At 42.0% G+C, this 128,835-nt stretch overlaps 5 protein-coding genes, 3 non-coding genes and 1 pseudogene across 8 annotated transcripts; 5 read left to right on the forward strand and 4 right to left on the reverse strand.

The window, feature by feature from the left end:
• Positions 1–44,582: 44,582 nt before the first annotated feature.
• RPS12 (ribosomal protein S12) lies at positions 44,583–48,589 on the reverse strand. The gene is made up of 6 exons (XM_069010746.1): positions 48,535–48,589; positions 48,344–48,395; positions 47,813–47,929; positions 46,002–46,104; positions 45,447–45,548; positions 44,583–44,677 (listed from the first exon to the last, which is right to left on the reverse strand). Exons 2-6 carry the CDS (start codon positions 48,355–48,357, stop codon positions 44,615–44,617), a joined length of 399 nt encoding a protein of 132 aa, XP_068866847.1. The 5' UTR covers positions 48,358–48,395; positions 48,535–48,589; the 3' UTR covers positions 44,583–44,614.
• On the reverse strand, positions 45,000–45,134 carry LOC138108872 (small nucleolar RNA SNORA33). The gene has a single exon (XR_011150093.1). It is a non-coding gene; the product is annotated as a small nucleolar RNA SNORA33 (small nucleolar RNA).
• Positions 45,616–45,702, reverse strand: LOC138108873 (small nucleolar RNA SNORD100). The gene has a single exon (XR_011150094.1). It is a non-coding gene; the product is annotated as a small nucleolar RNA SNORD100 (small nucleolar RNA).
• Positions 47,005–47,077, reverse strand: LOC138108862 (small nucleolar RNA SNORD101). The gene has a single exon (XR_011150084.1). It is a non-coding gene; the product is annotated as a small nucleolar RNA SNORD101 (small nucleolar RNA).
• Positions 48,590–54,708: 6,119 nt separating the features above from the next.
• On the forward strand, positions 54,709–71,385 carry SLC18B1 (solute carrier family 18 member B1). The gene is made up of 14 exons (XM_069010747.1): positions 54,709–54,974; positions 55,378–55,517; positions 56,573–56,668; positions 58,346–58,419; positions 59,185–59,332; positions 62,740–62,896; positions 63,277–63,413; positions 65,104–65,205; positions 66,119–66,210; positions 67,359–67,454; positions 68,029–68,103; positions 69,553–69,646; positions 69,744–69,790; positions 70,595–71,385. Exons 1-14 carry the CDS (start codon positions 54,938–54,940, stop codon positions 70,668–70,670), a joined length of 1,371 nt encoding a protein of 456 aa, XP_068866848.1. The 5' UTR covers positions 54,709–54,937; the 3' UTR covers positions 70,671–71,385.
• A 1,393-nt stretch (positions 71,386–72,778) lies between these two features.
• Positions 72,779–78,541, forward strand: LOC138108297 (pantetheinase-like). Its single transcript, XM_069010749.1, has 7 exons — positions 72,779–73,010; positions 73,096–73,226; positions 74,090–74,282; positions 74,793–75,084; positions 76,130–76,503; positions 77,663–77,833; positions 78,212–78,541. Exons 1-7 carry the CDS (start codon positions 72,798–72,800, stop codon positions 78,329–78,331), a joined length of 1,494 nt encoding a protein of 497 aa, XP_068866850.1. The 5' UTR covers positions 72,779–72,797; the 3' UTR covers positions 78,332–78,541.
• Positions 78,542–80,036: 1,495 nt separating this feature from the next.
• Positions 80,037–96,947, forward strand: LOC138108299 (pantetheinase-like). Its single transcript, XM_069010750.1, is given in 9 exon segments — positions 80,037–80,116; positions 88,030–88,271; positions 88,368–88,498; positions 90,262–90,454; positions 91,897–92,188; positions 93,344–93,717; positions 95,977–96,147; positions 96,526–96,642; positions 96,644–96,947. Coding segments are annotated over 8 exon segments (1,557 nt in total). The 5' UTR covers positions 80,037–80,116; positions 88,030–88,058; the 3' UTR covers positions 96,710–96,947.
• Positions 96,948–98,303: 1,356 nt separating this feature from the next.
• LOC138108298 (pantetheinase-like) lies at positions 98,304–108,645 on the forward strand (annotated as a pseudogene).
• Positions 108,646–116,994: 8,349 nt separating this feature from the next.
• LOC138108300 (pantetheinase-like) lies at positions 116,995–122,956 on the forward strand. The gene is made up of 7 exons (XM_069010751.1): positions 116,995–117,226; positions 117,323–117,453; positions 118,497–118,689; positions 119,291–119,582; positions 120,458–120,831; positions 120,988–121,158; positions 122,476–122,956. Exons 1-7 carry the CDS (start codon positions 117,014–117,016, stop codon positions 122,593–122,595), a joined length of 1,494 nt encoding a protein of 497 aa, XP_068866852.1. The 5' UTR covers positions 116,995–117,013; the 3' UTR covers positions 122,596–122,956.
• Positions 122,957–128,835: the final 5,879 nt, after the last annotated feature.

Consider the following 128,835-nt stretch of genomic DNA (forward strand, 5'->3'; position numbering starts at 1 on the left):
CCCAAAGTGACTATTTTTTTCATAGTTATTTTCTAACTAAAAGAATTTCTTACTTATTCTGACTTTTCGCTGTTTATCACTTAACGACAGTAGAGTTAATGGTCTCAGAGGTTATTCAGCAATTGAAAAAGGGTCACCACTGAAAAACTTTCAGCAGGAAAGTTTCAAAGTTTCAGCCAATCTATGTAATTCAGTTGTTATTTTTTACATGCCTATTTTGAAGGAGGGAGTGCAATACCATTATTTTCCTGATAGGATGCTAGGGATTATTTTTCCTAGAGGATTGTTTTTTAGCTGATCATGATCTACTTGAACAAACCAGCCTATTTCATTATGAAAAAAATAAAAAGAGAGATGGGCTAGTAACAAGAAGAAAAAAATTTGTATCTTGCAGCGTGTGACCAGCCAGAGGAATTCTCCTTTTGTGCCAATCTGCCTTGTGTTTTCAGCTGGGAAAGACACTGCGCAAACCAATAGCAGATGGTGGAGCTGAAAATAAGTGCTTTACATGCTTGATTCAGAGCCAGCATTTTGTTGTTTGCTTGTCTCACATCTTTGCACTGTGTTATGTTGTGCAATCACATGTGACACACTGAAATCAGCCTCACTGTTGCAGTGCTTTCTGAAACGGGATTCTTGATGCAATGGGCAAGAACTTGGTGTGTTTACTGTTCTTAAAAAGGCTTCCTCCATTGGAAGCCACTCCTGGAGGAAAATTTCAGCTAGCTTATCCTTATGGGAAGGGCCAGTGGTGCCACTAGAAGAAATCTCTGCTCAAAGACTCTCTGGGGAAGAAATCCAGATGCCTTGGCAAAGGCTGGTGCAGAGAGGGAGTCTGTGGAGAGAAAGAGAGGGTGGTCTCTCCGAAGTGGTTTTGAGCCAGGCAAATACAGTGCCACCAGCTTGCCTTGCAAAATGAAAATTTTCCAGCTCCCTGCCAGAAAATGTCATGTGGCAGCACAGTATTTTTAGCTGAAAAGGCAGCTATGAGTTCAGTTCTCTCTCTCTTTGCTGAGGCAAGGCTCTTAGATTGCTTTGCCATGAGCATGAAATGGTGTGTGTTGGTGAAGACTGATTATTCAATGACTAAATCTCAGAGTTAGCACATAATAACCCTATTTAAAGATGAGGGGTTTTATTCATTAATCTCAAATCTACCAATTTCCATGCAGGCCAGGCAATAGCTCCATTACAGTTCCTCATCTGAGGAAGAAAAAGGAGGTGAGAAAAAAAGAGCAGAAGACAAAGATCAATCTTCTTCCATGAGATGGTTTCCATAATGCTGCAGTTGCCTCTTTCTAGACTTTTCAGAATGTTCTTTGCATGGAAAAACACAAAAAACCCCAAAACCATAATAGAGCTAACAACAGGAAAACAGGCCTCCAAAGTTTCCAGATAGAAGCTAACAAATGCAGGTCATAAGCTTCATGATATTTTCCAATTTAGGCCTGCTGAGCTTGTCTTACCTAGGAGCCTCTTTCCTCAGTGATGTTTTACTGAAGTGTGATCTCTCCTTATTCTGCTTTCCAAACCTTCTGCAGTCAGTGGATGCCATTTCCATAATTCCACATTTAATGGCTCTCCCAAACCACATTAAATATTTTCTGCCTTTGTTGTTGAAATCTGTGTTAGAAATGTAAAAGTATGAAGCTGAGACTGTATAGTCAGGATAATAAGCCTGACCACAGTGCTTCAAAAGTCTTTCGTGTACTTACTCTTGTAAGTACATTTGTAGTCTCTAAGGTAAAAATCAGTGAAAAAAAATATCCATCAGCTCCAATATTGTCAGGTGTTGGGACAACATGATGCAAAAAAGTAAAAAAGATCTTTTATTCAGTCCATCAGATTTAGTAATCAGTGCCACTACTAGCTCAGTTCTCATACAACTCCTGTTTCCTTTTTCCTAACTGCTTATTAAGACTAGTTAGAGGAGTAGCTGGCTGGCATGTCCCCTTTGCTGTCACATTTACATTTAAGAAAAGTAAATATTTTTTTGTGATTAATTTTTTCAGTGAAATAATTTGACTTCTTTTGACAAAAATATGTCAGGGAATTATGGCAGCTCAAAGCAGCTGAGGATGTTCCCCCAAAATATTCAGTAGGACCCCATATGTATAGGCACACATGCTTAAGAGGGTAAAGAAAGCATATTCGATAGGTTTTTCTTTGAAGAACAAATATATTCATGGCCATTTTACTCTCAAAATAGGTGAAACTATGCCTGCTGCAACGCAATATAATATTCTCTAGAAACAAAGACTTGCTATGTTTTCTTAACTGTATATTAAAATAACAAAAAGCCTAAGCAACAAGATATGGTGATTCAAATTTCCCAACTGAAAGGTTTTGCATGCATATCTTTAATAGATGTTTCAACTAATTAAAGATATAGAATCAAACAAAGCTTAACATAAAGCCTCAAGAGTATTAAAATTGCAAAAATTGACAGGAAAGGAACCTTCTCTAAAACAATGCAGTCTTCTGTGACATGGGCATTTTTAAAGAGGTTTTTACTTTGCATTTGACACAGCTTTATGTTTATAATTTGCTATGTGGTTTTAATTCTGTGTGTTGTAGTACTTAAGGTATGGGTATGGGTTTTATTTAATTTTTAAGCTACTCTGCTTATTTATTGACCTCTGATAGAACTTGGAAACAAAACCAAACAAAAAGATTAGGGAAGTTCTAGAGACTTGTCTAAAATGTTTGTCAGACTGTTAGCTAAGAAAATTACAAACATATTGTGCAAATGTTAAAGATGATGTATAAATTACCTATGACAGAAAAACATAAATCCTTCTATATAGTTCCAAACAGATTTTCCTTGAGATTTGCATCCAAAGAGCCCATCAGCTTCAGAGGCAATTTAGAGTGGTATCTTATGGCATGATCACTCCTTCCCACTACCAGTTTCTGCCAGACATGCCCTTAATGGAGAAGCACGGCCGGCTCAGTCCCTCGTGGCCTCAGCTCCCAGGTAACTCAGCCTCCATGCCTGGAAGGGAGCTCAAAGTCCCTGTGTGGTATGGGCCCTTTCTGACACTCTTCTTCTAAGAGCTTTTCTGGTCTAGACTGTTGGGCTCCAAAGACGTTAAAATCAAGAACCAAGATGAACAAAATTATTGAATATGTTAAAAACTAGGCCTTGCATGGCAACGTGAAAGCAGACCTTTCTCACAGCACGAATCTTTTTGCAGTCACCAGTTTCACTTTAAAGGGAACACATTTAGCCATTACTATTTACTCCTTTTCTGAACTTTTTCATTGACATGTACTAATAATTTGTCCAATGCCTGTAGCTCCCATGGGACAAAGAACTGATACAGTTCTGTGGAAACTACTGAAATCAATAGAGCTGCTTCAGACCTGGACAGGTTTATATGGAAAAGAAATCTTGCCCGTACTTCATACAAGGAATCTTTGTTGCTGAAAACTGAGCTATAATTACAGGTTTGTTTGTTTGTTTGTTTGTTTTCAGCTTTCTTACTGGGGAAAGTGTAACATCCTGACCTCTCTCTTTCTTTCTTGGAGGCTTTTTGCATGGTAAAGAAGTATTTGGCAGAGGTCTGCTTTCTTTTTTTTTTTTTTTTTTTTTTTTTTTTAAGAACAATGGTCTTTCTCTACGGTACCTTTGGATGCTGAAGCAAATGTAATTCTGAAAAGCAACTTTTTCTTTTTTGTAAGGATATTTGCAAGTTCAACCAAAACCAGGTTTTTATTTAAGAGGATAATTACATAATGCTGAGCTGGAATGGCAAATATATTATTTGCTAGGAGGTACCTTATACTGTAAAAAAAGAGAATTTTCTTTCTATAAAAATGCAGCATAAGACCCCGTGCTGTGTCAAGCAAAACAAAACTGATATTATGCATCTGATGAAAGAAAAAAATACACTTAACATATTGCCAGAGTAGTATTTTTATCTCAGCTCAGAGATAGTGGTGTTCACAGACCTGCACTGTCTCCTGTTTGCTTCAGCAGTAAAAATGGGAGATTTCAATAATATCTCAAAAGTCATCCAAAATTTGAAGGCCAAACCACTGCTGCAAAGGAATGTGAGCTACACCATTGTTTTGGAGATGTGGTGGTTGAGCTGTAGTTTATAATACTGTTCAGCTACACTGCGCATGGAAAAAAAATCTTGCAAATAATTTATTTTTATTTCTCTGCCATGAACAAGTCTGTAAATTCACAAACTAGAGCTTGAGGAAAGAGTGAAGAGGATTCAGGCTGTTTCCTACAGTGTGCAAATCAGAACCAAAAAATTTTAATCCTTCCAAAATCTGAGGTAATGGTTCAATAGGCTCCAACTGTCCTCCAGGACAGGTGGTACCAACACTCAGAAAATTCAGCTCATTTTGGAACCCACAGCTCCTGGTGCCTGCAATCAAGGTCCCAGGCATGCACAAAAGCACTTTTCAATGGATGACATGGAAAGCCTGGCTTCTGTGCAAGCAACATCACTGCTTGAGTCCGAGCTGGGATCTCAACTCAGCCTTGTCCTGACTACTTGGTAAGTGGCAAAACTCATGCACTTGAACAGCAAGAAGCACAGTACAGAGCAAAGCAGCCATTGTTGCTTTTGTTCAAAATCACAAAAGAAAAATGTTAACAGTGCTAATCCACGCCTAGAATTTTAAAACATTGTAGAAGTTGTCATTTCAAAGCACCCTTAGGATCCAGTCAGTGTTCAGCATCAGTGGGGAATGTCAGGCCAAGATAAACACTGACAAAAAAAGGATTCTCAAAACCAGGACACTCAGAGAGAGGAACTAGATCTCTACCTTCTCTGTTGCCTCCAGAAGTGTTCCAAAGCAAAAAGGATCCAGGACAGAGCAACGGGCAAGCTCAGTGGGTGCCCCATCTTCCATACCATGTGTATGGCGGACATTCCACCAGAAGGATGGAAGTGACCTCCAGCAGGCACCTCCAGTGGTGAGAATATTAACAAATATGCAGCTGTGATATAAAAATTCTAATGTTCATATTCTAGTATTTGAGATATCTCTTCAAACAAACTTTCATACCCTTTGGTGCAAAAGTATAAATGAAATTCTGGTGGAGAGATTCTAAACCCAGGAGGGAGCATGGGTTGACCATCAATTCAGGCCTGAGCAGATAGTGATGAAGAAATTTTACAAGAGACTTGACATAGAGATTCTCTTCATTGTTTTAAGTAGATTGCAGGGGAGTCACAAGGGAGAACAAGCTGAGCCAAATGCAATTCTCAAACCTGTCAAACTTTACCTGCTGCTCTTATTAATATCTAGGATAGAAAAAAAAGTCTTGTAACTCATTATTTACAGTAACTTGCTTTCACCCTATCATCTTCCTCCTGTGTATGTGTTTTTCTAACTCTTTATTTTCATATTTACATTTGTATTTTCACTTGCCTCCTTCACAGAGTACACCAAGAAACATATATATTTCCCTAAAATGTAAGGATATGAGAATACAAAAGCATTGATTCAGACAAATATCTACCTTTTCACTCACATACAAAAGGAGGAAACTGAACATCATGTTCTCCTTGTGCTCCCTGCAAGATCACACCATCCTAACACAATGTCAAAGTCTGGAAATTGCATGTAAACATTCATAGTGTAATAGTTTCCTTTTACAGTAACACAAAAAAACTGGCAAAAGAGCAAAACACAGCTATGGTAAGGTCTGGTTTTCAGCATTCAAACTGGTGTTCATGGCTCTTGGGAAAGAAGGAAAACTTTGCTTTTGACATTTTGGAAAGGGGGCAATTTTAAATCAACTCTGCTAGTTTGTCTGAGAGCTGGCATGGATTTACTCAGATAACTTCATCCAAGTTGTTTTTTGGCCAAGGAGATCTTAAAGTTAAAAACCAGATAATCTAGTAAAACAAAATAAAAGGCCTAATTAGTGATGGTAGCTCTGGCCTCATAAGAAAATAATGTGATGGATTTGGAACACAGATGAGAGTACTAGCTCCACAGAAGTGTTATTCCAGCCACAGAAGGTCTTAAATACACCTTTTAAAACATATAATATAATGCCAGATGGTTGAGCCACATCTGAGATTTTCAGGGCATTCAGTATGCGATCAAAGTTAAGTAATCATTGAAAGAGAATAAAATTGCTAAGAACCTGCCATTACAGTTAATGTGTACACTGAAAAATTAATTCTTGATCTTGTTCAGTAAAACTCTTGGTGGGTGGCAGTTCTGTGAAATAGGTGTTAACTGGATTAGCTCAGTTTCAGGTCATGTTTTTCAACTGAAAATGTAGTCCTTTCCAGTACTTTAACAAAATAAAATTAATATAAAGCAATAGTTTGTCTAACTAATAGCCAAACTTCTGAATTCTCTTGTTATAGTCAAAATTACATTCAGCTCTTAATCTAAATCTGGGTAGTTTCACTCCTGAACATGACCCATCCCCAGCTGGACCATTCTGCAGGATCTGACCAGCTAGGTCTCAGAGCACATCTCAGGTTAGTACCTGCACAGCACAGATAACCTGGTGCAGCTGCTGCCTCACCACTCATCACTTCTGGTTAAAAATTGTGTGGTATGGGAAAGTTGTTCTAGCTCTGTTTCTACCAGGCTCTACATTATCCAGGGTTATGGTCCTCCTGTCTGTCCTCCCCAAGCTGCACTTGACATTTTCATTGCATGAAGTAATTAATTGGCCATTGATGAAAGGAACCATCAAAGCCCTAGCTTCAAGATCAGTTGTTGGGACAGAGAGTTGGGAAAGGGAGACCTCTAGGGACTTGACCTGACTGATGATCACCACCATTAGGTGCTGTAATTATTGCATTACAAACGCAACAGCTTCAACAGGAGCAATTACAAGAGATCCCAATCAAAATGCCATTGGGGTTTAGCATTTGGAGAGTTTGTTAAGGTGGAGGGAAATTCATGTTTACATGTACTCCTCTGCCAACTGAGGGCTAGGATGGAGGGGATTCTCTTTCCTTTTGTTGTCATTACTTCCCAGCGACCAGCTGATACTCTCAAGCAAGGAGCAGAGGCAGATATACAATCCACACACAGCGGAGGACAAAAGTCCTTGAGAGGGGAAATATCTTCAGAAGGACCACATTCTCCCCTGGTGGAGCCCCAGCGTCACTCACTGTGTGGTGAGGCTGCTCTCACCACACACCACCACTCCATTTTCCCAGATCCAGCAGGTTATCTACTGATTAACAATTCTCCTGTTTTTCACCACCTTCAGCAAGCAGGAGAGTGAACCTAGTCATGCTGCAGCTCCTTCAGCCACACTCCTGACAGCTCTGGGTCTCAGTCTCCATGCAGCTGTGTGCTACTTTCTCTGCCCCCCTTGAGATACCATTCTGCAGTCCAGTGGTCCAAGAACACAGGACAGTCTGCATCCATATAATTTGCAGATGTCCCTCAACATTCTTCTTCCTCGGGGCTTTGCAACATGTTTAATGAAGTCTGCAAAGTTGCCAGCTCCCCAAGCCTCTCTAATTAGGAACTTGTGACATGACAAGCTTCTTAACAATACTATTTACTTTTCCTGAGACATAGCAAGGGAAGGTTAAGTTTCTCTCCCTGCAGAAACCAGTAGCATGATGGGTGAAACTTCAGGAAATATTATACTGGCTGGTTGCTAAGGTTTTAATAGAAAACATACTTGTGTCTGAGCTGGACCTGACTTTTTCAGCAACCTGAATTCCTGAAAGGATATTTTAATTTTCATCCTTTGATGCAATTAGGCTTTAAAATATTTCAACTCTTTTTTTCGCTAGAAGAAAAACCAATCTAATTCCCATAGCTCCTTTTGATATCACACAAGATGTAAGAGGGGAACCCTCTCTCTCATTGGTGGCATTTCATCCAACAGAATGAAAAAATCCAAACCAATTCAACTAGTTTTTCAGCCATGTAGGTAAGTGTGCACACAAAGGGGAAAGAGAAGAGGACAGATACCAAGAAGAGGAGAAAAGGACCCTCAAGGATGACACTCTCTGCAGGGTATTTTTGTGGAGAGGGCAGAAACCCACCACCCCTCCCACCACTCCCTCTTCTACCCCCAGCCAGAGCATAGTGCTGCCTTGGGGTGCTGGGATCTGCCTTGGTGGCACTTCCCTTGGCAGCTTAAATTTAGGACAAAGTGGTGCTTTCTTCAAACTGAGAGAAACAACACTCTTTCTTTAAGAAAAGAAAAATGAAACCCAGCAGTGTTTGGGGATTTCCTGAGATGGAGCCAATCAATCTTCAATGTCCAGTCCCAGATAGGGCAACAGCCACAGCATCTGAACCACAACTCTCCAGTGAAGTCTGGGAGTAATGTAGAGCTGCTTTCTGCTTACCAAACCAAGAGTCTCCACCAATACCAAGGAAATCAGCAATTCTCAGCCAGTCACCTCAGCTACAGCCTTTCCAGGAATTGAAACACTTGAGTATCACCATTACCATGCTACTAAACTGCAGTATGACTAACAACATTTTCCAACAGTATTTTAAGCTCAATCAAAATAGTAGCCCTAGGAAAAAAACCCAACCAACCAACCAACCCCACAAAGTTTGTCACATTTCTCAAACCTAAATAAAAACGTAATCTTCAGATGACTTCATTTTACACCTATGGATCAACTTTAAAATCAGAAAGCACTGAGAGATGGTTTCTCTCACATTATTCTGGGGTGAAAAAGTATACACCAACCAAGTTTTTACAGATAGATAGATAGATAGATAGATAGATAGACAAGTTAGGATTTTCAGAGAACCTAACACTTTTCAATACGCTCTAATGAACCACCAGCCAAGCCAGTTTAGTTATGCAACAATACTTGGTTTCTCTCCTCTACAGCACCTCATTTCAAGGAAAGATTATAGCAACAGCAATTTGTTTCAGATTTACTCTGTCAGATCAACTGCTGATAGCTCCAGACCACCCTAATCTGGGAGAGAAAATGAAGCTCTCTGTTGACAGAGGAGCCACTGGTGATTTTCCTGAGGCACTTCATTATTTATGCAAAACCATTAAGGAGGCTGGGGGTGATACGAGTTCAAACTCTTTTTCAAAAACAAAAGCGAAACAACTTCAGATTTATGATTCTGTCTCAGTTCTCCTCATGAGATACGATATCCTTCTTAACTAGGATTAAACACCAATTGTGACTACTACAAAATATTTGGTTTCCTCTCATAGAACACTAAACAGTGGCTTAGCTTAGGGAGCTGTAAATAAATGAACTGCATTTTGAAACAAACTGCAGAGTTTACATCATCTTAACTATAAATTGTAAATTAGGTGCAATGGAAGTTACAGTAGGTCTTTATATGCTACTTAGAGGTAAGGCTTTCAAAGACATCTCTAAGGAATTTAAATATCCAATTTCTAATAATTTTAGTAGAAAACTATACTCAGCTCCCTCAGGTAGTTTCAAAAACTTCATCTTAACAGACTGTGTTATAAACCCTAAACCTATTAGATCCTTGGAGAGATTCCCACTGAGTTTAGGAGAGTTAGATCATGCTCCTATTGTCTTTCCAGAACATGGTTCTCCTCCTTGGGCAGGCATCAGGGTCTGTAGCACAGTGACAGGGCCCCAGATGCCTCCCTTCAGTCCCCTAATCAGTCATTGGAACTTTTTCTTCCTAGAAACAGAGTGAAAAAGGCCACTGTAGTGCACAAGCAAGCTTGGAAAGACTTCAGCAGCCACCTAAAGGGTCTGAAAATTTGCAGATTTTCTTGAATGATGAAGCCAGCAGATGCTGTAGCCTCTTCACATACTTGGAGAGAGAGAATAAGGAGATTTTGCCAGATAACTTCAATGCTGGAAAAGAGACCCAGGAGAGGGTATTACACTATTTTATACTGAGGTCAGCAAGACTGCAAAACTGCTTACACCAATGGCAAAACTCCTATTGCCTTCCATGGTGCTGGATTGTCCCAGGCCAGCGTGTCTGAGTGTTGCAGGGAACTGCAAACCCCCCGGCACCAGAAGCACCCTCAAGGCAGTGACCCACCATAAACTGACCAACTCAGGGGAGGCAGCTCCTCACTGCTGAGCTGTGCTGACACACTGTAGATGTGCCAACTCAGGACCTTCACTCCAGGTGACCTTCACGCTCAGCCCTGGCTGAGCAGTGTGTCCAATACCTACAGCGTCACTTGAGGGAACTTGTTAATTCTCCTACTTTTCAGGAATGGGCTCTTTTTCCACTCATTGGAAGAAGTTAAACTCAAGTTTCATTCATACATGAGAATTAAGTTTGCTTTTTCACCATAGAAACAATGTTGTTTGAGAGTTCAGATGGCATAATGCTGAATATTCAAAAAATGAGAAAATAACCACAGGTAGTTTTAAACCAATCACAAAATTATATTAGTTGCACTTCAACTTAAAGCCAAATTTTGATTAGGGCTCCATTTATTGGCAATTCTGGGAAAAGGTTTCAGTATAATCCCCAGTTAATGAAACCTTTGCTAGTGAATTTCCTTTGTCAACACTGCATTTAATGTGAGAAGTGCTTATACCTGCTAGATCATCAAAACCTGAAAAGCTAATAGACTCAACTGGAATGTAAAAAACAGGGAGGATTTTCATAAAACTTTAATAAAAGGGTTTGGCCTAGAATGGTGTAGGGTGATTCCTTTAAAAACAACTCTACTATTACTGTTCTCCAGTTACCAAATACTTCTTTGCCATGAAAATTGACAGACAGCTATGCTAAATATATATATATATATCTCATATATATTATATATGTATATATATAGTAAAGTATTTCTTGGAAATGTTGCACAAGTAAAATAAAAAAATTCAGTTGTAAAATCCCTAAAAATCTAGCCAAGCTGGGCCTGAACTTTAGATCCTTTTGGTCTAGTTCATCACTTACAGAGTCGGACAAATGCCAAGACCCGAATAAACTGGTCTGAGAGAAAGGCAATCTTGACCATTGCTAGCACGCAGCCAGGGGAGACACTGGTTTACTTCACTGAAATGCTGCAGTTTTCTTCCAGTTTCAGGACACACAGTGACTGACAGGAGCATGACAGAGAGTTGATCTAATCTGATCTCCATCCAGCGTATCCACCCCACTCTGCCGCAGGGGCAGTTTGTGTTTAGCTGGGTAGGGATATCTGTGTCAGAGGCATTTTAGAAAAACTATCTGTAATGGAAGAGCTGTAGGGTGGTGTCTTCCTGCATATTTTTAAGAGATTCCTGTGCCAAAGGTGAAGTTGTTGGTCCTGGTTTTGTGTCATTCAGAAATGTTTAGGGGCTATCTCTTGCTGGTAGCATTATTTATGGCAAAGGTGTTTCCACTTTCAGAAATTTGACAGCCACTGCATTTCAACTTCCCACAATTTGAAAAACTGTAATTTTGTAGTCAGCCCCAACCCTGCTTTGTTTCCTCAGGTCTGATGAAATTATTCTTGCATTACAGTGTCATTGCCATAACTGCTTATCCACCTGAACTTTAGGTACTCCCTTCTTCCTTCATGAGTTTTGACATGAAACCACAAGGACTGGGGATCCAACAGTGAGAGAGACTTTTAAAGAATTCTTCCCACTGCATGTAGCATGTGCTGAGACAGGACTTTGGAAATTCAATTAATGCTTCCATGAACACAAGTAATGTGTGAACGTGCCTGTGGCTGTGTACTTCCCTATGAAACCTTAGAACTAGGATTAAAGTGACTTTCAGGTCAAGCTGGATGATTGTGCTAAAAAAGAAGCACTTTATTTTTCTTTTAAAATTTTAAACTCTTCATTTCAACCATGTTGACTTTGTGCTCACAGAAACAGGCATGCTCATGGAAACAGTATTAAAAATATTTTTAAATACTCAGGAAAAGCAAATTTTGAAGCCCTACAAAAAAATATTTGCAGTGGAAATCTCATTCCTCTCATTCAGTCAGGAAACAGAAATACACCATATACACTGCACAGCCATTACAGCTGTTTGAAGTGTGCCAAGAACTACTCATAAATTAACTACAGACATAGAATACTGTAAATAAGTTTGATGACTAACTAATCAAAATCTTCTCAACGGCAACTCAACTGAAAAAATAAAAAAAGAAAAACCACTTGTTAGAAATTAAGGTATCACAGACTGTACCTCTAACTTGTCTGCCCAGTTAGACGAACAACTGTGTTACATTCTGTCAAGCATACCCTAGCTGATTGGTAAGAAAACTTTTTGCTTTATGTTTCTTCCCTTTTGCTTGCCATATTCCTAATTGACTTTCTCATGACAGTGCTGCCTGAGTGGTATCTGTGGTACTGCACAGTGAAAATCCCAGGAAAACAGGGAACTGTCCTTCACCAAAGATATCCTGGGTACCAGCACACAGATCTTTTCCTGATTTCTTGCAAAATCCCCTTCCCATATTTATGTTTGAAGTTCCCGTTTTCAAAAACACCTATGCCCATGTGTAAATTTTTTTCTTTGAAATGTACCTTAATGTAGTGCAGACTTGTGACTGACATTAAGCACACTGTAAGCTTGCTTTTCCATAGAAAGGCTTTCCTGAATTTGAGTTTAAGCACCCAGTTACCAGATAGAAAAACAAATTCAAAACCTCTTCTGTTCCTTGTTTATTAATTCCTGGTTGTATTCATTCTTTTAGCACTGGGTAGAAGAAATGCAAGCAAAACAATGGATTTCAGTGACAGATGATGTGCTCACCAAACTTCATACACATTCCTTGAAACACAGACTCATCCAAACCCACACCAAAGCCTGTTTAATGTCAATGAATTAAGGGTTTGAATTCCCCTCCAGAAGCATCACTCTCTCGCTGGTGAGGAGAAAGAGCCATTACACCTGCTAACAGTGCTACCTAAAAAGGAAAATCATTATCTATTTAAATTGCACTGGAATCCCAAAGTGCAAAATTTTTCTTTCTTTCTCATGTAAGATATTTTTTCATTGAAGTATTAGGGTTATTTTAAAGTTTTTACAGCCTTAAAGTTCAGCAATAGTGTAAACCTCAATTTTAAGTTTTGTTCTGGTGAATAAAATTAAATTGGTTACCAAACTAAAACTGAGAAGTTGTCTCAGAATAAGTTTACATTTCACAAATAGGGTTGATCAACCAGAAAAGAATAGTTTTCACAAGTAAGGAATGCTGTAAGAAAAATTTTGAGGAGAAGATTAGACATAAAACCTGGAAGTGCTTCTTAAAAATATTCTATTATACTATAAGAGAAAGGCTCAAGAACACTATTGTACAACCAAGGATGACAACAACAAGACTGCAAATGCTTTTTTCACTCCATAGAAAAGAGAAGAGGAAAATCACAGAAACAAAGTCACAGGTAACAAATCCAAGACAGAGATACAAGAAGCAATACACACTACAAAGCATGGAAAATTGATAGAGAAATCTAAAGATGTTCACCTGACTGGGCTAGCAATAAAATTTTTTTTTAAAAAATCATAATGAGCACAAAAGCAAACATAATGTAGAATGAGATGGCAGAGCTTAGAGTATGCAAAAAAAATGCTGAAAAAGCAAAAAAAAAAATTTCTTCTGTATTTTAAAAAGATGTGATTCTTTCCAGCGCAATTGACAACTCTGAACACAACTCCGTGTGGTCCTTGGAGACACAGCATGAGCCCTCAGGCTGATTTTATAGCAAAAGGAGTGAATATGGGGGTGAAGTATAACATGGCAATTAAAAAAGCAAATTAAAAGAGCAGATGAAGCCACCAAAGCAGAAGGTACAAGGGGATAGTCCCAAAGAGAAGAGAGTCCCAAACTGTGACCATGTCTCACCAGAACAGTAGGCAAATGTGGGCTTATGTGCTCATGTGCCCTCAGCACTGGAAATGTTTATGACATTTTAAAATATTAAGAAATATAATAGTCACAAGTATAACATAGATAAATTTAAATATAACAGACTCCTCTTGCTTCCAGCCAACACAAACTATGAAATGAGAAACTCAGGGACAGTCTGCCTGAGGAAAAAGAGATTATATACACTTTGACAAAATGGAAGGCAAGGGATTTCTCCATCCTGGGGAATGTTTTGAGGCTTAACCCCTTACACCAGGAAAAGCTTTTTGCAATTGGTTCAAAGCAATCATTCTTGTTCTGAAGCCCATCACAGATGACCCAAGTGAAGGAAAGCACACCCTCAGACAACGCAGAAAACTGCTACTCAACGCTTGGCCCAGGAGGAGCCTTTCCTAAGCCCTTAGTTTTTAAGCTCTGAGGCCTGACCTCAGTATTTCCCCTGCTCTTCTGATATTCCCCCCATTAGTGTCTGTCTCACCATTTTGTGCTCTGTCTGCAAAGTCTCCACAGCACCTTGGTTTATGCTGGCATCGCACTGGCACTTCGGGACCACAACCTATGAGCCCGCTCTCCAGATGCTGCCATAAGATTGGAAAGTGAAGTCTGCAAGTGTAGTACTGCTACCATGTGTAGGCAAGGAACATAAGGAACAACATCACTATAACTTGAATACTGGCTACTTCAGAGGAAAACATAAATTACAAGCATTTAAAAGATCTGCCATGTCTCCAACAGAGAGAAAGTATGCAAAATGATACACAACATTATACCAGTGGATCAGAAACACCAGAGTTAAAATTGGAGAAAAAATACATCTCAAGAGGTTGAGGTAGTACTGTAAAAAATTATATCCTAGGGAAATAATATTGCCTTCAGTATTATGTTCAAATTTTATTGGACAAAACCATTTCTAGATACACAATAATAAACAATTTTATATTGTCAAAAAAAAATAATAGACGATGCAGAATTTTCCTCCTTGGGATTTGATAAATGTAAACAGCTATGTCTTTTTTCCTTTTATGTATAACATGATATGAATCTCACCCTCCTTTGAATGTACTAATTATTCAGAAATATTGTCTAAAGAGTCCAGATATATTTTCAGCATTAAAGTTACCTGTTAATGGCTCGCATTGACTATGCTCAAAAACATAACAAGAAATTTCTTTGTCTCTACTTCTATTTGAGGGGAATATTTTGCACTTAGGAAAAAAAACAAATAATATTTATTCTTTAACATGAAAAAATTATTCTTGGTTACCTAAACAGTCCACCAGATTTTTTACCCTTATATCCACGAAATTTGCAAGAATCACTGACATTTACATTCATACTTTTAAGGCACAGTTTGGCTCAAGGAAAGAAGCAAAAAGTCCTGTCTTCTCTTATGAATCATTCAGACCTACATTTATTTTAAGTTCTATGTTTTATTTTCTATAATCATGATTGCTTTCATCACAGAGAAGTTAAAAAGAAGCATCTGAATATCTGCAGTCACACCAGCAGAACACAGGAAAACAGGACACTAGAAAATACATTAAATCATGTATTTTCTGACTTGAACTGACATTTGATTCTTCTGAATTAAATTTACATAGTGCACACCTCAATGCAGTTAAGTCATTATTCAGCTCCTTTTAAAATCTAGTTTTGGTGATCCATGTGAACAATTTCACCATTAGATTAGAGAGCATTAAGCTTGCCTCTGAGCACAGGACTAGCACAGAGCATAAATCCTTTCCAGGCTCTGAAATACTCTGAAAGGGCTGCACGTCTGCACAGCAAGCTGTGTATCACAGAATTTCTTTGTATCCAAGCATTTTTAAATTTGATGGCTTATTAAAAAAAAAACACAAAAAAAACCACAACAAAAAACCCCAAAGCCCCACAAACAACAACCCTTTATTACTTTGAAAAATGAAAGCTTTTATTAGTAAAATACCTTCTTGCAGTGCTCGAGTCCTGGAGTTCAAGTCCAACAACCTGAACTAACACTCAAAGCTAAGAATGTTCTTGCAAGTATCCAAAGAAGTGGTTTGTGTCTTGCTGAAAAGAACCTATTTATTAGAGTGAAACCTAAGCCAGATTTGTTTTCTTCTCCATAAAGGAGAAGAAAAAATAATTCTGGCATTCCTTTCTCCCAGTGTATAAAAGTGTGCAAATAAGTTCTCATCCCTTAATTTTGCAGAAGTACAAATAATTCTTCATAGGTGAGATCATTTATGTTCAGCATTGTATAGAAGCCTGTCCGGGTTCTGGCCAGAACAGGGGCAATTTTTGCATCAGGCAGGAGGGGACATGGCCAGGACTCAAAAGTTATTTTTCACTACTTCATATCATTTTCTGAGGATGAGAGAAGGGCTCTCTTCCAAGTTGGCATAGCGTGATGAGGGAGCAGTCAGGTATTGTTGGGGGTTTCCTGTGTGAATCATTCTCTTTCTTGTACCCTCTGTCATTAGTATTGTTGCTGTTACTCTTCGTTTTCCTATCTTATTGCTGTTTCCAGTAAATTGTTCTTATCTCAGCTGGTGATCTTCAGGTTTTGTACCTCCAATTCTTCTCTCCATCCAGCTGCAAGGGAAGGAGGACACACATGGAGAATCAGTGGGAGAATCAGTGGGAGCACTAAATTGGGGAGTACCATTCCTAAACCACAACACAGCTCCATTCTGTTTCATGCCACTGTTACAATATTGAATCAAGTCGTGGTTCACTAAATGTCATTTCAGAAAGACCAGGAAATACTGCCCAGTTCTAAAATCAAACTATTTGGCCTGGTAAAAGTAAAATAAAAAAGAAATACAAACAAACCCTGGAAAATATCTTTGTGAAACTTGCAGAATTTCAAGGAAACTTCACAACAAAATTATTTTCTTTCTATTGTATATTTTTGGAAAATAAAAAACTAGAGAGCTTCTAATCTAGAATTACATTCTCAACAAAGATGACTTCACATTACAACAGTAAATATATTAAAATATTCATAAAAAATATATTAATACTTGCTACATAAAATTTCATCTCTGTGAAGAGTGGATTTTCAAAAGAAAATAACTTGTGTATGAAATATTTTTACCTAGCTAAAATAGAAGGTAAAAATGAAGACCTGTTGCATTATAGCTTCTTGCTTATTTGGAGCCAGCTTCTCTGTCACTTTGGTCCCATCAGGTAGTACCTGAATTCCTTATGTAATCCCACTGAATCCAATAGGAAAGCTCAAGGAATAAGGTACAACTCTTTTGATTAACAGTGGCAGAATTTGACCTTAAGGTCATTTTAATAAGAAACTGGTGACTCGCTATTTCCTAAGGATCCCTTTTCATAATGCATTCCATAAAAATAAGCTCTAGATAGATATGGTTTCTCCTGCTCCAATATTCCAGACATTTGGAAATCCTGAAGAGATCAAAGCACTGCCTGCTTGTTGCAGAAACATAAATGATAATGTCATAACCTGGATCAGGTATCCACCATGAAGGACACACACAGGGAGTTAAAGTCCCTGTCCCACAAGTTAAAGACCCACAAGACCCAAACACAACCATTCCCCTTCAGAATCTTTACTGATGTGTCTAAGCGCAGATGTTGAAGTCTGAAGTTGCTCCTGGTTATCAAATTCCTTTTTGCCCAGTGTCATGAGCAAGTTTATATTCTGAGATAAAGACAAACACATAAAAATATCAAGCTATTTCTTAAGTACCAATTTCAAGTTCTTCTATATCAACAAAAACTATCTTCCAAATTGTAGGAATATCTTATGCAAACAGAATTTTGTTTGGAAAGTAGAAAATAAAAATGTGGTTTATCCTCCTTCTGCATTATCTTCTAGTTGTCTTTGTACAATAAGAAAATAGCACATGGCTTATGCATGGACCTGTCTAGCATAGAAGAAATGGAGAAGATGCAAACCAACTGGTGCTGTCACTGAAAAAATACTTCAGGTCTTGAATGCAAACTGTAATATCCTAGAGAGATTAATATAAGCATGCCAGGCTTATGGTTATTCATTATTACACTTCTGGGAGAATAGAACAATATATCTTGATAATTTTAAATACATATTAGATCCTCTGAGTCACTGCTGATTATTTAGCCCATATTTCTGTCTCTGTACTTCAAAATTACCTTAGAGGGAGCATTCTGAATTTGTAAAGTTAGGAGAAAAAAGGCAAAAATAACTTTCTTAGCCTTTAAAAGGATAGCTAAATGCTGACTGAAGCAGTCTCTCATCAGGAGACCAGGCAGAAAAGGGAAAGCAGGAGCAGGAGACAGCTAGTGATAACTTTGAACTGACCCTCAAGCCTCAGCTACCAAATTATGCTCTCCTAATCTCAGTGAATGTATTTCCCATAACAGGAAATAAAAGTCCATTTTATTCTGCTCAAATGAAAAATTTGCTTTGGTCACAAGACTCAGAAGGTAAATATTTCTAGCAAACACAGGTACTTACAAAGTCTTCTTTTGAAGTGTGCTCTTATTTTGGCCTTGGGAGGGCAAGAGCAGCTTGGCCCACCCCATTTAAAGTGTAAACAGATTTCTCAGTAGCTAGAGAGGAAAGGGCAAATTAATCAGCCAGCTTTTCTTTTGTCTTACAAAGTTGGTGGGGAGGAGGGAAGGGCTGGAGAAACAAAACTTCCCTTGCATAAGATCCTTTAGAAATACACCTGAGTAAGAAAAGATGCCAGATGAATTCAGAGAAGTAGTCTGCACACAAACACTGAGCAGAATTAGAGAGCAATTCATGTTATCTGAGATAATTTTTAAAGCATTTTGGAGGAGCATGTCATGGCCTGGCTTAGAACATGGAAAAGGCATTATCCTGGTAGGCATTGAAAACACTGCTGAGGAGGTCAGAGTTTCAGTAGAAAGAGGAATGAGGAAGGAAGTGAGTATATAAGATGAATTTTGCAATGAAAAATAGAGGATTAGGCAGAACAGAGATGGGTGGTTTAGAGGATGATGAGGAAACCCCCACTGGCACAGGTGGTTTCCCAGCACATTCTCCTCTTGCATTGTTTGGGCACAATGGGGTCGCCTAGGGTATCCAAGAGCTGGTCCCTTCTACAGACCCTGTTCTAGTCACTGGTGAAACCCTCTGGGCATGCAGCCACCTCTGGAAACCTGAGCCTGTGCTGTCTGCAGATGCAGCTGTGGAGAAAATGAGGTACAGCCTAGTGACAGCAGCAGTGAAAAGGTAAACATTTCTTATTTATTTCCTTATTTTTTAACTCATCCCAGCTAAACGACCTTCCCTGGTTCTTGAGGAAGATTTATATGTGATAGCTAAATAACTTATGATTATTTTGTTTACCACACACAGCAGCTCTCATTGCAGGGATATAACCAGCATCCCTTGACTCCAGTTCTCTGCGGATTTGTGCTGCTTCAGAGCCCTGAAGCTTTCCTCTTTCAGAAGGCAGGACTCCCAAGAACTGCATGTTTTATACCCAACATCAACATTGATAAAGCAGTCCACCAGCAATTTCCTCCTGCATGTTTGCAAACTCATTAACCACAGCAGTTTTATTTTTATAATTCAGAAATTCTTCTGAAAAGGAAAAAACAAACAACCCAACACAAAACCTGCGTTAGGTAGGTCACACTCTGAACTCAGCTGGTTTTACATAGCTGTGTCCAATATCAAACTGTGATTTCAACACATGAGCTTCAAAAAACCTTGAGGTGGGACCTGGCAGTAACAAGAGGGCTGAGAAGAACAGAACTCACTGAGAGATCTGCTGAAAATCTCCCTGCAGGTAACCATGTGATCAGATCTCCATCAACAAACACTTAGATTTTCTGAATTGTTGGTGTGCTAGACAACAAGGAGGAGGGGGAGAAGGAGAAGAGAAGAGAAAGAAGGGCGGGGCGGGGTGGGGCGGGGCGAGGGGGGAGGGGAGGGGAGGGGAGGGGAGGGGAGGGGAGGGGAGGGGAGGGGAGGGGAGGGGAGGGGAGGGGAGGGGAGGGGAGGGGAGGGGAGGGGAGGGGAGGGGAGGGGAGGGGAGGGGAGGGGAGGGGAGGGGAGGGGAGGGGAGGGGAGGGGAGGGGAGGGGAGGGGAGGGGAGGGGAGGGGAGGGGAGGGGAGAGGAGAGGAGAGGAGAGGAGAGGAGAGGAGAGGAGAGGAGAGGAGAGGAGAGGAGAGGAGAGGAGAGGAGAGGAGAGGAGAGGAGAGGAGAGGAGAGGAGAGGAGAGGAGAGGAGAGGAGAGGAGAGGAGAGGAGAGGAGAGGAGAGGAGAGGAGAGGAGAGGAGAGGAGAGGAGAGGAGAGGAGAGGAGAGGAGAGGAGAGGAGAGGAGAGGAGAGGAGAGGAGAGGAGAGGAGAGGAGAGGAGAGGAGAGGAGAGGAGAGGAGAGGAGAGGAGAGGAGAGGAGAGGAGAGGAGAGGAGAGGAGAGGAGAGGAGAGGAGAGGAGAGGAGAGGAGAGGAGAGGAGAGGAGAGGAGAGGAGAGGAGAGGAGAGGAGAGGAGAGGAGAGGAGAGGAGAGGAGAGGAGAGGAGAGGAGAGGAGAGGAGAGGAGAGGAGAGGAGAGGAGAGGAGAGGAGAGGAGAGGAGAGGAGAGGAGAGGAGAGGAGAGGAGAGGAGAGGAGAGGAGAGGAGAGGAGAGGAGAGGAGAGGAGAGGAGAGGAGAGGAGAGGAGAGGAGAAAAATAAGGGAAGGAGAAAAAAGAGGGAAAAGAAGGAAAGCAATGCTGGGTTTAAAGTTTCTTAACATTTCAGCCTGGAAATTGCACAGAGGCTGATGAATCAGCCCAGGCCCCCCTCCATCCTCAGCTAGATCTGCATCCAGCATTCCTCTCTATGTTTACAGCTGGGAAGAAATTGAATTAACTACATAGTATTATTTTAGCATAAATGAACAGGAAGACTGCACCAAAATTGATGACCCAGTGGGTGTTGCCCCTCCCTGACTGTACTGTAAATGCAGGGCTTTCTAGACTCAAATTTATTGGTTTGTCAGAAACTTTGGTTATTTTCATCAAGTTGAGTTTTACATTAAACATTCCCCAACTTAATTGGAACCATGCGGACACATTTGGGCAGCATCCATATTCCTGCTCAAATAAAAGGGTTACCTTGTTACAAATTCAGCATACTTTGCTGTTAAATTATATTTTGCTAGCAATTACAATTAAATATGAAGTTCACACTTAATAGTAGACCTTGTAATCGTGTGGGAGTAGTTCTCCTTCCGTGAACATCATGTGTGGGTGGGAGAAGGGAGAGCCCTGTAGCCTCATTTTAATAATGAAATAAACAGTTGTGCTGGTGAGTAATTCAGGGATTTTAAGACAGGGCATTGGCAGGATGGAAATTGTTTAAGGAGCTTATTTAACCCTCTCACCTGCTACTTCTAGCTCGCTCAGGAATGCCCACCACCCCGTTGCAGACAGAGAGGAGATTGCAGGAGTTGCAGCATCAAGAGATTTGGGAAGGCGTCAGGGGTTGTGTCATGCCTGGTTTTTCTTGCTTTAATCCCCTTGTGAAAATTGCTAAGGATAGCAAAATGAAGTCTGTACAAAGATTTTAAAGTTCTCTCTTTTCCACCAATTGGTTTCTAAATTTAGTAACAACAATTCTCTAAAAATTCTCAGCTTTTCTGGCATTTGTCTTGAAAAACAGGTAATGTTGTTCAGCAAATTAAGATTTCATTCTAAATTTCATTTGTGGTTTTATATTTTTGTGCTTGTTCCTCTTAGCCATAAGCATGCCTGTTATGAAAGGGTATCGAATGGTTTCATTAGAAGATGAAGAGGAGGCATTTTGTTATGGAAAAGCAGATTTGATATGACAGTCAGTACAAAGCAGGCTCTTTCTATTATAAAAACAGAATGTGAAATATTTCAACGATTACATGTTATGGTGGTATTTCAACTATCTTGAAACATGTTTCTACTGACACCTCATGGAATTACAGAATACAAACAACAACGAAAAATACAAAATACAAACCTTACAGGAAAACTTTCTCATTTCTAATTTTTTTTCTGAAAACAAAGCTTTAAATTTGGATTTGTACATGAGGAAAACATGAAAGATGCAGGGGTGTAGGCCTGAGGAGACACTGGGATGAAATCTGCTTTACTAAAACAAAGAAAACCCAAGATTAAACTAAAAAAAATATTTCTGCCCAGCTCAAGCTAGTTTCCTATTCTTTGCCCTTAAAATCTCTTGCTGTCTTGCAAACAAACTTAATTTCCACCCTGTCCATTTGTAGGCATCTGGAGCTTGTCCTTGATGTGGCTGATGCTACCCAGCTGCTGTCACCCATCAGTGGCAACCCAAGGCATTCACTGCTTTCCTTCTGCTCAGCCAGGTTCAGTATGTTTGAAAGAAACCTCCATGCATGCCCAGCTCAGAAGAAAAGTAAATTATGAGACTGATGCTCTGTCAATAATTCAGAGAAGCTGCCCTGGCCAATGGCAGCAACTCCTTGCATTTGAGGACATACATTCATGGCAAGCTGGAGATGTGCATTATCCTGGTTTTGGCTGGGATGGAGTTATTTTTTTCCTAGTAGCTGGTACAGAGATGTGTTTTGGATTTAGCATGAGAATAATGTTGATAATAAACTAATATTTTTACTTGTTTCTAAGTACTATTTATGCTAAGTCAAGGACTTTCCAGCTTCCTATGCTCTGCCAGCAATAATGCTGGAGGGGCACAAGAAGGTGTGAGGGGATACAAACAGGACAGCTGACCCCAAATGGCCAAAGGGATATTCCATACCATATGGCATCAAGCTTGGTACATAAACTGGGGGGAAACTGGGCAGGGGCTGCTGCTTAGGAACTGGCTGAGCATCTATTGCATTGTGCATCACTTGCTTTGCATTTTTTTACTATTCTTATTGTTATTACATTCTTCCTTTTTTTTCTTCTTACACTGTCTTTATCTCAACCCACAAGTTTTCTCACTTTTACTTTCCCCTATTCCAATGGCAGGGGATTGAGTGAGCAGCTGGGTGGTGTCTAGTTGTCATCTGGGTTTAAACTACACCATGCATGTGTCACATGGGCCATGGGGACAGGATTTATGTCCCCAGACACACGTCTTCCACACTAGGCATGCTGCAGAAATCTGCACTGAGGATCTGCTAGCTGAGGCATGGAATTTTTTCCATGCCTCAGCTAGCAGATGTGTTTTCCTTCTCCAGCCTACACATGTATCCTGTTTTTTCACCATTGTTGTTCCTGCATAAAGTACACCTGGAGAAGCCAGCTCCATGCAGGCATAAGTGTCTCAGTTCCCTAGGATGGGGGAATTAAATAACTCAGAGCTACAGAAGGCACCATCCTACAATGCTATCATCCTATTTCTGGTATTGCAGCAGGGAATTAAACCCACAAGAGCCCACTGTCCTCACAGAGCCTGCCTTATTGCTTCCCAGGAGTGACCCACTGAACTCTCCTGGTCAGCCCCAGAGCTGCCATCTCTCTTTGGTGGATTGGTCATCCACAGTGTTAACATCTCTCTGGAGGGTCCTGGGACATAGCAAACCACTGTTTCAGTTCAGCCTTTTCTGCTTTTACCTCTCCTCTTTGCCCACGCAGCCATTATAGTGGTAAATACTGGAGAGTCCATCTACTTCAATTATAGATGAGAGAACCTTGTGTTGCTTGAAGTACTGAGGATCTCTTCAAATACTTTGGGGGTTCCCAAGCTAGCTCCAAGTCAGAAAACACTTTTACTTGGTATAATTTAGCTTCATTTTTGTCTCATTGCACTGCTTTCTCATTCAACTGCTTTCACTTGCAATTTCATTTTAAGCTGGGAATCTTTTTTTTTATACTGAGGCTTTTCTAAAAAAATGACAAATATCACTGCACAAAACCACACATTGAACTTTGGAATCTGTACTGTTTGACTAGTTTTGAACTTTTACAAAATAATGATCCTTACAATGTCCAGGGACTACCCCCTCTCTGTTACAAAGTCCCAGTGGGTTCCAAAGGACTTCCAAGGCCAGAACCTCGTGGTTTATTCCTCAAAGATTCTCACTGCCATGCTCCATCCAGCTCATGCTTTCTCTGAAGGTGGCCAGATTTCCCCAAATGCGGACAGCACAAGAAAAGTGCATACGAAAAGACAAAACCAGAAATATTCTGCTGACCCTAAGGCACTGTATTTCTTTCAGGATTTGAACCTAATTCCCCATCATTCGGCAAATATGCCTGAAAAGGCAGTGCATGGAAAATGAGACTGCTTTGCAGCAAAAGATGCCTTCTGCTCCTTAAACAATCCCTCTTCAACAACACATATTCTCATCTGTGCATTTTTAATAGAAGCATAATTTTTGTCATATGTTGTAATGAATAGCATACAGCTAAATGGTGCGTATAAGACTGTAATTCCATCTGGGAGTTTGTTGACATTGATAAACCACTTGGGTTTTGCTTTTGTGGTTCATGCCATTACAGCAGCTCAACAGGATTACAATCCTGTTAGATATAGCTGGTTATAGGCATTATACCATATGATAATGATTATATGTTTTATTAAAGAAAGAATTTAAAAATGCAATTGAAAATTCTCATCAATGGTCTGATAATATGGCATTAAAAATTATATTCATGCTATTACCTGAGTGGCTGGTTTAGTTGTTTTTTTTTTAAGATTCTTCATCTCAGGCAATGAAAATACTTTATTTGGATTCAATTATATCTATGCTGTGGGACCAAAGCATTTCCCTTGCAATTTTGTGGCATCAGTAGTTTCATAGGATATGAAAGCCAGAACATTGCACTGCCCATGAAGAAAAGTGAACCAGACAAGTCTAGTAATTTCGTAGTTTAAACCGAGTCAAACATACAAATAGAGAAAACTGCAGGATTACTTTTTTTTCTATAATTTCCAGTCACTAGCAGTGATAGCAGTGGCAGTGCTAAGGGTGGTTTAAAATCTGTAGTAACATTTTCCTTCAATTCAATTATAATTAATAGATCAGCCAGTCCATGTATGCATTTGCCTGAAAATGAAGCTTATGTTAAGACACATTTCCCTCTTGTCCACAACTAAATGCGTGAAACCTGTGTGAACAAGAGCTTTCATTCTTCTGCACTTTACTCCCAGTTTGTCTAGATCACCATGGGTTTTAAAAATTTCAGTCATGCAGCCTATTTCTAGCATGGCTTCACTCTGCTAATTGCATTTAGTTATAATAACTGCACTTAATGAATTCAGCAAAGACCAGATGTTCTAGGTTGGATGGAAGGGAAATATTTCTGATATGAGCTCTTCCACTTACACAAACCACTGAAATGGGCAACACTGCCTGACAGATAACTGGAGGCACTGTCACATCTGATGTCCTGCTGTGTGGCTCTGCCCACTGTTCTCTGTGGAAATGTTATTATGTGTAACACCTGCTGTACTGGATTTTCAGATTTTGCTTTTTACACCAAGCACCAGCAGCAGGAAAATCACAGAGACGGGTGTCCTGGGTTGCAGTGTATTCTATTACCATCCTCATGAGCTGTTGGAACCAGGTGGGGCAGTATTTCCTTGCCTCTTCCCTCCAGACTATCTTCTGTTAATGAGCCTAATCAACACTTGGCCTCATGACTCATCATCCCATTGTGAGATGCTCCACCCAGAAGGAGGAACCAAGCATCCCATCATGGATATAATCTGAGAATCGAAACACCACCGACACCCTTTCCGCTGGATTCCCAGAGGACAGGAGCTACATAGGCACCACTGGACCTTCCAAGGAAGAGCAGACCCTTTCTACAGGATCACTGCTTCAACAAAACCACATCCACCACTTCAGGAGGACTGCAGCCACCATTTTATTGGGGTGTCAGGTTGTATCCTGACTCCACCAGTTTAAACCAGTGTTTTCTACCTTTTATTTAATTTCCCTATTAAATTGTTTTTCTGACTTGTTGCCTCCCACTGGTTTGTTTTCAAACTAGTACAATGGGTCACAGTAACCCACAGGCACAGGGCTCATCGGAAGCAATGCAGCTACATTTATTGGACTAGGGGAACTTTAAAAGTCCCTTCCAACACAAACTATTCTATAATTCTTTCCCTTCCCACTGCTGGCTTTAGAGAGCTGCTGCTCACCCAGCACCCAAACATCAGTCTCAGGTGCCTGGCTGCTGCTCCCAGATGTTTGCTCTGTTCACACAGAGGAACCCTTGAACACTATGAGAGAGCAGGGGCACTCAGACCATCTCCAGTCAGCAAAGTTAGGAAAAGAAACTAGAGGATAAAGCTGCCCAAAGAGTCAGTGGAAGTTATTCTGCTGAAGCCTACACACTGGATCATTGTCTGGAGGTTCTGCAGCTGCTGAGAAGCTTCCAGGCAGAGGTAATATTCACAAAGCAACTGCTCTAAAGGCCAAGCTACCATTTAAAGTATTAGGAGATACTGGGGTGCGTTTGCCTGTTTATCCCCATTTCATGCAGTTTCAGACTCCACTATTGACTAGGAAAACTGAAATTTCACATTCAACATAATGGCGCTCCCACCCTGTGGCTAGGACCTTCTCCATAGTACAAAATCTTTGCAGGCAATACTTTCACAACTCTCCAAGTGGAGATGTGGTGCATACTGGCAAGAGATGTTTGCTAGCAGTGTTTATACCAGCTACCCACATGACAGAAGTTATACCTCTCAACAGAGCTTTTTGCTGCTATGAGGACATTGACTGGAACTGATGGTTTAATTAGTGGCACATTTCCTTTCTTCTCTTCTGGTGCTCGTAGCTGACAAAGCTGCATATGCAAAATGTTTGAATGCAGACAAATCTACTGCTTCTCGGGAAGCCACACAATGGCCAGCAAATGGTTGCAGCATTGATGGGGGAGCGGAGGGGGCTGAAACAATACAGCCGTGACATGCTGATCCATTCTCATGGATCCTGGGAAACATCCAACAGCAACATACAAGTATCTGGGGTGGGATTTAGGGTTGCAGGTTGCTCCTACAGAAGTTCTCTGGAGCCAAGGTGGAAGGAAACAGAAGACAGCCACTAATGAATCTAGTTTTACAGTGATTTAAGATGCCTAAATCCTTTCACTCAATATGTGTACTAAATTCTCATTAGCCTTAAAACACTCTAATGATCAGAAAAGCTTCAGTATATGGTACCTTCCCACCAGACTCTGTGTTTCTCATCCATGTATACCTTCTCATTTGACTAAACAATACAGATTTTTCCTCTGTTAACACTCTACAATTACAACAATTCCTGTGAGGGCAAGACAGAAAGGGAAGAAGGCTTGAAGGGCCAGTCTCTATTCCCTCTTGCACATCATTAATAACACTGTCAGTGAAATAATGAAGTCATCCTCATTATAAATGCAACAGAGAAAGAACACAATGTGATTCAAGGTGAAATCAGTGGACAACACCATCAATTTTTTAAAATAATGTTTAAAGTAGGCAAATTTGATCTGAAGCCATTGAAAGAAGAAATTTGGGAGACCACCGGGTCATTTTTACAGAATCCCTTTTGTAAATGTAATGGCACTTTGCCCTGGGTTAGGATGGGATAGAGTTAATTTTCTTCTCGGTGGCTGATGCAGTGCTGTATTTTGGATTTAGGATGAGAAAAATGTTGATAACACACTGATGTTTTAGTTGTTGCTGAGCAGTGCTCACTCTAAGTTAGAGAGCAGCAAGTGGCATTGGGGTGCTTAGTTGCCAGCTGGGGTTAAACCACGACACACATTAATGGAAGTTACACTACATACACACATAAAATAGTGAAAATTAGTGTATATAAGTTATTATACTATTTTCTGATGAGTACTGAAAAATTCCTGGAAAAACACTTAATAACTTTGTAATGTTTCATAATACTGCCAGCTGAGTGATTTCCTGCTCTAAGGGGAAACACAGCCCTACAGTTAATTTCAGTGGGTTTAGAGAAAAGGCCATAGAGAAGAGTTTTGGTATTTGTTTTTGAAGCTTAGTTTTATCCTAGGATGAGGAAGCCTAAGCATTTTTACAATAGCTGAACCAAGAATGCTCCAAACTTTATTGGTAGCATCACTATGGGTAATGAAGCTACTAATAATTTCTTTACTTCAGGAGTCACAAATTAAATAATTCAGAAAAAATTAAACAGGAGGCAGAAAGTTAAGACTGGGTAATTCAGATGGCAGGGCAGGCACAGTACATCTATCAGAACTGCTGAGCAATTTGCAGCTGGAGCTGCCAAGAACAACTAGAAGGTGGTGTTCTGGAAGAGGTACAGCAAACCCCCTTTAACTCCTTCTTCCTTTCCTTCATGATCCGAGCTGCATCTTCCCCATACCGTGCTGATCTTGGCACTGATCTGGAGTAAAAAGAGTTTAGGCCTTATCTGTTACACATTTTGTAGAATCGCTTTGTTACCTACATTTAGTGAAAACAAAATTGTGCATCTTGCTTTGGGTTAGACACATTTGTGTGTTTGCCCATATTATAGATTGCTATGGCTGGATACAATGCCAATTCCTAGCAGCCAGTTTTTACAAATGCTGGTTATATGATTCTGATTCCTTTTTACAAAGGAGGGAAGAAATGTGTCTCTATATCTTTCAGAGTTATTCAGAAGGAAGGAAACACCTAAACAATAACTTTTTTTAAATGTACTATCCTGAATAGACATGCTGTGGAAGAGATGGCAAGGATATTTTGTTGTATTAGATGTTTTCCTTCCAAGTAATTTTATTTCTAAGACTAAATAATGTCCAGGCCTGATTTAAGAGTTTCCATATCACCTTCCACTGAAGCCAATAAGAACGAAGGGCCCAACTGTGTACATCTACTTGCTAGTTCTTTCTTTAAAAGTAGGGGCAGCTACAGTGTGCTTGCTCTTACTGACATTTAACTGACTTTCAGCATTACCTACTGGCCATGTGGAACAGCAGTCTCATGGATTGCAATGTGAGCTTTGGGATATATTCAGCTTGCACACTGAGAGCAAAACTGCAGCTTTGGACAGTTTTTAGGTGTCTGTGCTAAGGCTAAAGCAGCCATTTGGTACTGCATACACACCATTTTTAAGTACTGACCTTGCCTTTGATTTCCTTCCAATGCCTTCCCCCACATACAGCTCACAAACCAAGCACAATCCACTTCTTTCTATGTGGCAGTTCCAGAGGTTTTGTTGTTGGTTTGTTGGGTTTTTGGAGTTTTTTTGGAAGGGAGATTCTCCCTATTCTTACCAAATTTGGAGAACAGACAAATACTAGTGGCTTCTAGTCAGATTCCAGCAGACAAAACCACGGAGCAAGGAATCAAAAGGTTGTTCAACTCAGGCTTTTCCTGTAAAATGTTAAGTCAGGCCTACTTAACTGGGGTACCCTGACTTAGTACTGGCCTGAGGTGTCTTTGTTCACAGTACCATGAGGGTCCATGCAGCACAGGTATGCCAACCCCTGGACCAGTCATCAAGGGCTGCCCTTGCAGTTCTGGAGGAATGGGTGCTTCATTTCACTCATCATTTAAATATCTGCTTTATGATGAGATTAAGTGATCCCATTTGTGTTTTCTATTGACTATAAGGAGAGTCAGGAGTGCTTACTGTACCTTGTAGACAAATAGATTTGATAAACCAGTCCTGAAGTCATAAACAGAGACAGCAAGGGAGAGATGAGGGACCTTACCAGAAAAAAACTCAACAGCCTTCCTAGTATTTTGTCCCATGGACTGCTTCTGCATTTTACTTTAGAGAGTCATTAAAAAAAAAATGCAAACAAAGTCTCAAGAAATTACTTGGACATAAAGGACCAAATTTCTTTCTCCCCATTGCCAGTTCAGGATTGTACACACTGAACTACAGATCTTTGTGCCTCCCCCCTCCTTCTTGCTTCAAGATTTCAATATTTACACTGCACAGGTGCAATTTCAGCAGGATTGGGGAGACACTGCCTACACAGATGAACAGAAAAGGCTGGATTAGTTGAGAAGATAAATCAGGTTAAAATCACTATTACAGAAACTTCCTAACACAGGAAAAAACTAATAGTATGGATATTTCTTTGCCAGAATAAAAATATACCAAATTAAGGCACTGCACATTTAAAAGTTCTTAAGGACTTCATATTTTTAAGCACAAGGGAGCGCGAAACTCTGACATCATTATTATTAAAGTCAAAAGAGAAATGGGTAGAGATAACATGAATGTTTGCAAGTATATTACCTTCTTGTATATACACATGTGTACTTATATGTGTCCAAAAACATGCAGTGGAGGAATTAGAAAAGGAAACAATTTTATTTTCTTAAACTCACCAGGAAAAAAGAAAAATAGGTCATGGCGTATTTTTCCTGAAATAAACAAATTAAAAGTTGCAAAATAACAATGTAGAAATTTCTTCTTTGTATCAGCACAGATTTCTGAAGTGATAGGCTATAATATATTTTATAATATGATGAATTTGTAAATGTTTTCATGACTAAAACAAAGAATATTATCTTAATCTAATGGAATTTCTTTTTAAATACAGCTAAAAGCAAATATTAAGTGCTTGATGAAAATGGCAGCTGTTGTCTTGACTTTACGCATACAGCAAATTAGCTCATATTTAAAGCTTTGGGGATTTGTTCATATTTCTCATAGTCTTCCTGTTTGCCCTAATGTTATCCTACCATATTATCTTCTAAATATGGGAAGTTTACCTGGGAACTTCTATTTATTTTTTTCAGTTCAGCACAATTTCTTGAGATAATTGTTTTAACATTGTCTTTGTGGGTGGGCTGGTCCAAGTCAATGTGGCACATCAAAATTATCTTGAGAGAACCTGCTGAATTTTTTGGTGACTTTTCTCCCAGGACCCAAAACTTTAAAAATGTTGTTCTTTTCTTTCCTGGGGTAATTTTCCAGCAATGAGAGCTACTGGGCTTCTACGCAGTCTACACAAAGCTTCTTCAAGGCATTTTCTTTCACCGTGTTTTTTATGAGTTTTTTCATAGCCACCCAAATAATTTTCAACAAGTTTCAGCACAAAGTTTCACTAGTGGTTGCTCAACAACTATCAGTGAGTGGACTCCAGGTTTTCCAGGCCTTTCAGATGCTGCAAACTGCCTTCAGATCCAGCAACCACTGCTGCAAGAAAAAGCTGGCTCCTTGGAGATGGAGAATGTGCAAGACCACAAGGCTTCCTACAGGGACCAGGGAGACATTGCATGGATAAACCTTGGTAGGTCTGAAGAAAATTAATTCATGATCCAGTTATAAATTAGCTCACCTTCTACATAAACCTGTTTTAGGAAACCAGAGTTGGTACACACTGACACTCCCAAACCCAAAAGTTGCAGTAGTCACATCAAAACCATGAACCTCTGTTGGCAAATCATATGACTCTCAAAGTAGAGGATGATGGCAAAGTCATTTGGAAGTTGCTTTATCAAATATTCTGATTAAAATAGATTTAACTTCTGCTCTATTATTACCAGTAGATGGTGAGTTTGTGTACAATTTTTGGATCCATGATAGATATATCTAACACAATGTAGTCTGCGTCCTTAAGTTGTGTAGAAGAAACACACCACAGAAATAAAAAGCCACACTACCCTCACTCTTTGTAGCTGGCAATTTGAGAAACAGATTTGCTCTACACTTTGCAGCAGTCACTGGCAAAGCTGGGAAACTATTCAAGACCTGTGTCCTAGCCATAAAACCATGCTTGCTCTCCTGGCATAGAGAGAAATGGGAACATGCCAGAGATGCAAAGCAAATGCCAAGTTGTAGAATGGGCCCCTGAAGTATTTCTCTCCCTGGAGAGAGATTAAAATCTTGCAGTACTTATAAACACCTGCCTAATGATGACAGAACTGAATTTATTGCTTCTTGCAGTAAAAATGCCTCAGAAATAAGATACTAGATGCCCTGTTGAGATCATCCACAACAGCATGTGTTGTAGTTATCACAAATTTCAGGTGGTAGCCTAAAACATCTGCAGCACATGTACTATTCGGTGAACACTAAGGCGCAGCTTGTAGAAACTCTGCCTGGGACCCTCCAGGGATTGTAAAGTAGCTGAGACATGATAAGACTTGAAAGAGCACCTCACTGCACAATCCTCCATTACTACCCCTACACAGCACCTACAGTGGAAGCACTGCCAAATGCCTAAGCTGTGTACCTTCTCCTTCAGCTTATCACACTCTTAGGTTAGTGAAAACACATTTCTGAGGCTGGGACAATAAGTTTGAACAGAGATCTTAACACAGAACTGCTGCACCTTTTCCTTTGGGAATCAACTATCCTCCAAAAGCACTTATGTCACAAAACTACTTTGAAAAGAAGATTGGGCTTCAAAAATGTTAATCAAATACAAACTTCTAAACAAATCTTTCTAATCCTTCTTGACACATCTAAATGGTCAAAAACCAAGGCTGTGCCATAACCAGCATCTGTTGGAACAAGTAACATCAAGCCCATACAAAAAAGCTTTCCAGCTCTACCGTGTTTAAAGTTGGTATGAGTAAAGGCAATGTCCATTAAACTAAATTTGACAGCTGTGTTAAAGGTGAGGAACTATAATTTATACATTACCTGTAATATGGGCAAATTCCTGGTAGAAATGGCAAAACAACCTAAACTGCAGTCACCTGATATTGTTAGATTTCTTTTCTCTTAGAAAGAAAGTTTTCATGACTTTTTATTGATAGAAGATGTAATCAAAATGGTCCCTTTTGACTGGAGAGATTTAATCATGCAGGTTGAGGAGGAACCCTATTTGCAGGTCATAAATTAGGTGAAAAAGATCCATGTTTATTTATTTTCATTTCTTTTCCTCTGGAGAAAAATCCCTATTTTATTATCTGGGACAACTGGCAAATATTTTAAAATATGGTCCTTACAAATTTAGCTTCACTCCTCAGATCTCAGGCCAACAACAGCTAAAAGAAAAAAAAAAGCAAATAAATCCTTGCCCTGTTCACCCTTTCACCACCTTCAAAATTCTGTTCCTCTCAGAAAAACTTAAGAGAACTGGAGAACATTGCAGTGTGCCAGAGAAGTCAGTGCACACAGGCTATTTTAGATCAAAGGGAGAAATGCCTTCTGAAGTGCCAAGAGCTTCCTCACTCCTATACCAAAAAGTGCCAGCTCATGTTTTCGGATGAATTAAATATTATGGAGAGAGGGTGTGTCTAATAAGGGCAGAGCTGGGTGATTAAAGACATTATGGACTGGACAAACACAACTTTCAGCTCCCTTTGGAAATAGCCCATCCTGGCACACAAAGGTGATATACTTGCGGGACAATAGCTTCATGTGCCAGCTTCAGCCCTGGACCGACTTCAGCCAGTAGTAGATAGGTAGATCCAAGTGAAGAGCAATGTAATTCCCAAGATGACAATGGCACAGAAGGTACGTCCACTGCAAAAACAGAGCAACCTCAGAAAGAAAGAGCCTCAAGAACATTTTAATACAATTTCCTACAAGTACCCAGAAAGCTAACTGGATAAGTATCTTTGTGGTTCTCATATTCTCAACTCAAATGATAATAAAAAAAGCTTTTTTTGCTTCTTTCACTTCTGAGCCATCTTCAGTCTCTGCTAGTCTTCACCTTTAGCTGATTAGCTGGCTGTTAATCAACCAGATTCCTAAAAAAGTCTAACTTCCTGACTTCCAAAGGATTGAAGCAGCTACCTCCTCTTGACTTGCTTTCTCTTGAAGTGCTGATTTCTTTCGTACCTTTTTAAGTCTGTGACCTTGAGCAAGAGGCTTTAGGCAGCAATTTGAGCTCTTTTAGCACTCCTGAGAGCATGCCCATCTAATCTTTGTCTATCAGAAATGCCCCATGTGGCGAGACCAATGTCCATCCCCCAGGCTTCTGTCTCCCACAGTGGCTGTTGCAGAAGTGGCTTAGGGAGAGCACACAAAACAAGCCACTATCTGAAATCTAATCCTCATGCTCCTCCTGCATCCTGCTGTTAGATTTCAGATGTTGGAGGGAATATAACTGCCTTCCCAATAGGATCTGGTTCGCACCTTTTACCCATTAATTTGTCTAATCCATTTTGAAACTCTTGATGTGTTCTGACTTCACACTTTCTTGCAACAGCCAGTTGTAGGAGTTTATTACAGGCTTTGAAGAAAGGCACTTTTAAAAACCTGTTTTAAATTACATCTGATCAGTTTCAATACATGTTCTCTGATCTAGTACTGTAGGATTTGGTAAACAAGTTTAGCACTCATCTTCTGCACTGCCTTCTTGATGCCATAAATCAGCTTCATCCCTCTTCCTCTTTCTCTCCAAACTGAAGTGAAACCATAAGCCTGCTCTTACCTTCTTTTTAGCAAATTTACATGTCCTTTTCCATAATTTTATGGATTTTTTAGAAAAAAAATATGCTCTTCCTGAGATGCGGAGACCAACTGTATGTGATACTCAAGGTGTGGCGGCACAAAGATCTTTCTACAGTGGCAAAATATCATCTTTGGTTCTCAGTATCATTCCTCATATGGGCAATTTTCGCTGCAGGTACACACGGAATCAGTGCTGATAAAGAACTGCTAACTCAGCATGGATTGGGCTATTCTACAGCACCACAGAATGGTTTTGGAGATGCTTAAATTAACTCCAAACAAGAAGCTCAATCACACAACAACACAGGATAATGCCATGCAGAGATGCTTGCTTAAGCCCTGGAGGATTTATAACTACACAAAGGCAGTGTGCAAACTCCTCCTAGATTGGGCAGCAGCTTGTCCATCTAGGATGCCTACAATCACGGTGCATCAGATAAAGGCAGGCCAACAGCCTTCCTGTGCATTTGAAATGTCTTCAGAACAGCACCTCTCTTTTTGGGGGTCCTGTCCTCTCTCCCCAAGCTCTGTATCTGATGTGAACAACATCTGCAGACCGTGTACTACAGAGCTAATAATTACCAGAAAAAATAAGTGACTAACAAATTCTCCACAATTTAAGACTTGTTTCCAATCACCAAGAAAATTTACCAGTGTCTTGTCTGAAGGGGAAGGCATAGCTGTTATGTGACAGCAGAGGATGGAAAGTATGAACTACTTCCTCTTCACCCAGTGCCGCACGTCTTCTCCCTCCCTATGTATGCCACTGATGCACCTCAGAAAATATTTATGAGTTCTCATTCAAATACTTCAGCTGATAAATTTAATATCACATTCCCTGGGGTAAGCAAAAAATAAAATATTGCATTGGCCTTCACACATGTGGAGATTATATTACTTTACAATGAAACCCAGCAAGCTGCACATTACAGTTTTTACCACAATCTCCTTGGTAGGAATGTTTCAAATACATTGCATATGTGTGAATACAATACAAGCATACTGAAATGCTTTGAACACTGTAATACATCAGACACTTGAGTCAGCAAGGGGGGGAAAAAAAAAAAAGCCTTCACCTATTTTGGCTCTTATCTCAAGTCTGTGTTATCCCCTTTATATGTTTGACAACGATGTTCTTTGGTCTGATGGATGGCGCTACTTACAATGTATAAAGTGAACTTCCAAACAACTGGATCCTTGACCACATCCCCAGACTCGTTACCTTGTTCATTTTGTATCTCTGTGAAGGAAAGCAGACGAGAGTGCTTGCCCTGTGCGATACAGCTCCCAGAAAAAAACAGATTAAAGGTGTCGCAGCTGTACAACAAGGTCCATGGGTTTAGCAAACACATTTCTACACGCCGTAAAAGCCCCAACATCTGACGTGCTGGGGTTTTACAAGGCTGCAGCGCTGGAAAGTGGGCATAGAAACTGAAAGCATTCAAAGGCATTAAAGAGTCAATGGCACATTTGCTTCCTGCGCTGCGAGCCCGCCGGGATCAGCGCGGCACCTGCTCCCGCCGGCCTGGGCTCCCGGCCGGGGCTCGGCTGCCACCTCCTGCCTCGCCGGGGAAGCGCCGCCGGCTCCCTGGGAATGTGCCCGACACCGGCACGCCAGCCAGCCCCAGCACGGGTACCCGAGACAAGCAGAAGGGAGTTTGGGGTCCCCGAACTCCCAAATGGGACTATTTCCCCATTCTACACTTCTGAAAATTACAACTCATAAGCTACAGGCACCCGTCCATGAAGTCCTGCCAATCTGAGACCCTTCTAAACTGTGTTTTTCAGGACGACAGCACACTTGGTAGCTTTCTATGCCTAAACCAAAACGTCCGTATGTGTGAGAGCATTAATCATTGCCAAAGAACAAAGCACTAGCAAGCTGGTGCATCCAGGGAATGAAAACAAACCACCAGTGAACATTTCCAAGTTACTTACCAACCTCCACACAGGAACTTGGTGGCACAGACAAATCTTCATCACCATTTTTAACTATAAAGCCACAGTCTTCCTCTTGGTTTATTGGGGTTTGTTTTGAGGGGGAGGGTGGGTTGGTTGGTTGGTTTGTTTTATACACAGCAGGCTTCAGCCCAGTAGAACATTCTGTAGATCATTCTTAGGTTCTGCTGGTTTGCCTTTGAATTTCCTCAGACAACTGTAGAAACAACAGCACGACTGCATGTTTAAATCAATCATACTTGCCAAGAGACTTGAATAGGATGGCCTACACAACTTTTTTTCCCCCCTATCTTGAGCTTTGTAATCTACCTTTAAAATGGCACATGCATGTGTATGAGTGCATGTATCTTCTTTCTTCCACTCTTGTCCCTTGACAGTTGCTCTGCCTGTACTTTGCCACTCATTTTATGGATTATTATTGGCAAGAAATCAAGGGTGAGAGAGGGTCATCCCAAGCCTCACTACCAGATTGTCTCATTGACTCAGCCTCTTGCAATTGTTTCTCTCCCTCTACCTGCTATTAACCATGGTGACCAGTCTGCCTGTACTTTCCCACACAACCAATCTTCTCCTTTCACCTATCATCTGGAAGTGCTCCTTTTCTCTTCCACCACTTTCCTATTATATCACAAGTCCATGAATGGAAACACACAAACTTCCCAATGAAAACATTATAAGAAGTTGGCTAAGGTTTAAAAAAAAGAAAAGTAGTAAATAAACCCCCATCAAACACCTCAACAAGAGTCTCAGAAATAATTATGTTGCTTTAGCTAAAGTTTAAAAAAAAAATTGAGATGAACACTCTACAAGGAACAATTTCAGGACATGGAAAATAAGCTTAGCAAACTTCCCAACAATGTAATTGGGATCTTATGGGAAGGGCTGGCTAACAGTATCTACATTCACAACCATACCAGCTCAGTCAACAATGGCATGATAGGATTCATCACAATGACATCCAGAGGGCATTGCAATTTCAGCCCCGTTTCTTGGTTGCAGGCTAGTTTGACTAAAAGTTTTTCTTCTCTTCTTAATAGAAGTAAAATCACTCAAAGTTCATGTCCAAACAATAGTTTTAAGGGTGTTTTCAAGAATTACAGATAGAAGAGGCATACATATTGCCAATAACTTTTATCTGAAAAGGACATGTATATGGGCTTGAGGGTCAGATAGAATAATACTGTTCACAATGATCAAAAAAGGGTCAAGACATGCTGTTTTTAACAGAAAATGTTAAAAGCTGTCATGCCAAGTCTAAAACAAGGGGGTAGATAACCATGAGGGAAGAGTCAGAACCAGCTGAGATTTTTATTTAGACCAGTGGAAGTCAGTCTCTGCAGAAACAGGATTTGAGTTTACATGTTTTTTTCAAGTACAGTAGCTTGCTAAGTTCCATGCATGTAAAGGCACTTCTTGTACACGTGCTGACAAACATTCTATTTTGCTGCTCTGAAAACAGCAAAGATGAAGGGTGTTACTTGAATTTTGTCCATTCAAATAAATGGATGAAAAAGAATATATACCATAGCTCTATTGACATAGGTACATTTCTATATATATGGGTATCTGAGGGTGTTTCATTTTTTTGTGGAGAGGTTCTACAAAACATGACCTCAATTCCCTTAAACACATAGTCTTAGAACTAGAAACCTTTTTGTACCCCCCCCTCCACCCCATTTGCCTTCCTAAACCTGTCCTAAGCATCTGTATTATGTTATCCAACACTCTGGCTGCTAACAATACAATCAATACAAAAGGTTATTTAGGGGTCACAGCTTTTTTTCTGTCCTTGAAATACAAAGCTTATTTTAACAGGGATTTGAACTTTTTCACTGAAGAAAATGTCTTCAAACCACTCCGGTGAGAAGAAAAAAAAAAAGCATACTGGAATTATGATTTTTTTTTTTTTTAGTATGAAAAAAGGTAATTTAATAAACATTTTTCTGCGCATCTACATAAAATACATTTTTACAGTTAAACAACTTGATTGTAAAATTTTATAGGGCAGGAACCTGACATGCCAGGCACTGACATAAATGCCTATTTCATCATTTTTGGAAAATACTATCTGTCTGCTTACACATTAGTATATTTTAGAACATCAACATACAAACTCTACTGTTCTGTTTCAAAGAGTAAAACTTAGCTTATCTTAGACACTAGCCTTAGTCAGACTACAGCAAAGACAGATTCCTGACACTGACTGAGCTAGAGGACAAGCTAGGTTGATTTGTACTTAAACATTTTCCCCCTTGTAGGAGGGGGAAATTCTTATATACTCTTATATAACTCTGCTTTGTGTCTAATAGTCTTTCAGCAGTATGAAATAATAGATGTCAATAAAAGAAATATTTTAAACAAACCCACCAGGTACAATCCAAATTGTCTTAGTAAATTTTTTAAAAGCATACTTTTTACTTAAAGAACCCCCATTTCATGTAATATTGTGTTGCTCAGAGGTCTCAGTGAAAATATTTTAAATACTTCTGCTTAGGTACTATAAAAAGTACCCCCAGTTGCTTTTGAATTGGAAGAGGGAAAAAGCTCCTCAAGGCAAAGTGATTTTCAGATTAGTTTCCATTAGTTCATATAATATAACACAACTTGGACACTTTCAGAATGAAAAAGAGGAAGCATGGTAACCAATGGCTGATAGTTGTATAGCGATTTATGTCCATAAAAGATTGTATCATAGATTAGATCAGGTACATGAAGCAGTTGATGTGCACTTAGAGATTTTTGTAGTGGACTTTCATACAAAAATAATGCCAATGCACCAAAAAATTATGAAGATATGTGGGATCATTACATACAACACATACTAACCACTCCACCTGCTCAATTTATTAAAGAAAATCTCAAAACAAACACTTGCTTGCTGACCAATGGCTGAAAACATTTCTATTTACTTAAATGTCTAAAACCATTGAAAAAACAATTTACCATTACTTCTGCTTTCCTTAAGGCTAAAAAAAACAAACCACATCTCTGCTCACCTAACATCCGCTATCTGGTTCAATGGTCTTGATGCCTAAGATTTTTAGCTTTTTATATTTTTCATATATTTGTAGCTTTGTAGATTACTAATGCATGGCTGTAGCTCCTAGTACTTTTCCTATCTTCTTTCCCTACATTTAGGAACAATAAGATAACCTTCTAAACACATTCCTTAAATATTGTTTAGTCTGATTCCAAGAAGAGAACCAACTACAAGGATGTTCTGCTTTCCAACCAGAATCTGCACTAGACATAACAAAAGTGGGGCAAAGAAGCCCCCGGGCTGCTTCCTGTGGGGCAGGACCCCAGGAATTATTACCCAACCAACTAACCTTTTAATTGGATAATATGATAGGTATACTAATCAACTAACCTTATACAAATTGTAGAATTACTGTTCCATGTGCAGTTTTCACCATACTGTGTACATGAAAGCTTTCAAGTAAAAGTTCACTTTTATATTATCACTCTAATGCTGTTTGGAAAGATCAGTTCTATTTTCCAGACAACAGTCTAACAGAAATTACAAATCCTACTAAGGCTTCACATTCCAGACACATCATCTCCAAAAGAGATCTTCAAGTCTGACAAACTGATGTATGTTCAGTTCCTTCACATCACTGGATGAGAGACCTTTTCAAAGTCTCCAGGAAAGGGAGCAGGTTTCAGGGATAATGCTTGCACCAGCTTCAGGAACACAAACACATGAGGAACACTGGGTTGCAGCTGACATAGCCAGGTTTTCCAAAACAAACAAGGAACAAAACCAGATAGGTAGAGGCAATCCTAAACCAGAAACGTTATTAAACAGAAAATATTGGGGCCTATGCCTAACTTTTTACAGGATATTGTGTGGTTTAATATTAAATATATTTTTTCTATATGTGGGATTAGTTCTCACCCTTCATAAAGTACTTAATGCATTGAATAAAACAGGAAGATATACTCTTCTCTTAGCAAAGCAGGCAAAGTAAACAATGCTCTCCAAATTAATGGCTGAAGCCCACAAAAGTGCTTGTGCAGCGTGGAGATTTGCTGCTGACAAGTCCAGATCCCCCAACACTTGTGCTACTGCAAAACACACCAGCATGTTACAACAGGACCCCACTGTGAGCAAGCTGTCCTAAAATGAAATGACCTTCAAGTGAGCTCTCAGGCTCACACATCAGAAACACACATACCCTCTTTTAACCAGAACCAGCACAGAGCAGCTGTGCCATTACCCCAGACTCCAAGGGGCTGACACAGTAAAACATGCACTGTTCATGGGAAAGAGGGGGGGTCAGGTATAACCCACTCCCCTACAGGAGCCACAGTCAGGCCCATGACTCCACCAAAGTAGGAGCTCTGCAAATGTGCTGCTGCTGTTCAGATACTCAAGCTTTGTGACCCACAGCAAAATCCATAACAGACAGAAAACCAGCAGTGGCCCAGTTGGCACACAGGTGGTTCTAAAACAAAATGAGCTTAAATGTTTTCAAGACTTTTTTTAAATTATTAAATTATAGGATGTTCTCCAATGCTCTCTGGAAGTCTGTACTTGACACCTTCACAACTGACTTCCCAGAATTTCTTCAAAAGCCTTCAGTTGCATTCTACTTCATGGTGAAACATAATTTAGGTCTGAAAACAACTACCCTTCCATACAAAACCACCCAAGCCCGCTATTTTAGTTCAAAAAAAACCCCCTAATTCTGATGCTTTTGCCAACCAAAAGCCACGAAACATACATCATTGAGCAAACCATTCTGTATTATTCCACTTTCAAAAACATGCAAGTGACATTAAATATGATCAACAGCAGAGGAAAAGTCAGGGTCAGACCTGGACCACTAACTCCAAAGTCTCTAATTTCCATTCCCATGTTAATGCTGTCTAACCACACCAACTCAGGAGACCAGTAATGTACCTTTTAGGCAGGGGGGCTGCAATCTCAAGCAGAATCCCAAAGCCTACATCTCCAAAATCTTATCTAAAATCCTGCAAGACATATCAAAATCAGTAAGTCTTCTACAGTTAAATATCCTTGATCAAGAAAGCATGGTGGTATTTGATCTCTTTAGTCTACAAATCAGAGGCCTCAGAGAAGCATTTGCTGAGTGAGGCAATATGAAGAACCAGCAGCAATCACTCCTTTGCCTCAGCCAATTTAAAAATAAAATAAACTTTTACCAAATACCAAGGTGAATCAAGAGACTTGGATGGAATTTGGTTTTCAGAAGTTTTTGAAAATAAATCAAACACTTGGGATAATCTTAAGTAAAAAGCCTAAAGCAAACTTAATCAGTTCTCCAATGCTTACCCTGCAGAGAGGTTCCATGGTCACTTCCTGTAACGTTTCATTTCCTGGAAAAGCCCTAATTTGATACCTAAGCATCCTAAGCATTTTGATAAGAAAATTTAGATTTCAACCTAATTCCTTCTGACAAAAAATATTTAGGAAGTGTTGATTCTATTCCAATGAAAATAATTTTGCATGAAAAGATGTCATTCCCTAGTATTTAATATTCATTGCTATGTAAAATGGTAAGGTGACATTAAAAAAAACCACAAGAAACATTCCTGAACATTTACTGCACATTTCCTGAACGTTTAATGAGGTATCATTCCACTGCAGCAAAAGAAACACTGCCTAACAAGCTTGCTTGCTAACTACAGCTCTCCCTACTTGAACCCCTTTTCCTAGGAGTTAACTGGTCATACTTCATAGTAATTCAGAGGAAATGTAATAACCCAGCTACTGCTAACATTGCCATTCCACTGGTATAAATCAAGCACAAAAAACATGTTGATGATGTTATTTTTCTCACACCAAGTTAAAATGTGTTAAATGGATATTTTGTAAACCTAAACAGTTTGCTTGAGCTGGACTCATCTCAATTCACTTGCAGGCTTAATATGCATGAACTAAATCATGGAATAAATTAGGTTGGGAAGAGATCATGGAGTCAACTGCAAACCAAACACTGCCAAGCCCACCACTAAACCATGTTCCTAAGTGTTCCATCTACAAATCTTTAAACTGCCTCCAGGACTGGTGATTCCACTACTTCCCTGAGCAGCCAGCTCCAATGCCTGACCATATTTAATACCCAGTCTAAACCTCCCTGGCCATTTTCTCTTAAGCTGTAACTTGCTACTTAGCAGAGAAGACCCCCACCTCATTGCAACCCCCTTTCAGATGGTTGTAGAGTGGCAAGGTCTCCCAAGCCTCCTCCAGGCCAAACAACCCCAGCTCCCTCAGTGGCTCCAGACCCTTCACAAGATTTGCCATCCTCCTCTGGACTCACTCCAGCACCTTAAGGTCTGTCTTCTGAGGGCCCCAAAAGTGAACTTCATGTGAATGTTCACAGACCATCTTTTTACTTACCCAGCATATCCTGTCTCTCCAGAGCGTTAAGAGGTGGACAGAAAAGCTAATGGTACCAAATGCATATTTTGAAACAGATTTCTCCATAAATTATTGGGGAAATGAAAAAGGTAACTACCTCAGGTATTACAGTAGGCAGAGCATTCCACATGTTTTAAGTAATTAACAGCCAGACACCTTCTTCAGAACTTTTACTAAAGGCTATCTGCTGTTTACTCATCCATTTCAGTGGCAGTTCCTTGCCTCTTCACTCCTCCTAGATCATCATCCTAGAATTACAATTCACCAGAATGTATACATTCCTTCCAATATCCTAATTTTTTCAATAGCAAATCATAAAATAGTCCCCTATGTGTTGGTATGAAGTGCTTCACATCACAAGACATCAATAGCAGGTGTGAGAAATGAGATGTGCCTTCTCCATTCTATTAGGTAATTTTGTCAAAAATAACAATGAAAAGCCATATATTTTTGCCAAAAAGCCAAGCACTTCAAAAAGCTGTTTGCTTGCATCTTTTTACCCACTATTCAGGAGAGGCTTATTGAGTCACACATTACACTGCATCCAGAGATGCAAGGAATTAAGACTACTCTCAACAGGTAAAAAATGTTCTAGTAGAAGCATTTTCAGGTAAACAAATTTTAGCCTCAGCAACACACATGCCACTGAACTCAAATACTGAGCTCCACTTTTAGATCCCAATTTCCTTTGTGAATTAAACTGAATGTAACAGCCAGCCAAGGAAAAGCAAACTATAAATCCCATGAGACTTCTACCACAACTTCAGACAATTCTACAGAATATAGACACAAGCATTGTACAAACATGAAGAACAAATTGCAAAACTATTTTATCTAAAAATCCTTGAAGATGCAGTTTTTAAGACCAGACAAAAAATGAAGCATGCTTTGGTGTGCTTCTGTATATGAATCGTATATTCAAAATTATTTACCAAACTCACCTGGAAAAGTTCTTTCAATATTTGTCTTTTAACTCTAGTCAAGAAATAGTCTTAAAATTATCCCTATTCTCAGTATCGAAAAGCCTCTGGTAGTTTAATTAAACGGGATCTGCAACTAAGGCTCCTTTCTAGAGATTACCCTGTAATTTCAACTAAACATTCAAACAACATTCAGCATTCAAGAAACGTGTACATTTGTGCTAACTTCTCTCAACTTGCAATACCAGCTTGACATTAGCTGTAAAAACTACCTTAACGGAGAATTTCAGAGATGAGACTGAACACACAAAGTTTAGCAAAAGGATACAGACCTTGCAGACTTAAACAGGTGACTTCATTGAGTACACCTGAAAATGTTACTGGAGAAACCTCTCCAACCCAAGCCACCCAGATCTAGTTATTATAAAGTTGGGACAGGGCAAAAACTAAGAGACCCTTTAAGAGCCTAAAGAAGTGCTGGAAGAGAAGTGCATCTGAGCCCAGCTGGAAAACACGCCTGCCTTCACTCTCACACTTATGACCAGGGATATCAAGAGGGGTTACAAACCATAATGAAAATTTAAGCTGAAGTGCCTGAAAACAGATAATCATTCCCATCTCCTCAGCCACAGGTGCTCAGCCCCACATACTCACATTCGTATCTTGCACAACAGAGCAACTGCTTATGACTCACTTCACTTAAGAGCTGCTCTGCAGAAAATTTAAGACATATAAAACAACTTGCGAGAGAGAAACAAACCATAACTTCCAGTCTAAATCCCTTGTTTCTAAAAAACAAAAAACTGACAGAAACACAAGTTTTGAACATCAATTAACTACTACAGAATCCAACACTGGGCAAGTTAGGAGCCTCATCTGAGCAAGTGAGAACTTAACTACTTGGCTACCCTACCTACAGAAAACTACAGAATCAATCTACATGACAATACTAGTTAGAAGATGCTATCACTCACAGTTTAAGGCACAGGAACAAGGAGAACACATCTTGTGTCCATTAAGTTCCCTAAATAAATTAAGAAAGCATTTATAGAAATCCTGCAACATCTCAGAAGATCTGAGTGACAGTTAAGGCCATTATCTTCTGGGGTAGGAACAGCAAACAGAATTACCCTAAAATAGGAATGGCAGGGATCCCCACAATCTTTTCAGCAAACTGACAGAGTTAAAATACTAATAAACTACACCAACATTTGCTAAGTTCTTGCATCTTCTGATGCTATCCTTTGCAACTCAAAAGAACTGTTCCACAAACACCAAATCATTAATCACACATACACTAGACTGGTTCAAAATTTATTTGTCATTCATTTCTTGCACTTGAAGTACTCTTCGATGACATCTTTGGCCTGAGATTCCTTGCCATAGTCCTGTAACACAAAATAACCCATTATTAACATACAGATCCATCCTAAATTTTACAAACTGTTTTTTTACAAGGACAAATGGGATTCTGACACTTTATCACAAGAATTTCTAAAATTCCACACAAGTAAGCTCAAGCAATCTGCCAGTTTTTCCCTTGTTCTTTAATAAGGCTATTCAAATAAAGCACTGCTCTCTTTCATTCGAATGTAACACCCATTGACAGGGATGCAAACAAAACCTTTTTGGCTTAAAGAAACTAAAGTCAAGTATGTGAAAAAGCATAATTATGAAAATGCATGCAGAAGACACTAGTCTTGATTGTGAAGATGTAGCCATCTCTTGGGACCTCAGAGACCACAAAGTCTTCAAGGCTCGTACTGTGGCTTTATTTTGCCAGTGTTATTGTGAAATAAGCTCCGCAAAACATTTTGAAGTTGAGCGGACGTGCTGAACTGGCATTTTTTTCTGAAGCAAAGCTTCCTATCCTCTAAGGTAGGCCTTTGCTTTTAATGATTATTGGCAGGTAGGCACAGATACTTTGAGGACTCAACCATTAACTCACAAAATGTATTTGAGTATATAAATATGATAGGGAATATAAAACGTGAAAGTAGCTTATGTTCACTATGAACAATATAAAGCAACCGTTTAAAAAAAAAAAAAGGCTTTAGGAGCTGTATTAGCTGTATTTAACAGTTCCTTATCTAAAGCAACCTTGAGTACACTACATATTTCAGAAGTCAAGAAATAAGACATAATTAGCAATCTTACTTTGACAACCACACAGCTGCAGCCCACCACTTTGCGAGGTTTTCCTTCTCTGTCGATCTTGCAGAGACCCACCCATTCGCCCAGCTTTTTGTTGTCATCAACCTGTGCAGGGCATCACATCACATGAGAACTTGCCATTTCTGGCATACCAGGGTCCAGCCCAGCAGCTGCTGTACTGTCAGAAGCATTGGGTAACGGATGGCTGCTTTCCTCACAGGCATCAGCAGAGGGAGCCAAAGTATCATCATCGTACAGCTGGAGTCACAGGGACCCTTCTCCCACACTCCCAGCAACAATTCCATTTCTTATTCAATAGGACACCAGAATTCACTTTTAACTGTGCAAAATAACCAGTCTACACCCCTTGCCATTTGCATCCACAGGTTTTTACTGTGGCAAAACGGCAATCACACAGAACTAGAACAATCTGCTGCTAAGGGAAATTCTGCCTAGGTAAGCCATATGCAGAATTACAGCAGTGTTCTAAAGGTTCAGCTCTCTACATACTGAAATAAACAAAACTGCTCCAAACTTGTGTCTTAAGTTGCCACTCACCTTTATTAAGTTGATCTGATGTTCTGCACAGAGTGCTTCAACTAATTTTACATATGTGGGTTCATCACAATTTGAAGCCAGAACACAGAGATGGGCTTGGCGTCTAAAACAAAATGAGAACTGACAGATGTTACTTCAGATACTACCTGAAATTTCCTGATCATCAAAACTGAAAATAACTGAATTCAGCACATGCATTTCTAGAGAACCACTTCCTAAGTTTTAATTTCTGGTTACGAGACACCATAAGCTTTTGAAATACTGAATATACTTTTGATGTGATTTGTCACTTTTTATGTTTGTCATACATACCTAACAGGCTATTCATACACTGTTAGCTCTATCCTCAGATTCTATTCTCATTTTGAAAGCTTCTAAAAATCCCACTAAATAAATTCTCAGCCACTGAAAAAAGATCTAATGACTGGATAAACACCAGGTCCCCTAGAGAACTGGTGTCATTCCTACAAAGCAACCAAGTTACAAGCTGCTTTTTCTTATTTACCACAGGTTACAGTAATTTAACATTAGAATTGTAATAACTAAAAGCTTGAATTTCCATGTCAAGGTGTTATAAGTTCTTCAGAACAATCTTTTCTACTTACGTTCAAAGAAGCTGTTATGACAGGGCCCCAATTCTAATTAGGATCTTTGTATACTGTGGTACAATGTTAAGATACCAAAGGGATACCTGACAACAGAGAGAGCTGAGTAGGTCTTTTATGCTTAACCTAATGCAATGTGACCTCTGCAAACAGAGTCAGTTTTCCCTAAAAAGACCTTCTTTATCAGGAGTGTCACCAGAATGCCAGAAACGTTCTCAAGCAAGAACCATCACACACAAATGTGTACAACCTCATACATACATCATCCTTTTTAACACAATATCACTTATGAAGCTGTAGCTGAACTCAGAAGAACTCATACTAACTGGTTGTCAGACACACAAGTTCTATTTCTCTGCCCTTGTTTAGTGCCTTGTCTCAGAGGTTTCTGCATACAGGTTTGTCAGACAGCAGTTATCACTCATAGGACGAGTGCAGGGGTATCCGACATACTGAAGTCATCACCCAAACACTGCAGCTTTACATTTAAGTAGCTTTTTCTCTCAAGGAAAGTATAGATTTGCACATCAACACAGAGAGGTGTGTATGTATGCCTATATACATACAGATATACTTTGCCCTTTAAAAGACCATAACTAATTACCCGATGGCTGACACCTAAGAAGCTCAATACTGTTTTGATACTGCACCTTAACAATTACTTACTGTTGCAACATACCAAAAAAAATTTTAAAAAAAATTTTAAAAGTATAAGAAAGTTATGAATTTAAGACTTTTTCATAAAAACAAAACCAACTCTTCCAGGTTAACTGTGAAATACATATTAAGCCGATTCAAATTTTACAAAGCTTTGAGACGACTTTATCGCTTCTTAAAACATAAGGGTCCTGAGCCCCAGATTTTCATAGCTACAAACAGCGAGCACCATTCCATTTTCTCCACAAAACCCATACACCCACATGAACACTCGATGGCACTGGGGCCACAAAATGACAGAATCTAATGCACCAGATGCTGCTGTTCTTGAATCATCGAGTTTAGTGTCTGTATTTTAAGATCCCACTTTAAGACTCCAAAACAGAGGTTACAATAGACAAAAATTACTGGCAGAAAACTATAATCTTGAATAAGTTTTAAACTGAACCCCTGGACAAAATGGCCACTGCAAGTGTTCAATATACCTCATCACAAGGTCTCACCCAGTTTTACTACTCACAACAGAGAAACTGGTGACACCACACTTACTTGTCCAAGGCTTTGGCTGCTTCACGGATACCGCGAGCAAGGCCATCATGGATAAGTGCGGTCTTCAGCACTTCTTGCAGAGCGGTGTTAACATCCATTACACCTCCAGCAGTAATGCTAAAGAGAAGACACATAGTGTTCTGATCGCGCCAACATGTTACAACTAAAAGCAAAAGCTTCCCGTTCACCCGCAAGCATCCGGCCATTGAAAAGTACAGATAAGCAAGTTAAAGAACAAAGCCAAAGGAATGAGTGACAAAGGATGAACGGGAAAGAAGCTAAGGCATTAAATCCTCCTGGCGAGCCACCGGGCCGTGCTGCCTCCATGCTCCTTTAAGGGACACGAGGGCTCCACGCGCCCAGAGGCCCCGCCAGGCGGACCCAGCGCCCATCTCCCGGCCTGCAGGAAGCATGCAGCAGCACCACGCCGGGGCCTGTGCGCATGGCACAGCCGGAGCTCCCCAGCCCGACGCGCAACGGAGCGACCCGGCCCCTCCGCCCGCCGCCCCCGACGGCCCCGGCCCTGCTCACCCTTCCTCGGCCATGGCGCTCTCGGTGGGTGCGGTCCCCGCCCGGGTTCCTGCTGCAAATACAGACACAGGCCGCCCCGGTGAGCGGCGCCGGCCGCCCCGGGGCCCCCGCCCGGCCCGCTCCCGCCGCGATGCCCCGAGGGCCGGGGGGATCCCGCCCGGCCGGGCCCCGGCGCCATCGCGGACACTCACCCGGCACCGCCGCGCGCCGCTGCACAGAGAGGGGGCGCGCCCGCCGCCGCGCGCTCTTATACTGCGACAGGACCCCGACCTGCGCGCCTGCGCGCGCCGGGGCTGTCCGCCGCGGTGCCTGATCATCAGTGTGCTCGTCCCGGGTGCATGGGAGAGGGAGGTTTGTGCGCGTTTGGAAGCGCGAATTAGGAAGCGGTGTGCAACAGCAATTAACGGATGAAAGTGAATCGCTATAAGCAACAACTGCAAATTGGCTTTGTCAAACAAATACTCTATGGGAGATACCTCTGCTGTTATCAATGACTGCAGCCTGCAGCCACAGCAGGATCTTCAATAAGGATTAAGTAAAGCTTCGCAAGAAGGTCGGTTTGTTATTTTCCAGGGAAAGAGTGGTGCAAATTAAGTCTCCGAAGGAAAACTATCACCCAAGAGGCTCCTTTAAAAGAAACATTGTTCTTTTAATGAAAAAAAAAAAAAAACTTTTAAGTGCTTAAAACATCCATTTGATTTGGGGGAGCAGCGTCCGGGGGGAAAACTAACTGCGACAGCTGGACAGGGGTCACCTGGGTCTGCATCACTGGCTAGAGTCACCTGGGCTGCTTCCCTAGAGCAGGAAGTACACCTGGTGCTGCCAAAGCAGTCTGGCCTCGCCTGGCACTCTTCCTCTGTCGCTGATGGGCAAGAGATGGGGAGGAGCATGGGGAACACACCTTAATTCCCTCCTCTGCCAGCGGGTCACAGCACTGAGCTGTAGCTCGGAAACCTCACAAGTGCGACTGCTCGCCCCTGTTCCTGCCAGGAGCTCTCACACACGGGTGATTCAGCTGATTGAGAGGTCATCACAGCCACCGCGTTGAAACGTGTTCCTTGTGTGAGTGCTGTCAGTCTGACACGGGGTTCTGTCCATCCCAGCTGCCTCAGACTGGATGACTTGGCTGTTGGGGACACTACATGTCACCATCTTTGTAAAAAGTACATAGTGACAAAAAATAAGAGAAATAGGTAACAAATATCAATAGCCATGGTTTGTGGCTAATGCAATCAAACACATTTGTCACCAGCATTGTCAGCCACCTTTTCCACGATATGCTCTTTTTAGATCTTCCTGGTGTTGCCAAGCAGCAGGATGTAGGCTAAATCCAGGTAGGGAAGAGACACTGTGCACAAAGCTACTCACCAGAGCTGGGCAGGGCAGGGGAGGACAGAGAGGGAAAGTGGAACCTGCTCAGCCATCTCGGTGCCACCCCACTTGCCTGCAGCTCAGGCAGCACAGCCTTTCAGAGCCTGCCTGGGGGAAAGGCCTGGCTGGGGGCTGCAGGAATTCCAGGCTCCAGCTGAGACACAGCTCATGTCAACTCTGAGGCAGTCACATACATTTGCATTACAGAGCTCTAGAAGGGGCAGAAGCCAACCTCTGAGAAAATCATGGAGAGAGAAGCACAGTACGGAGGCTCTCCTCTCCCTGCCAGCAGAGCTACCAAGGACAAAATGGGTAGGAACGACACTGCCCACTGCTAACGCGAGCAGCCTCTGAGGTGCGTTTGGCACCTCCAACCCTGCCGTATCTTGCTTGAAACTCTGAACTGCAACTCCTGTTGCAATACCCCAGTGGGCTGCAACCACTGCAGTCCAAACACAGATACTCTAAGTTAGCAGCTCCTCTGAGACGTGGTCCTGACTTCTTCCCTCCTTCGTCCACAAGAAGTGCAAACATGTAATTTCTTTTATTCTGCTCAGACCCCAGAAAGCATGCAAGCACACACAAATTATACTGCCCACTTTTTTCCCCATCTCTTCAGGGGAAAATGTTTTTCCCTATATCCATCCATCATTTAATCTCCTTGTGCCCTTGAAAAGCCCCAAAGGCACCTTATCTATAGAGTAGTTTTTGTACTGAATGGAACAATATACCATTATCTCCTCTAAAGGTCTTGAAAGGATAAGAAGTCTGTATGCAGCCTAAGACACATCAGTATCTCTATGAAGAGCTATACACATTCAGCCCAGGAGATGGAAGTATGCACGTCTGAAAGCTTTGTGTTACAGCAAAAATTATAACAGTCAAAGTATAGTTTGTTCTAGCAGCAGAACATTCAAAAGCAGTTTTCCTTGCACAGTTGCAAGAAAACAAAGCTGTGCTGAGATAAAAGCTGTGTATGTGTAGAGAGGAGGTTTCCACTGACACCGAACTCTGTGTGGAAATGTTGGTATAGCCTAGTAGGAGCATGTTATTTGTGTGTAATAACTAATGGACGTGTGTGATCCTGTTGGAAGGTCTGCTTCACTGCACAGTGTGATCTTAGCATTCAGGTGGGTGTTCTGCATGCTGTTGGCACTACTCCACCTGCTCCACCTTTCTGTCCATATTCCTAGAAGGAGTAGCTAGTTTCTTAAGCTCTGCATTTTCCCTCGGAGTTATGTTCATTGAGCACCCTGCAGTTCAAATGCCAGCATACAGCCATGGGGAATGACATGTTTAAGCCAAGGATTGCAGTCCTGTGCTAAAAGTACTTCTAGTGCACTTGAGGTTGGGTGAGTGGTGTAACCAGAGTGCTAGAAAATGAGGAGCTGCCAGATGCAGGGCAAGAGCCTGCTTGGGTTCTAAAGGGCTGAGGTGGTGTCAGTGCAGACACTGACCTGCAGCTTCACTGAGCAGCTAGCCCCAGAAGAGGAACTTGGTCCTCTCACAATTTGGTTATATTATAAACAGCATAACATGCTACCTATAAACTTGGATTTGGGGAGAGGAAGACAAGCTAATGTCACATGGCATTCAAGAATTTTGATTCTCTCCAGCCTGCTGTTCTGAGTGATCCATTTGGACTCTTGCTGCATATATTTAAAAATCCCTTGATTATAGCTACTACCCTTTGTGCTTGCCATTCAGTTCCTTAACTCTCCCTGACTGTTTCCCTTTCCAGGCTGGCAGCCTTCCTCTTTTTTTCCACTCTGATCAAAATGGGAACTGAACTTGGGGACTTTTTCAGAAGAGCAGTACTGCAGTGAGGCTCTAATAGTTCACTCTTGTCTCAGCCATCCTCTTCCTGCTCCTTTTTCCCATTATCTATTTCTCTCCTTGTCTCTTGCTCTGGTAACCTTTACCTTTCCCTTTAGCTCACCCTGGCAACCACAACCCATATTTTCTTCAAAATGTCAGACTTCAAGGGTAGTTTAAGTGCCATATTGTAAATTGTGGAGACTCAGGAACTGAGTAATGAGCAGTACAGACAGTGGCACAGTGTGGTGAGGCAGCCACATAGGCAGATGAAAGTATCAGGTATTGCAAACTCCCAAGAGAGGTCCATGACATTGCTAAACTGAACAATCAGTTCTCAACAATCCTTGCAAAAATGTACTTTCATCTGACATCTGTCTCTAGAAATACAAAACACAGGCATGTGCAATAAATAAATGTCATAGGATAGAATGATTTCATTTTCCTTGCAAAATAGAAATGATTTCTCAGTCTTGTGGAAAATTAAGCTGGAAGTCTTCTTGTTCTATATCCACAGTAGTGCTGCTCACCAGCCCAGAGGGGAGAGATATGTATTTCCAAGTGCCTCCAGGTGCAGAAAAAAGCAGCCACCCATGTGCAAGAGATGTCTGTGTCAAGTTTCAAGTGCTTGGAGGAATTATGGAAAGACCGTTCTGGAGTCTCAGAGAGAGGACAAGCTATGGTATTTCAACACCAATTTGAAATTAAGTAAGGCCTTGATTCATGATAACTGAGCAAAACAGCTTGCTGGTTTCTGTTGCCTTCCACAGATTTTGCATTAGATGTTCAAAGGATGTGGTTATCATGTGGTCACGTTAGAGTAATTTTAAACTATTTCCCAATAACATTGTGCAGCTGCTGACAAAAAAAATTAATATGATGTAAATATGCACTAAGGATTTCTTGATTGCAATGCAAAAGTCTTTCTAAGATCTCTACAACTATACAGAGCAATAACAAGGAATATGTATTCCCACATGTGCTGAGTATTTCATAATGTCCTGGATATCCAAGAAGGAAGCCACTCTTAAAGCAATTGTCCTTAATATGTTTTCACCTTGTGGACATAAGCCATGAATTTGACTCTATGTCTAGTAGTTATAGAGAACTAGTGCTCTAAGCCTTGAATTCTACATACAATTTGGGATCTGAAAGAAAAAATACATTTTATTAAAGTTGTTGCAGATGTGACATAAGCAAGTAAGGCTTGTATGCTTTTAAAAAATATATATTTTTCTTAGACTTGATAAAGTGTTGTAATAGGCTGGTAACAGGTCCTGGTTCAAAGGTTAGCAAGTATTTTTGCTGTACTAGTTTTGGCTGGGGTAGCGTTATTTGTCTTCACAGTAGCTGCTATGGGGCTGTGTTTTGGATTTGTGCTGAAAACAGTGTTGATAACACAGGGATGTTTTAGTTACTGCTGAGCAGAGCTTGCACAGAGCCTTTTCTGCTTCTCAGCCCACTGCAACAGTGAGGAGGCCAGGGATGCACAAGGAGCTGGGGGGAATTCAGCTGGGACAGCTGACCCCAACCCACCACAGGGATATCCCATACTGTATGGTGTCCTGCTCACCATATGTAGAGCTGGGGGAAGGAGAAGAAAGTGGGGGACATTTGGAGTGATGGCATTGTCTTCCCAAGTAATGGTTACATGTGATGGAGCCCTGCTTTCCTGGACATTGCTGAACACCTGCCTGCCCATGGGAACTGGTGAAGAAATTCCTTGTTTTGCTTTGCTTGCGTGCATGGCTCTTGCTTCACCAGATAAACTGCCTTTATCTCAACACACAGGTTTTCTAACTTTTACTCTTCTGATTCTTTGCCCAATCCCACTGGGAGGGAGTGAATGAGAGGATGTGTGGGGCTGAGTTGCTGGCTGGTGTTGAACCACAATGGTAGGTTACTAAGAATATGTGAAGAATTAACAAGTGTGTTCTATCAACAAGTTTCTTTTGGCAATAATTAGCAGTGCATAAGCAAGGAAGTTCATAGCCATGTTTCATTATTGGAGTCATGCATCACTGCTACTTCCCACACTTCAGCCTTCTGCGCACACTGACTTTGTGGAAATCTCACTCCATGGGCTTTGTTGGATTACTCATATGTAATTATTAATGAGAGGAGGATTGGGTTTTGAAAGTAGCTGGAAGCTATAGAGTTAAGAGTCTAGGCTGGAAGGAGCAAGTAGTTGGAGTAAGAACTCTTTCATCTCCTGAACATGGTTGACTGCATCTCTAGCCACAAAAATGAATGCTTTAGTCTCTTGCCACAATTTTAATCTTTCTCTACAAGTTTCTCTTATTCACTCTATTTGTGTGTCATACTTTGCATATATGATGTTTTTGTTATTATCCTTTTGTTGTGAACTCATGATGACTTGCAAGTGCTCTTCCTCTTTCTTTTCTTTTTTTTTTTTTTCTTTTTTTTTTTTCTTTTTTTTGTGGAAGGGAGGTAAGGCTGCTCAAGAAGCAATATCTATGGAAAGGATTTACGTTTATGTCTTTTTCTAGAGGCAGACAGGAAAAGATCACAGTAGTTCTTAGGGACTTTTCAATAGCCATAATATATGTCACACAAAATATATTGTCAAAATAGGCTTCAGCAAAGGAACATGTTGCATGTTTGCGGCTGCTAAATAGCTTTTAAGTTTCCTAATCTTGTGGTAAGAAAGTAGTTCTGCTTTTTTTCCTGTCATGTAGAATGTGAGATTCTAAAGTTAGGTACATGGCAACATTTGTTCTGAAATGTCCTTTTTAAGCATCTTAATACTGTAACTAGTGACTAGATAGAATACTGATAGCTTAGTTAAAATAGTGCTTTTAAAATGTAATTACTGCTTTTTCTCTTCAAGCAACAGGCGGTCTGTCTCTTATTATTATGTTTGGAAGTGATCCTCAGCTCACACCTCGTCTCCTTGCTTACTTTCCCGCCCTGTGGATAGGAACATGTGCCAAATACACTGATTATTACACCTCTTCCTCATCTCCACCTTGAATTTACTCCTGGCCAGTTTGCAGCTATTAATTCTTGTGACAACGTTGTCGTTAAGCCCTTGTGTCTCTGTTTCATGAGTCCCGCAACGTGCTGGAGGCTCTGTAATAACCGGCGATCTTGCTAAGTCTACCAATCTTAACAGTGTATCGTGAATGCCCTGAGCCAGCTGTGCGTTCCCCGGGCCAGGTGCGCAGCGCACCCCGGCACCCGGCAGGCTGTCCTCGGACCGCCGCAACCCCGGCGCTCTCCCGGCCCGTGTGGGCAGCCCCGGCGGCAGCTCCGGGCCCGCGGCGCGGCGGCCGCTCCCGCAGGCCGGGCATGCTCAGTGCCGGAGGCCGGGCTGGCGCTGGGCCCGGTGCTCGCTGACCCCGCGGCCGCTGCCACACGGGCGGCAGGAGGTGCCGCTGCGTTCCCATGGGCAGCCGGGCGGCTGGCGGCGAGCAGCCCCAAGGTGCGAGGCGGGGGCACCGCACGTTCCTCCGGCGGCACGGCCCGGGGCGGGGGCAGCTGCTCCCCCGCGGGCTGCGGCCGAGCCGGGAGCGGGAACGGGAGCGCAGGGAGCGGGAGCTGTCCCGCTGTGGTGGAGCGCGCACGGCGCGGGGCCGGGCCGGGAGCAGCTCCGGCAGCAGCAGCCCCAGCGCCTTCCGAGTGGGCTGAGGGGCGGCTGCCGGCACCCGCACCACGGCCAGCTCTGCGCTCCTGCACGGGGCAAAAGGCAGCACGGCTTCACTCAGTTCTCGGAGCCGGGGGGTACAAGTTTTGTGGGGGTTTTAATTTTCCAACCCGATTTGTAAATAGTCCCCCTATAAGTGAGCTTATAATACTTTGTTATTATTTTTATTTTGTGTTTTTAGATGATGGCGTGTCAGAAGCAGTTGGTGAGGAACCAAGACGGCTTACCAGAGACCAGCTTTTTACAATAGTTGCAACAGCTTCTATAAACTTCAGTTCAATGATATGCTTCTCAATCCTGGGACCCTTTTTCCCTTCAGAGGTAAACAAACAACTTAGTCAGCTACTCTCTACATTACTTTTTTGCATGTTGAAGCTTTTTGAAATATCTTGAACTCCATGGGACATTTATGGCTGGCTGTAATTTCTGAGTTAAGACTTTTCAGTTGTGGGAATTCAGTGATAGTGTGATGCCGGTGTAGATAGAGTGCATAAAATGGTGGCCTGGATGTTCTCCACGGACTAATCCTCCCTGTGACTGCAGAGGAGACAGCAAACTAATGAGATAGAAGTCAAAGTGGATTCTTGGTGAAGTGAAATAATTTTTTGCTCTGCATTGCATAGTAGTTTTGTAGAGCTGAGATTAAACTCTGCCAATGTCCTGACTTGCATTCCTGTGCCCTAGCCACTCCATGACTTTTTATTCATAGCTACCTCTGTTAACTCATTCTGGGCCATCATTAACTGTACTAACTTCCTGACCTGGGAAGGGGACAAAAAGAATCTCTGTTTATGTTGAATGAATACAATGTTTAAATATAGGATGAAAAAGATGGTCCTGGTGCCTTTGTAGCAGAAGTCCATTTCTCTCATGACCAAACTGTTACCAAGTATTTACAAAGAAATACTTTTTTGTCTAAATATTCCTATGTATTGCTTGTGCCCAAGTGAGTGTATTTGGCCAGACAAATAAGTAAAAAATTGTCTGGTGCTGGTTACGGGGCGGCATGATACAGTGAAGATAACAGATACGTCCGTTTACTGCCCTCTCACCGTGCAAGGGATCAAATATTTGTAGCTAGTGCCTTGCACACCACTTGAAGGCAACTTTACATAGTCTGCCCTCCTGATCAGCAAATAACATAATGTTTCCGTTCACTGACAAATTAACGTTGTTTTCCCCTTGATTACATATTAGAAGCACAATGTGTCTTTAAATTGTATTGTTACCTTATGAGCCCCTACTGCCTTTGAGAAAGGAAATTGTTTTCTAACTGCATTAATAGACAATTAAAAATATTCAAATGTGCAAGGCATGAATGTTACTGATCTCAAGAATTTGACTGTATCTTTACATGGTTGTGATCTTTTTTGCAGGCAGAAAAAAAAGGTGCCAGTAACACCATTGTTGGCCTGATTTTTGGATGTTTTGCTTTGTTCAATTTCCTGACTTCTTTAATATTGGGAAACTATGTAAGTATAATTGAAGCTGTAACTTTTTTCTGTGGTGACACAGGTTGGTACATGAAGACAGTTCTGCAAGGCTGAGCAAAGAGATGTCTCTTCACTAGTGCTCCTGCAAGTTTGTGTCTGCAGTAACTGGAGTCTGGCCAGTCAGTGTGATTGTGATCTAAGTCTTGTCAGTACTTTTCTATTGTTCTGAGGGTAGCATAGGGCGATGGACATGTAACTATTTTGTTTCTCTGGTTAACTCTTCTGTTTGCTTTAGCATAATCTGCTGATCAATTCTGCTTTCTATGACCTCCTTTCTCCTACCCCCCATTTTATTTGTTGCACTTACTTATATATTCTGTTTGCCTTTGGCAACATTCTTAAGGTGTTTTGTTTTTGTTTTGTTTTTTCTTTGGTTAGCTGCACCTCTTCTTCTTTTCTGGTATGTTGTCTCTTTTTTTTTAGCGTTTCCTCCTGTTATGACTCTCTGCTGCTTAACTCAGTTTCCTGAACTTCATTCTATAGTAATGTGAGATAAATGTCTCCAGTTCTTGTAATTTGAGTTTTCCCACAGATTCAGGTTTTTTCTCATGTTGGAGAAATCACAAATAAACTATAGAAATGTTTGTTTGTTTGTGTGCTGGGGCACTACTGTCTATGCCTTATTGGCTAGGGCTGCTCAGGATCATTCCCTAAGCTGGGGCTGTTGCAGAGTCAGAATTGTCTCTGTCTTTGGCTTGGCAGCCTCTTTGCTGACCCTATGGTGAGTGCTTTTCTCTGGTGCTGAGGTGGCTCATAAAATGTCACACAAGTGCCATTACTAAATCCAAGTCTTCATGCCTGTAGTGGCATTCAGCTATGGCACAAGCCTCACCAGGTACTTTACAGGGGAGAGAGTGAATGTGCCATCCTCACTGCAAGCAGCTGAATAGATGTGGGCAATGCAGCACTCAAGAGATCCGGAGGGTTTCAGTGAAACTCAGCAAAATATGGGCTTTAGTAATAATGGCTGAAAGGCAGGGACTTTGTCCAGGCCTGAACACAAAAGGAGCCTGAAATACCTACTGTCCTTAGGGGAAGTTGCAGCATGGAATTAGAAGCTCAGTTGTACATTGTTGCAGGATTGAGTTTGCTTTATGGTATGCCTCACATTGTCCTTTGCTCTGGTGGTAGAGTCTGAAATGAAGAAAGATGGGGTCTTCCCTGGTAATGAATGGAGAGGCCTGAAACTGCCATGCTTCCCATACCAGAGCTTTGTGCTGCTAAGGGTTGTGATAAATTTGCTTAAAAATCAGCTTGCATTGACTCTGACTAGCTGGATACATGACAGGTATTGCTGGCCTTGCCTCAGTGAAGGTGCTGGAGGGGAGCTTTGGAAACAAGCTTTCTGCTTGTTTATAGTGATGAATGCTTCTGTAACCTGCTGCTCTGCAGATGCTGCAGCATGCTGCTGTGAAACAGTTAACTGCAGCACTGTCTTACCTTTCTAAAACTGGGTTAAGTCACTTAACTGTTCAGAGTATTTTTAGGTTCAGTATTGAATGGAGGCACACCAACAGGAGCAGTGTTTCCAGATCTTTTAGCTACAGGTGCTATAAAGTTCCCATAATTTTGGGATTTCTTAACAGTAACATATGTTGAAAATTTTTGATCTTTCCTTGGAATACTAACATGTAAAAATGGTATTTAATTTTTCAGCTTTCACAAATTGGAGCAAAATTCATATTTGTGGCAGGGATGTTTGTTTCAGGATGTGTGACTATTCTGTTTGGGTAAGTAATTTCTGTTGCTTGGTGTTGTTGCATTTGTCTTCTGATCATTTTCATTCGTACGAAAAGATGGACACAAAACAAGCGTAGAAACTCTCGGGCATCTTTTGTGTGTTGGTTAGGTCATCTAACTTCTTGCATCTTTAATTTTTATTTACCCCTTGTAAAGCAGAATGAACACTTCTCCCTTTCACTAGGTTTCAGAGTCTGTTTACTACTTTGAAAGCAGAGGAGGTAGGTTCTGTGTATTTAAATAACTACTACAGTTCATGGACAGCGAGAAGCCTGTCAAAGTGCAGCAATAAGAGAACTATTTCTGCATAATGTTATAATTATTCTTTTCTTAAAAATATTTGGCTTAAATGGGAAGCTTTGCCTGGCAGCTGAAGAGGCTAAGTCACTCAATTTAGCAAAATAAAGGCTTTATTAACAATGAAGGAATCTCTTACTAGTTAGTTCTAACACACTGCATCAGACTCCTTGCACAGGTGCTTGGAAAAGTTGTGAAATACAACAAAGGTGGCATTGGAGTTTTTCATGCTCTTTTCACTGCCAAACAAAGGGGAAAAGGAGAACGCTGCCGGAATAGTTTAGTAGCGTTTTAGTGATTTCGCTGATGTGGTTCAAAGATAAGTGGTAATAGAAAGCATTGAGTATCTTGTAACTGTGTCCTTTAATGAGTAAGAAATGATGCTCTAGGTCCTTTAGTAGATGGCTTCTTCCATCCTGACAGAAGTCCAATTTACTGTTGGGATTTTTCTTTTCCAGAATGCTGGACAAGGTGCCCAGTGGACCTATGTTCATAGGTTTCTGCTTTTTAGTAAGAGCAATGGATGCAATAGGCTTTGCAGCAGCAGTTACAGCATCGTTCTCAATTCTTGCGAAGGCATTTCCCACTAATATAGCTACTGTCCTGGTAAGTTCAAAAAGCAGTGTTAGAGCTGAGTACCAGCAATATGACAAATTGCCAGTGGGCAGCCTAAAAGAAGGAGGAGAAAATCTGTTGTCTCATATGCAGGCTTATTTGAAACCATCACGTAATGTTTTGTTTGTAATCTAGAATCACAACCCTAGGATGAGTTTAGACCTTAGCACAACTCTGGTTAGATATAAATTAAGCAGTATATGTTGGTTGCTTGTGCTTTGAAGACAGCTGACATTTAGTGGCAGTAGTTATCTCTTCAGTGAAAATCAAACAAAATACTAATAAAATACTAGTAGAGGTTTTAGTGACTACTTCTACCTGGATAGTAAGGATCCATGTGAATTGATTAAAAAAAATGATAAATTAATTCAAATAGTGTTGATTTAAATGACTGAAAGCTGCAAAACTGGAAACTATTTTGGCTTAATTTTTCTAATCTGTTGATTATAGTTATGTATGAGAAGATGAGAGCTAGAACTTCTTGAAATCTGGAGGGCAGTATTTCTGATCATCAACAATTCATTTCAACCAGAGATATTACCCTTACTTAACTGGAGTTTTATGGTGTTAGGAAGAAAAGTTTTGTGTTTAATAAAATGCTGCTTTCTCTTTCTGTTTTTCAATAAATTCTGTTTTCAGTCCAAATATAAACTTGCAGAAATAACTGGGTTAAATTTTAATGAGTGGACAAATGTTGAGAACTTACTTGGGAACATTAAATAAAATTTGAAGAGTTGCTGCCTTTATTAATATTGTTGTTAAGCTGTTAATTGCTTCTATAAATTAGCATCTGTAAGAATATGTCCTTCTAACTAGAAAAAACCTACTAAATTGTATCAGCAATGATTAGCTGGCATTTTAATTGGAGAGCAGCTTTTATATTGTAATCATGTTTAGGATTTATTCAGTCAGTAAGGTTAAGGTTTCCTATTTGGAAATTTTAAAATGTAATTTAAATAGGTAAGTAAAGTAATGTAGACTTAAAGGGACTTAGCTACCCATTTTATAATCAGAATCAAAAAGAAAAGAAATTCTGGTATGGCAGCACAGTAACCACGATGCATGGCTGAAAATGGTATGTGGTGGTGAAGGTCATCTCAAGACCACAGTCAGAAATGCTTCACAGCTGTGGCTTGGCAGCTGCCTTTGTTTAAAATCTAGAAAGGGTGCTGTAAAAAGACAGATGACTTCTAAATGTTTTTCTTTTTACCATATTGTGCACTCTAATATATTGTTCTGCATGAGAATAAAACCTCTTCAGATTTATTAATGTGGATTTAGTGTCCTTAAATGGACATGATGGACAGTTCTTATTACTGTGAGTTCTGAGGCAGGAGGCGAAAGAAAGAGCTGATTGTTTGAGCAAGGTGCATCCTAGGGTAAAATTGGAAAGCCTGAAGGAGTGGATGAGGCATTTTTAGCTTTGTTCTCCATTGTCTTTCTTGATAATGCTAGATGCTGAAAAGCACTTTCCCTCTCCTTACAATTTTGGTACCAGTTTTCAGCCTTCCTTTTACTTGTTGAGTACCCCAGAGAATGTATAGGGAAGTTATCAAATGTAGGCACGTCAGCCTTGTTGTACTGGGAAGTTGAACATCTGTCAATATGATCCATCTGTGGGAGGCACTATGGACTTAAGAGCATAAGCAACCTCACTTCTTTTACAGTATCAGGTTTATCTTGTCCTCTGATCCATACTACTGCAATGCCTCAGCTTCCTCCCCATGCCCTCCCCACTTCATTAACTTAGAAGGGCTAAATGATGTACAGCCCCAAATCATGTAAATTATTTGAACCAAAGTCTCTCTCACAAATGAAATAATTTTTTGTGGTTGGTGAGCAACAAAAGTGAAAGCATTATGTGGATGCAGTGATGTTAATGACAATTCCACATAATCAGAGTTTATCAAAATGTCTCAAATCTACCTGAAAATTTTGAAACTTACTAGTCATATGTTGATACTAGTTATTTTTTTTGCTAGGAAAGAAAAAGGTTGCAGTTCTAGACTGACTGGGGATAAAGAACTTGGCTATTGCTGATTCTGCCTGTTTTCAGGACATTTGACCACTCTGACTTGTATCAGTAACACTAAAGATGAGGATGAGTCCCTATAGTATCTTTCTGGGTACCAGAAGTATTGCTTCCAGAGAGCCGGGGGTGGACAACCCAGAGTGCTGCGACCTTCCTAGAGAGAGCGTCCTGCAAGGAACAACTCCTCCAGGGGCAGTGGCAGGCCTCCCTGGGTAGTAGGTGATTTCAGCAGGTTTAGTGATTTCTCTGCTACAAATGATATCAGCTCTTGTGATTCAGCTCTTTGTGAAATCACCCCAGACGAACTCGGGGACAGAGAGACAGGAGCCTCATATGGCTGTTCCACAGAGGTGGCTTTTACCATCCAGCAGCCCCGGTGAAGGGAAGGCCAGGGACAAAGCTCCCTCTTGAGGGGCAGAAACAGGGGGCTTTTTGTGGGAAAGGCAGGGGGTGGGGTAGAAACCAACTAGCCAACTGGGTACAGGCTATTACCATAAAGAAACAAGGCATGCTGGGGGTGGTTCACTTTCTCACCATGACCCGAGGAAGGTTTCTTATCTCTGGGGAAAGTCGTCTTGCCCTCAGGCTTCTCTCCTCCAAGGGAGTGCAGAGGGCTCTTGTGCCAAGGGCTCACAGCCCTCCACACAGAAGTTATCAAAACTTTATCTGTAAGCAGTTATTACTGCCAGCTCTCACTGGTGGTGTAAGCATTGATTAATTGAGTGTTGAGGCAGATATTGACAGTGGTGACTACGATGTTGTAGCACAAGATGTAACTGTATTACTGTCCTTTTACAAATTAGTATCTTATAAAAGATACCAGTTTATTAAGTTATAACCAAAACAATCTGAGTTATCCCCACTGCAATTTCATTATTTTTTCCTACCTCTAGGGAGTGAATCCAAACAGTTGGTTATGAAGAGAAATCTGTAACTTGGCACATGTACTTCATCCCATGAGATAATGACCCATCTGAGTAGGTTTGTTTAGATCCTTTCCCTCAGGCTGGCGTGTAATGGCAGGTGGGAGAGGTGATCCCTTCAGCCTGAGTTGTCCTGTGGATGCTTTCTGCCACTGGAGCATTTGCCTTGCCTCAAGACTGGGATCTGTTAGGTGACAGCAGAGTGGTGAATGCTGCTGTAGCAAAGCAAGAGAAGTCATGGCTGTCACACAGATAACTGTGGAATTCCTTTTGCTATCCCACCTTGAGAAGGTCACTACTAGCTCTTGTCCAAGCAATGTCCTAGTCTTGCTTTTCACCCTGGCTATGTTGTGCTGCTCCTTAGACACAAGGTTTGCTTTTTATTGTTGCATTGTATTTTCTTAACACACTGACTTCCTTTCTGCTTGTTTTTTATCTTTTAGGGCAGCCTTGAAATTTTTACAGGGCTTGGACTGGTGCTGGGCCCACCTTTGGGTGGCTTCTTGTATCAATCATTTGGTTATGAAGTCCCTTTCATTACGCTGGGATGCATAGTATTGGCTTTGGTGCCTGTGAATATATGCATATTGCCAAAATATGGTAAGCTTCCTTCTACCTGCCTCCCTCACTCACCTTAACTTCTCATGTATTTAAGTGTCTTTTAAAAAGTGTCAGCTTCTGGAGTCTGATCCAAGTCACTTTTTTCACATAATTGGAGTAGTACATCCTTTAGTTCTTTTCAAGGTGGGAATTTGTTGTGTTGGAATCTAAATTGTATACTTCTTCACCTATCAAATTTTGGTTCTTACTATAAAAATAGTATAGCATGTAATAATCTACTATTGACTTTCATCTGTTGTGTAACTGGAGTTACAAGCTAACAAAAGGGAAATACTATTTCTTTTCTAAAGCAAGAAGATCAATCATGAGCTTATGCTGCTGAAAATAATGCATTTTCCCCCCCTTTTGTATTGAAACAGATTCGTCTCCTAGGAAGGAATCATTTTGGAAGCTTATTCTTCTGCCAAAAGTCTTAATACTCTGTCTCACTATATTTTCTCTAAGTGCATGCTTAGGTTTTTTGGATCCCACAATGTCTCTATTTATCCTAAAGAAGGTAAGTCCTGCTAACATGCAGTGAAGTCTTGACTTAATAAATAGGAAGTAACTGGTTATAAATGTAAATATCCTAAACAAAATTGACCTTTATCCAATTAACACTGCTTTAGTTAACTGTTAGTTGAATGAATTCCAAATAACTTGATTTCCACAATACTGACAAGTCAATATCCATTGCGCCATCTCTTCCTGCTGGGTCTCAATAACTTTGAGACTGAAGAAATGTAAGCCTTTAAAACTGGACTTTCTCCACTTAAATGTCTTTCAGCTGCAAAGTACTGTCTCTGAATAGGGCACAGAAACAGCTTTTGTAAACAAGGGACCTTTTTCTTCCTTCCTGAAATCAAATTTTTGAAAGCTGCCACAGTCACTGACAGTGTTACATCTCTTGATGTGAACCCATGCTTTCCACAAAGTGATGTCACAGCTCTGCATTCTCTTCCAGCATTGCTAAAATTAAAGTAATTGCAACTGTGTAACCTGTCAGCTGACTTCTTCACTCACTCCTTAAACAGGCAAATGCCATTTTATTTATTTTTAAATTTATTTTAATGCTTATTTATTTATTTTCCCAGTAGTGCTTAAGATAATGGATTTGAAGTAAGCAGTTTAAGATTCTGTTCCTGTGTAAAATTAAGCAATGGTCTTTGAGGGCTTTATTTATTAATTGTTTTTCCAAGGCACAGTGTTTCACAGATGGCTGTACTACTTTTTGTCTGTCTAGTCTGTACATTTTACAGCATTTGTCCAAGGTGGAGGGGACTTGATGCTAACCTCTTTCATCAGTGGAGATGTGAATGTACATCTTTGATCTCCCAGGAGGGATCTGAAATTATCCCACTGTAGAATCTGTGTGCTTCTATGGCTCTTCTGCTTTCCCTCTGCCCTGTGCTAGCAGATACTTGCTGTGAAAGGGCTGTAGCCCTCTTGGCAGGCATTCTAACCACTAAATTAGAGTTATTATCATGTACTTGCTTATGGCAAGGAAACAGTGAATATTTATGTAGTCTATGCCACATGAAACATCTTGGAATACCTTCTAACTCTTAGTTAAGGCACTCATTTGAGAAACTAATAGGTTTTTGATTCATTTCACATTCTGTTTCAATACAGAAATGTGTGTCTGCATTAGGAAAATATGAGCCTCAGGGTGTTTGCAAAAAACCTCTTATTCATTATCATAAAAATTACCCTTTGGTCGAAAAGTTGGAGTTGATTTTTATAGCACTATTTACTTCTAAGATGTGCTGATTAACAATGGATGAATACAGTACTTTGGCTTTTCTAATGCAAATAAAACTAAAGATTGGAAAGGTAGAGTCTAAATCCATCTAAATTTTAGTGTCTGAAGTGTCTGTTTCAAGTGTGTCGGATTGTAATGTTAAAATCCAGCGTGCAGGTGTAGGGGACATAGCATAGTGCTTCCTCCTGACATTATTTAGGCTTTATATGAGTACAATTGTGTCAGGTGTTTCCACCACTTCATGCTTAAAAGTGTTGCTGAAAGCAGTGAAACTGAAGCTCTCTGGATGATTTCAAATACTTGAAAAACCTCTGTATGGTATCAGTAAAATGCTTAAAATCATGCATGTCAGTATTTTGACTTAATTTATAATTTTTGAATTGTCCTTCAATGAATGTAGCATGTATGGTTTGTCTTGGTTTTTGTTTTGTCTGCCTTTCCATAGTTCAAACTCCCAGCTGGTTATGTGGGCTTGGTGTTCCTTGGTTTGGCACTCTCCTACTCCCTGTCTTCTCCCCTCCTTGGACTCGTAAGCGACAAACTGCCGGTGAGTCCTACCCTGCTGTGTGTGCAGGGTTACTAAAGCACTCTCTGCATTTGCTTAAAGGTGGAGAGCATCTCATACTGAAACCCTGGATGTAGGCCTGATCTTGTAAAGGGATCTGCCTTTCAGGACCTTGCACATGCACCCATTACTGCCACATGGAAGGTGTCTTTTGCAAGGTCCAGGATAATTTAAGAGTGTCCAAGTCAGTGAAGGACATCAGACAAGCAGCTGAAGTGTGCTGAGCTTTTCTAGTGGACTAAGCACAATCTTTTTCCAGGCAATATGGAATAGAGAGTGGGAAAATATGTCTCAGTTATCCATGCTTTTAACCACATCTAATTCTATTAGCTTTTGAGAAGAGGAATAAGGATGTTCTGGTTAGCTGTGTTGACTTTATCTCTTGAAAAGCATAATATCTAAATCAGATCAGCACACTGGCCACCTATCCTTTAGCCTGGTCCTTCAGCTCTTCGCAGCACCATAGAAAGAGCCTTTGTCAGTGGGACACCTAAAACTGCCTGTTTGATAGCCAGCGCTAATTGATCAAGGAAACCTACACTTGGAATGCTGTGCCTGAAGGACAGTGACAGTTTTCTGACACCTTTTTTCCTGACACAAACTAGTAATGCCCTTTGTACATGAGAATTACATAGAATCATAGAATGGCATGGGTTGGAAGGAACTTAAAGATCATCATGAAATGCTACATGGTATTTCTTGTATTAAAGAAGAGTAAGACCTAAAATACTTTGCTAACTGAGAAGGACCATTGGTCAGTATCCTGAAATCTCTGTATTAAGCAGCTGCTGCTTAATGATGGCATCTGGGGTGAGGAAACATGAATTTATTGTTTCTTGATGTACATGACAAATTCCCAATTTTAAATTGCATAGCTTTTCCTTTTCTTATGCAGTACATCAGGAAGTGGCTGCTGATATCTGGAGACTTAATGACAGCAGTGTGCTTTTTCATGCTAGGACCTGCTCCTGTACTGCACATTGAAAGGTACTGCCTCTTCCTGAGCCTGTCCCCTTATATGATGTTTTCAGCCATGGTCATGTATGTCCACAAGTCTGTAATTAGCAGCTCTGACCATGAAAGAGATTTGGTTTTTAACTTTTACCTTTGACCGTGAAACATGGTGGTTTTTTGATGTCTAGCATGAGACTGGGAATGTAAAACAGTGAAAGCATCTGAAAATGGAGATTTTGCAGCTTCATAAAATAGATCCTATTCTTTTGCTTTCTACTGTTACTGTGTTCATGTTAATGTGTATGGTAGGAAGAATGTTGCTTTTTATTTTCCTTCCTTTCCAGTTTTGTGGCATTTCCAGTTCAGCAAAACAAAGTTCTCGTTTTGTCTTAATTTCCAAATTTTTCTATTTCATCAGTGTTTTTAAACTGTGGGGTTTATTTGCATGGCAGTGCAGCAGTACTGATTTTGCTTCTGTCTTTATATAGCCTGTTGAGAAAAGTGACAGATTATAGCTTTGTTTTCACTAGCAAAGTAAAGACAATGTCTATTGCACCTGAATGCTGTAATGCCATATTTCTCAAGTTAATTTACAGCAAAACACACTGCTATATTTACAAAACAACTGTACAGTTCTTTTGTCCTTGGTTAGACACTGTTGAAGATGATAATAGGCTTGTTAATGCATACAACTCCTCCTAGGTTGCTAATTTTTAAAGATCATAGATTTGAAACTGGTGCAGTGACACATTTGAGCTGGGGAGAAAAAGAAATCAGTCAGGTTTTCAAGGTTCTTTAGCTAAGTCTATTTGGTTGTAATATGTTAGGCTACAAAATTTTATCTTCAAAATCCTTCACTTCTGCAACAAACCAAGTCTGGTGTTTGCACATAGGCATTGCTGAGTTAACCTCATCTGTCTACCTCTTCCCTATATGTGCCTCATAAAATGAACTGCATTTGCTAAGAAAATTTATAATTTGAGCACAGGTTTTTCATAGTCTTTTACAAAGTCTTTTTTTTAAAGCATAGAACTGGATTTTTCAAGTCTTAGTACTGGCTTCAAGACGCGTAGTTTGCTGATCAGTCTGAGAGAGCTAATATAGCAGCTTTCAGTCAAAATGGAGTCCTTGCTTGGAAAGAGTCTTCAGCAGCTAACTTCTTGTAAATGCCTCTCTTTCAGTCAGCTGTGGATGTTTGTGCTAGTGTTGGTTTTGATTGGCTTTTCCCTTGGCATGAGTGCTATGCCCTTGTTTCCAGAGATCCTGCAATGTGCGTAGTAAGTAACTTAGTCCAAACCTTCTTTCATGTTACTGACACTAGGAACTTGCAACTGTTTTTCAGGGGTGAATATGAAGCATGGCTTTCTTACCTCTTTTTGAGGCAAAGGCAGATAGTAACACTTAAATGCTTCCACTACTCTATTGTCTTAATTTTTTCTGACTGAGCACCCCAGTCATTATCCTCCAAGTATAACTTTGTAAATGTGTACCTCAGTAATGATCTAGAAGGGTCTTGATTTACTTGTATTATTATGTTCCTTTTGGAACAAGGTCTTTGCTTCTAAAAAGCCACCTGTCACAGTTTCACACTTGCCATATGAGACATGAGGAATTAGTGTGATGGTGTGATCTTACTTGGGAGAAATCAGAGATGAGGAGTAGCACTGCAATCGTCTGGAGAGGCAGCAAAGAAGAATGTACTGGGTAGACAGACATTCTACTGGACACTTTTGCTTGTTAACTATCGATGTGGTGTGCAAATTAAAAGGAGGGGAAAAAGTCTATAGGGAAAGGCTACAGACTGAGACACAGTATGTACTGTGCAACTCTAACTGGTCTGTCTTTCTGCAGTGAGAATGGATTTGAAGAAGGTCTGAGTCTGCTGGGATTGGTTTCTGGGCTCTTCAATGCCATGTGGTCCCTTGGGTAGGTGTACCCCTTTTTCTAAGCTGTGAGAGTTCAGCTGTTCCACATTCTTGCCACATGGAAACCTGGCTGCACTACGACCAGAAGCCTTGCATTGCAGTCACAGTGTTGACCTTGTTTCAAAAGTTTCTTGCTTGACAGGTGCCTGATAGACATGTTAAAACAAAGCTTTTTACCCAACGAAAGGTAAAACTTTTGTTTTGACAATGCTCTGAACTTGTCTTCCTTGAAACATACTGTTCAGCATATCAAAAAATTGTAGTGATTAAGTGGATGTTTGCTTGCACTTCTGTGTGATCACTTCTCTTGTCACTAAAATATCTAATGCTCAGTACAGAAAGACGTGGACCTTATTTTTTTACAAAGCTAAGTCCACCCCCATGGAGTGAGCTAGGTGTCTGCTCCTGACTAATTCTATTTTCCTTTTTCCATTTTCCACATTTCCTCATGTTGTTTGGGATACCTTAGGGTAGAATCTTCTCTTCTTTTTCAGCCACAGCAATTATGTAAGGTCTATGTTTGCACAGCTTAGCAGAGTGTATATGTGTTTATTAATCAGGGTCATTGTCACAAAAACAAGTGAAAGGTGCTATTGGCTCAGTGACCCTCCAGAGTTGTTGCTCAGTGGGAAGTGAGAGTGTCCCTATTGGCAGCCACTTACAGGATATTTTTATCTGTCCTTTTAGTCCTCTGTGGCTGCAGGTATGTTTCAGTGGCACAAATTTGCACAATTTTTTTTCCAAGCTCCAGCTGTCTAGCAGTCCTGTTTATTTCAGTACAGACATAGGTATTATAAAGATACCAAACCCCAGGTTTGTGCTGCTATCGAGCCTGGTTTTATAATGTAACTTGCTTCCAGGAAGTCTCTCTAGTTTTACACAGTTTTGTGCCTCTCTGTCATGAGAGACCATATCATGTAAGACTTTTCATTAGGAGACAACAGCTGCATAACCTTTATAACCTGCATTTTTAGACAGGCATAAAGGTGCAGAGCAGTTACAGACAGCTCAACCTTGCAGTGACTGTGTCTGTCACAATGTGCATTCCCACCTGCTTATATTCATCAGTCCTTTGTCTTGAAGCTTGGAAACTTTGTGTTCAGAGGGATGCGACTTCGAATTTCTCTTATGATAGAATTGATCAATGTAGATGTTTTCTTAGAGCATGGTCCTTAATGGGGTCTCTACTGAAGAAGACTGCATTCAGCTGTCTGATGTGGATCCTGTTTCCAGATGAGGAGGTAACTAGATTTACTGGGGCCTTGGCAAACAAAAAATTCATACTTACTGTGAATTTTAGAAAAGTTAGGTCTGTGGAAGAAAATCTCTTTGTTGTCAAAGATAAGAGTCTATGAAGGAAGGCCACAAAACCCAATGAAACAGTTCTCTAAGAATATGATACATACCCTTTTTGTTTGGGATGCCAATACCTGATTTTGATTTGATGCAGGGCATTTGTAGGTCCAGTTCTGGGAGGATTTCTAAATGAAGAGCTGGGTTTTGAATGGGCCGCAGCCATCCAAGGAGGATGGATACTGTTAAGTGTAAGTAATTACACTTTTTTTTATATCTAGTGCAGTTATGAGCTACTGCATAAGGTTGTTATAATTACTACAATTGTAACTGGCTGTTTCTTCAAAGGGTCTTGCAACTGGAATATTTTACATCATTGAGGCAACGAGAAAAAGGTATGCTGAGATATTTATTCTTTATTTTGCTTGCAGTCATATAAAGCAAACCTTTGAAATCTGTGCTTGCATTATTTCCTCACTACCAACCTAATAATGAATAAGATAAGCAATGAAAATATTGCTTAAATAATTTGTCTGTATGGTTTCCTAAATCCCTACTGACCTAAACAGACAACTAAACCAGGCAATGGCTATTCCATACCAGCAGCAGGACCAGGCATGAATGAGTAAACTGAACTGATGGTTCCTCAAGGAGGGTGTTTGTGAGCTGGAATTGGTTGGATGGTCACATGCAGAGAGGTCAATGGTTCAATGTCCAGATGCAGACCAGTGATGAGTGGTGTCCCTCAGGGGTCTTGGGACCAGTACTATTTAGTATCCTCACCAACAACTGAAAGAAGGTAGATTGAGACTAGATATGAAGAAAATTTTTTTTTACTCTGAGGGTAGTAAAGCACTGGTCCAGGTTGCCTAGAGAGGTAGTGGAAGCCTCATCCCTGGAAACATTCATACCCAGATTGGACATGGCTCTGAGCAACTTGGTCTAGTTTAAGATGTTTCTACCCATGGCAGGGTAGCTGGACTAGCTGACCTTTAAAGGTCCCTTTCAGTCTGAACCATTGTATGATCATGGGAATGAACAGTACATGGTTCTGTGCAGTAGTAGGGAACCAAATCCAGTGATCATGTAGCTCTTTGCATGTAATGTACTTTTTTGCTTATAATGTACGTATCACATAGAAGTATCTACAGAATATAAAATTTGTGTTATCTCTCCTGTTCTTTTTCTTATGCAAACAGTTCCAGTTCCAGCCTGCAAAATGCTCCTGATTTTGATAATGAAGAAAGGACTCGTCTAATGGGCAATGAAACATAGCCAGACGTACTTCTCTGTTTGCTATTGTAGTTTAACCTGGTATTGAGGTGACTGGACTTAACAGTGCTTCATTATTCTGGAGCTGGGACATGATCCCTTAGTGAACAACCAGTTGTGGTTTAATTGTAGAGGCATTACTGTTTTGAAACACTAAACAATGACTGCCTTTCTTTTGGAAGTTCTCCTAAGTGATGAGTAACCCTCAGCTGTCAGCCTGATTAACTGTGTTCCACGTACAGTGCACCACTGTATGTGAAAAGATGTGGTTTTAAATGTCTGGTTTCTATACTTGTGTGTGCTGTGCATTATTCTTCGGAAAAGGTACTATTTTGCTGCCATGATTTTCTGTACTTTTTTAAGGGAAGTTCATTACCTTGTAAAAACAGAATTCGAAATTATAAAGGACTAAGCACAATACTGTTTTCAATAAAGCAACTTTTTCCTAAGTTTTGTTAATTTTCTTAGAAAACAAGAGTCTAAAATACTTCTTGTCTACCAGCATTTATGTTATCTTGAGAGTGCCTGAAGATGAGAGGCAAAAGTAATGAAAAGTTGCCATGTCTACACAGAAAAAACTGATCTTCAGTTCTGGAGGAGACTTGGCACCTTGTGTATACATTGGTATACATACACACACAGATGAGTGTTTGTATTATATATGAAGACTCAGCTTGGTGGTTGTGAGATTTATTTTGCTAATAAATGCTAGTTGGAATGTGTTGTACTAATTGCTTCTGCAACAGCAAATCTATGGAGAGTCTAAGGCTACTATGGGGAAAAAAATCTCACTTCTTCCGGATGGTCAGCTAAAGATACTCAAGGGGAACTGAGACAGGGACACTCCTGACAAACTCACAACTAGACAACCTTGGTTGTGGCAAAAGTCTTTTAATTTGTCCTTGAGCCCCTAACTGGCTTCTGGAAGGGGTTCTCTGTGGTGCCCTTTTTCCCACAAATAAGAAAAGTGGTCTGTCCTAGAAATTTCCAGTCAGTTTCTTTTGTAAATAGTTCCTGGATTTTACATCAGAAATACTTCTTTCTCTGGCAGAGCTCTTTTGGACTAGCAAGAACAACTGCTCTGGTAGCCAACTGAGCTGTGAAACTTCAGGGTGCCAAAGGGCAGGCTTCCCCATGGGACATCTTGTTAATGCTTCCTTCCTTTTTGTATCAGGTGTTAGACTTTACTGAAACCAGGAATGTATACCTCAACTTATTTGGAAATGCTGACCATGCCAGTGCTGATGATGAGCCAGGTGAGAAGGAGCTGAGAGGACTAGAGCTGGATGCAAGATACAGATCTGTAGACATGAAACTTCACTTGTTTTGTGCAATGACTTGTTCACTTAGCTGATATGTGCTGTTAGGACTTCAGAGGGGCCAGGATGACCAGAAGGGGCACAAATGTCACTGGAATTAATGAGCTGCCCTGCAATGTGTGAACTTCACCAGACCCCCAGTAGAAACTAGACAGGCTTAACCAACACCTCTAACTAACAGAGCAATGGGGGCTTCTGAGGGAAGCTAAGCCACCCCCAGGTTAGTGCTGTGCGTGTCTCATGTAGTGGCAGGTCTAAATATCCACCTGCCACTACTGACACAGCTCTAGAAGACTATGTGTCACCTATATGTGACTGTGCCAGGTATAGCCAAACTGTAATTGGCTGGACCAGGGCAGCCCTGAGCAGGAGCCTGTGTGGGAGCACTGAGCTCTGGATCATCTGCCTGCCTGCCTCCCATAGCCATGCCTGTGCCCTTAGGTTTGGGCAGTGCTGGTCTCTGCTGAGATTTTCCAAACTTGTTTTCCTGCTGTGACCCAGGCTTGCCTTGAGCTGTGTTACTACCAGCAGTGCCATGCCTGGCTGATTCACAGGTCTGGCAGATGATGCTTGTCTTTGGCTGCAGCACATCGGTGATTTCCCTGCCACAGTGTAAGGCAGCATTGCTCAATGCTGGTGGCTCTCTTGCCTTTGATATTGTGAGACTTCCAGGCAAGGTGATTGCATCTCCAGGTGTCAGCTTTCAGCCAGCCTGGGGAATTCCCAGGTTTTGTGCAAGACTTCCTCTTTTTAAAGCCCCCTGCCTTTGCCTGCCTGAGGCCTCCTCTTGGGTGACTTCCAGGCTCCAGACATGGAGCTTCCTAAAACTTGTGCCTCTGCTGTGCTTTTGGTGCTGTCTGCTGTGGGGGCCTGTGCCCTGGACACCTATGTTGCAGCTGTCTATGAGCACAACGTGGTCTTGTCAGAGGACACTGAAGTGCCAGTTTCTTCTGAGGAGGCCTTGATGCTGATGGAGAAAAATATCGCAATTTTGGAAGCAGCTGTCAAGGAAGCAGCCAGACAGGTACTATGAAATCATTAGAAACATTCCTTTGAGTGAACACTGACCATTTTTTATTGTCTTAATGGCGTTTGTATGTTGGTACCAGGGTGCCAATATCATTGTGACTCCTGAAGATGGCATTTACGGATGGGTGTTCACGAGGGAAACAATATACCCTTATCTTGAGGATATCCCAGACCCACAGGTGGACTGGATTCCGTGTGCTCATCCTGGAAGGTATCATCCCTGTTATACATGGGGGAGCAGTCTGAAGGGAAAGACAGCTAGGAGTAGTTGTTGATAGTTTTAAATGTCTTGGAACACGTTCTGTGAAATGAAGTCAAGTTAAGACAACATGTAGTTGCCAAAAATAGCTTTGGACAACTTTCTTCATAATTTTTCTCTGCCATTTTTTTCTCACTGTAATTCTTTCTATTCTAGTTTAGTATACCAGGAAGGCTGAGATTTATTTAAGAGAAAAACAAATACACAGAATCTACATTTTAGTAAGGTATTCTATGCACGTTGTAGAAAATGTTTAAAATACAGGCATATTAGGAATATTTGTGAATAAAATAACAGCTACTACTGAAAGAGTATACTGCTCAATTTAAAACTTGCATTTTTGAATTGTGTTATGGTAGCCTTTTTATTCTGTTATTTTCCTTAATAAATTGCACCATTTTTTGAAGCTGCAGTAGACAGGTAACAAAACACACCACAGAAGAAACAAATCCTAAGCTACCTCGGCACATCAGCCACATGGAGAGCTGGAGCAGAGCAGCTGAAATTAGCCCATGTGTGGGTGTAACTTCAGCGCTGTGCCACACACCGGCACCAGAACGGACACTTGAAGGTGTGAAGATTTGCTTCCACTGCAAGGAAGCCCCTGTGTTCCTCAGTTAATGTGAGGGGATGGGAGCATTTCAGCAGCTCAGCTCTGAAGCACTGCTCTCTTCTGTCAAGTAACAAGAAACAAGTCTCCTTTCACATATGACTATAAGATCTATTGGTCTGGTGATCTGTGGTCTTAACATTGGAATATTTTCGTTTTTAATGGTTTTGATGTTCTACTTCTGTCTTCCTTCCCTGCTGATTAGGTTTGCTCCCTCACCTGTGCTGGAAAGACTGAGCTGTCTGGCGAGGAGTAACTCCATCTATGTGGTTGCAAATATGGGGGACAAGAAACCGTGTAATTCCAGTGATCCGAGGTGCCCAAGGGATGGCCACTATCAGTACAATACCAATGTAGTCTTTGACTCAGAAGGGAAACTGGTGGCTCGTTATCACAAGGTGAGAGAATTTTAGAATGTTCAGTTAAGTGCATGATTCTCAGGAGATTAAAGATGTGAACAGAAGATGCTTCCTGGGCTTAAATGTATTTCTGCATAGAGTCATAATAGGCCAAGTGTCAGAGGACAGGTGGAAGCCACTGCCACTATTCTGAATTTAAAAGCAAGTAATTAAATGAGTAGTAAAGCTCAATAAACTCTCTATGTTTTACTGCATCTCTATAGGGAGTGACACATAAGATATTTAAACATTAACATCCTAAATAAACTCATCCTAACTAAATACAAATCCCCTTTGCTGGTCTAAATCAGAAGCACCAGATATTTGTGGTTGACTTCTCTTGCAGTGGTAGGAGTTCTCCTATTTGAAATTAACATATAGCACATGCACAAAACATACTTTCCATTACTTGTATTTATGTGAATGATTCAATGTTCATTTAACTCAGATGGTTTAATTTATTTTCTAATATTTTATTTTCTCCATTATTTTTTTCTTTTCCATGAGCAGTACAACCTTTTTGTGACAGAGAAACAGTTTAATTACCCCAAGGATCCAGGATTTGTGACTTTCAACACATCCTTTGGCTACTTCGGCATTTTCACTTGTGCAGACATACTCTACCATGACCCAGCTGTGGTCTTGGCAAGCAGATTTCAGGTTGACACCATTCTGTTCCCAACTGCTTGGGTGAACACCCTTCCACTGTTATCAGCAGTCCAGTTTCATTCAGCGTGGGCCATGGGAATGGGCGTCAACTTCCTTTCAGCAAATACGCACAACTCCACTTTAGATATGACAGGTAACATGACAGTGCTCTCATTGATCCTCGTTCTCATGGGCAGCACTTGTATCTGTGTAGTGCAGCTGACCTGAGCAGAAATTCCCATCAGCTTTAAGCATGCATACTCATGCCAACAGGATTAGGACAAGAGAACTTGTAAAGTTCTTGATATAAAGGAAATAAAATTGTGCTGTGTAAGAACTTGGAAATGCTTAAGTTGACTACAATGCCTCTAGTCTTTGTTAAATTATCAGTCCTGTGAGTTTACGAGTGTTACTTTTCATCTTCTGACCCTGATGTTTATTGATGTTTTGGCCATGTGAAGACCCAAACTTCGTTTTTTCCACTAGATGGAACCCTAACTCTGAGAAATGTTCCTTTGAGTCCTGCAACTAGTACTTCTGGGCTGGAGACCTTGTGTGTCACATTTTCTTTGCAGGCTTTGTTTCCACTGTAAATTTTTCCTGAGCAGATGCTAGAAGCCAAGCACAAATTTTGTGTGCATCTGTTTGCAGAATTGGGAGAAACTTACTGCTAAAATGTAGCTTTAAACGTTGCCATCCAAATAAAAGGAGATAAGAGCCATTCCTTTAGTTCTCACTTGTTGATGACCCTATGTCATACAACTCATACTCTTTACAAATAGGTTTTACTCTGGACTTTAAAGATTTCTCTAGTTATGTAAAGTGCTTGCATAAAGATGTGAATTTTGGTAATATCTTTTCCTTACAGAACTTTTTGATTTGACAGTGTTACCACCCATCTTAATCAGAACTACTGATTTCTAATGCAGTTAAAGAAGAATGCAAAAGTTCAGCCACTTAAATCATATATAATCAGGACACTAATCTTGTCACTTACAATACATGAAACATCAGAGTTTTCCCTACTTTCCATTGATGGCAAAAAACATTAGGTTAAGATTGCAGTCTGTGAAGGGTCAATTTAGTTTCAAAACAGTCTGGTAAATTAAATTTTGCACATACATAATTAGTGACTTATGCTTACCTGTCCCATATATTTGCTTTCAGATTAGAAACTTTCTGGTGTTATGTGTTTGCAGGGAGTGGTATTTATGCCCCAGATGGTCCAAAAGCATATTACTACAGTACTGAAATGGATAATGGTCACCTTTTGGTGACAGAACTGAGTTCACGCCCACGTCTCTCTCCCGACTATCCTGCTGCTGTTAACTGGACATTGTATGCCAGCCAGACCAACCAGCTTCCATCAAATAAACACGCTTTCAGTGGGGTCATTTACCATGATCTCTTCTCTTTTACGGAACTCACTGAATCTGAGGGAAATTGTGCCATTTGCCAGCACGACCTCTGTTGCCATCTGAGTTACAAGATGGTAGAGAAGCAGCAAGATGAAGTTTATGTCCTGGGTGCCTTTGATGGTCTACATGTTGTTGAAGGAGAGTATTATTTGCAGGTAGGAATTTTTTGCTCTTACTTGAACAGTGGGAAGGCTGCAATACTCTCTTTGCAGTCTGTTTGCATTTGTTTTATTTTTTATTTGGGACATTTAAGACAGGGCATTTTTCAGCCCCCCCCCCCAAACATTTGTTCTCTTCATGATACATTTTTACTTCATTAGGGGTGTTAATCTGCTTTTCTGTGTTATAAATGATGGAAGTGTAGACCCTGGGTTGACCCTATGCTGTAACACTCTTAAAGGTGAGGTCACCCAGCAGTTTTGGCAAGAACAAGACAAGATAGGTATGTATGCTTCTCTGTGCTGATTGTAATTTCTGCAACACATCTTTCAGAAGTTGCTCTTCAGGTTTTTCAGGTTGTAGGTTTGGCAGGATTGAATTATTGCTAAGGGGAGACCTTATTGCTCCCTGCAGCTACCTGAAAGGAGGTTGTGGCAAGGTGGAGGTTGGGTTGGTCTTTTCTCCCAAGTGACAGGACATGAAGAAGTGGCCTCAAGTTGTGCCAGGGGAGGTTTAGATTGGTTACTGGTAAAAATATCTTTACTGAAAGGATTGTCAAGCATTGGAACAGGCTGCCCAGGGAAGTGGTTGAGTAACCATCCCTGAAGTATTTAAAGAATGTGTAGATGTGGTGCTTAGGGACATGGTTTAGTGGTTGGTTTGGCAGTGCTGGGTAATGCTTGGACTTCATATCTTAAAGGTCTTTTTAACCTAAAGGATTTTATGATTGTAAGGAGGTTTCTGTATATGTGTACTAAAAGGAGAGAAGAACATATGGCTCTCTCTGTCTTCATAAGGATGCTCTTGTAACAAGAAAGCTGTTTTCTGCTCAGTGGTTTGTACCATTGTGCTGATGTGATTATCTACAATGTGGTTATCTAAAAAAATTAAGAAAATAAATAAGGATATACAATTTGTATTCACTTGGCTTGGCAGTGTATTGATTCTTCAAAATTATGATGTTAGGCTTTTTTAGTGTGATATAAATCTTTTCTATATACACAGAAAATATAGAGAACTATATAGACTGTATAATAAGTAAATGCATAGATGTATTGGAGCATTTTTTCATCATGACAGCTTTTCTTCTATCAAATCCAGCTCAGTTGCTGAAAGCTTAGTGTGTTTTACCTGCCTGTCTCCTCCTCCCCGCAGATCTGCACGCTGCTCAAGTGCCTGAGCACAAACCTGAGCACGTGTGGGCAGCCCGTGGAGACGGCTCAGACCAAGTTTGAGATGTTCTCCCTCAGTGGCACGTTTGGCACCAGCTACGTCTTCCCAGAAGTGCTGTACAGCGGGGTGCAGCTGGCCCCCGGGGAGTTCGAGGTAATGGGACACCCTTGTGATTTGTCAGACATCAGTGGTCAGAAAGCCACTACAAGACACAGGAGCAACTTAGTTGTTATCAGTGTCCTCTGACCTCTGCCTTGAGTTCAAGGCAGCTTTATTTCTGCCTGATTTTCCTGCTTGTATTCATACAGTAAGTCCACCTTGGCAATTCTCTTCTTCCCTCTTCCCCCAAATCCTCTAGAACAAGATCTCCCTCAGCACAGAAATGTAGTTCTTCTCAGGTGTCCTGATAGCCCCAGTTGAGACTGGAGCTCTCTCAACTAGATCAACGTTAATGAAGATAGGATTTTGTGTTTGCCATGCAGTAGTGCTGCTGTGATGATGCTCCTGCTTATTTTCCTTTTTCATAACCAGGTGCTAACTGATGGACGTCTGAGAAGTCGGGCTACTACATCAAAGCCAGTTTTGAGTGTAACACTCTTTGGGAGGTGGTATGAAAAGGACCCTCCACACACACATCAAGCTTCACCATGATTTCACTGCAGATTCTTTAAGACTTCATCTGCTTGTTTCTGTAATGCTAATTAACCTCAAATAATGGTAATTATTACTAACAATGGTAATTAATACTAATGTTCATATTATAATGGCATTCTATTTCTCAAGTTGCCTTATCTAACAGCATAGTCACTGCACATTGATTTATTGACTTGATTCTGCAGCAAAAAGAAATATTCCACTGGACTCTTGTGTATGTGTTTTTATATGATAGCTTTGGTCAGCATAAGCTTGGCCTTAACGCTGGGAACCACAGAAAATAAATTCCTCTGGCTTTAGTGCTGTAGAATTTAGTGGAGTGTGCCTCAGTAAAAACCAGCCTTTAATTATTTGAAATGTTTGGTGGAATATTAGAAGCCATTTCCACAACACTGTTCCCACCCCACTTCTGAACACGCACTTTTGTAAACAGGAGATTAACAGAACCTTTGAGGATTCTTATTTCCTTTGGAAAAGAAAACAAGCCTCAAAAACATGTTCCTTCAAGAAATAGTCCTTCAGCTCAGCACACTGTAGCAGGGTGTTACCACACCCTGGCCTAACTCACAGCTGGAGGAGTCTACTTAAATCTTTCTGGTCACATTTTTAGGGTGTGGAAAATTTCCCTAGCGCAGAATTGTTGATAACTGTTTGTATCAAAAATGCTCAAAACAGGGAATTTTTCAGGAGCATGTCTGTCTTCCCATTGAATGGTTGCTCATAGCAGTGCGAGGGAGGGTTGGGACTGTGCCGGCAGGTGTTGGGTGAGGCGAAGGAACAGCTGGAAACAGCTGGAACAGGTGGGACACGCTGGCACGTGTGCGGATGTGGGCAGGGCAGACTGTACTTCTTAGGCAAGTGGACTGGATTACATTGTGTGTCCCAGCTGAGATTTCTATCCGTGCCTAATTCTGTTGTTTGATCTGCAGGTTTGTTTTGAATTACAAACACTGTTTGCATTTAATCTGACCCAAAAAAATCAGAAAAAAAAAAAATAAGACTTGTAGGAGGCAAAATCCATCTCTTTTTTTCGTTTTTTTTTTTTTTTTTTTTTTTTTTTTTTTTTTTTTTTTTTTTTTAAGAAAGGGAATGTTTTAAATACAAAGTAGAAGTATCAAACGGAAACCCTCTGCAATTCACATAGTAGAAGTACTGGGAAACCTTCTACAGTTTGGGCAGGAAAAGCACCGTATCTTTAAATTTATATCTGCGCCCTAGAAAAGGTGTCCTGTTACGGCGTAAGTAACACAAGGAAGCGCTGTTGCCAGAAGTGAGCGCCTTCTGACTTCCCGACTCCTGCTCGCATGCGCTCAGTGCTCGGCAGTGATTGCGTGGCTGCCGGAGTGACCTTTCACACAGCCTTCTCCAGGGCAGGCTTAACCCTTGGAATGCGCACCGGTCTTCCTCACGCTCTCCCTAAGCACAAGAAAAGAAGCAGGACCCAACTCTGACGACAGAGACCCTCTGCAGCTGAGCTCATTTAGCAGCAAATCGCATCCTGTTTCACAGAGTAAGCGCTCAGGTAACCCCCACCTTCGGGCAGTAGCAGGGATGGGGGCAGGGGCAGTACAGGCGTGGGAAGAGTGGAGTGGGAGGAGAGAGGAGTGGAAAGCAGGCGGAGCTCTAGATAAGTTTGCCTTTACATTGTGCACAGGCACGTATAACCCGGACCAGTGCAGTTTTCTTCAGTTCGTTCAGTGGATTTGTTTGGTGAACTGGTGTCAGTTCCTTGTTCCTGGGCGAGCTCCCAGCTCTGCAGGAAGGAGGCAGCGGTGCTTGCTGGTACAGAGGCAAAGAGGGACAACTCCCCTGCGCCTTGTCCCAGCAGTGGGACTCGGATTTTGTGGGGCATTCCCCTGGAACTGCATTTGTAACTATTTCTGCTCATCCCTGGCAAGGCAGTCACCTTTCTGGCTGGTGTCCTCACCAGTGCTAAACCAGGCAGCATTTGCTACTTTTCCTGCACGTCGATATTAACCACTGATTGTGATTGATGTGATTCAACCTATGTTTGATTTGGTAAAAAAAGTTAGGCAGGGAGGGAGGAATGCTTCAAAGCTCCATTAGTTCAAGTGTCACTGAAATCTCTAGTGCAGCCTTTAAAAGGCTTGTATTCATTGTACTGACTGAGCATGCTGTATCTAGTAATGTGTGTGGAGAAGTACTTCGGGGTGAACATCACCATTGATAGAAATCAATGTTCCGAATGGTTGAAACTCTCAGTCAGCAGTACTCTGTGAGAGACCACTGTGGTATCTGCATTCATCCTCAGGTCTGTCTTTTCTGAATCAGCTCTCCAGTGACAGTCTGCTGTAGCTGAAAGCAGCCAGCCTGTTCTGCTTCCTGCTGCTCAGATAGCCTTTTCCAAATGAGAATACTGCAAATACAAGGAAGTCAAAAAATGGAAAATGTCTCAGCCAGAAATGGATTTGAAAAGAGTTGAAGATTAAAAGGGAAGGCCTCTCAATACAGAGCATATTCGTGGGGACAGGAAAGGTGTGCAGAGGAGCAGGCATGCTACTGCACCTGGTGAAATAGCCTGCTCTTGTGCTTCAGGCTAGCGAGAGCCAGGCAATGAGGTACTTCCATGCCTTATTTCAGAGGAAAAATTCTGTCCAGATTAATATTTTCTGGTGGAAGGCTGTTGGAAAGTGATGCACAGCTAAACAGAAATGACTGGGAGAGACACTGGGATTAACTCAAGGGACAGTTCTGTTGCTGGGGTGTTGAGTGTATGACATCTAGGTACAGTGAGATGCTAATGCAATTTCTTTGGTCTAAAGAAACTCAGAAGCAAGCTGCACATACTGACACCTAGCACAGGAATTGAGGAATATGAAGATACTAAAATAAAGAAGTTTTTTAAGACACCCTTGAGCTCTGTCATGCTAGGTCCTCTGCAGGATAGCAGTGGAGTAAACTGTCTCAAAGCGGCCAAAGTGAACTTGCTCATAGTGATTAATCAGACCTATTAAATTATTTACTGTGTACTGCAATACTTTCCTATATGTCACACTTGGTTCCAATGCAGTGCTTGTGCTAGTTTGAAAACAAACCAGTGAGAGGCACCAAGTCAGAATAACAATTTAATGGAAATTAAAGTAAAGGAAAAGAAAGTAAAAGAAAATACTGACAGAGTCAAGATACAACCTGAGTCCCTATTAGGCAGGGTAGTGGTAGCAGTCTGGTGGAATGGTGGCTGCAATCCTCTGAAGTGGTGATCCTGTAGTAGAAGGGGTCTGCTCTTCCTCAGAAAATCCAGCGGTGGCTGTGTAGCTCCTGTCCTCTGGAAATCCAGTGGAGTCCCTTTGATGCTCAGAGTCCCAGTTATATCCATGATGGGATGCTTGGTTCCTCCCTCTGGGTGGAGCATCTCACAATGGGGTAATGAGTCATGAGGCCAGGTGTTGATTAGGCTCGTTAACAGAAGATAGTCCGGAGGGAGTTATCTCTGAGTCATGCAGCAGGACAATGATGGGCCATTAACAGAAAGATAGTCTGGGGGGAGGAGGCAAGGAAGACACTGCCCCACCTGATTTCAACAGCTCATGAGGATGGTAATAGAATACACCTCAACCCAGGACATTATCCACCCCTTATTCTATTACCATCTACATCATCCCAAATCAATACCTTCTTAAACTCTAGACACACATACATATATATATATATACAATGAAACCCTACACACCGTTCTCACCTAAGATTAGGTCTCCCTGTGGTACACAACGGGTTTCCCCATCTTTTTGCATTACCCACCAAGTGCAACCAGGTCCTTGAGCAAAGGCAATCCCACGGATGGGTTTGCCTTTGCCTGAGGTGGGATTAATCCAAACAGTCTTTCCTAAAATACCTCTCAGGTGTACCACAGGGACTCCATCTCCATCCACTGTGTGCAAGGGTTCAGACTCGGCAGGACCAGCTCGATTGATGGACCCTCGGGTATTGACCATCCAGGTAGCCTTCGCTAAGTTCACTTCCCAATTTTTGAAGGTCCCCCCACCAAGTGCCTTTAGGGTGGTTTTAAGTAGTCCATTGCAGCGTTCAACTTTTCCGGCAGCTGGTGCATGATAAGGAATATGATATATCCATTCGATACCGTGTTCTCTGGCCCAGGTGTTGATGAGGCTGTTCTTAAAATGAGTCCCGTTGTCTGACTCGATCCTGTCCGGGGTGCCATGTCTCCACAGGACTTGCTTTTCCAGGCCCAAGATGGTGTTCCGGGCTGTAGCATGAGGCACAGGGTAGGTCTCCAGCCATCCAGTGGTTGCTTCAACCATGGTCAACACGTAGCGCTTGCCTTGGCGAGTTTGGGGAAGGGTGATGTAATCAACTTGCCAGGCTTCCCCATACCTGTACTTTGACCATCGTCCACCATACCACAGAGGCTTCACCCGCTTGGCCTGTTTGATTGCAGCACAGGTCTCACAACTGTGGATGACCTGTGAAATGCTGTCCATGGTAAGGTCCACCCCTCGGTCACGGGCCCATTGGTATGTTGCATCTCTCCCCTGATGACCAGAGGCATCATGGGCCCAACGAGCTAGGAATAATTCTCCCTTGTGCTGCCAGTCCAGATCCACCTGTGATACTTTCACCTTGGCAGCTCGGTCCACCTGCTCGTTGTTGCGATGTTCTTCATTAGCCCGACTCTTGGGTACGTGCGCATCCACGTGTCGAACCTTCACGGCCAGCTTCTCTACTCGGGCAGCGATGTCCTGCCAAATCTCAGCGGCCCAGATGGGTTTCCCTCTGCGCTGCCAGTTGGCTTTTCTCCAGCGAACCAGCCATCCCCACAGAGCATTAGCTACCATCCACGAGTCGGTGTAGAGATAGAGCCTCGGCCACTTCTCTCGTTCAGCAATATCCAAAGCCAGCTGGACGGCTTTAAGCTCTGCAACCTGACTCAATCCACCTTGTCCCTCGGTAGCTTGTGCAACTTGCCGTGTGGGGCTCCATACTGCAGCTTTCCACTTCCTGTTAGTGCCTACAATTCGGCAGGAACCATCAGTGAAGAGGGCATAACGTCTTTCAGTCTCCGGTAGCTCATTATATGGTGGGGCTTCCTCAGCACGAGTCACTTGCTCTTCCTCTTCTTCAGAAGATAATCCAAACGTCTCACCTTCAGGCCAGTTTGTTATAATTTCCAGAATCCCAGGGCGATTCGGGTTTCCAATACGGGCACGCTGTGTGATGAGAGCAATCCATTTGCTCCATGTGGTGTCAGTGGCGTGATGCGTGGAAGGAACCTTTCCCTTGAACATCCACCCCAGCACTGGTAGTCGGGGTGCCAGGAGGAGTTGTGCCTCTGTGCCGATTACCTCCGAGGCAGCTTGGACTCCTTCATAGGCGGCCAAGATTTCCTTCTCTGTGGGAGTGTAGTTAGCTTCAGATCCTCTGTAGCTTCGGCTCCAGAATCCCAGTGGTCGGCCACGAGTCTCACCAGGCACCTTCTGCCAGAGGCTCCAGGACAGACCATGGCTCCCGGCTGCAGAGTAGAGCACATTCTTCACCTCTGGTCCTGTCCTGACTGGGCCAAGGGCTACCGCATGAGCGATTTCCTGTTTGATCTGGGTGAAGGCTTGCTGCTGTTCGGGGCCCCAGTGGAAATCGTTCTTCTTGCGGGTAACCAGGTAGAGAGGGCTCACGATCTGGCTGTACTCAGGAATGTGCATTCTCCAAAAACCTATGGTGCCTAGGAAAGCTTGTGTTTCCTTCTTGCTGGTCGGTGGAGACATCGCAGTGATCTTGTTGACGACCTCGGTGGGAATCTGACGTCGTCCATCTTGCCACTTTACTCCCAGGAACTGGATCTCTTGGGCAGGTCCCTTGACTTTGCTCCTTTTGATGGCAAAGCCAGCTTCCAGGAGAATCTGGATGATTTTCTCTCCTTTCTCAAATACTTCCTTTGCTGTGTTTCCCCACACGATGATGTCGTCGATGTATTGCAGATGTTCTGGGGCCTCACCCTTTTCCAGTGCAGTCTGGATCAGTCCATGGCAAATGGTGGGACTGTGCTTCCACCCCTGGGGCAGTCGGTTCCAGGTGTATTGCACACCCCTCCAAGTGAAAGCAAACTGGGGCCTGCATTCTGCTGCCAAAGGAATGGAGAAGAAGGCATTGGCAATGTCAATAGTGGAGTACCACTTCGCTGCTTTGGACTCCAGCTCGTACTGAAGTTCCAACATATCCGGCACAGCAGCACTCAACGGTGGTGTGACTTCATTCAGGCCACGGTAATCCACCGTCAGTCTCCATTCTCCGTTGGACTTACGCACTGGCCATATAGGGCTGTTGAAAGGTGAATGGGCCTTGCTGACCACCCCTTGGCTCTCCAGTTTACGAATCATCTCATGGACGGGAACCACAGAGTCTCTGTCTGTGCGGTATTGCCGACGGTGTACTGTTGCTGTGGCAATTGGTACCTGTTGTTCTTCAACTCTTAGCAGTCCCACGGCAGATGGGTCATCTGAGAGGCCAGGCAATGTACTCAGTTGTCTGATATCTTCTGTCTCCACAGCAGCTATCCCAAAAGCCCAACGATGTCCTTTTGGGTCCTTGAAATATCCATTTCTGAGATAGTCTATGCCGAGAATGCACGGGGCCTCCGGGCCAGTCACGATGGGGTGTTTCTGCCACTCGTTCCCAGTTAAACTCACTTCAGCTTCCAGTACAGTCAGCTGCTGGGATCCTCCTGTCACCCCACAAATGGAAATGGGTTCTGCCCCCACATACCTTGATGGCATCAGAGTACATTGAGCACCTGTGTCAACCAAAGCCGTGTATTTTTGTGGGTCAGCTGTGCCAGGCCATCGGACCCACACAGTCCAAAAGACCCGATTATCCCTTTCCTCTACCTGGCTAGAGGCAGGGCCCCTCTATTCCTGGTTCTGGTGCATGTTGCTCCCTTCCGGTGAATATGTTCCTGAGGTCCCTTCAAGAGGATCAGTCATACTATCATTCTGGTATCGTCTGGAGCTCTGTGTGTGAGAGACCGGAGCAATGTTGACTCTAGATGCGCTTCTTGTGGTAGTTGTCCCTCTTTTTAGTTCACGTACCCTGGCTGCTAAGGAGGAGGTGGGTTTTCCATGCCACTTACTCATGTCTTCTCCATGTTCCTGAAGGAAAAACCAGAGATTACCTCGTGGGGTGTATCCTCTCTCTCTGGTTGGGGGACGCCGGCTCCTAATGGCAGAGACTCTTGTTGGTTCTGGCGAGATCTGGTAAATCTCTTCCTTAAGTTCCTTTTTCAATTTCTGATGGCCTTCTTCAATCAAACTCCGGACTTGCTCAGCTGAAAGACTTGTTTCCACGGATGAGACATGGGTGCGAAACGGGGCTGTGACGGTGTCCTCGTAAATCCTCAGTTTGTTCACCAAGACGCCCACCCTGTCCTCGCCTTCCCTCCATTGCAGCGTTGCCAGGTAACGGGAGTATATCTCTGGTCCAAGGCGTGCGAACCTCAACCACATCTGTGACGTGCACTGGACACCATCTGGGCTCTTAGGAAATCTCTCGTCTTCTGAGAAAATGATCTCCAGCACAGCCAATTCCCTCAGGCACCGGATACCTTGTTCCATTGTGCTCCATTTCCCTTGGTGCACCTGGAGGTCTTCTTTACAAAGGTACCTGTCCCTGACACTTGTAAGCAGTCGCCGCCAGAGGCTGAGAGTTTCTTGGGTTCTCCCGATCCCCTGGTCAATGACCACATCCCGGGACAGAGATCCCAGCTGCCTGGCCTCACTTCCGTCCAGAATGGTGTCATTGGCTGCAGCATCCCAAATGCGGAGCAGCCAGGTCAGGATGGACTCGTTTGTCTGGCGTGTGAATTCCCTCCGCAGGTCACGCAGCTCACCCAGGGATAGTGACCGAGTGATGATCTCTGGCTCTGCCTCTTCTGCTGGATGTGAAGGTCCTGCTGCATCCTCATCAGTCACTATGCGGACTGACTTGCTTTTTGATTTCTTCTTCTGCACGGGGGCAACTGCAATCGGTTTGGGCTGTTCTGGTTCAGTGGTGGCTTGCATGGGGACGCTGACAGTGCTTTTGGTTCCTTTCTCCTCTGAGTCAGTCTGCGTAGTCATGGACGCTGTTGTTTTGTATTTGGTTCCTTTCTCCTCTGTGATAGTCTGTGTAGAGATGGACGCTGTTGCTTTGCATTTGGTTTCTTTCTCCTCTGTGTCAGTCTGCGTAGAGATGGACGCTGTTGCTTTGCATTTGGTTTCTTTCTCCTCTGTGTCAGTCTGCGTAGAGATGGACGCTGTTGCTTTGCATTTGGTTTCTTTCTCCTCTGTGACAGTCTGCGTAGAGATGGATGCGGTTGCTTTGCGTTTGGTTTCTTTCTCCTCTGTGTCAGTCTGCGTAGAGATGGATGCGGTTGCTTTGCTTTTGCTTCCTTTCTCCTTTGTGACAGTCTGCGTAGAGATGGGTGCGGTTGCTTTGCTTTTGGTTCCTTTCTGTGTGGCAGTCTGTGTAGACATGGTATTTGCTGCTTTGCTCCTTTTTACCTCCTCCTCAAGCAGACGTTGCACCACACTAAGTAGCGTTCTGTTTCTAAGCATGGTGTACACAGTGCAGGCCATGGAGAAAAAAGAGAATAGAACTGACAAGAAGATTATACCATCCTTAACATCCAGAGGGAACTCAATATTTTCAAAAACTGCTGTGCCTGGCCTGAAAGGCTGGAAGAAACCACTCTCTACTCCTCCCACCAGGGGCTGGGTGCGATTGTTGAAGAGATCCCAGACAGAGGAGCCCAGACTAGGAAAGCCAAACAAAACTGAGTGTATATTCCGAATGGTATTCATTGCCTCGCAGGTTATTATGCTATAGACATAATAAACCAATAAAGCAATTCTCATACCAGTCCCTGGTTTTAACAGGAGTAACACAACAGGCAGGTAGTTCCCCATGTGAGGAAAAATATAGAGAGCAAGATACAGAACCCATGCAGACAAGCTGAGCACCATGGTGAATAGGTTTCTGTTAATACAAGATTGTAATTCTGACTTTCTCTCAGAGCAGGCCCCACGTTGGGCGCCAAATTATGTGCTAGTTTGAAAACAAACCAGTGAGAGGCACCAAGTCAGAATAACAATTTAATGGAAATTAAAGTAAAGGAAAAGAAAGTAAAAGAAAATACTGACAGAGTCAAGATACAACCTGAGTCCCTATTAGGCAGGGTAGTGGTAGCAGTCTGGTGGAATGGTGGCTGCAATCCTCTGAAGTGGTGATCCTGTAGTAGAAGGGGTCTGCTCTTCCTCAGAAAATCCAGCGGTGGCTGTGTAGCTCCTGTCCTCTGGAAATCCAGTGGAGTCCCTTTGATGCTCAGAGTCCCAGTTATATCCATGATGGGATGCTTGGTTCCTCCCTCTGGGTGGAGCATCTCACAATGGGGTAATGAGTCATGAGGCCAGGTGTTGATTAGGCTCGTTAACAGAAGATAGTCCGGAGGGAGTTATCTCTGAGTCATGCAGCAGGACAATGATGGGCCATTAACAGAAAGATAGTCTGGGGGGAGGAGGCAAGGAAGACACTGCCCCACCTGATTTCAACAGCTCATGAGGATGGTAATAGAATACACCTCAACCCAGGACAGTGCTTTAACAGACCTGCAGTTCATTCCTCCCTCTCTCAAAGTAAACTTTGTCCCCTTTCTCTTTTCTGTGCATATTCCTTTTGCACTGTTTGTCCAGAGCACTGCAGGAGCTGGGAGGTTCCAGCCATGCTCCCTTCCCAGGCTCTCCTGCCTGCTGTGGTGCTTGCACTCACAGCCCTTCAGGCCCTTGCCTCCGACACCTTCATCGCAGCCGTCTACGAGCACGCCGTCATCCTGCCTGATCCCACCGCGGAGCCCATTTCCCCCGACGATGCTTTGGCCCTGATGAACAAAAACATGGATGTCTTGGAAAGGGCCATCAAGGAAGCTGCCCAGAAGGTATGGGGGTGCCGTGAGGGTTGTCCATCCGTGTTTTTCTGCTCCTGCTGACCCTCCTGGTTGTCTGTGCCCTTTTAACGGAGCCTGTTGTGACAGGGTGCCCACATCATTGTGACTCCTGAAGATGGCATCTATGGCTGGCGATTCACAAGAGAATCCATCTACCCTTACCTGGAGGATATCCCTGATCCGGTGGTGAATTGGATTCCCTGCACTGACCCCTCAAGGTGATTCCTTCTGCAGTGCTTTATGTGATTTCAAACTGTTATCTCCTGGAGTCTTGAGCAGCTCACACTAAATGACTGAGAACTGCTAATGCCTCTGACGTAAGTTTTAATTAAAATTGAGTATGAAGGTAGTTACATGGTTAAATATATAGCATGTCCATGACTAATTGATGAGGGAAACATTAAGGATTTTTTTTTTTTAATTAGACACTTTAAGGAGAAATTCAAACAACATACAGAACTTGGGTTACTAAAAGTTGAGTAAATGTCTTTTTTCAATGCCAGAATATCCTGCTTCTCATTCTGCTTTTGGTTTTTCCACACTATTTTGAATAGAACTGACCGTAAATTATTAACACTAGTATTTCTTTGGTTTTTTGGTTTGTTTGTCCTTTACAAATGACATGTTGAAACAAAAGCATACAGACCATTTTTGTGGGCAGCCAAGAACTAGTTTCTGAGCAGATAATAAGAGGTGATGAGGTCAGTAGTTAAAGTCCAAACTTCTAAATGATAACAACACAGAAACTTTTAATCTTGGTTTTCCACAATTAAGGCAAGATAAAGTCTGAACTGCTAGAGTCTCTATGCTGTAGAACATGATCTGTCTTTCAAGCAGCATATGCCAGCAGTGACAAACCAACCTATAGCTGAGCACTGGACTTTAGACTTCTACAGCAAGTAATAACTGTTCAGCCATGGAATTACAGCCGTGGTCTGCCCTTTCCACCACAGCTTTCCGTACCTGCTTGAGGAGGAGGAGCTTAGAGCATGTTATTGTATCTGTGAGGATATAATAACTCAGTGCTTCCAAGAAGAAGAGTCACAATGGGGAGTAGCGCAGGATGTGCAACCTTTTTCTGAGCTATAAGTAGCTAAAATATACCATCTTTCACTGAAGGTGGAGTGTGGGGTGGCAGTGTGTCTAAGCAGGTCTTTATTCTAGTGCATCACACAGGTTTTGCAGAGGTGATCTGCATGCCTCCTTTGCTCCAAATCAGGGGTTTCATTAGTGGCTTTTGGGACTATAACACTTGCCATCGGTGTCTGGCATGCCTTATTCCTTGGTGCTGTATGTGTATCTTGCATGGTGGTGCTCCTTGTGCGGCCCACGCACACCTTGCAAAGCCATGGGCATTGCAACACTACAGAGGGGGATGGCTGCTCCCTTTATGGCCTGGTATGGATGCTTCAGAGGTGCTGCCAGTTTCTGACACATAGACCCTGACATATCTTGAAATTAATAGCCCACTGCTCTTCATGTCATGGTTACAGGTCTGTGTGCTCCTGTCCATGGGAGGAGATGAATTGCTGAATTGCCGTGACCATAGCATCTGCACTATTCCACAGCTCAACTCTGCTTAGCGTGCTAAGGGCCCAGAGCTGCAGTCCTCAGGTGTCAGTATGCCTGATGCTAAAATATTCGCTTGTGTGACACCAAGCTAGTGTCTTCCTCTGCCCAGAGATCTCTCTCCTGCCCTTGCCCAGCATGAGGTTTATCTGTTTACTGCAGAGCATGTTCCAGGTGCTGGAGGGGACTGTCAGGCATGTCCCTGCAGAGGCCAATGGAAGGTCTCCAGGACCTACCCCAGGGTGCAGGAACCAATCTGAGGAAGCACTGCAGCAATTCTGTCTATCTGCCTACCCTGCCGTGGCTGCGGGGTTGGAGGTGCTGCTGGTGTGACCTCAGGCACGCCGGAGATGGACACTACTGACAGCACAAATTTTGTTAATTTTTTTTTCTCCTTCCCTAAAATCATTAGATTTGGTCCAGCACCAGTGCAGGAACGACTCAGCTGCATGGCCAGAAATAACTCCATCTATGTGGTTGCGAATATGGGGGACAAGAAGCCCTGTAACTCCAGTGATCCCAAATGCCCCAGTGACGGTCGCTACCACTACAATACAGATGTTGTCTTTGACCCACAGGGGAAACTGGTGGCTCGTTACCACAAGGTAAAGTGGCCTTGGAGAGACAGGAACTAATTTCCCACTACTTCCAAAATGTGTCAATTTGGGAAGAGAATTAGATGCCAGTCATTGTCCCCTGCCAGAGTTTTGCTTCTCTTTATAATTTAAAAGAATATCTCTCTTGCTATGAAACATTGATGCCAAATTTGTGTTTGCTGTCATGTTGCTCAGAACAGACTGGAATGAAAAATGATTGCTCTGGTGCAATTTAGGGGCATATGGTTTTGATTGAGTTCCTCAGTTCATTAACTCACTACTGCTGGAAATTCTGCTGCTTGAGCAGCTTCAGTTTTCAGTGCCAGCTTTTTACCAGGCTACCACTTCGTGTTCCAGGGTTTCAAAATGTTCATCTGTATTTCATCATAGATGAGTAGCCTGATTTCAGAGAGGCAGGACCTTTTTTTCTTTATGCTGTTTTGGCACAGTTTTTGCACAATGGGAATTATTTGGACAAAACGATGGACCTAAGATAGGTGTAAAAAGAGGTAAAGACATTGAAACATTTGCACCCAATGACAGTTCTTCTTTCAGTATTAAGTGTCTACCTGCAAGTTCCATCAAAGCTGTTTATGAATCGTGTGCCAGATAACATGCCAATGTGGCTAGAGTGAAGACAGTTTATTTAATGCACTTTGGGCCCAGCATTTCATCTGGTTGTTCAGAGACGATGCCAAGATAGCTATTTGTGAGCAAACTGGGTGAATGAAACACTGATAATACAAGTCTGTCCCCCAGCCTGCCATGGCCCAGGTGCTGAATTACCAGTTAAGTAAACTTGAACTTCTTTTCTGGCTTGGTGTCCATGTTTACTTCCAAACCATCTGGACATGGATAAAGGACTCTTAGTAAACATGTATGTGAAGGAAGAAGGAAAATGTTGGAAAGCTGAGAATGGAGAATGTCACAAACTTCAGTTTTTCTGCTGGCTGAGATCATCTGCCTTTTCCCCATCAGCACAGCCTTTGTTTTCTACTCTGCAGTGTCCCCAGTACTGCCTTGTGCTTCATGCTGGTGCTCTGCACTTCCAGTGCTTCTGGGCATCTCCACACCAAGGTCACCAACTTTGTCTCTTGGCACCAGATCCCCCATGCTTCTCTTACATTACTATTTCTCTTCTAGTTGCATTTGGGTCACCAGAAGTATAAACTGGGTGGGGGGAGTGGAGAGATTATTCTTACGCAGATGACACCAACAGACCTGAAGGCAGCTGGCTGCTTTCCTAACTGGATGCCAGGGCAATATGTAATATGTGTTCCGTATTTTGGGTACTATGATCATACAATTTTAGCCTGATCTCCTGCCTGTGAGGGCTTCCAACACAGGTCAAAAATTTTCTCTAGTCATTCTGAACAGCTTTAGAGAATGACTCCAAGACATATGGTTAGTAAGTGCCTCTAACTGGTTTCTCTATTTTCCTTCCCCTACAGTATAATCTTTTTATGGGAGAAAGTCAGTTTAATTACCCAAAAGAACCAGAAGCTGTCACCTTTGAGACTCCTTTTGGGAAGTTTGGCATTTTCACTTGCTTTGACATCCTTTTCTATGAGCCTGCCGTGGTCCTGGTGAGCAAGATGCAGGTGGACACTGTGCTCTTCCCAACAGCATGGATGAATGTCCTGCCCTTTCTGACTGCAGTTGAGTTTCACTCTGCCTGGGCTATGGGCATGCGTGTCAATGTCTTAGCTGCCAATACTCACAACACCAGCTTGGCAATGACAGGTAATTTAATTTTCATTCTGTCGAGAAATCTTTATAACCATGAATCTCTTATTTCCTGTTCTACAAAGTGATTTTGCAGAGGAATATAATGTATTTATCTGGAAGGTGAAGAGTCTAGTCACCAAATTTTAAACCTGATGGATCTCGTTCCTATTGGATTCATACAAGACATAGCAAAACTTGTACTGTTTTCTTTGCCCTAGCTTCTTAGGATTATCCTTTCTTTTAATGGCTCTAAACAAGTAGTAGGTTACTGCCCTTATACCTGAAGAGAAATTTTTGAGGCTTTTAAGGATCTTTTTCTCTCCACTTCTAAGTCTATGAGTGAATGCCAAACTGTAAACATACTCATAAACCATATACAGGGTTGGATTTATTCTGGCCAGATGAAAGACCTATTTGTATAGCTATAGTTAACACTGTTATGGAAAACCATTAAAAACACATGTTCAGGCCTGTTGTAGTAACGCTGCTAAGAAGTCCACATCTTCATTTTAGAATGTAGCATTGATTTTTTAGACTCAGCTTACAGAATAGTATATTTCAGTTAGAGCAGTATCTTCACTGAGATGTGCAACCACAGCACTGTCTTGGGACTTCTCATTTGAAATGCCTGCCAGGCTTCTGCAGTGATGGGTATGACAGACCTTTGATTTCCCTCTGTTGCTTGGTACTGCTCAGATGTGAATCACCCATGTGGGGAGGAGTTCTCAGCCAGTGTAAAGCGGCCTGGACAATTGCTCTCTCCTTCTGTTCACCAGGACAGGCCTGTGATACTTGCCTGTGTTGTGTTTTGGATCATCTCAATCAGTAGATGGTCCTTTCACATCAATCAGCCAAGAAAAAAGGAATTATCAACTCTATTGCATACAGGAGAAAAGAAAACTGAGGAGGCCACAAATATAATCATAACATAACAAAAATGACCAAACATTCTCTGCCTTTGGCTATACTGAGCAGACCTCATCTAAGGGAATAAATGCTATTCTTTGCCAAAACATGAGCTCTGTGTACTAAGTTGCTAATGGTCACCTTTGATGAGACTAAAATTACTGTCATCTGTGTAGAATAGTGGATAAGCTATCAGTAGAGCCACTTAGAAGGACAACATGATTTTTTTAATTCTTCCTGGACTGACTATTGCGCTCTCCTCAGGGAGTGGCATTTATGCACCAGCTGGAGCCAGAGCATACTCCTACAACATGAAAACTGAAGATGGTCACCTGCTCATTGCCCAACTGGATGCACACCCTCGTCTTTCTCCTGCCTCCCCGCCTGCTGTCAGCTGGAACTCATATGCTTTGAGTGTTGAAAGATTCTCAGAGAATGACCATGAATTCACAGGAATCATCTTTGAAGACCCCTTTACTTTCACTGAGCTCACTAAGCCTGGGGGGAATCTCACTCTCTGCCAAAAAGACCTCTGCTGTCACTTGAGCTACAAGATGGCAGAGAAAAGAGATGATGAAGTTTATGTGCTGGGTGCTTTTGATGGCCTTCATGTTGTTGAAGGACAGTACTATCTGCAGGTAATTCTTTGGAGGGGGTTACTTACTTTAGGAAGCTTATTTACAGGGAGAAACCTTCAGCTCTGTGATGGAAAAAGAGAAGACAATGACCCTCTTCTACACTGGAGTCCTAGTGCCCTGTTTGTTAGTAATGGAAAGAAGCTGCTAAAACTTCCAAGCCTATTTACCTTCAAATCCAACAAATGCAGTGGAGAGGTCTCTGAATGTCTTTTAAATGTCCAGAGTGCACTCACTATTTTTGGGGGTGTGCAATATCGGCTAAATTTAAGTTCTCTTCTGTGAATATCTGCAGTAGATGTTCTGAATCTCCTCTGTATCACAGAATCAGAGAATAGTTAGGGTTGAAAGGGACATCTGAAGATCACATAGTCCAATCCCCCTGCCAGGGCAAGATCACCTAGAGCAGATTACATAGAAACACATCTGCGTGGGTTTTGAGTGTCTCCGGAGAGGGAGGATCCAAGACCTCGCTGAGCAGCCTGTTCCAGTGCTCTGCCACCCTAAATGTAAAAAAGTTCTTCCTCATGTTGAGGTGAAACTTCTTATGTTTTTATGGCCATTGCTCCTCACCCTGTTGCTGGGCACCACTGAAAAGAGTCTGGCACCATCCTCTTGGCACACACCTTTGAGATATTTGTATGTATTGATGAGGTCCCCTCTCAGTCTTCTCTAGACTTAACAGGCCCAGTTACTGCAGTCTCTCCTCATAAGAGAGATGCTCCAGACTCTTCATCATCTTTGTGGCCTCTGCTGGACACTCTCCAGTAGCTCCTTGTCTTTCTTGTACTGAGGAGTCTGGGCACAGTACTCCAGATGGGGTCTCACTGCATCTTCATCAAAGAGTTACTGTTAAAAATCAGTTGATCATAGCTATCTTTACGAGATGCTCTGATAAGTTAGAGTCACAGAGATGTTAATTTTTTGTCATTATCCAAATCATAGCAATGAAGCTTACTTAAATGGCTTATGGCTTTTAGTGGAAATATCCTCTCTTCCTCTCTTTTAATCAAATATTTGGGAAGACAGTGAGTTACATCCTGGTTGTATTTGCTTAAAGCCATATTTGAAAACATCCTTTGCCTTCATAATTAAGTTATTGTGCCAGCAGATTATACTTTTTTTTAGTTACTTCTGTCTGTCAGCATGGCCTTTGTGTATCAGCTGGTTCAGACTCCAGGATATGAGACAAGGTGTTATCCAGCAAACAGCTCATCTAATGCTTTTAGGAAGGTAGCTTGAATAAATTCAGTTCTTGGTGAGCTTAGTTGTAAAATTTATTTCAGCAGTTGTGGAAGTTGCCAGATAGTCTCTGCCAGTATTGAAAGTTCTAGAGAATACAGGAATTTCTACTCTTCCTTTTTCCCTCAGTATTTTTTCATTTCCTCAGAATATATTCCTTATTTCTCTGCTTATTTGCATTTCAACACAAAACTGTATTTGCTGATGAATAATACTTTTGATTTTTTGCAAATATGCTTCTATCCCCCAATACCAGACAACTAAAAAACTCCGTCACCTATCAGCAAAACCAGCCAACATCCTTCAAATCACTCCTGAAACAAAGGAGTGCTAGCCCTATTTCATATTTTCTCATGAAGACCATAAACATTTATCAGCTGGATAATTAACTCTCAGGACAAAAGGGAAACAGCATTTTGATTCCTACTTTGCTCTGTGGACTGCAACTACTAACACAAAACTGTAACAAAAGATGCTAACTTCATCTCCTTAGCCTATATGAACTAGGATTTGGACACAGAACATCTAATTCAGACTTCCCATGAACTAAGAGGCCATCTAATGAAGTGTCATTAGCAACATGTACAAATATCAGTAAGAGGGCCTGGGTGTACACTTGTACTTGTGGAGGATTTTGTTTCACTTGCCTAAAATTTCCATTCACAAACGCATCTTACTAAGACATGTGGGAAAGAAACCTTCAAATACGGTAACTGGCAATTGGAAGAATTAGTGGAAGAGACAGGATTGGGCTTCAGAGATGAAATAAGGTGCTCTGGCTGCACTTATATCAGAGACAATGTATTTATAAAATAATAAAACTAAGGCAATGCAGGTCTGGGATACCCCCAATCAGATCAAAGGCTGAAAAAATAAGCTACAACTGAAAAGAAGTTGCCTAAGGATTACGAAAAAGATCCTGTGACTCTCACCTGCTCTGACACACATTAGCTTTGATAACACAAGGCTTTCCTACCAGTGTTTCTTGCTAAATACATTGTTGTCTCCTCCTCCCCGCAGATCTGCACGCTGCTCAAGTGCCTGAGCACAAACCTGAGCACGTGTGGGCAGCCCGTGGAGACGGCTCAGACCAAGTTTGAGATGTTCTCCCTCAGTGGCACGTTTGGCACCAGCTACGTCTTCCCAGAAGTGCTGTACAGCGGGGTGCAGCTGGCCCCCGGGGAGTTCGAGGTAATGGGACACCCTTGTGATTTGTCAGACATCAGTGGTCAGAAAGCCACTACAAGACACAGGAGCAACTTAGTTGTTATCAGTGTCCTCTGTCCTCTGCCTTGAGTTCAAGGCAGCTTTATTTCTGCCTGATTTTCCTGCTTGTATTCATACAGTAAGTCCACCTTGGCAATTCTCTTCTTCCCTCTTCCCCCAAATCCTCTAGAACAAGATCTCCCTCAGCACAGAAATGTAGTTCTTCTCAGGTGTCCTGCTAGCTCCAGTTGAGACTGGAGCTCTCTCAACTAGATCAACGTTAATGAAGATAGGATTTTGTGTTTGCCATGCAGTAGTGCTGCTGTGATGATGCTCCTGCTTATTTTCCTTTTTCATAACCAGGTGCTAACTGATGGACGTCTGAGAAGTCGGGCTACTACATCAAAGCCAGTTTTGAGTGTAACACTCTTTGGGAGGTGGTATGAAAAGGACCCTCCACACACACATCAAGCTTCATCATGATTTCACTGCAGATTCTTTAAGACTTCATCTGCTTGTTTCTGTAATGCTAATTAACCTCAAATAATGGTAATTATTACTAACAATGGTAATTAATACTAATGTTCATATTATAATGGCATTCTATTTCTCAAGTTGCCTTATCTAACAGCATAGTCACTGCACATTGATTTATTGACTTGATTCTGCAGCAAAAAGAAATATTCCACTGGACTCTTGTGTATGTGTTTTTATATGATAGCTTTGGTCAGCATAAGCTTGGCCTTAATACTGGGAACCATAGAAAATAAATTCCTCTGACTTTAGTGCTGTGAATTCAGTGGATTGTGCCCCAGTAAAAACCAGCCTTTAATTATTTGAAATGTTTGGTGGAATATTAGAAGCCATTTCCACAACACTGTTCCCACCCCACTTCTGAACACACACTTTTGTAAACAGGAGATTAACAGAACCTTTGAGGATTCTTATTTCCTTTGGAAAAGAAAACAAGCCTCAAAAACTTGTTCCTTCAAGAAATAGTCCTTCAGCTCAGCACACTGTAGCAGGGTGTTACCACACCCTGGCCTAACTCACAGCTGGAGGAGTCTACTTAAATCTTTCTGGTCACATTTTTAGGGTGTGGAAAATTTCCCTAGCGCAGAATTGTTGATAACTGTTTGTATCAAAAATGCTCAAAACAGGGAATTTTTCAGGAGCATGTCTGTCTTCCCATTGAATGGTTGCTCATAGCAGTGCGAGGGAGGGTTGGGACTGTGCTGGCAGGTGTTGGGTGAGGCGAGGGAACAGCTGGAAACAGCTGGAACAGGTGGGACACGCTGGCACGTGTGCGGATGTGGGCAGGGCAGACTGTACTTCTTAGGCAAGTGGACTGGATTACATTGTGTGTCCCAGCTGAGATTTCTATCCGTGCCTAATTCTGTTGTTTGATCTGCAGGTTTGTTTTGAATTACAAACACTGTTTGCATTTAATCTGACCAAAAAAATCAGAAAAAAAATAAAGACTTGTAGGAGGCAAAATCCATCTCTTTCTGTTTTTTAAGAAAGGGAATGTTTGAAATACAAAGTAGAAGTATCAAACGGAAACCCTCTGCAATTCACATAGTAGAAGTACTGGGAAACCTTCTACAGTTTGGGCAGGAAAAGCACCGTATCTTTAAATTTATATCTGCGCCCTAGAAAAGGTGTCCTGTTACGGCTTAAGTCACACAAGGAAGCGCTGTTGCCAGAAGCGAGCGCCTTCTGACTTCCCGACTCCTGCTCGCATGCGCTCAGTGCTCGGCAGTGATTGCGTGGCTGCCGGAGTGACCTTTCACACAGCCTTCTCCAGGGCAGGCTTAACCCTTGGAATGCGCACCGGTCTTCCTCACGCTCTCCCTAAGCACAAGAAAAGAAGCAGGACCCAACTCTGACGACAGAGACCCTCTGCAGCTGAGCTCATTTAGCAGCAAATCGCATCCTGTTTCACAGAGTAAGCGCTCAGGTAACCCCCACCTTCGGGCAGTAGCAGGGATGGGGGCAGGGGCAGTACAGGCGTGGGAAGAGTGGAGTGGGAGGAGAGAGGGGTGGAAAGCAGGCGGAGCTCTAGATAAGTTTGCCTTTACATTGTGCACAGGCACGTATAACCCGGACCAGTGCAGTTTTCTTCAGTTCGTTCAGTGGATTTGTTTGGTGAACTGGTGTCAGTTCCTTGTTCCTGGGCGAGCTCCCAGCTCTGCAGGAAGGAGGCAGCGGTGCTTGCTGGTACAGAGGCAAAGAGGGACAACTCCCCTGCGCCTTGTCCCAGCAGTGGGACTCGGATTTTGTGGGGCATTCCCCTGGAACTGCATTTGTAACTATTTCTGCTCATCCCTGGCAAGGCAGTCACCTTTCTGGCTGGTGTCCTCACCAGTGCTAAACCAGGCAGCATTTGCTACTTTTCCTGCACGTCGATATTAACCACTGATTGTGGTTGATGTGATTCAACCTATGTTTGATTTGGTAAAAAAAGTTAGGCAGGGAGGGAGGAATGCTTCAAAGCTCCATTAGTTCAAGTGTCACTGAAATCTCTAGTGCAGCCTTTAAAAGGCTTGTATTCATTGTACTGACTGAGCATGCTGTATCTAGTAATGTGTGTGGAGAAGTACTTCGGGGTGAACATCACCACTGGTAGAAATCAATGTTCCGAGTGGTTGAAAGTCTCAGTCAGCAGTACTCTGTGAGAGACCACTGTGGTATCTGCATTCATCTGCAGGTCTGTCTTTTCTGAATCAGCTCTCCAGTGACAGTCTGCTGTAGCTGAAAGCAGCCAGCCTGTTCTGCTTCCTGCTGCTCAGATAGCCTTTTCCAAATGAGAATACTGCAAATACAAGGAAGTCAAAAAATGGAAAATGTCTCAGCCAGAAATGGATTTGAAAAGAGTTGAAGATTAAAAGGGAAGGCCTCTCAATACAGAGCATGTTCCTGGCGACAGGAAAGGTGTGCAGAGGAGCAGGCATGCTACTGCACCTGGTGAAATAGCCTGCTCTTGTGCTTCAGGCTAGCGAGAGCCAGGCAATGAGGTACTTCCATGCCTTATTTCAGAGGAAAAATTCTGTCCAGATTAATATTTTCTGGTGGAAGGCTGTTGGAAAGTGATGCACAGCTAAACAGAAATGACTGGGAGAGACACTGGGATTAACTCAAGGGACAGTTCTGTTGCTGGGGTGTTGAGTGTATGACATCTAGGTACAGTGAGATGCTAATGCAATTTCTTTGGTCTAAAGAAACTCAGAAGCAAGCTGCACATACTGACACCTAGCACAGGAATTGAGGAATATGAAGATACTAAAATAAAGAAGTTTTTTAAGACACCCTTGAGCTCTGTCATGCTAGGTCCTCTGCAGGATAGCAGTGGAGTAAACTGTCTCAAAGCGGCCAAAGTGAACTTGCTCATAGTGATTAATCAGACCTATTAAATTATTTACTGTGTACTGCAATACTTTCCTATATGTCACACTTGGTTCCAATGCAGTGCTTTAACAGACCTGCAGTTCATTCCTCCCTCTCTCAAAGTAAACTTTGTCCCCTTTCTCTTTTCTGTGCATATTCCTTTTGCACTGTTTGTCCAGAGCACTGCAGGAGCTGGGAGGTTCCAGCCATGCTCCCTTCCCAGGCTCTCCTGCCTGCTGTGGTGCTTGCACTCACAGCCCTTCAGGCCCTTGCCTCCGACACCTTCATCGCAGCCGTCTACGAGCACGCCGTCATCCTGCCTGATCCCACCGCGGAGCCCATTTCCCCCGACGATGCTTTGGCCCTGATGAACAAAAACATGGATGTCTTGGAAAGGGCCATCAAGGAAGCTGCCCAGAAGGTATGGGGGTGCCGTGAGGGTTGTCCATCCGTGTTTTTCTGCTCCTGCTGACCCTCCTGGTTGTCTGTGCCCTTTTAACGGAGCCTGTTGTGACAGGGTGCCCACATCATTGTGACTCCTGAAGATGGCATCTATGGCTGGCGATTCACAAGAGAATCCATCTACCCTTACCTGGAGGATATCCCTGATCCGGTGGTGAATTGGATTCCCTGCACTGACCCCTCAAGGTGATTCCTTCTGCAGTGCTTTATGTGATTTCAAACTGTTATCTCCTGGAGTCTTGAGCAGCTCACACTAAATGACTGAGAACTGCTAATGCCTCTGACGTAAGTTTTAATTAAAATTGAGTATGAAGGTAGTTACATGGTTAAATATATAGCATGTCCATGACTAATTGATGAGGGAAACATTAAGGATTTTTTTTTTTAATTAGACACTTTAAGGAGAAATTCAAACAACATACAGAACTTGGGTTACTAAAAGTTGAGTAAATGTCTTTTTTCAATGCCAGAATATCCTGCTTCTCATTCTGCTTTTGGTTTTTCCACACTATTTTGAATAGAACTGACCGTAAATTATTAACACTAGTATTTCTTTGGTTTTTTGGTTTGTTTGTCCTTTACAAATGACATGTTGAAACAAAAGCATACAGACCATTTTTGTGGGCAGCCAAGAACTAGTTTCTGAGCAGATAATAAGAGGTGATGAGGTCAGTAGTTAAAGTCCAAACTTCTAAATGATAACAACACAGAAACTTTTAATCTTGGTTTTCCACAATTAAGGCAAGATAAAGTCTGAACTGCTAGAGTCTCTATGCTGTAGAACATGATCTGTCTTTCAAGCAGCATATGCCAGCAGTGACAAACCAACCTATAGCTGAGCACTGGACTTTAGACTTCTACAGCAAGTAATAACTGTTCAGCCATGGAATTACAGCCGTGGTCTGCCCTTTCCACCACAGCTTTCCGTACCTGCTTGAGGAGGAGGAGCTTAGAGCATGTTATTGTATCTGTGAGGATATAATAACTCAGTGCTTCCAAGAAGAAGAGTCACAATGGGGAGTAGCGCAGGATGTGCAACCTTTTTCTGAGCTATAAGTAGCTAAAATATACCATCTTTCACTGAAGGTGGAGTGTGGGGTGGCAGTGTGTCTAAGCAGGTCTTTATTCTAGTGCATCACACAGGTTTTGCAGAGGTGATCTGCATGCCTCCTTTGCTCCAAATCAGGGGTTTCATTAGTGGCTTTTGGGACTATAACACTTGCCATCGGTGTCTGGCATGCCTTATTCCTTGGTGCTGTATGTGTATCTTGCATGGTGGTGCTCCTTGTGCGGCCCACGCACACCTTGCAAAGCCATGGGCATTGCAACACTACAGAGGGGGATGGCTGCTCCCTTTATGGCCTGGTATGGATGCTTCAGAGGTGCTGCCAGTTTCTGACACATAGACCCTGACATATCTTGAAATTAATAGCCCACTGCTCTTCATGTCATGGTTACAGGTCTGTGTGCTCCTGTCCATGGGAGGAGATGAATTGCTGAATTGCCGTGACCATAGCATCTGCACTATTCCACAGCTCAACTCTGCTTAGCGTGCTAAGGGCCCAGAGCTGCAGTCCTCAGGTGTCAGTATGCCTGATGCTAAAATATTCGCTTGTGTGACACCAAGCTAGTGTCTTCCTCTGCCCAGAGATCTCTCTCCTGCCCTTGCCCAGCATGAGGTTTATCTGTTTACTGCAGAGCATGTTCCAGGTGCTGGAGGGGACTGTCAGGCATGTCCCTGCAGAGGCCAATGGAAGGTCTCCAGGACCTACCCCAGGGTGCAGGAACCAATCTGAGGAAGCACTGCAGCAATTCTGTCTATCTGCCTACCCTGCCGTGGCTGCGGGGTTGGAGGTGCTGCTGGTGTGACCTCAGGCACGCCGGAGATGGACACTACTGACAGCACAAATTTTGTTAATTTTTTTTTCTCCTTCCCTAAAATCATTAGATTTGGTCCAGCACCAGTGCAGGAACGACTCAGCTGCATGGCCAGAAATAACTCCATCTATGTGGTTGCGAATATGGGGGACAAGAAGCCCTGTAACTCCAGTGATCCCAAATGCCCCAGTGATGGTCGCTACCACTACAATACAGATGTTGTCTTTGACCCACAGGGGAAACTGGTGGCTCGTTACCACAAGGTAAAGTGGCCTTGGAGAGACAGGAACTAATTTCCCACTACTTCCAAAATGTGTCAATTTGGGAAGAGAATTAGATGCCAGTCATTGTCCCCTGCCAGAGTTTTGCTTCTCTTTATAATTTAAAAGAATATCTCTCTTGCTATGAAACATTGATGCCAAATTTGTGTTTGCTGTCATGTTGCTCAGAACAGACTGGAATGAAAAATGATTGCTCTGGTGCAATTTAGGGGCATATGGTTTTGATTGAGTTCCTCAGTTCATTAACTCACTACTGCTGGAAATTCTGCTGCTTGAGCAGCTTCAGTTTTCAGTGCCAGCTTTTTACCAGGCTACCACTTCGTGTTCCAGGGTTTCAAAATGTTCATCTGTATTTCATCATAGATGAGTAGCCTGATTTCAGAGAGGCAGGACCTTTTTTTCTTTATGCTGTTTTGGCACAGTTTTTGCACAATGGGAATTATTTGGACAAAACGATGGACCTAAGATAGGTGTAAAAAGAGGTAAAGACATTGAAACATTTGCACCCAGTGACAGTTCTTCTTTCAGTATTAAGTGTCTACCTGCAAGTTCCATCAAAGCTGTTTATGAATCGTGTGCCAGATAACATGCCAATGTGGCTAGAGTGAAGACAGTTTATTTAATGCACTTTGGGCCCAGCATTTCATCTGGTTGTTCAGAGACGATGCCAAGATAGCTATTTGTGAGCAAACTGGGTGAATGAAACACTGATAATACAAGTCTGTCCCCCAGCCTGCCATGGCCCAGGTGCTGAATTACCAGTTAAGTAAACTTGAACTTCTTTTCTGGCTTGGTGTCCATGTTTACTTCCAAACCATCTGGACATGGATAAAGGACTCTTAGTAAACATGTATGTGAAGGAAGAAGGAAAATGTTGGAAAGCTGAGAATGGAGAATGTCACAAACTTCAGTTTTTCTGCTGGCTGAGATCATCTGCCTTTTCCCCATCAGCACAGCCTTTGTTTTCTACTCTGCAGTGTCCCCAGTACTGCCTTGTGCTTCATGCTGGTGCTCTGCACTTCCAGTGCTTCTGGGCATCTCCACACCAAGGTCACCAACTTTGTCTCTTGGCACCAGATCCCCCATGCTTCTCTTACATTACTATTTCTCTTCTAGTTGCATTTGGGTCACCAGAAGTATAAACTGGGTGGGGGGAGTGGAGAGATTATTCTTACGCAGATGACACCAACAGACCTGAAGGCAGCTGGCTGCTTTCCTAACTGGATGCCAGGGCAATATGTAATATGTGTTCCGTATTTTGGGTACTATGATCATACAATTTTAGCCTGATCTCCTGCCTGTGAGGGCTTCCAACACAGGTCAAAAATTTTCTCTAGTCATTCTGAACAGCTTTAGAGAATGACTCCAAGACATATGGTTAGTAAGTGCCTCTAACTGGTTTCTCTATTTTCCTTCCCCTACAGTATAATCTTTTTATGGGAGAAAGTCAGTTTAATTACCCAAAAGAACCAGAAGCTGTCACCTTTGAGACTCCTTTTGGGAAGTTTGGCATTTTCACTTGCTTTGACATCCTTTTCTATGAGCCTGCCGTGGTCCTGGTGAGCAAGATGCAGGTGGACACTGTGCTCTTCCCAACAGCATGGATGAATGTCCTGCCCTTTCTGACTGCAGTTGAGTTTCACTCTGCCTGGGCTATGGGCATGCGTGTCAATGTCTTAGCTGCCAATACTCACAACACCAGCTTGGCAATGACAGGTAATTTAATTTTCATTCTGTCGAGAAATCTTTATAACCATGAATCTCTTATTTCCTGTTCTACAAAGTGATTTTGCAGAGGAATATAATGTATTTATCTGGAAGGTGAAGAGTCTAGTCACCAAATTTTAAACCTGATGGATCTCATACCTATTGGATTCATACAAGACATAGCAAAACTTGTACTGTTTTCTTTGCCCTAGCTTCTTAGGATTATCCTTTCTTTTAATGGCTCTAAACAAGTAGTAGGTTACTGCCCTTATACCTGAAGAGAAATTTTTGAGGCTTTTAAGGATCTTTTTCTCTCCACTTCTAAGTCTATGAGTGAATGCCAAACTGTAAACATACTCATAAACCATATACAGGGTTGGATTTATTCTGGCCAGATGAAAGACCTATTTGTATAGCTATAGTTAACACTGTTATGGAAAACCATTAAAAACACATGTTCAGGCCTGTTGTAGTAACGCTGCTAAGAAGTCCACATCTTCATTTTAGAATGTAGCATTGATTTTTTAGACTCAGCTTACAGAATAGTATATTTCAGTTAGAGCAGTATCTTCACTGAGATGTGCAACCACAGCACTGTCTTGGGACTTCTCATTTGAAATGCCTGCCAGGCTTCTGCAGTGATGGGTATGACAGACCTTTGATTTCCCTCTGTTGCTTGGTACTGCTCAGATGTGAATCACCCATGTGGGGAGGAGTTCTCAGCCAGTGTAAAGCGGCCTGGACAATTGCTCTCTCCTTCTGTTCACCAGGACAGGCCTGTGATATTTGCCTGTGTTGTGTTTTGGATCATCTCAATCAGTAGATGGTCCTTTCACATCAATCAGCCAAGAAAAAAGGAATTATCACCTCTATTGCATACAGGAGAAAAGAAAACTGAGGAGGCCACAAATATAATCATAACATAACAAAAATGACCAAACATTCTCTGCCTTTGGCTATACTGAGCAGACCTCATCTAAGGGAATAAATGCTATTCTTTGCCAAAACATGAGCTCTGTGTACTAAGTTGCTAATAGTCACCTTTGATGAGACTAAAATTACTGTCATCTGTGTAGAATAGTGGATAAGCTATCAGTAGAGCCACTTAGAAGGACAACATGTTTTTTTTAATTCTTCCTGGACTGACTATTGCGCTCTCCTCAGGGAGTGGCATTTATGCACCAGCTGGAGCCAGAGCATACTCCTACAACATGAAAACTGAAGATGGTCACCTGCTCATTGCCCAACTGGATGCACACCCTCGTCTTTCTCCTGCCTCCCCGCCTGCTGTCAGCTGGAACTCATATGCTTTGAGTGTTGAAAGATTCTCAGAGAATGACCATGAATTCACAGGAATCATCTTTGAAGACCCCTTTACTTTCACTGAGCTCACTAAGCCTGGGGGGAATCTCACTCTCTGCCAAAAAGACCTCTGCTGTCACTTGAGCTACAAGATAGCAGAGAAAAGAGATGATGAAGTTTATGTGCTGGGTGCTTTTGATGGCCTTCATGTTGTTGAAGGACAGTACTATCTGCAGGTAATTCTTTGGAGGGGGTTACTTACTTTAGGAAGCTTATTTACAGGGAGAAACCTTCAGCTCTGTGATGGAAAAAGAGAAGACAATGACCCTCTTCTACACTGGAGTCCTAGTGCCCTGTTTGTTAGTAATGGAAAGAAGCTGCTAAAACTTCCAAGCCTATTTACCTTCAAATCCAACAAATGCAGTGGAGAGGTCTCTGAATGTCTTTTAAATGTCCAGAGTGCACTCACTATTTTTGGGGGTGTGCAATATCGGCTAAATTTAAGTTCTCTTCTGTGAATATCTGCAGTAGATGTTCTGAATCTCCTCTGTATCACAGAATCAGAGAATAGTTAGGGTTGAAAGGGACATCTGAAGATCACATAGTCCAATCCCCCTGCCAGGGCAAGATCACCTAGAGCAGATTACATAGAAACACATCTGCGTGGGTTTTGAGTGTCTCCGGAGAGGGAGGATCCAAGACCTCGCTGAGCAGCCTGTTCCAGTGCTCTGCCACCCTAAATGTAAAAAAGTTCTTCCTCATGTTGAGGTGAAACTTCTTATGTTTTTATGGCCATTGCTCCTCACCCTGTTGCTGGGCACCACTGAAAAGAGTCTGGCACCATCCTCTTGGCACACACCTTTGAGATATTTGTATGTATTGATGAGGTCCCCTCTCAGTCTTCTCTAGACTTAACAGGCCCAGTTACTGCAGTCTCTCCTCATAAGAGAGATGCTCCAGACTCTTCATCATCTTTGTGGCCTCTGCTGGACACTCTCCAGTAGCTCCTTGTCTTTCTTGTACTGAGGAGTCTGGGCACAGTACTCCAGATGGGGTCTCACTGCATCTTCATCAAAGAGTTACTGTTAAAAATCAGTTGATCATAGCTATCTTTACGAGATGCTCTGATAAGTTAGAGTCACAGAGATGTTAATTTTTTGTCATTATCCAAATCATAGCAATGAAGCTTACTTAAATGGCTTATGGCTTTTAGTGGAAATATCCTCTCTTCCTCTCTTTTAATCAAATATTTGGGAAGACAGTGAGTTACATCCTGGTTGTATTTGCTTAAAGCCATATTTGAAAACATCCTTTGCCTTCATAATTAAGTTATTGTGCCAGCAGATTATACTTTTTTTTAGTTACTTCTGTCTGTCAGCATGGCCTTTGTGTATCAGCTGGTTCAGACTCCAGGATATGAGACAAGGTGTTATCCAGCAAACAGCTCATCTAATGCTTTTAGGAAGGTAGCTTGAATAAATTCAGTTCTTGGTGAGCTTAGTTGTAAAATTTATTTCAGCGGTTGTGGAAGTTGCCAGATAGTCTCTGCCAGTATTGAAAGTTCTAGAGAATACAGGAATTTCTACTCTTCCTTTTTCCCTCAGTATTTTTTCATTTCCTCAGAATATATTCCTTATTTCTCTGCTTATTTGCATTTCAACACAAAACTGTATTTGCTGATGAATAATACTTTTGATTTTTTGCAAATATGCTTCTATCCCCCAATACCAGACAACTAAAAAACTCCGTCACCTATCAGCAAAACCAGCCAACATCCTTCAAATCACTCCTGAAACAAAGGAGTGCTAGCCCTATTTCATATTTTCTCATGAAGACCATAAACATTTATCAGCTGGATAATTAACTCTCAGGACAAAAGGGAAACAGCATTTTGATTCCTACTTTGCTCTGTGGACTGCAACTACTAACACAAAACTGTAACAAAAGATGCTAACTTCATCTCCTTAGCCTATATGAACTAGGATTTGGACACAGAACATCTAATTCAGACTTCCCATGAACTAAGAGGCCATCTAATGAAGTGTCATTAGCAACATGTACAAATATCAGTAAGAGGGCCTGGGTGTACACTTGTACTTGTGGAGGATTTTGTTTCATTTGCCTAAAATTTCCATTCACAAACGCATCTTACTAAGACATGTGGGAAAGAAACCTTCAAATACGGTAACTGGCAATTGGAAGAATTAGTGGAAGAGACAGGATTGGGCTTCAGAGAGGAAATAAGGTGCTCTGGCTGCACTTATATCAGAGACAATGTATTTATAAAATAATAAAACTAAGGCAATGCAGGTCTGGGATACCCCCAATCAGATCAAAGGCTGAAAAAATAAGCTACAACTGAAAAGAAGTTGCCTGAGGATTACGAAAAAGATCCTGTGACTCTCACCTGCTCTGACACACATTAGCTTTGATAACACAAGGCTTTCCTACCAGTGTTTCTTGCTAAATACATTGTTGTCTCCTCCTCCCCGCAGATCTGCACGCTGCTCAAGTGCCTGAGCACAAACCTGAGCACGTGTGGGCAGCCCGTGGAGACGGCTCAGACCAAGTTTGAGATGTTCTCCCTCAGTGGCACATTTGGCACCAGCTACGTCTTCCCAGAAGTGCTGTACAGCGGGGTGCAGCTGGCCCCCGGGGAGTTCGAGGTAATGGGACACCCTTGTGATTTGTCAGACATCAGTGGTCAGAAAGCCACTACAAGACACAGGAGCAACTTAGTTGTTATCAGTGTCCTCTGTCCTCTGCCTTGAGTTCAAGGCAGCTTTATTTCTGCCTGATTTTCCTGCTTGTATTCATACAGTAAGTCCACCTTGGCAATTCTCTTCTTCCCTCTTCCCCCAAATCCTCTAGAACAAGATCTCCCTCAGCACAGAAATGTAGTTCTTCTCAGGTGTCCTGCTAGCTCCAATTGAGACTGGAGCTCTCTCAACTAGATCAACGTTAATGAAGATAGGATTTTGTGTTTGCCATGCAGTAGTGCTGCTGTGATGATGCTCCTGCTTATTTTCCTTTTTCATAACCAGGTGCTAACTGATGGACGTCTGAGAAGTCGGGCTACTACATCAAAGCCAGTTTTGAGTGTAACACTCTTTGGGAGGTGGTATGAAAAGGACCCTCCACACACACATCAAGCTTCATCATGATTTCACTGCAGATTCTTTAAGACTTCATCTGCTTGTTTCTGTAATGCTAATTAACCTCAAATAATGGTAATTATTACTAACAATGGTAATTAATACTAATGTTCATATTATAATGGCATTCTATTTCTCAAGTTGCCTTATCTAACAGCATAGTCACTGCACATTGATTTATTGACTTGATTCTGCAGCAAAAAGAAATATTCCACTGGACTCTTGTGTATGTGTTTTTATATGATAGCTTTGGTCAGCATAAGCTTGGCCTTAATACTGGGAACCATAGAAAATAAATTCCTCTGACTTTAGTGCTGTGAATTCAGTGGATTGTGCCCCAGTAAAAACCAGCCTTTAATTATTTGAAATGTTTGGTGGAATATTAGAAGCCATTTCCACAACACTGTTCCCACCCCACTTCTGAACACACACTTTTGTAAACAGGAGATTAACAGAACCTTTGAGGATTCTTATTTCCTTTGGAAAAGAAAACAAGCCTCAAAAACATGTTCCTTCAAGAAATAGTCCTTCAGCTCAGCACACTGTAGCAGGGTGTTACCACACCCTGGCCTAACTCACAGCTGGAGGAGTCTACTTAAATCTTTCTGGTCACATTTTTAGGGTGTGGAAAATTTCCCTAGCGCAGAATTGTTGATAACTGTTTGTATCAAAAATGCTCAAAACAGGGAATTTTTCAGGAGCATGTCTGTCTTCCCATTGAATGGTTGCTCATAGCAGTGCGAGGGAGGGTTGGGACTGTGCCGGCAGGTGTTGGGTGAGGCGAGGGAACAGCTGGAAACAGCTGGAACAGGTGGGACACGCTGGCACGTGTGCGGATGTGGGCAGGGCAGACTGTACTTCTTAGGCAAGTGGACTGGATTACATTGTGTGTCCCAGCTGAGATTTCTATCCGTGCCTAATTCTGTTGTTTGATCTGCAGGTTTGTTTTGAATTACAAACACTGTTTGCATTTAATCTGACCAAAAAAATCAGAAAAAAAATAAAGACTTGTAGGAGGCAAAATCCATCTCTTTCTGTTTTTTAAGAAAGGGAATGTTTGAAATACAAAGTAGAAGTATCAAACGGAAACCCTCTGCAATTCACATAGTAGAAGTACTGGGAAACCTTCTACAGTTTGGGCAGGAAAAGCACCGTATCTTTAAATTTATATCTGCGCCCTAGAAAAGGTGTCCTGTTACGGCTTAAGTCACACAAGGAAGCGCTGTTGCCAGAAGTGAGCGCCTTCTGACTTCCCGACTCCTGCTCGCATGCGCTCAGTGCTCGGCAGTGATTGCGTGGCTGCCGGAGTGACCTTTCACACAGCCTTCTCCAGGGCAGGCTTAACCCTTGGAATGCGCACCGGTCTTCCTCACGCTCTCCCTAAGCACAAGAAAAGAAGCAGGACCCAACTCTGACGACAGAGACCCTCTGCAGCTGAGCTCATTTAGCAGCAAATCGCATCCTGTTTCACAGAGTAAGCGCTCAGGTAACCCCCACCTTCGGGCAGTAGCAGGGATGGGGGCAGGGGCAGTACAGGCGTGGGAAGAGTGGAGTGGGAGGAGAGAGGGGTGGAAAGCAGGCGGAGCTCTAGATAAGTTTGCCCTTACATTGTGCACAGGCACGTATAACCCGGACCAGTGCAGTTTTCTTCCTTTTGTTCAGTGGATTTGTTTGGTGAACTGGTGTCAGTTCCTTGTTCCTGGGCGAGCTCCCAGCTCTGCAGGAAGGAGGCAGCGGTGCTTGCTGGTACAGAGGCAAAGAGGGACAACTCCCCTGCGCCTTGTCCCAGCAGTGGGACTCGGATTTTGTGGGGCATTCCCCTGGAACTGCATTTGTAACTATTTCTGCTCAGCCCTGGCAGGGCAGTCACCTTTCTGGCTGGTGTCCTCACCAGTGCTAAACCAGGCAGCATTTGCTACTTTTCCTGCACGTCGATATTAACCACTGATTGTGGTTGATGTGATTCAACCTATGTTTGATTTGGTAAAAAAAGTTAGGCAGGGAGGGAGGAATGCTTCAAAGCTCCATTAGTTCAAGTGTCACTGAAATCTCTAGTGCAGCCTTTAAAAGGCTTGTATTCATTGTACTGACTGAGCATGCTGTATCTAGTAATGTGTGTGGAGAAGTACCTCGGGGTGAACATCACCACTGGTAGAAATCAATGTTCCGAGTGGTTGAAAGTCTCAGTCAGCAGTACTCTGTGAGAGACCACTGTGGTATCTGCATTCATCTGCAGGTCTGTCTTTTCTGAATCAGCTCTCCAGTGACAGTCTGCTGTAGCTGAAAGCAGCCAGCCTGTTCTGCTTCCGCTGCTCAGATAGCCTTTTCCAAATGAGAATACTGCAAATACAAGGAAGTCAAAAAATGGAAAATGTCTCAGCCAGAAATGGATTTGAAAAGAGTTGAAGATTAAAAGGGAAGGCCTCTCAATACAGAGCATGTTCCTGGCGACAGGAAAGGTGTGCAGAGGAGCAGGCATGCTACTGCACCTGGTGAAATAGCCTGCTCTTGTGCTTCAGGCTTGCGAGAGCCAGGCAATGAGGTACTTCCATGCCTTATTTCAGAGGAAAAATTCTGTCCAGATTAATATTTTCTGGTGGAAGGCTGTTGGAAAGTGATGCACAGCTAAACAGAAATGACTGGGAGAGACACTGGGATTAACTCAAGGGACAGTTCTGTTGCTGGGGTGTTGAGTGTATGACATCTAGGTACAGTGAGATGCTAATGCAATTTCTTTGGTCTAAAGAAACTCAGAAGCAAGCTGCACATACTGACACCTAGCACAGGAATTGAGGAATATGAAAATACTAAAATAAAGAAGTTTTTTAAGACACCCTTGAGCTCTGTCATGCTAGGTCCTCTGCAGGATAGTAGTGGAGTAAACTGTCTCAAAGTAGCCAAAGTGAACTTGCTGATAGTGATTAATCAGACCTATTAAATTATTTTAATGAAATCACTAGTTTAAGTAAAAGATATGATCTGACGTACCTTCTTCCTGTTTTCTTAATTTTTCTGAGCTCTTAGTGTGTTCTTATGGGTACTTCTCTAATAAAATCCTTGTTTTACCTTTTTCAATTAGGTCCTGAATGATGGATGCTTGACTAGTAAGAAAAACCCTACGGAATTAGTCATTACTGTGATGCTTTTTGGACAGTGGTATGAAAGGGATCATCTGAAACACGACCCACAACCAACATACTTCCCCATGATATTTTCATAATTGAAGCTCTACACTGTTAATCTTATGTCCAAATGAGATACAGCATCGTCTACAACACCAATCCCAATTATGTTTCTCATTTCTAGATGCAAAAACTCATCAATGTGTTTGGTTTTGTAATAATGCAGCAATATTATTTTGTTACTACCATTTGTTGAGAAGAATCTATTTCTATATCATAAGATTACTAATATTTTATTAATTCAAAACAGCAGTTGTTTTTCTGTTTTCTGGATTTTCATTTTTCTACCCTCAGAAAACCTGAATTGCAGTCCAGAGTATACATTCCTATTAAAACAGCATTGCATATTTTTTCATTGCAGATTATTATGGGACCAGTAAATAAAACAGTGAAAGATGTGATGTGTGGCAGGTCTATACACATGCTCAATATTTCTTTATCTCTGGAATATGACTTGTGCTGACCTATGCCAGTCTGCTCTTTTACCACAATTAGACCTTTTTTTCCCTATTTGTGTTGCTTTGGTTTTATATCCTTTATGCCATTGGTGCATATAGGAAATGGCAACACATCATGGAAGTATCATGGAAGTTGAATGATGACTCCAGTCAAAGAGCCCTCCTGAAACAAAATGTGCCACCACTTTTTGATGAGAACATGATTTGAATCATTATTCATATAAAACCTCTGTTGAAACAAAACTTGGAATTGAAACCTCAAATTGTTCTGGTTGTCACTTCTGAAAAACAGCTTGATGACACCTCCTGACTGCACTGGTTGCTATTCAGTGATGGAATTGTTACTGCAACCAGTAAACAAGCCACTGAATGACTTGGTATCTCATAGCAGCTCCTCCCTCCCATCTTCTCTTTTCTTTCTAGTTACGTAACACCAATATATGTGAAATAAGCCTTGCCCTTCGCTCCTTCCTGTTCATGCTGGGTGGTGCTGCCCTGCAGATGAATTTGTTGTAGGGATTAGGGGGTTTAGAATTCTATTTCAGACCAGCTAGTCCTGGTGAGACAGCACTGTTCACATTTTTGCTTCGTCTTCTCCCCAGTGACCTATGTTCCTGCTGCTGGACCATAGTGACCTCCTTTCAGCACATCAGGGTATAAATATGTGCGTGTTCTGTGACTGCGTCCTTAAGAGTGGTCAGAGACCTCTGTGAGTCTAATTTCTCCTTCCTTCTCCCCACAGTGCTACCATTCCTGGTCTCACCATAGAATCATAGAATCTTCTGGGTTGGAAGAGCCCTTTGAGATCATCCAGTCCAACTGTAAACTTGGCATTGCCACTGTAACCCCTAAACCACTAAGCCATCACACAGTGCCAGATCTAGACCCCTCTTAAACATCTCTGGGGCCCCACCACCTCCCTGCACAACTGTCTTGGGTTTTGAGACAAAACTTCAGGAGGAAACACTCCAGAGTGAGTGTCTCCTCTGAAAGGAAAAGGGCCTCCCGTTTTCCTCCATCAATGAGACAAATGGGTCACAAGAAGCGAAAGTGGGAAAAAGAAACCAAACTGTTTATTAACACACAAACAAAGCAGGGTAGAATGGGATTTAAAAAACCTCAAAATACAACAAATTCCCGGAGAGGAACAGACACACGGGCTCGGACCAGCTGGGGCCACCCCACAGGCCCACCGGGGCCACCCGCAGGCTCCCTGGACTGGCGAGGAGGGAAGGGAGGCAGTGAGGCAAGGGGAAGGGAAGGGAAAAAAGAACAAGAAAAAAACCAACAGAACCTTTTCCCATCTAGCTGGAACACAAAGGAAACCCAAAGATCAACACAGCACTCCCTCCCCAGCCCTGCCCAGCCCCAGATCCCCGAGCCCTTGGGCTGAGCTGTTAAACCGCCCCACACTCGGTCCCGTGGCTCCGCCCCCGGGTCCTTCCCAAAGGCACAGCGTCCTTGGGCATTGAGCGGGCGGTTAAGGAATAAAGCGGCTTCATAACATCACCCCAGGACAACAACCTATTCCAATGCCTGACCACCTGAACAGTGAAAAAATTTTCTGATATTTAATCTGAATCTCCTCTGTCCCAGTTTAAGGCCATTCCCTCTGGTCCTCTCACTGCCGGCACAGCAGGAGAAACCAGCCCTCACCTTAGTGCAAACTCCTCTCAAGGAATTGTAGAGAGTGATGAGGTCCCCCCTGAGTGTCCTCTTCTCCAGAATAAACAAACCCAGCTCCCTCAGCTGTTCCTCATAATACATGTTTTCTAGACCTTTCACAAGCCTTGTTGATCTTCTCTGGACAGGCTCCAGCACCTCAATGCCCTTGTTAAAGTGAGAGTCCCAGAACAGAACACAGTATTCAAGGTGCAGCCTCACCAGTGCTGAGTATAGTGGATGATCACTTCCCTAGTCCTGCTCGCCACACTGTTCTTGATACAGGCCCAGGTGCAATTGATCTTCTTGGCCACCTGGGCACACTGCTGCCTCATACTGAGCCAGCTGCCAGCACTCCTAAGACCCTTTCTCTCAAACACCTCTTGAGCCACTCCTCCCCCAGTTGTTGTGACCCAAGTGCAGGACCCAGCACTTCACCTTCTTGAACCTCCTGCAGCTGTCCTTAGTCCTTTGGTTGAGTCTGTCCAGGTCTCTCTGTAGACCCTTCCTACCCTCAAGTAGATCAATGCTTCCATCTTAGTGTTGTCTAGCCAGATTTTTACCCATCAAAGTTTTTTATGCTCTCAAGGTCCTCAATCCCATGTACTTCTGTTCTGGAGCTGGTGAGACACTGGGAGTGCAAATACTCTCCCAACTCCAGCACTGATTATCACTGCTGTGCACCATATGACCTTTTTTGTTTCCATATGTAAATAGATACTCACATGTGACATAACATAGTGTCATGTCTCACCTAATGACATGTTCATCAAAAGCTCCAGGCAATGTTCTCTGACTCAATGAAGCTCAGCATTATTGCTTCTAAAGCCACACTGTCTTAAAACCTTGTTCACTGCTGGAGTCAGTTACTGGGTGACCACAGAGTGATCCCAGTCCAGCAAGGGATTATCCAGTGTGGTCCTCTTCCCATGGGTACAAACTCAGTGCAGACACTGTACTTGTTCTCAGGGCACCCGGGGAAAGAATCTGGATTTAAGGGAAGTTATGTCACCCAGGAAGGTCTCATCTTGCAGAAAGGATTCAGCAGGAGTGTGTGGCCAGTCTCAGAGCTGAGAGGCGGCTTCTTCGGCTTTGTTCACTGCTGATGCCGGTCTTCTGGATAATGGAATGTGTGTGCAGGTACTGTAGGATCCCAACCCTGAATCTGGTGAGTATCTTGAATCCAGGATTTGGTTCAAGGCCATTGTGGTTTGGTTAAGTTGTATGTTGAGTGTGTTCCTACAGAACACTGGCAGAAGCCATAATGACACTAAATTCTTTTTGCTACAGAGATTACATAACACTTATTGTGAAATATGTTATTGTGAGAAGTGAGTCAAGCGTACAGAAAGCAATCCTATGCAAGTCCACCCATTACCCACATACCAACTCACTGTATAAAGACCAGGCCACTGATAACAATGAACACTTCTTTGAGGGCAGTGCAGCAAAAACCCGTTTAGTTACCTGACTGCTGAGTCAGAACCAAAGAAGGTAAGAAACTTGGGCAACCAGATAGAAGTGATTTTTGTGCATGTGCAGCTTTAGCTGGAGTGATCTGTGGATATAAGAAAGCACATTACAATAGGCAAAATCTAGAAACTGTAGCTCCTATTCATGATGGTCTTCCTATGCCTTTGGGGACCAGAGATCTTCAGAGCTTGGTTATTGAGTGGTGGGTGTGCTGATGGTTTTGCTCGGACAACCAGCCTACCCAGCATCTCCCTGAGGATGTGCAGCAGTACCCAAATTCCCTGCAAGTCTGAGCTGTGCTGAGCTGGGGTGGCATAAGTATTACCCATGCTGGGGTCTGGTCACCTGCCTCCCCCAGTCGTGCCTGTACCTCATGCCCTTGAGTTTGGGCAGGAATGTGTCTGTGCTGGTGTCTGCTGCAATTTCCCAAACTTGTTTTCTTGCTGTGACCCAGGCTTGCCTTGAGCTGCGTTATTACAGCAATGCTATGCCTGATTTTTTTGTATATCTGGTAAATATGTTTCTTCAGCTGCAGCACAGTGGTGACTTCTCAGTGACTTCCCTGCTGTTGCTGTAAGGCAGAATTGCTCAATGCTGGCAGCTCTCTTGCCTTTAATATTGAGTCTTTCCGGACAGGAGATTGCATCTCCTCCAGGTGTCAGCTTTCAGCCAGCCTGGGGAATTCCCAGGTTTTGTGAAAGACTTCCTCTTTTTAAAGCCTTTGCCTGCCTGAGGCCTCCTCTTGGGTGACTTCCAGGCTCCAGACATGGGCCTTCCTAAAACTTGTGCCTCTGCTGTGCTTTTGGTGCTGTCTGCTGTGGGGGCCTATGCCCTGGACACCTATGTTGCAGCTGTCTATGAGCACAATGACATTTCAGATCATAGAACTGATGAAGTGTTGGCTTCTCCTGAGGAGGCCTTGATGCTGATGGAGAGAATCAGTCTTTTGGGTGACACTACATAGTGAAGAGGAAGATTTTATGAGGGTAAAGAACGTTTTTTTGAATTCTTGCTAAGTGGTAAATGATGAGTCAGGTTATGTTCCTTTACCCTCACGGATATACCACAGGTTCTAACTAAGGTTTTCTAGGGATCATCTGAAACTATAGTAGTAATACTCTATTTACGAAACACTATTCTATAAATTGCTTTCCATGAGTAAAAAAAAACCTGCTTTCCATGAGTAATTTCAAATTGCTTATTGTGCAGAAACATCCCTTTGAAAGGACAATCATAAAAAAAAAAATCTGTTGTTGAATTCTTTCTCACAAAACAAGCAAGTCTCTTAGATCTAGGCAGAGAGGTCAGCACAGTTCAAGGGATATTTTATATTGCAGTGTGAGCCCAGGGGGGAGGACACTCTCAAGGCACCCACTCCAACTATAATAAGCCATTGGCCAAAAGCAGGAGGTATGGCAGGATCACGTGTCTCATAAGCATTGCTGAACTATCTGCACTCTGAAGCTAGAGGGGGGTACCCCACACAGGTGGTCTGCCTTCAGCACTGGCTGAAGTTTTCACTGATGGTAGCCATGTGCACTAAGGTGGTATGGAGTAGTGTGTCCTAACCAGGGGAGTGTGGGTTTGCCCCAAGATGGGTTTAAAATCTTGGAGAGGGATGTGTAAATGAAGTAAGTGCTCCTTCCAATGGAGCCCCTTGTAGATTAACATTGTTTCTGACAAGCTCTCTTAGCCTTTTGCTCTACTTTTATTTAAAGTATTTCATACTGGAAACAAGATCAAATTCCTAGAAAAGTTTCTTTGATTTTTTGGCAGAAATATACTGTACCTTCTCATATTATGCAACGGAAGATTATTTCCAAAACAAACATTAGTTTTTACTCCTCCTCTTTCCCTCTGGTTTATATTCCCCATGCTGATCCAGGAGCTGGGAGGTTCCAGCCATGCTCCCTTCCCAGGCTCTCCTGCCTGCTGTGGTGCTTGCACTCACAGCCCTTCAGGCCCTTGCCTCCGACACCTTCATCGCAGCCGTCTACGAGCACGCCGTCATCCTTCCTGATCCCACCGCAGAGCCCATTTCCCCCGACGATGCTTTGGCCCTGATGAACAAAAACATGGATGTCTTGGAAAGGGCCATCAAGGAAGCTGCCCAGAAGGTATGGGGGTGCCATGAGGGTTGTCCATCCGTGTTTTTCTGCTCCTGCTGACCCTCCTGGTTGTCTGTGCCCTTTTAACGGAGCCTGTTGTGACAGGGTGCCCACATCATTGTGACTCCTGAAGATGGCATCTATGGCTGGCGATTCACAAGAGAATCCATCTACCCTTACCTGGAGGATATCCCTGATCCGGTGGTGAATTGGATTCCCTGCACTGACCCCTCAAGGTGATTCCTTCTGCAGTGCTTTATGTGATTTCAAACTGTTATCTCCTGGAGTCTTGAGCAGCTCACACTAAATGACTGAGAACTGCTAATTCTTTAATCTATAAAAAATCACAAGTACTGTAGAAATGAGATGCATCAAAAAGAGTTCTTAATTAAATGGTGATGGGAATATGTCAGGTAAAAAGCATTGGGACAGTTTTACTCGCAAAAGGACAAAAATGAGGACGTTTTGGGCAAAATAATTATTTTAAAAACATGCACAACTTTATCAATTCAAATCACTTGTGAAAACCTTCTGTAAGTATAAGCTAATTTATTATCATGTTAGATGCATAGATCAGACAAGCTGATTCAGTCCTCAGTTCAGGTGTCTGAGTGCTTTCTAAACCAAATTGCACAAAATATTAATCTAGATCTGAAAGAAATGTATTTTGGAAATCCAGCCACTTGCACAGTCGCCTGTGTTACACACAGAGGTGGTCCTAATGTGTGTCAGCTGGGGACACCAAAAAGACCAAGTTCATGTCTAAGCTAAGCTTTTGTGTTCTCTTCTGAGGCCTTATGAAGCTAGATTTCAGGAATCCTCAGCTCTATAAAATGCTTTTTAATAAAGGCTTACAGACAAAGATTATTTTAAAAGGCTAAAATTGTCTTCTGAATCAGGGCTTAGAGGTGCTTGATAATTTGTTTTTAAGCTATTTAAGATTTATGTCTCTGCACTGATTTATTCTCCTCTTTGCTTTATGAAGCTCTCCATATCTTTGTATGCAAGTTAGCTGGGAATTTTGTCCACACAGAAAATAACATTGTAAAGAGTACAGGAAAGAAGAACACAGAGAGACGATTTTTTAAAGATAAAAGAGAGTGGCAATTTAAAATGATGCTATAAACAGAGAAGAAAACAGAAACTATGATTTGATCTATTGCTTTTTCCGCATCTGGGGATGTTCTGTTAATGGAATAGTAATTTTGAATGCATTTCTTCTACATGGGCACTTAAACTTCTAAAAGATTTTTTTTTTCTTTCACTAAAAATGCGATAGATTTGGTCCAGCACCAGTGCAGGAACGACTCAGCTGCATGGCCAGAAATAACTCCATCTATGTGGTTGCGAATATGGGGGACAAGAAGCCCTGTAACTCCAGTGATCCCAAATGCCCCAGTGACGGTCGCTACCACTACAATACAGATGTTGTCTTTGACCCACAGGGGAAACTGGTGGCTCGTTACCACAAGGTAGGGAGGTGCTTCAGCATCAACCTCTAATTTATTATTAAGATTTTTTTCAGCTCTCCGGCACCAATTTCGGATGGTTTGTACAATAATTTTACATTATTATAAAGTGACAACCACTCCAGGATGATTTGATGAAAGGATCTTATGGCCAGAAGGAAAACCAAGCAATTGCTTGACCAGTCAGACAAATTATTCCCAGGAGCACTGCAGCTGCAGAGTTCATGCCAGCTGCCAAACACTTGAGGGCTACATTTATGACAGAAAATGGTAAAGAAGCAGTGACAGAATTTTCCATACTCAGTGAATGTTAGCTTTTCCATGATATGTTCCTAACCAAGTTAGACGGTGCTTTGCAAGGGACATCTTGGATCTTGAAATTTAGCAGCTAATATTGGATGGGCATTGCTTCCAGGAGGTAGATGGGGCACAGCCACCCCTTTTTTGGGGGGAGAGGGTCAACTGGATGGATGCAAACCAGCTGAGCCAGCCAGCTCAGGTACCTCAACTCCCAGTTATGTATTAAAGCCTATCTCAGACACAAAAGCTGTTCATAATCTTGCCTTATTTTCAGTTTCTAATATGCCATTTTCTTCACCTGCAGTACAATCTGTTTAGAAGTGAAACTCAGTTTAATTACCCAAAAGAACCAGAAGCTGTCACCTTTGAGACTCCTTTTGGGAAGTTTGGCATTTTCACTTGCTTTGACATCCTTTTCTATGAGCCTGCCGTGGTCCTGGTGAGCAAGATGCAGGTGGACACTGTGCTCTTCCCAACAGCTTGGATGAATGTCCTGCCCTTTCTGACTGCAGTTGAGTTTCACTCTGCCTGGGCTATGGGCATGCGTGTTAATTTACTTTCAGCAAATACTCACAACACCATCATGGCAATGACAGGTGAGTTGCATCCAGGAACAGGGAAATTGTTCCCAGATTCAGAAGCAGGCAGAAATGTTTTAGATATAGTGAAGTCTCTGAAAAATAGTGTTTCAACTGGACTAAAGATCTTTGTGATGTGGCACTGAATGTAACAAACAAGTTCAGGTAAGAAAATGTTGAATATTCTGAAAAAGGTAAAATTAAAAAGCCCTCGGTAATAAGTTTTGATAACTTAAAAGTGAAATTTTATTTCAAAAAGATCACAAAATTTCACTTAAAGTTTCAGTGTCTCATTTAGAGGCAGCATTTTCTGTTTAAAATTCAATCAACAGTTAAATGGAGAAAAAATGTTTTAATCAATGTAAAACCAAAAGGAGGATTTCTCTTGTATACTGACTAAAATATGCTCCTTTTTTTTTGTGGCTGCTGAAGACTTAGAGATACTATGTTTTGCTTTGCTCTGAATATATATTTACTACCTTTTTTTTTCTCTTAACTGAAAAATTTACATAGTTGCATATGTTACCCTCCCCTGAAGCAAAGTGAAAACCAAAAAGGAACATTTTTGCCTGCCCTAAAGAGACTGAGCTGAGTTTAGGCCACAGTCCTGTGTTTTCTTCAGTGAAACATAACTACCCCCATGACTGCCTTCTTTGTCAAATATGCTGCTCTGAGACTTCTGATTTGTTTTTAAATGAACCTCTGTTTTAACACTAGGATGGGTATTGCAGCTGTTCTGTGCTTTGAAATTCTTCCAAAACTCTCAGTAATGTATTGAATAAACAGAGTATCACTGAAAACCAATACCAGTGTGGCATGGGAGGACAACTGGTGCCCTTGCCAAGCCGTGCTCTGGCTGCTGGCTAACAGAGGGCTGGTGGTGTCCTCGGCAGGCAGTGGGCTGTTCACACCAGAAGGACCTGCCACCTACCACTATGACAGTGCCACTGAGGAGGGACGTCTCCTGCTAGCAGAGCTGAGCACTCACCCCCGTCTTTCTCCCACCTACCCTCCTGCCATCAACTGGAGTTTGTATGCCACCAGCATCAAGAAATTTCCTGGAGAAAACGACACTTTCTTGGGAGCTGTCCGGAAGGATATGTTCACTTTCAGTGAACTCAGACACAAGGCTGGAAATTACACTGTTTGCCAAGGAGACCTTTGCTGTCATCTGGTCTACCAGATGTCAAACAAGAGGAAAGATGAAGTTTATGTCCTGGGTGCATTTGATGGGCTTCACGGTTCTCTCATAAAATACCATTGGCAGGTAATTGCATTTTTAGAGGTGAGTATGGCTACATGCCAACCACTCAAAAACATTTGTCCATTACTGCATCCTGGGAACTTTTCTTGGTATTAAACCCGTTGCTTGGCTGCTGAAAGCTTAGTGGTGTTTTACCTTCCTGTCTTCTCCTCCCCGCAGATCTGCACGCTGCTCAAGTGCCCAGGCACAAACCTGAGCACGTGTGGGCAGCCCGTGGAGATGGCTCAGACCAAGTTTGAGATGTTCTCCCTCAGTGGCACATTTGGCACCAGCTACGTCTTCCCAGAAGTGCTGTACAGCGGGGTGCAGCTGGCCCCCGGGGAGTTCGAGGTAATTGGACACCCCAGAGCTCTTTGTTGCAAGGTTTTTCAGGCTGTGGTGCTGAAAACTGATCTGGCAGCAAAGTCCCATCCAAGAGCTGCTTTCTTTGGTTCTGCAAGCTGTAACCCAAGGGGAGAGATTTAAACAGATGGATTGAATCAATCCTTACTGAGGAGAACATATCAGTCCTGGAGCTGAAAATCTCTTCAGTGCTTCCTTTAGCAAATCTGCCTTCCCACTTCAGGTCACAAATCAATAAACCACAGCTTTCAAGGAGCTATTTTCTACAGGTTTCTGATGATGGGAATTTTAGGAGAAAAAGAAAATACTCTGAGAAATTGTCCAAATGAGAAAAATTACTTAGGAGTATCACGTGTAAGAGCAGAGTTCTATGCAATTAAGAATGTTTTCAGGGATTTTTGAGGGGTTTGTAGGGTTTATTTAATTTTTTTTATTTGGAACTTCATCTTTTATTTTTGCCAAAACATTTTTTCATTCAAAAGCCTTAGAGTATTTTAATGTAATAGGCTAGATGAAATCATAATTGATTTGGAAGAAGTATTTAACAGCTTTCAAGAGACAATGAAGACAGTGAAAAAGACCTGAAAAATTTTAGGGGAAACAAGGGTGATTTTTTTTACAAGGTAGGAAATTGAAAAACATTGTTCACCCCGCATACTTGTTTTTGAATGGGACTTCTGTAAAAATATACTAATCAAAGAATGTATTGATATGCTAAAGATATGATCATGGTCTTATTTTAAAACAAAATGTTGTGTTTTCTTAACAAATGCATGCTTACCTTTTGTCACAGAGGCAAAAAAAGTTGTTACAGGTGTTCAGAGCTGATGAACAGTAATTTCAAATTGATATGTAAAAAGTAACTAAGAAAAGCTACATATGGTCAGTAGCCTGAAATTCTCTATTTCCATCTGAAAATTGTTTTGGGGCCTACAAATCAAAAAATGTATCAAATATGTCCTAGATGTGTATATAAACTTTGTTGCCTTGTATGAGTAACTAATGAGAACCTAACAAATTAGTTTTTCTCACTCTCACCTCCTTACGAGGTAGAGAAAATGGTCTTTTTTCCAAAGATGGTTTGGAGGAGGGTTTAAGGACTTCTTGGTCCAAGGAAATGTGGGAAGGCTATAATGGGGAGGCTGTGGCAGTGCCAGAGGGAGTCCTGTTTTCTTTCACTCTCATGACTGTTTTTAAAAGTACTGCATCAAAATATTCAGCATCTATGGCCTCTTCTTTCTGTGCTATGCAATATTGCCACTCTGTTAGAGGACTATTAGTGTCATTCTTTCTCTTTTCCACCAGGTGCTACGTGACGGGCGTTTGAAAAGCAAACATGCCACATCGAAACCGCTCATAACAGCGACACTTTTTGGAAGGATTTATGAGAAGGACCTGCCACATCCTCTGCGAACTTCCCTGTAACATATCTCCTTATGTCAGTCACCACAGACAGGAGGGGAGTTTCCTCCTGAGCCATAGCAGTTACCCTGTATGATTCTTATCCTAAAATACTGCACTTCTGCTCAACAGTGGTGGCAGTTGGGCTTATCTGGGAGAGAGTGATGTGTTCACTCTGCTGTGCATGCCTTTCTAACAGTGCTTGAGCCAGTGCCATTATTTTTTAGCATGCATGCTCTGTCACATGAAACTTCTAATTAGAAATTCTGTTTCCCCCAAGATATCATATAGATTGCTAGGATTACAGTAGAAAGAAGACTGATACCAAAATCTGTGAAATGTGGTCTGTCATTTTATTGCAGAATAAATTCTCTCCAAGAAAGCCTTTCTGTCCCTTTTGCCCCTTCCTGTTTTTCAGACTGTATAATCACTACGAGTCTGTGGTTTTCAGCCTTACACCACGATCAACAGGGCCTCCCTAATACTCAATGAGCCTTGGCTCCTTCCTGACCAAGGCACTGTACAATAAAGATAAAACCACATTTGAAATTATCTTAGGTGCAGTCTTAGAGAGAGAAAAAGTGGTCCTCCCACACGTGTTAAATCTGGCTGAGCTCATAAAGCACATCCATTTCTGCAGTCCCTCTGATCTTGCACCTCTTTGTACATGGCAGATGGGTGTTGGGTCCAATGCATTTCAGCTCAGACTTAGCATATATATAGTACTCCAACACCTTCTCCTGGGTATGTGGATAATTTCTGCAAAACTGTTAAGACATATGAAATAGGCAATATGAAATAGCACCTCAAACACATTTCACCCTGTAGTGTGGGAAATGGGCATTATTTTGGATCCCTAGCAATGATATACCTAATTTGGCAGCCCTGGGCCTGATTTCTGTCTGTCATGTTATGGAGCAAATGAGTTTTGTTTGCATCAAATATGCCTTGGAGTGGTCCCTACCTCCACGCTTATCCAATAGCATTTTGCATCTACTACCATTCTTACAGCCTGCACCATGCTCAGCACTGAGCTGCGCTAAATGCAGCATCTAAGGAACACTCTGTGGCTTCCCACCCCACGCACACTTACGTATGTTATCCAGAAGTTGTTGAAATCACATGATTTTTGGTTTTCCCCGTGCTGCAGCTTCTCAGCACTCAACTTTAGGGGCTCTTTCTGGGAGTTTTTTCATCCTGGAAAGGAAACGGCTGAACTTGCAGGCAGTGGAGGAACTGTACCACTCGGGAGTAGTTACTGAAAACAGGCAGGGATTCTAAGTCAGGCTTGCTGGTGCCTTGTTCAGCACCTCACAACTGAACACAAAAATCTCTCTCATATTGCTTGCTGGCATTTCTGAAGTTCTGGGTACTTCCCAGGTACATGCAGAATTGACTGTCTCGGTTGTCAGAGCTGGACACAGGTAGGATACAATTCATATTGCTATTTTAATATAGGATATCAGGAAAGGACTCTCCTATCTCATTCATTAGGGGTGCAGGTGTCCGGGATTCTCTGAAAACTACACTAAAAGCAAATTTGAAGAATGGCTGACCTGCAGTTTTTAGGATGTGCTGCACAACTTTTCTCTCCTGAGAGGATTCCAAGGGTGCCATACAATGGCCCGCTGAGGAGTTTATTAAGCCCTTTCCCCATTTCTGAATTTTGAAGCAAGAATTTAGACAAGCAGAGGAGGAAGTTGCATGAACTCTTGCAGCAGCCTCAGAATAGCTCCATCATTTCAATACACAATACACATTTCAATACGACCCCTGCTTTTGGGAGAGGATTCCCTGAAGAGATTGCGAAAACCAACCAGATCTTCACCTCAGTGGCGGGTTGTCACAAGTGACTAGACGAAGTTCAATGTAAGGAAATGTGAGGTTTTGTAATAAAAGGAAATTTCAAATGATTCAAATTACAGAAACATTCAGAATAGAGAAGCAGAGAGGCAATGAATGCCTGATTCAACGAATTGTGTTTATCTTTAACAGCAATATTTACTGACTCTGGGACAGATATGCCTGGGTAGAAAAGTCAAATTAATTTATAAGTAATTCACATCAATGACCCTGCTCCAAAAGCTCCTGCAGATGGTATCTTAACAACCCCATCATTCTCTGAGCTGGAAAAGCGTGCTCTTCATACATCGATATTTCTTTCTTGTACCTTGATGCTGACCAAAGCAAACAAGACCCACCTGTCCACGGTGTTTCAGTCCACACAGAAAGAATAACAAGTTCTTAATAGATTTTATTGATGCAAGACTTCAGATGTAGGTAGAAAAATACTCCATTTAAACAAATATGATCCAAACCTCGCAGCTAACTTAAGTAAAACTGGTAACAATTTTGGGGGAAACTTTTGAGTAAAATCTAACGTACTTTATTTTACATACTGAATTAAAGTAAGGAGGCCTTGAGAAAAAGTAGAGAAACAAAATCTTAATAATCTGGGCTTTTTAAAGAGAGAAAGACTCTTCAGCCATGTCATTGCACATATATTTAAGTAATTATGACCTCAAGTTATTCAGTAAATATTGTGGTACAGTGAGGTACAATCAGAGATTGTGCGACTTTTAGACCAAGTAATTCAAAGCTAAATGTTTATGAACAACTCATTTTAGCATGGGTGAATTACTGGCAGTATGGGACACCATTCCTGGGTACATTGAATCAGTGCAGGTATAGTGAGTGATAAACAGAGTGACAATGACCTGAGTTTGAATTGCAGAATTTCTAATTAACCAACAATTGAATTATAACCCCACTTCATCCAGACAGTGTTTGCAATGCCACTGTCCACCGTCAGGGCAGCAAAGTTGAAAAAGAGAAATAACTTGCTTGGGTCAATAAAGACAGCAGCAGTTAATATAAGGCTTACTGCAGCTAATACAGGAATGCTTCTCTGGGGCTTGTGATGGACTATGAGATGTCATGGACCCCAACAGAGAAGTAATTCTAGTACACCTTCTAAAAATTAACCTTTTTACCTGTAGACAAACACCACCTCCTACTGAAGCCACAGATGAGCATGACAACATTACCAAGTGGTGTCTATCTGTGAACCAGCTAATTGGTGAAACAACTTTGCAAACTGACAACACTATGTCACTTTCAGTCTGGAAAACAAAAAGAATTAGCAGCTGTGAAAGTATCAAAATATTTCTTGTAGCCACTCATTACTATAAAGTTGCAAGGGAAATAATCCATTGTCTGTTCAGGTACTCTCACGCAGCAGGGAATTCCTACTACAAATATGTACAATATAGGAAATGCATTGTAACTGCTTGGTTTTAACTTTGTCTATCCATCTTCATTTGCTGCTTCTAATGTTAAAAGTTAATTTTGATGAACTCATAGTCTGGGAGCTGTGATAGTGTCAGGATGCAAGAGCAGCAAGGAGTATGCAAAGCAGGGATAGATTTTAATGTCAAACATATAGTCAATCTTCAGGAAATCCCTTTTCAGAAAAAAAGGAGAATAAATATTTGCATACAGTTGGTTGCCCAGCTTATGTACTGCAAAACATAATAACATAAAGCTAAAAAACAATTTGAATACCTTCAAAATAGTCTTCATGATCAAATGGCGACTTTTGTAACAGCAATTTTGAACATTTACTTCTAAATGAGTGTTAGGAGTATGAGACATACTTGAACTCATCAAAGTCATATACATTAAAACATTAAGGTCAGTTTTTATAAGATGGTTATTTTTCTATTCTGCAATTCACCTTGCTGTGTTTTCTAGCCATCTGAGATTGGGTTCTGTACACTGAAAAAGGACAATCAGTTCAACTTTAGAGTTTCTCTAAGGAAAATGCACTGGGGTTTTCTTCAGGCAAGACTTTCTTGTCAAACTTATGGATGAGTTTGGAAAAATATAAAATTTATTCTGCGATGTTTATGAAATTCTTAGACAAAATATAATAGAGACAGACAGCTTCCATTAAGCTGAACAAAGAAAGTACAGTGAACTCTAGGCCTGTGCCATTGCCATGTTACTTACAGACTTTAGGATACACTCTCCCATGCTTTTAGAGACCTTTCTAAGTTTTCCATACATAGCATTTATTCCTGTGCTGGCTAAGTGACCTAGAGCTCTCCCTTTCATTTTGTCTCCACTAGGAGCCAGAAATCTTGACTTGGTGCTCTTTTCATTGAGAACCAATAAAGCCAAATGGAGGTAGGTGAGTTTGCTATACTACCACTTAGATCAGTGGTGGTTACATCAGTTTGCATCTACTGATTGTGCATCTGCAGGAACAGAGCTGTTCTACATTTAGCTTTGAACTCAAGCAGACATAACCTGTGGGTTTTTTCAGTCCCTCTGCATGGAGGGTCTCACACCACTTGACTGGGTTTAGTTGTAGTTGGAAGTCATCAACTCTGCCTTGAAGAGTTCAGAGGTAGTGACAGATATAACTCCCATCCTGATAAAAGTTAGGTGCACCGATCCTGTAAAATTCCCAGTACCTTAGTTTGTCACCCAGCTGAAAAAGTGTACAAAAATTGACCAAAAAATGTACAAACCTTTATTTTCTTCCCATCCCCTTCCTGGTTAGTAGTTGTCTTCTCCAATTTTCTCAGAGATGTTCTTATGTCAAGTTGGCTGCCATAGGTACCATAAACAAACAGTGAAAATACATTGTAATTCATTCATGGGAACATGTTTCTAAAAAGAAGAATTATTCTTGCCTAAGAAGAAATCAAATATATCTGACACTGAGATACAGGAGGGAAGAGCAAACTGAAAACATGGCCACTAATAGATAATGAGATACTTCCTGGTAGCTAGGCTGAACGACAGAAAGCTTTTGGCAGATGCGGGTAAAAAAATATGTGTGGTCTTTTCATAAGTGATGTCAATTGGCTATACCTCAAGAGTATCAGATGGCTGTATGTATAAGGATTGTGTATATACAAAAGCTTGAGTTCAATCAATCATCCTTGCCTAGCAACAAACATCTTAAATGTTTATTTTGTTGAAGAGTTTCTGAGACTATCTTTAATGTTACACTAGGCTTTTTAGTTGTTTATTCATGTTAACATTAACCTCTGCTTGCAGGAATTCTTCCAAATTCAGCATTAGACTAATCAAAACCAGAAACCTCTTGTACTTAAGGGTTGAGTAACACTTAATGTAACCACTCCTGTATTTTGCCAAGGGAGTCTTACAACGCCAGTTGTTTTCTGCTGAGTCTTTTCTTATAGATCGTTGTCCCTTCTGTCACCAAGGATGTGACCTATATCCCTCCCTGATTTGTCAAGGTTCATCATTAGACCTGGATGGCTTACAAACATTTGCAAGTGGAAGGGAGAAGTGGTAACAATTGCAGATAAGAACAAAACAGGCTACAGAGGGTAAAAATGGGAGAGAGGAGAAGAAAGAGATGCTTTCTCTTCACCAGTCCTCACCTGCATGCATAAAAAGTTATCCAAGCTGGTAGAGGGACATTTAAACAGCTGAACCTCCTGTTGCCATCTGTTCCCTCTCAGTGTCATGGGTATTGGACAGGAGCTAGCTAGTCAGTGAGAGCTTGATAGCAAGTCATAAATCAAATTCAAATTGACTTCAGTGCACCCTTATCTCTTCTTCAGTGACCTGATATTCAATTGATATACAGCACCTACTGACAAGATAAATTAAGCTTTTCTGGTGAAAAAAATGGTCTGCTCAGGCATGTCTTCCTGAGACTGAGCAGCAGAGGGTCAGTAAGAAAGGGTAGAGCTTCCGACACTGGTAATTTCTGCACTAATTGTGTTGCTGTTTCTGCAATGCCATGGTACCACTGATGTTCATGCACAGCATCGCTGCTTCCTGCAGCGGGAAACAACTGCAGAAGCAAAAGATGGCCTTGGCAGGTTACTCCCTTAAAAATGGCCCACAGTGCAGTAGCATTGGCATCTGCAGCCTTGTTGGGCTTGCAAATGGACTATTAGAACTTGTCAGATTCAATATTTCTGGGAAAATAGTATGTGTCTGCTGTAGTCAAGTCCAGCATTTGTGAAAGGAACAGAGAACAGTCCATGAGAAAGGAAGCTCCAGGACATTTCTTATTGACATATAAGCCTTTATTAGCAATTTTAGCTCTCAGTGGCTTCCAGTAGAGTAGTCACACTTCCAGACCAGAATGTGATACTTCAAGACTTTCATTTCACCAGGAGTTGTCCTTCTCATTCAGCCTTATGTCCCCTTGTGCCACCTTGCCAGTGCCATACTTTCCTACCTCCCAAGCTTATCCTAACCCCAAATACCCAG

Source organism: Aphelocoma coerulescens, chromosome 3, assembly GCF_041296385.1.
Source record: "Aphelocoma coerulescens isolate FSJ_1873_10779 chromosome 3, UR_Acoe_1.0, whole genome shotgun sequence".
NCBI lineage: Eukaryota > Metazoa > Chordata > Aves > Passeriformes > Corvidae > Aphelocoma > Aphelocoma coerulescens.

Excerpts from the sequence above, each read along its gene's own strand:
- RPS12 (XM_069010746.1), bottom strand. Across the intron at positions 46,105-47,812 it reads GCAGCCAAAGCCTTGGACAA|ACGCCAAGCCCATCTCTGTG; the intron begins GTAAGTGTGGTG and ends ATTTTGTTTTAG. Across the intron at positions 44,678-45,446 it reads GCAGCTGTGTGGTTGTCAAA|GACTATGGCAAGGAATCTCA; the intron begins GTAAGATTGCTA and ends TTTGTGTTACAG.
- SLC18B1 (XM_069010747.1), top strand. The coding sequence starts at position 54,938 with ATGGGCAGCCGGGCGGCTGGCGGCGAGCAGCCCCAAG. Across the intron at positions 54,975-55,377 it reads TGGCGGCGAGCAGCCCCAAG|ATGATGGCGTGTCAGAAGCA; the intron begins GTGCGAGGCGGG and ends TTGTGTTTTTAG. Across the intron at positions 68,104-69,552 it reads AATGCCATGTGGTCCCTTGG|GGCATTTGTAGGTCCAGTTC; the intron begins GTAGGTGTACCC and ends GATTTGATGCAG.
- LOC138108297 (XM_069010749.1), top strand. The coding sequence starts at position 72,798 with ATGGAGCTTCCTAAAACTTGTGCCTCTGCTGTGCTTTTGGTGCTGTCT. Across the intron at positions 74,283-74,792 it reads TGGTGGCTCGTTATCACAAG|TACAACCTTTTTGTGACAGA; the intron begins GTGAGAGAATTT and ends TTCCATGAGCAG. Across the intron at positions 76,504-77,662 it reads AAGGAGAGTATTATTTGCAG|ATCTGCACGCTGCTCAAGTG; the intron begins GTAGGAATTTTT and ends TCCTCCCCGCAG.
- LOC138108300 (XM_069010751.1), top strand. The coding sequence starts at position 117,014 with ATGCTCCCTTCCCAGGCTCTCCTGCCTGCTGTGGTGCTTGCACTCACA. Across the intron at positions 117,454-118,496 it reads CCCTGCACTGACCCCTCAAG|ATTTGGTCCAGCACCAGTGC; the intron begins GTGATTCCTTCT and ends AAAATGCGATAG. Across the intron at positions 118,690-119,290 it reads TGGTGGCTCGTTACCACAAG|TACAATCTGTTTAGAAGTGA; the intron begins GTAGGGAGGTGC and ends CTTCACCTGCAG.